The sequence below is a fragment of the Hoplias malabaricus genome, chromosome 12 (assembly GCF_029633855.1).
Source record: "Hoplias malabaricus isolate fHopMal1 chromosome 12, fHopMal1.hap1, whole genome shotgun sequence".
NCBI lineage: Eukaryota > Metazoa > Chordata > Actinopteri > Characiformes > Erythrinidae > Hoplias > Hoplias malabaricus.
The window spans coordinates 6,797,324-6,919,823 of NC_089811.1; the positions used below are offsets into that span (position 1 = coordinate 6,797,324).

Sequence of the window (122,500 nt, forward strand, 5' to 3'; positions counted from 1 at the left end):
TAACGTGCACCAGACATCACAGGGATTTTATCCTGCTCGTAGCTTAGCACACATTCCGGGTAAAACTAGAGTGAGCGCAGGTGTGAACAGAGTCAGTAATGTTCCAGAGTATCTTTTGTACATCGTGCATGCTGTGAGAACAGGTCTGACACTGAAAATCTCCTGCTGTGCGCTAAATTTGTGAAAGGACAGCTGCAGAAAATGTCCAAACATTATTCTCTGGATTTTTCCAGAGTTCACATGTGAAAACAGCTTTAGTTTAACTCTAGTTTGGTTTAGTTCAGTGTGGACAGAAAACCTTACTTTTTCAGTAAATTTTAATTCAGTTCTGTTCAGAACAGAGGCGTTGTTTGATTCAGTTCGGTTTATTTCTATTCAGCTCAAGCCAGGTTGATTCAGTTATGATTTTTAAAAAAATATTTCAAGTGCATTCAATTCGGTTAATTTGAATTCATTTCAGGACAACCAGTTCAGGAGTCAGTTCAGTTGAGTTCAAGTCAGTAAGAGTTTGCACAGTTCATTTAGATTCCTCTCAGTTCATTCGGTTTGTTTCAGGTCACCACAGCTCAGTTCAATTCAGTTCCAGTCCCTTTGATTCAATTCAGTTCCAGTTCGACTAATTCATATGGAGTTCTGTTCAATTAATTTCAGTTCAGATGAATATTTTAACTGTGGTTTGCTTATATTGAGTAAATCTGATTCTGTGCTTATTGTGGAGAATGCTATATTCTTTATGCAAATCAAATCATCTCAAGAATGAAGTTGCGCTGCAGGTTGACGTAAGAAATCCCACAGAGGCATTTAGAGTGAAGATAAAAATCGTCAGTACAGAGGTGTGTTCCATTCTGAGTGTGTACAGATGTGCGGTCCCCGGTGTGTCCTGTAATACGACCTTTCTCTAAATGTCCAGTGGGAACTGTTGAAACCGGGGTTTGTTTCTGTGAATATTTTTATTGTAACAATGAGTCAGTGAAAACAACCCTCTTCCCTCACACAGTGTGTTTCCCCACGAAGCGCTGCTCAGACATTGTGTGTGTGTGTGTGATGCTTGTGTTATTGTGGCCATCTCGGTGAGAGAACTGATGGCATAGAGATTCTGCATACAGAGGGGGCGGCATGCACACACACACACACACGTAGAGAGAGAGAGAGAGAGAGAGAGAGAGAGAGAGAGAGAGAGAGAGAGAGAGAGAGTGAGAGAGAGAGAGAAATAGGGGAGGGGACATAGTCATGCAGGCACAGTACACACATACACACACACACTCCTCTTCCAGGATATTTGCACTCCCACGCACAGTGATTCAGCTGACACTAAGCCTCTCTGCGCGCACACACACACACTTACGCACTCACACACACTCACACACAGGGTCCCAAAGTCGGAGACCACTAGTGCAAATGCTTCTACTTTGCATTGTTTTCTAATTCGACCCAAAAAGCCATGGTGCTCTGGGGTGCAGAAATTGAAAGTAGCATTAGAATGTACAGGACCAAGAGAAGTCATGGTAAACATAGTAAAAGGTTTTTCAAATCTTTTCAAACAAGCTGTTCAGCGGAAATTAAAATATCTGAAATGTTTACAATAATTTCTTAAACGTACTTCTGTTTGGAGGGTGTTCCTTCTGATGAAGTTCTTCAGGCCCTCTAGTGGCCATTCAAACAGCAGGATGGAAATCGGCTCAGACGGGTATTTGTATATATATACATAGTTTCTCCTTTGTGTGAAATATTTGACTGCGTTGAGCTGTTAGTGAGCAATGAGGGATAAAAATAGGAGTGAAAAACCCATGTTAAACTCCTCTCTACAGAGGATACTGCACAAGTTTAAATATACTGAAGCTTTCTAGAAAAGCAAAAAGTAATGTTGACATGTTCAATAAGCCATGAGGCAAAAAAAAAAAGTGTTCAACTGATCACGGAACTGCTCTCAAAAACAGAAGGAAACTGTATTTTAAAGCTATTGCAATAAGGGATCAGCTTTGCTGAGTGGCTCAATTCCACATTAGAGCCACCTGAGAATGTATTTCAGTGGAAGGAACAAGAACATTTACAAAGAGCAAGCTGTGGAGGACCGAGACACCTGGGCTACTTTGCTCACGCTGCTGACACTGCAACCTTGAATGAACAAAGTTGGGAATTTAATTAAATAACTGTAATGCTATTGTTTGTTTCCACTGCATTTATTACATCATATACACTGATCAACCTGATAACAATAAAGCTACATAACCGTTTCTACACTTACTATTCATTCCAGATGCACTTTGTAGTTCTACAATAACAGAGTGTAGTCCAACTGTTGCTCTGCATACTTTGTTAGCAACATTTCTCCCTGTCTGTCAATGGTCAGGACTCACACAGGACCAGCACAGAGCAGATGTTATTTAAATGTTGGCTATTTCTCAGTGCTGCAATGACACTGATGTGTTGGTAATGTGCTTGTGTGTCCTGTGTTGGTATGAACGGACAAGACACAGCATTACACATACCTTTCAGATACACTTACCTTGTTTTTCCTACTTGTAGATGTTAAGTCAGAGACAGCTGCCGCTGTTGGTCGCTCTCTAGTCTTTCATCCGTGGACACAGGATGCCACTCTCTGGATGGTGTTGGCTGGATGTTTTGTGGACTCTTCTCAGTCCAGCTGTGACACAGGGGTTTAGGCATTACTGCTGTGTCTGATCCACTCATACATATTTGGGCTAATAAAGTATGCAGTTCAGTAGATGGATTATTGTCTGTAATCGTAGAATGACAAAGTGCCCAAGTGTCGTCAGGAGAGCTGATAAAATGGAGTGTAAAAGCAGGGTTTATATGCTGTGCCTGATTGGTGCACATATTCATTTGGGAACATATTGTTTCAGCTGCATTTTTGTTGCTTTTTCATTTTTTTCACATAATTTGAAGCTCGCGCACACCCATGTGAACACACCCACACAGTGGCCACAGGATTTTGTTACATTATTAAAGTGGACAGATTTGACCCATTCCCACGAGGACACCAGATTTGTGCCACAGATTCAAAACAGAAAGCCCTATATGACTGTGCTCCACTGTAAACTATAATGTGATTATACAGTCACTACACTATGTCACTGGGGTGGTACTCTTTCAAGGAGATGTCTGCAGAGGCTCTAGTGTTAGACAACATTATATTGACTTTGTACAGACTGTATTGATTCATACATATTATATATTTATATCAGAGGCGATTGCTCTAAGACTGCAAGGGAAACTCAGCTTCCCCTAAAATGTCAAAGATAAGTGATCAAATATATTCTGTTGTGTGTACATGTCATTGAATAAATATGCACTACAACGCGCTCAACTTTTGTTCAGAATCAGCTTCTTATCACTGGTAAAGACGCGGCTTTCCTCTCAATCATTCCCGCAGCTTCACAGTGCTTTAAACACAGAGTTCAATAGCGAAGTGCAGTGAAACGAGACGAGTCATTGGATAAATGCTGGGCTTTGTCCCGCCCATCGGACGCTCAGTGTCTCTGGGGGTCTATGGGGCAGTGGGCTGGCCTCAGCTGGTCCGGACGCTCAGCTTCTGCATGATGATTGGATGATCTGTCTGAGGCTGAACCCCTTTTTGATTGACAGCGAAATGAGCGAATCAGCGATCCTTTGGTGTAAAGATCCGTGGGAGCATTACATTTTCATTCTGTTCTGAGTTGAACCAGAGACTTTCTTAATCCTCTTAGTGCCATTTTCTTTGTTAAAAACGACTAGCGACAAATCGAGCTTCTATTTCTGGTGGGTTTTTTGTAGCTGCTTGTGTTTGGAGACTGACTTCTATCACTCTTTCTGACTTCTATCGCAGTTTCTGTCCAGCGGGTGCTCCTGAGCCCCTCCACCGTCACAAAGCACTCACAGGTGGACACACTTCACATGGGCCAAGGCCGTTTAAGCAGCCTAGCTCTGCTGGCCATTGAGAGGACACTAGTCAAGTCCCTGGAAGAGACGCCTTGTTGGTACGACAGGGTCACAGATCATTTTCTTGAAAAGGAACGGAGGGTAGAATTTACGTATAAATAAACCGACACATTTTATGATGTAGGCCGAAATTGAGCTTCCCCTCCTTGAAAGACCAGCATCCGCCACTGATTTACATACACCGATCAACCATAACATTATGACCACCTCCGTGTTTGTACCATTCTCTCAGCTCCACTCAGAATCAGAATCAGAATCTCTTTATTTCGCCAGGTATGTTAAACATACTAGGAATTTGTCTTGGTGACAGCAACACATGTATGACATGTAACACAGACCACTTTCACCACACAGGAGCACTTTGTAGTATTACAACTTCAGACTGGTGTCCATCTGTAGCTCTGTATACATTTTTTGCCCTTTTTACCTTGTTCTTCATTGGTCAGGACCCCCTGAGGACCACCATAGGGAAGGTATGATTCGGGTGGTGGATCATTCTCCGCTGCAGTGACACTGACGTGGTGGTGGTGTGTTATTCTGTGTTGTGGTGATATGATTGGATCAGACACAGCAGTGCTGTTGGAGTTTTTAAACACCTTTGTGTCTCTAGTCCACCGACCAAAAATATCCAGCTGACAGCATCCTGTGTCACTGATGAAGAGCAAGACCAACACAAACTGTGCAGCATGAGATGAGCTACTGGTTTTTTTTTTTCAGTTTGTAAAACTTTTAATAAAATGTATTTAAAAATGTATTAATAAATATATGGTACGCAGTATTCAGAGTTTAGCTAAGTGACAAAAATAAAGCCTTTTCACTCTCACTCATATTTCTCAGAGAAAAAGAGCAGGGAGAGAGAGAGAGAGAGAGAGAGAGAGAGAGAGAGAGAGAGAGAGAGAGAGAGAGAGAGAGAGAGAGAGAGAGGGGTTGGGAAGGAGTTGTACAGTAAAAAAATCTCAGAATCTTCCTCAGTATCAGATGCTATTTTTAGGAAGTAGGCCAGCAACAGCTAGCAGCCCAGCACCGGCGCCATGCATGCGCTCTTTGTTTCTCACATCCCTCTGAAACACAGAGGAACTGAAGAGATTCAGCCCATGATACAGCTTTCAGGAGCCCAAAGTAAATGGATGATGCCAGGAGAGAGAGAGAGAGAGAGAGAGAGAGAGAGAGAGAGACAAAACAAACGTACCACATTCATATTTTGGCGCCCGACTGGTGGAAGATGGTAAATCCATATGCAGCGAGGCTTCAGGAGGGGGGTTATGAAATCTTTCAGCACAAGCTCAGCAAGAATAACCGAAATATTGCTCTCGTCTCCTGAACTGAAGTTTGTCCTCAAATTCTAGCCATTCTTTCACCGAGAGCTCTCAGAGATTTCTCATTCTTTCAGCTTTGGTGTTGAACCTCAAGTGTCATTGCTGTCACTGATCTGCTGCTTTGATATGTATGAAATAATGAAAAACCTCTTTAAACAGCACCCAGAGGATATCCTCACAGACACGACCCGTCACAGGCAGTGACCTGACGTGGGGCTGGATCCCCCGATCCCAGAACACTGGGCAATGTGACAGCCACATTATCTTGGATTGTGAGAGGAAAATGGAGCTTCATGAGCAAACCCACACAGACACTTCTCACCAGTGACCTGAGATAAGTCCTGGATCCAGATCCCTGAGACCCTGGAAGTGTGTGGAAGCAATGCTAACTGTAGCATAGTGTGGCCCCGACAAATATAAATACAACAAAAAGATTCCGTCAGCTATTTTAAGGTGCAAACACTACTGACACAAATGATCAGTTGTGCGTGAACACACACTGCTTGAAATGAATTGGTAGGTTCAGGAGCAGCTGCACATGAGTCTAATATTACATCACGCAATGCCAATAACTTTGAGAGGGGTTAATGTTGTGTTTTCAATTAGGATTGATAGACTTTACACTCTTAAAAATAAAGGTGCTATAAAATGCTTTGAGCGATGCTTTAGAAGAACCACTTTTGGTTCCATAAAGATCCATTTTTGTTTAAGAAATGCATGTGCGAAACACCTTTTAAAGGTTTAAAAATCCATCACTTTGTCTTAAGATTCTTTACCCATTTAAACATATCAGAAGAAATGGTTCTTTATGGAACCAAAAGTGGTTCTTCTATGGCATTGCTCAGAGAACCTTTTGTAGCTGACCATACAAGGGTTTTATACGGCTTCGTACCATTAGATTCTCAGAGAAATATACTGTACATGAAGTTTAAAATCTTCTTGGAAGAGCAGAATCCGTAACTGTAGCAAAGAGGAGCAGAATTCCAGTTGTTGTGCTACATTTTATAGAAAATGTTGGAAGAGCAGGTGTCCACATTTTCTCCAAAAGCCTGAGATTTGTCTGTAGTGTATTGGGCAATGTTTTGAACTTTGTGGCTATCCGTAGTGCGGTTTAGAGACAGTGAAAAATGATGGGTAATGTAGTCTGGGGTCGCTGGACGGAACTGGTTAAAGGAGAGCTGGTGTACATTTTGTTTCCTACCGCAGTAAACAGATTATTAGTTCTTCCGTCGCTGTGTGAGTTCATTTTTGTTGTGGATATAACATTGTCCAGAGTACTAATCTGGTCTGATAAGTAAACATAAACTGACACATGGCCTAACTTGGTGAATTTAAAGCAGTCGTTCAGGAGAATTATCATCTTGAGTCATTTTGTGAAAACCCTACTAAGTCATTATAACCCCGTTTCCAATAGAGTTGAGATACAGATCAAAATGTAAATAAAAACAAAATGCAATGATGTGCAAATCATTTAAACGCTATATTTAATTGAAAACAGTACAAACAACACTGAGAAAGAAACTGAGAATTGTAGCGTTAACCACTCTTCTTTTAACAACACTCAGACCAGTCGCTGTAGTTTTGAAAGTTAAATGTTTAGTTAAATGTTTTCCCATTCTTGCTAGTTATAGGATTTTCGCTGCTCAACAGCTCAGGGTCTCTGTACAGTGAAAACTGTTTTCAGAGGATGACAGGTCTGGACTAGTTTAGCTCCTGGACTCTTTTACTAAGGAAACATGCTCTTGTCCCAGAGGAAAGGAGTACACTGAAGTATACTTAATTTAATCATACTAAATATACTTCCATGCACTCATGATTAATGTACTAAAACTGTGCTATTTTCAGTGTACTAACTATGTACTTAGTATGATAAATATACAGGGGGGGGGGCATTTATATGGATACACCTTAATAAAATGGAAATAGTTGGTGATATTAACTTCCTGTTTGTGGCACATTAGTATATGGGAGGGGGGAAACTTTTCAAGATGGGTGGTGACCATGGCGGCCATTTTGAAGTCGGCCATTTTGGATCCAATTTTTGCTTTTTCAATGGGAAGAGGGTCATGAGGGTCACACATCAAACTCATTGGGAATTTCACAAGAAAAACCAATGGTTTTTACATAACTTTATTATTTCATGAGTTATTTATAAGTTTCTCTTTGTTTACAGCCATTGACATGGCCCACCCGGTATATTTTTATTGCTATTAAAATACACTTAATTAGAACCCCCACTGTACCAATTGTAATATTTTGAGACACAGTTAAACAATTTTATTCCACCTTTCCAATAACTGTTTAAATTACTAATAATACTAATAAATCAATCCAAAAATTCAGATAATACCTAGCATATATGCTATATATATATATATATATATATATATATATATATACTGTATATCATAAATAGGCTTAAATAAAGTTTACTTCTGTGTGTATTTTCTACCTTTGTATGAGTTTGTGTGACTGCAAATAACAACAAATATATTTAAGTGTAATTTAATGCACCTGTGCCAACACAGACAAGGGTTTTTTTTAGTAAAGAAAACAGTTCTATATAGAACCCTGAACCCTTATCATGATTTAAGGGGTTCTTTGCATTGTGAAATGGTTCTTCAGATTGATGGAAATTGTGCTGTAGATGGTTCTATAAAAGAAATTGTTCTATTTAGCACCAAAACAGTTCTTTTATTGTTACCAACAGAAGACGGGTACCTATAGAAGAACCCTTTTTTGGTGCCATAACACTTTACTAATAAGAACCATTTACAGCCGAATCTTCATCAAAATGAAGAATCATTTTGTTTTGTGTTCAGGATTCTTTATGTTAAAATATACTTTTAGTACATTGAAATATACTATGCAGAATGTGGATTGGCCTTGTCTTACTGAAATAAACAAGGCCTTTCCCAGAAAAAGACGTTGTCTTGATGGCCACACATTCTGTTCAAAGAATTACAGGAAATGTAAACACAAACAGATCCTGAGAAGATGTGAATCACCCCCACAGTCAGTTTTAAACATTGCCTTATTATTTGCACAACCTGGATAAAGTCTGCCAGTGCCAAAAATTCAAAATGGCTGTCTGTACATCTTTTTCACAGTGCTTGTGTGTGTGGGGCAGCAGAGGGAGAAGGCGGAAGGAAAAGTAGTTCCTATTCTGGGCCACTATTTATGGTGGCATTTTATTAATACACGGCTTGGATATACGTCCATCCTACAAAATAAATAAGCATATCGAAACATTCGTGGTAGAATACATTTTCAAAAATAAGCACAAGGATCTGAAGTATTGAAATTTAGCTATTGATTCCCCCATCCCCACTGTTCAGTAGGTTGAGCCTCTAGAGTCCTTCACTGTTGCTTACTCCTTAGCATTTTCTTTTGTAAAAAAGAAGTGGGAAAAATTCAGGTAGCAAACTTTGGAGCCATGATATCTTCAGTACAAGGTGAGATGTATGAGATGTTCAGCCTGATTTGTCCCCAGATATATTCCCAAACATGAATGCCTTGCTTGTTGAAACTGTGTTAAACAAACTTTATATATTTAATGTGTTATTTATTATGAACATTTAAATGTAATATAGCAGGGTATACTGACACAGACGGTTAACTAAACCTGTCAGATCGAGCACAAAATGTAACCACAGGAACCAGATAAAGAACACACAAACCTGAAGCTGACTTCTTATTCAGATTTCCCGTTCCACCTTAAATGATATATCAGCAAAACATTGGTTTCTGATACTGTTGTACATGATGTTTAATGTGTGACTGACATTTTTTCAGTCGACATAAAAATCAACAAAACCACACAGGAAAGTGGGTATTACCCAGTGCTTAAGTTAACACTGGAGCTAAGAGCAAAGTTAGAGGCTGAGGAGGACTCAGTGAGTACTGTAGAGTGCTGTTTTATCTGACTGAGTTATCAAGCTCTCAGACAGCTCAATAAACAAAGCAGATTTGGTTTTGTTGAGTCATTAATTGAATGTGTTACAGTCTGGCTTATGGAACCGATAAAGACATCAGTGACGTCTATATCATCCAGAGACAGCAATAGTGTGGAGTACATTAGCAGCTGTGGAATTGTCACGTCTTGTTTTGCATGAATCTGAAGGTTTGTCTTTGCTTTTCTTCTCTGGGCTTAGTCTGAAATAACACTGTCTACACCCCCCTGCGCCCCCCTTCACAAAGACATAATCCACTTTCATTCCCTACCAGCAATGAATTCACACACAGGGGTTCATCCATTCTTTCTGCCAATTTGGATAAAGATGTGCACATATAAGGTGCTACATTTTTTAAGGTGCTCCCTTTTTTATATCCACGATACATTTATTTTCTGTGGGGTTTAAGCCTATCACATACAATAGTTTAATTATACACAGCTCTTAGCTCTGACTTCTGACTGATGCCTGGAACTCACAGCTACATTCAGACAGAGGGTAAACCTCGGGGCCTTCTAGGCCTTCTGAGAGGGTTCAGTGATTTCTGTGATATATTGTCAGCAGCTTTAGTTCAGTTCTTAACAATTGTCAATCTCATTTTATTAAATGTCTGCAAAGATTATAGTAATATTATATGTTTAAAAAAGGTGATGTTCACCATTTTAATAAAACAAAAAATATGTCTAATGTGTTTATGAAACCCCAGTGTCTGTAACTGGGTAGGAAACGTATGCGTCTCGTTCCGGTATGCTAGGCTTTTACTCTCTTGGCTCATGGCAGAGGCATCTGGAATTTTATAGACAACAGAGAGAACTCCAAATGTTGAAAATCATGAACAGAGATGAGTGTATTGCTCTATTCCAGCTCCATAGGTGGGTAATATTGATTTATTTTTGCAGTTTCAAAACTGGGCGGCATGGTGGCTCAGCAGGTAGTATCGCAGTCACACAACTCCAGGGACCTGGAGGTTGTGGGTTCGATTCCCCCTCTGGGTGACCGTCTGTGAGGAGTTGGTGTGTTCTCCTTGTATCTGCGTGGGTTTCCTCCGGGTGACTGTCTGTGAGGAGTTGGTGTGTTCTCCCTGTATCTGTGTGGGTTTCCTCCGGGTGACTGTCTGTGAGGAGTGTGGTGTGTTCTCCCTGTGTCTGCGTGGGTTTCCTCCGGGTGCTCCGGTTTCCTCCCACAGTCCAAAAACACACGTTGGTAGGTGGATTGGCGACTCAAAAGTGTCCGTAGGTGTGAGTGTGTGAGTGAATGTGTGTGTGTGTTGCCCTGTGAAGGACTGGCGCCCCCTCCAGGGTTTATTCCCGCCTTGCACCCAATGATTCCAGGTAGGCTCTGGACCCACCGTGACCCTGAATTGGATAAGCGCTTACAGATAATGAATGAATGTTTCAAAACTTAAGGTTAAATATCTCAGAATTCAGGAGCCGGCTAACATCATTACTGATGTTCAGATGCAGAGCTTCTGAACATAAACAAACCGGAGAGACTAGCGTTGGGCCTGAAAGCCCTCTCGCCAAAACTCTGTGACCTGGAGCAGGGGCAGAGGACCAATATGTTTCAGAGGACCCTGTGCATGAAGGTGTGTAGACACAAGATCAGAGGGGGAAGTAAGGGGTAAGCAGATAATCTATATCATTTTTTAAAAATAGTATGATATTGTAAACATTAGGTGTACAAATAATTGTAAATAAAAAAATGGTACTTAAAAACTCAATTTTTGTAATTGTACTGTAACAGTTGCATAGTATTAAAAATTAGGGTTAACCTAATTTTATTCAACAAAAAATAACCTAAAAATAGTAGTTTGAAAATGGCAAGGAGAAATTATTCATCATTGCATTCGTTTCCATCAAGGAAAAGCACTGACAAAAACACGTGCGTCAGTTTGTTCTGTTCCTGGGGATAATATTGTTTCCAGAAGTATGTATGAGTTTTGGTTTAGATGAGTGTCATGATTCACAAGGCGGACGCACTTGCTAAACACAGATACTTTAATTTAACAAAACAAAGAAACATTAACAGAAAGATAACACAGGGAGCGAACAGAGACAGACACAAGGAGGTAAGCAGACTAAACTTAAACGCAAAGAACTAAACAGACTAAACCTAAAACGGAGAACTAAAGCAAACATGAAAGACAGACAGACTAAAGACCTTGACAGAGATACTAAACAGAGAGCTGAAGATAAACCTAAACACAGAGCTAAATATGAAACTTAACACAGAGGGATAGAGAAAACACAACAGACAGACTTAATAACATGACACAGGAGATGACTGAGACAGACAGATCAGACTGGGTAACACAGGAAAAAAGACCAACATGACTTGAGGAGTGAAACGAATGACCGATACCAGGAAATGACACAAGGGAACTTAAATACATCTACCAGAGAAGAAACACCTGAAACGGATAATGAGAGGGCAGGGTAACAAATGAAACACAGACGAGGAGGAGGAACAAAGGCGGGACAAGGGCGGAGACATGGACAATAACAGACAGACCCATGTGCTTATAGAGCACATGGCAGGGAAAACAGGCATTTTTAATACTATGTAATGTTTACTATAAAATTACAAAAAAAAATTTTTGAAGCACAATTTTACCCATCATTAATGGAGCAAATATATGTATCAAAAATATATAGCACCTGCCATTAATATCTCTTTTATGACTTGATTTGGCAATTAATTCTGCAACAAATCATATTGAATATCAGCCGAACTGCACCCAAAAAAAAAAATTTAATTAAGTGTTTTTTTTCTCCACAGAATTTCCATCTGTTCATTACAAAAGCACTTTACGTGAAGTTATATCCAAGAGCTCCACATATGGAGACAGTCGCTATCTCCCGCATTGCTTTGCAAAAAAAAACAACAACAAAAAAAACTGTTGTTCACTTTAGAGGCTCCTCTTTTCTCACATTAATGACAATGTTATGTAATGAATGAATAACAACAAAACAAAAAAACGCAAATGGACTATAACACTGCGTATCTAATGAGCTGAGTCAACTTACGTTCATTCTTGGCCACATAAATCAGCTTCTGCTCCAAGTTCAGACCCATACAGAGGCTTATGAAACAGCAGGGCCACGGTATGATATTCACTCTCCTGTTCTACAGGTCAGATATACATTTTTCTGTTAGAGGCACCTGCTGTGTTATATAAGAGTGTCCACCTGTTCAGAGTCAGAATTAGAATCAGAATAATTAAATTCACAGGGGAGTATTGGGATGTTTATCTGTGCCCTCCTCAAGCTTTTGGTCAGATTCAGACGGCAGAGCAGATCTTGGCAGGATATTTTTGAGTGCTGGACCACACCAACTATGCTAAGAATAGACCTCCACTCAAATAGCATTGCTTTGGCCAGAAATCTGTTGTATGGGCAGCTAGAGATCAGTGGACACACACTGTGCAGCAATGTATGGCGTGTCTGTGGTGACTGTGGATGGTTAATATTTATCAGTCTGTTGGAGAAATAGAACGCACAAAGCTCAAGTGGAGAGAAAATGTAAGAGTTGTTGGTTTAATGTTGGATAAACAAGAACAGAGGCTTGACATAAATGAGGTACAATTGCATGTTGGTCATATAGAAGTACACTTAACCATCTGTTCTATATTTGACTCTGGATTTGGTAGTAGTTAAAATCTGAAGTTTCTAAAGCAATTCAATGAGGTTTTCCACTTTTGAATAAAATAACTAGCAGCAGAGAGCGAAGTTCCACTGGGGGTTTGAATCACCAGCTCCGGTGTTTTGTTGTACAGCTTCCTCGCAGTTGGGAGAAAGCTCAGCAGAAGCTGAAGCTGAAGCAGAAGCAGATGAAACACAACGAGAGCTGATGGCAGCTCCTCATAGGTCCCTGGAGGAAGGTGGAGGTGGGGTGGAGGATCCACGCTGTTCCTGCCACACGGGAGACCGAGGGAGGCGCTCGCTAATCTCCACATTTGAAATGCAAATACACCTGGAGTGATGTGCAAATGGCTTTTCCCGGCTGAGGGAGCGAAGAGCCTTGTGTTAGACGCTGCAGATGCAAGCACAACTTCTAAAGGTGTGTTTTCGAAGTAGCTTCCATAGGTACACCCCACTTTATTTATGAGATCCCGTTACCTTATAGGTCCACTCTATAGGTGAACAGTTATAGGCCCCTGTTATCATTGCTCAGTTTCTGACCACAGAATCACTGCTGGCTGGAGGTTATATATTAATTCTCCCAGCAGTGACAAGGACATGGTCATTTGTGTGGTGCTGATGTGGATGTATTTCATTGTGCCAATAGTTTATACTCATTATTTTTGCTTAAATGAAGGGTAGTTTGAAATAGCTTGTACACACTCCCAGTACGGGAAAATTGGCATGAATATTTGATGGCATACAGCCACTAGAAGGAGGTCCGGTAGTGCAGCTTGTGCTTTTTTACGTCTTGTTTTTATTGTGTTACTGGTTTTATCTCGTGGGCGGCACGGTGGTGCAGCAGGTAGTGCCGCAGTCACACAGCTCCAGGGGCCTGGAGGTTGTGGGTTCGATTCCCGCTCCGGGTGACTGTCTGTGAGGAGTTGGTGTGTTCTCTCAGGGTCCGCGTGGGTTTCCTCCAGGTGCTCCGGTTTCCTCCCACAGTCCAAAAACACACGTTGATAGGTGGATTGGCGACTCAAAAGTGTCTGTAGGTGTGAGTGTATGTGTTGCCCTGTGAAGGACTGGTGCCCCCTCCAGGGTGTATTCCTGCCTTGCGCCCAATTATTCCAGGTAGGCTCTGGACCCACCGCGACCCTGAACTGGATAAGCGCTTACAGATAATGAATGAATGAATGAATGGTTTTATCTCCTTGGTGATTCCGTTCCCTCTTGTTCCCTGTGTTTTGTTTACAGAGCCCTGTGCTCGCCTTCCCTCATGTGATCCCTTGCCTTGCCCCCTTCCTGTCACATGATCTTGATTTCTGTCCAGGTGTAGCCTGTCCTGTGTGTCTTCTTAAGCCTGTGCACTGTGTTCCTGACTGTTGGCTTTTCTCGTTTGTGTTGCCAGATTTGCAGTTTTCCCTTAGTTTCTCTTTTAGCGTTTTTTCATTAAAAGTCTCTGTGCTTGTTTTCATTTGCATACGTTTCCTAAGTCTCAGTGACAGGTAGAAATGGATACTGCTATAGTGCGGATGCTGAACAGAAACGAGAAACCTTCCTAACACTTACAGTTCTAGAACCATGATCACAGAAATAATAATAATATGAATTCAAAATTGAGCGTTCACACTTACTCAAAAAAACCTCAGTAACAATCAAACCGGGGTTCGTTTTAATCTGGATCGTTTTAATCAAAACAAGTCTGAACACACCCTAAATGTTACATAGCACAGTTTCTGCAGTGCTGAGATCAGAGTAGCGATGACAGAGGGTTTATTCTCCTTATTACAGCTCAGTGTATCATCACAATACATTAATGTACCCTTATACTGTAGTGTGACTCATTTGATCTCTTTAGAATTTTTCATTGCTCATGCTCAGTACAGCTCACCTCGTATGTATAATACATTTTCTTTCTGTCCTATTCCTGGAAGGAACACAGATTAATAAATATATATTTTATTCACATGACACTACACCTCCTGGATCTACATTGGAGCTGTGAGTGTTGAGTGATTTGGACGGAGAGCACAGGCACAGCTTTAATCAGAGCTCGCTTCTGTCTGTGTTTAATGACTCTGCTTTCTCCAGAGCAGAGCAGGTAGCCCACACACTCTCAACACCCACTGCCTCTGGCTCATTTCCCCCGAGCTCTGAGCTGACCTCATTACGACCCCTCCCTATCTCTCCCTATGTCTCTTTCTTTCACTCACTCTCTCTCTTGACCTCTTTTTTAAAGTTCTCATGCACTTTCTTTTCCTCTCCAGCTGTCTGTCTCATTTCTCTCCACTCCTATTTTCTCTCTTTATATCTGTCTCTCTCTTCCTCCTTCATCCTGTTCTCTTTCTCTCTTTTCCTTTCTCTGCTTGTGTGCCTCACCTGTTTCTTTCACTCATTTTTCCATCACTCACTCAGTTTCCCCCTCACTCATTTCCAAGGCAGCCCCTCAGTTTCAGTCTCTTTCTCTCATCATCCTCCAACTTGTGCTCTCTCTCTCTGTCTCTCTCTTTCTCTCTCTCGCGCTCTTCCTCTCCCTCATATTTATCCCTTTTCCTCTCTTTCATTCCCCCAGTACAGGGCTGTGGAGCAGTTGAACTGTGTTCTCCGGTGTGATGGAGATTTATCCAGTACCTTTGGGATGAGTGGGAGTGGTGTTATTTCAATCAGGAACATTCAACATCTGTATCTGACAATGCCCACCTACCCCCCTCATTGCCTTATTGTCTTTCAGTTCTGTTCCTTTCCCTCCCTCGTCCTTACGCTACCCCCTTATTATCATCCTTTCCACCTCCACCTCATTCACTTTGCTATTGGATCCTTCTCTTTTTTCCATTAAACATGATTGGTGTGAGTGTGTCAGTGAACGTGTGAGTGTGTGTCACCCTGTGAAGGACTGGCTCCCCCTCCAGGGACTGCTGCTAACACAACACCACCGGACAGCTCCACACGCTTGGAGGAGAACACTAAATATACAGTTCTCTCAAGCCAGCTAACAGAGAGGGAGTCCCATCGTCCAACTGCACTCATGATTATTCCTTATTTACAGCTGAGAATGTTTGATCTTTACATGCATGATGTGTGTGTTTCATTTAAGTTTTATATTAGAAAATACTCGAGTCTTGTGACCTTACACCTGTGACCCTAGGCCTGTGACCCTACGCCAGTGACCCTACACCTGTGGCCCTAGGCCTGTGACCCTACGCCTGTGACCCTACGCCTGTGACCCTACGCCTGTGACCCTAGGCCTGTGACCCTACACCTGTGGCCCTAGGCCTGTGACCCTACGCCTGTGACCCTACGCCTGTGACCCTACGCCTGTGACCCTAGGCCTGTGACCCTACACCTGTGACCCTACGCCTGTGACCCTAGGCCTGTGACCCTACGCCTGTGACCCTAGGCCTGTGACCCTACACCTGTGACCCTACGCCTGTGACCCTAGGCCTGTGACCCTACGCCTGTGACCCTAGGCCTGTGACCCTACGCCTGTGACCTTAGGCCTGTGACCCTAGGCCTGTGGCCCTAGGCCTGTGACCCTAGGCCTGTGACCCTACACCTGTGACCCTAAGCCTGTGACCCTAGGCCTGTGACCCTACGCCTGTGACCCTAAGCCTGTGACCCTAGGCCTGTGACCCTAGGCCTGTGACCCTACGCCTGTGACCCTACGCCTGTGACCCTACGCCTGTGACCTTAGGCCTGTGACCCTAGGCCTGTGGCCCTAGGCCTGTGACCCTAGGCCTGTGACCCTACACCTGTGACCCTAAGCCTGTGACCCTAGGCCTGTGACCCTACGCCTGTGACCCTAAGCCTGTGACCCTAGGCCTGTGACCCTAGGCCTGTGACCCTACGCCTGTGACCCTAGGCCTGTGACCCTACGCCTGTGACCCTAGGCCTGTGACCCTAGGCCTGTGACCCTACGCCTGTGACCCTAAGCCTGTGACCCTAGGCCTGTGACCCTAAGCCTGTGACCCTAGGACTGTGACCCTAGGCCTGTGACCCTACGCCTGTGACCCTAGGCCTGTGACCCTACGCCTGTGACCTTAGGCCTGTGACCCTAGGCCTGTGACCCTAGGCCTGTGACCCTACGCCTGTGACCTTAGGCCTGTGACCCTAGGCCTGTGGCCCTAGGCCTGTGACCCTAGGCCTGTGACCCTACACCTGTGACCCTAAGCCTGTGACCCTAGGCCTGTGACCCTACGCCTGTGACCCTAAGCCTGTGACTCTAGGCCTGTGATCCTAGGCCTGTGACCCTACGCCTGTGACCCTAGGCCTGTGACCCTACGCCTGTGACCCTAAGCCTGTGACCCTAGGCCTGTGACCCTAGGCCTGCAACCCTACGCCTGTGACCAGGGGCACCCCCTGTGCTGCTCTCTACAGAGGAGTGAATTATTTTGAGTTAGGGAAAGCACACACAACACTTCAGTTCTTCCCAGTGACGGCAGAGTGTGTTTGTGTTTGTATGTGTGAGTGTGTGTGTGTGAGCCGCAAGGCCTCGCACTGGGTCTGACAACAACCCCTCAAAACCACCCCCCAACACCACCCCCAACACGGTGCGGAACTGAAGACGCCCACGCACCTCCGCACAGAGCTCCATCTCACACAGCTGCCAGAGCGAGAGCTCGATTCAACAGCCAAATCCTCCCCCTCCCCACCAATACACCCACTCACACACACAGACACACAGACACATACACATATACATACGCACGCACACACACACAGCAGCGCTATCCTCCCGGCAGGGTGCGGGCGAATGAGTGACAGAGTGACGGAGAGAGAGAGAATGAAAACGATGCAAGACAGAGAGAGGAAGAAAGTAGGGGAAAGAAGAACAACAAAAGAATGAACGAGAAAGAAGGAGAGAGAGAGAGAGAGAGAGAGCAGAGAGATGAGGGTTAGTGGTGGGTGAGAAGTGAACAAGAGGAAGCACACTGAGGGTGTGTAAGAGGGTGAGAGAGGAAGACACTCAGTGAATAGAGAGAGAGAAACAGAGACAGAGAAAGAGAGTTTGAATGTGACTTTGTGTAGGCTGTGTTAGAAATCCTGCACACACATGACAGACAAAGAGAGAGAGAGGAGCCAAGGCAGAGAGGGATTAAAGTGACACTGAGGCGGGTGTTGTGCAGCAGAACTGTGTGTGTGTGTGTGTGTGTGTGGAAATTTGTTGCGTGTGGACTGGCGCGGTGCAGGCGTACGTGTCTTTGTGTATCTACGCAAGAGTGTGTGCGCGTGGGCAGGTATTTACGCATTAGTGTATTCCTGTGTAAGAGTGTTTAGGAGTGTGTGGGCGGCCGAGCAGCTCACATCTGTGTTTCTGCGTTCATTAAAGTGTGTGAATGTATCTGTGAGAACGAATGTGTGTTTGTGTGGGGGTTAGTGTGTGTGTGTGTGTGAGGGAGTGTGGGCCAGGTTCTTGTGCCTGGGTGTGTTTTTTGGGGTGTGTATGTATACGTATGCATGTGTGTGTGTGATATCTACAGACATAGGCTGATGTGGCACAGTCTGGGGGTGTGTGTTCCCAGCTATTGTTCTCATGCCTTTGTTGTGGAGGGCAAATGTCATTTATATATGTATATATATATATATATATATATATATATATATATATATATATATATATATATATATGTGTGTGTGTGTGTGTGTGTGTGTGTGTTCATCCATGGTCTGTAACAGCTTATTCAGTTTAGGGTCACTGTGGATCCGATCTCACACTTTTGAGTCACCAATCCACCTACAAACGTGTGTTTTTGGACTGTGAGAGGATACTGGAGCACCCGGAGGAAACCCACACAGACACAGGGAGAACACACCACACTCCTCACAGACAGTCACCCGGAGGAAACCCACGCAGACACAGAGAGAACACACCACACTCCTCACAGACAGTCACCCGGAGGAAACCCACACAGACACAGGGAGAACACACCACACTCCTCACAGACAGTCACCCGGAGGAAACCCACGCAGACACAGGGAGAACACAGCACACTCCTCACAGACAGTCACCCGGAGGAAACCCACACAGACACAGGGAGAACACACCACACTCCTCACAGACAGTCACCCGGAGGAAACCCACGCAGACACAGAGAGAACACACCACACTCCTCACAGACAGTCACCCGGAGGAAACCCACACAGACACAGGGAGAACACACCACACTCCTCACAGACAGTCACCCGGAGGAAACCCACACAGACACTGAGAGAACACACCACACTCCTCACAGACAGTCACCCGGAGGAAACCCACACAGACACAGGGAGAACACACCACACTCCTCACAGACAGTCACCCGGAGGAAACCCACGCAGACACAGGGAGAACACAGCACACTCCTCACAGACAGTCACCCGGAGGAAACCCACACAGACACAGGGAGAACACACCACACTCCTCACAGACAGTCACCCGGAGGAAACCCACGCAGACACAGAGAGAACACACCACACTCCTCACAGACAGTCACCCGGAGGAAACCCACACAGACACAGGGAGAACACACCACACTCCTCACAGACAGTCACCCGGAGGAAACCCACGCAGGCACAGGGAGAACACACCACACTCCTCACAGACAGTCACCCGGAGGAAACCCACACAGACACAGAGAGAACACACCACACTCCTCACAGACAGTCACCCGGAGGAAACCCACACAGACACAGAGAGAACACACCACACTCCTCACAGACAGTCACCCGGAGGAAACCCACGCAGACACAGGGAGAACACACCACACTCCTCACGGGTCCTTCCTACTTTTTGCGCCACCGTGCCACCTATATATATAAAAGTACATAAAAGACATTGCAGAAAATCATTGCAAACATTCTCAGTGAATTCAGCCCCAGATATACACTGAGGTTGACTATGAGTGCTGTATCTCTAGCTCATGTGTAATGTATTGGATGGAGCTTCACTACTCCAAAAACACAGTTCCCCTGCTCCACAGTCCATTGCTGGACACAGAGCATGTTGAACTTAGGCTCATGTGACTGGTCAAGTCTTCCATTCCTTTTCTTGTTTTCAGGTCAAAAGCCATTCAGAACCTGAGCCTGAGTTCTCTCCCCTCCTTCAGTCTCGTTTCCTGCTGCAGCCAAACGCTGAAACCCAGGCAAACTCACAAAATTGTTAATTGTCAATGTAACAAGATTTCCTTCCAATGGATCTGGAAGCATTTCTTGAACCATGCCTGTGTGTTTACCAAGAACAGACTGTTGGAGCATATTACTCAAGCCTTATTCAGTTATACACTCGCTCCCTGTTTGTGTATTTGCTGCAGTGTTTTGTATAAGATTTACACTCATTTGGTTAAGTCATGGGCAGCTTGGTGGTGCAGCAGGTAGGTGTCGCAGTCACACAGCTCCAGGGACCTGGAGGTTGTGGGTTCGAGTCCCGCTCCGGGTGACTGTCTGTGAGGAGTGTGGTGTGTTCTCCCTGTGTCTGCGTGGGTTTCCTCCGGGTGACAGTCTGTGAGGAGTGTGGTGTGTTCTCCCTGTGTCTGCATGGGTTTCCTCCGGGTGACTGTCTGTGAGGAGTGTGGTGTGTTATCCCTGTGTCTGCATGGGTTTTCTCCGGGTGCTCCGGTTTCCTCCCACAGTCCAAAAACACACGTTGGTAGGTGGATTGGTGACTCAGAGGTGTCCGTGCGTGTAAGTGTGTGAGTGAATGTGTGTGTGTTGCCTGTGAAGGACTGGCGCCCCCTCCAGGGTGTATTCCCGCCTTGCGCCCAATGATTCCAGGTAGGCTCTGGACCCACCGCGACCCTGAACTGGATAAGGGTTACAGACAATGAATGAATAAATGGTTAAGTCATGTGTAGGGACACCCGTGTATTTTTTTTTTTTTTTTTTTTGGGGTAATTATTTTATTTAATGTTTACCCCAAAACTTCTACATTATTTTTACAACAAAACCAACAGCAGAACTGAACCCAGAATCAGGTTTTGTGGGTGGTGAGGTAGGATGTAAAAGTCCGCTAGTCTTGCTCTTTAAAATGAAGTCTGATGTGTTTGCTCTGTTAGTACAATTTGTTATATCCCGTTCTGTTTGAGGTTGAGCCCAATGCAAACCATAAACCCCTGGGATCAATTACAGCTCAGTTGGTGAAAGGCCATTTTCTTATAGAGCTACTAAACTTTGAACTGACTTTAAAGGAATCCTTGAGCATACAGGCTCAGTAAAACATAATTGTTTAAGCTAGCATATGCCTAGAGGAGGGAAGCAGAACCGCAGTCCAGGAGGGACAGTGTCCAGCAGAGTTTTAATGATTTTCTTGCTCAAACACACCTTATTCAACTCGTCTGTTAATTGGCAGGTTTACAGCCTGCAGCACTGTGGATCATTTCTGTCAGACAGATCATATTACATTACACCTGTGTGTGTTATCTTTGCAATGTTTTACTCATATCCCCGTGCATGAGCTTTGTATACACTGTTTGCCCCTTTTCAGGACCCCCCAGATGACCACCTGGGTGCTTCAGTGACGTGGTGGTGGTGGTGTATTAGTGTGAGTTGTGCTGGTGGCAGTGGATCAGACACAGCAGGACGTCTAGAGTTTTTAAAGCCCTCAGTGTCACTGCTGGGCTGAGAATAGTCCACCAACCAAAAATATCCAGCCGACAGCATCCTGTGTCTACTACTGAAGGACTAGAGGACGACCAACACACACTGTGTAGCGACAGATCAGTTACTTTACATCGATAAGGTGGTGCTATAAAAATTCCAGCAAGAACTGCTGTGTCAGATCCACTCGTACCTGCACAACACACACTAACACATCACATGAGGGTAACTGCAGGGACTGAGAATGATACCTGCTCTGTGCTGGTCCTGAAAGGGGGATAATAAAGTATAGAGAGCAACAAATGGACAGTGAGTGTAGAATGAAGGACACGGCCCTAAAGTTTTGGTTGATCGGTGTATGAACAATGTGTATTACTACTCTCAGTCCCTTCATATTTACGTTGTAAAAAGCAGCTCTGCTCAAGTGCTGCAGAAAGAAAAACCCTTTAGATAGGACAAGGACAGCCCAGTTATTTCTAAAAGTGGTACGCTCAGAATTGACAAATTTGTGTCAATGTATTTTAACCATGCATAATGTCAGTAAATTCAATACAGCGTTTTTAGCCTCCCCTGCTATATCTGAATCACTCTCGTAACTTGTCTAAGCGAACAGAATAGAACTCAAGCATAATGTACAGTGGGTTGTGATGGGCGTGTTGTGGTCAAGCCTGTCTCGTGAGGTTTTGGGGATTTTTTAAAGGACACGTCCTCTGTATGAGCACCAGAAGCATAAACAAGACACTGACTTCCTGTGCTTGAGGCTAAATGTTTATTGTGTGAGAACTGGACGAGGGGTGTTCTAAAAACCAAGGCTGGTGTGGGTGGTGGAGTGGAGAGATATTTATCCAGCTCACCACTCTCTCTCTCACACACACGCACACACTCATGAACACACATCGACTAAAAATGTCTGCACCAGAGTGTCACTGGCTGTTGCTTTAAATACAACAAGGAGTTATTGGGAGTGTGAACGGATGTGCGCTATCAACTCAATGGCAATTTCCAGAGGCCTTTCTCTCTCTTTCTCTACACACACACCCACACACACACACACACACACATACCGTGAAAAGTTAAAAAAAGTTTTTAGGTCGAACAGATATATCTCAATTCAGTTTTAGATAAATATTAGATTTAAATGAACTGATTGCCACTGGGGTTCCACTGATTTGCTGGTGCTTCAACAGACCAAGCCACTAGACTCCAGAGAACTCCCAAAACTTGCCCTTAAAGGGAATGTCTACGATTACAGTGAAATGCTTTTCTCTCTGGTTTGTCTTTAAATACACTGTAAAAAATTGCTGTAAATTTACAGCGAGTCTGCTACAGTATTTTACTGTAAATCACAGTATTTACAGTAAATTATTGTATTACAATACCCGGAGGAAACCCACGCAGACACAGGGAGAACACACCACACAGACAGTCACCCGGAGGAAACCCACGCAGACACAGGGAGAACACACCACACTCCTCACAGACAGTCACCCGGAGCGGGAATCGAACCCACAACCTCCAGGTCCCTGGAGCTGTGTGACTGCAACACTACCTGCTGCGTCACCTTGCCGCCCAAGGTGTTTTATAGCACTTCTGCAATGCACGGTACCTACTCTACTCCACCCGGCTCTACTTGCTTTTTGGGACCTTTTTGGGACCACAGCTTCCCTGCCCCTCAAATATAACAAAACACCATCTGTATAAGGAACAGTGGGCTTTGGAAACCACAACAGCAGTCTTAACTTATCATGTATTCATGTTTATATTTTTTTGTTTCTTGGGACTGAATTAGCTTTGGACCATGAGCAAACAGGTAATAAAAAAGTGCCTAGTTCTAGGTGCCAGGTACCAAATTTGTCCAGGTACCAAAACAACCCCCCCAACCACACACACACACACACATACACTAAATAAAGTGCCATATTTCTATGCTTAGACTATTCTGACCAGTAATAAGCCAAATTTACTTTCCTTTAATAATACTTTATGAAAATGGGATGAAAAATCATTAGTTTTTTTTTTTTTTGAGGATATGATTTAAATCAGAGGTTTTCACATCCAGACCAGGACTTTAAATGCATCTGCTTATGATCCTGACTGGACAGATATAGTCTCATCCTGGCTGGACTTTGTAAAATTCCAGCCTGGGACCTGTGTCAAAGTCCCAGATTTGTAGACAACCTGCTTTAGAGGAATTCATCATAAAGGAATACTCCAGTTCTTTCAATCATATTTTTATCAGTAGCTTATTATCAGACAAACTTCCATATTAGTCGTAATGAGAGGAGAACCTACTGATTCTAAACATGTGTATTAGCTAATAACAGGGGTCACAGGGCAGGCAGTGTCTATTAGTCCAAGGGTTGTACCTTATCTGTCGAATGATATCTAAGAAAAGTCAGATAACTTTAATACACTATCATGGGTAGATAGGTGACGCCTCAGATATTAAAAGTCAGGACTACAACCGTCTCACATTGTCAGACTCTAGAGAGAGAACCCCCTGCTACTACAGGAAAAGAAAGTTGACTGACCAATCACAAATCTGCTATTTTGGCACGATGTCTAGAAAGAGGGAGATAGCCAATCAGAACGCAACTGGCAGAACCCTGAAAGTATCAGACTACCCATGTATTCAGTGTGAGGCAAGTGATTTCAGTTATCTGTTCACTGACATAACAGAACTGGACAGTTAGTATTCTCCTTCAAGTGTGTTGAATCATTATGAAGTTGCATTGGCAGCAGTTTGAAAAGAATCACTGGCTTCGTTTGCCTCTAAAAGGAGCATGTGCTGCCTTCACCCTCCCAGATTAGTAATGTTATGTAATTGGGGGTGTTCTAACTAGCAGGGGAAACTAACAATGAATAAATCAGAGAGAATATAAGACAAAAATACAATTTTAAAAATAAAAAATAAATCCCATCCTTGCAGCTCCACCTCGCTGATACATAGTTAGAGACTGCTGCCAATCTGTTGATGAGTAGTTTGTGTTTGCAATCCTCTAGCCCTTCATCAGCGGTCTCTTTCTGACCACGGAGCTGTTCTTGGCTGGATATTTTTGACACAGCAGTGGATGCTTAAGTGTGAAACACTCCTGATCAGCTGGTAACACTGTGCATCTGGCCATCCCTACTCTGTAGTCTATAGTATGAGCATAGCATACTGTTACAAAAGGGACATCACAGCTGTGCAAACTCAGAGTACAAAGGAACAGATGTGGAAAACTAGCAACAATGGTGTGTATTTAATCTTTTGATTGAGGTACAGAAAGGTATAAGTAAGTATTCTTGCCTTACACATAAAGGATATTTGGCTGACAGTTTTGGGTGGAATAGCTGAGAGCAAAGAGTAGGCCACATGGGTGGAACATTTCAGAGTGTTATTACTGTTATTACACAACACAGAAACAGACAAACATTTGGAAAGTTATTGACAATGTTCTTCCAAGGTTTGTGCAACATGATTTCACGTCTAAAATGTGAAACAAAACAAAACGACCATACTTACTAAAACATTGTAACTTGTAAGAGAGACCTGGAGGTTGTGGAATAGAGTCCCGCTCCGGGTGACTGTCTGTGAGGAGTGTGGTGTGTTCTCCCTGTGTCTGCGTGGGTTTCCTCCGGGTGACTGTCTGTGAGGAGTGTGGTGTGTTCTCCCTGTGTCTGTGTGGGTTTCCACCGGGTGACTGTCTGTGAGGAGTGTGGTGTGTTCTCCCTGTGTCTGCGTGGGTTTCCTCCGGGTGACTGTCTGTGAGGAGTGTGGTGTGTTCTCCCTGTGTCTGTGTGGGTTTCCACCGGGTGACTGTCTGTGAGGAGTGTGGTGTGTTCTCCCTGTGTCTGTGTGGGTTTACACCGGGTGACTGTCTGTGAGGAGTGTGGTGTGTTCTCCCTGTGTCTGCGTGGGTTTCCTCCGGGTGACTGTCTGTGAGGAGTGTGGTGTGTTCTCCCTGTGTCTGCGTGGGTTTCCTCCGGGTGACTGTCTGTGAGGAGTGTGGTGTGTTCTCCCTGTGTCAGCGTGGGTTTCCTCCGGGTGACTGTCTGTGAGGAGTGTGGTGTGTTCTCCCTGTGTCTGCGTGGGTTTCCTCCAGGTGACTGTCTGTGAGGAGTCTTGTTTCAAGTCCTGTTGGTCGTTCATTTCACTTCATTATGTATTGTTCTCCGGTCTTGTCATGTCGCGTCGTTTATCTCTCGTTTCTAGTCAAGTCATGTTTGTTTCCTAGTTTTGTCGTTTAGTGTATTTTCTGTCTCAGTATTTTATGTCCTCGTCTTGTAGTTCCCTTTGTAGTTTGCCTGTGTTTTGTTATATCTTTGGTTATTAAATATATCCCGTGTTTTAGCGAATGCGTCCGCCTCCTTCAATCCACACCCCGTCCCTGACAATCGCACTCTGAATCATTGGGTGCAAGTCAGAAACACACCTCACAGGGCACCGCACACCCACAGCAGTGGGCAGTTTCACACAGCCAGCCCATCTACCAACATGTGTTTTTGGATTTTGTGAGGAAACTGGAACACCCCCGGGACCCTAAGATCCTGGAGATGTGTGACTCTACACTATCTGCAGCAGCATCCTGCTACTGAACAGCTAATTAAAGCATGTTATTTTTACCAGGATACACTGATTTAGTAAAACTAAAAAATCCCTGTAAATGAATAGGTTGTAATAATAATAATAGAGTATTGAAATTATAATCGTTACAGAGTAGAGAAAATGTTTCTAACTTTTGAAGTGCAGTGTATTAAGAAAGTTTAGCAGCACAAATTACTTCACTAATTGATGCGGAATGGAAAGGTTATTTCGGGAAACTGATAAAGGAAAATGTGGAGGAGGGGAAGGCCACTGCTGCTGAAGCTGGCTTAACTAAGGGACCAACCCACTGCCTCTCCCACTCTTTCAGACGCCCCTGAGTACGGCTCATCACGTCTTAGTAATACGTACGTGATGCTTGTACGTTAAAGAGTTTAAGGATTGTGTTCGTCGGAGAGCAAAAATGCTTGACATAAGATGCTTAATTCCGTTTATGCCTTGAGCCGTACGCAAATTAATATTTTGCTCCCCGATCAGAGCCGGGCCTGGGCCACAGCCAAATATGTTTCTCCAGATTACCTCCTCTTTCAGCCCAGCGGGGGAAAGCCTATGTTTCGCTGATTGGAGCTGACAGCCGAGCCGCTAAGTTCTCCGTGAGATCAATATCTCACATCAGACAGGTTCAGTGGCACACTTGACACCACGCTTACGCATAATAACAGGCGAAGGAGGACGGCGTGGCGCACAAAAGGCCCCTCAGCCCACACACATAATCTCACCTGTTAATGCCTGGATACGGAGCCAGCGCTGCTCTCGTAATCACAGCAATTCATCGCAATGAAGTAAGACCGTAAACACTCAGGACCCTGAAGCTCGCAAAGAGACGCAGAGAGGGAAATTTGCGCAGATTAGATTGAGCAATCAGATTAAGCCCAGTCAGCCTGAGCCACGTTCACCTAGGTCTCACCGGGCCTGTGTTAGCGTGTCACTCAGTGCTGGGCGGTGGATGATTAAATTTCACCCTAATTCCCTTATTTGCCATGGAGATTGAGCCCTGTAATCCCTGGGCTCTTAGGGTGTTGGTGTCACACATCAAGGTGGCTTTACCCTTATGACAGCTCCACGGCAGTGTACTGTATTCTCTGTGGGCTAACAAGAGCAGATAAACCGACTCTGGCTCTCCGACTCACCGCTCACCATTGTGGGATAAAGCAATAATCAGAGGGTTAAAGAGATAGGCGAAATGAGCCACAGTCCAACAACAACAAAAAAAACAACATAAAATGTGGATATTCCTGAGCACAATACAAAACTCCTCATGACAGATGCCTTCCTCCGGGTGACTGTCTGTGAGGAGTTGATGTGTTCTCCCTGTGTCTGTGTGGGTTTCCTCCGGGTGACTGTCTGTGAGGAGTGACGTGTGTTCTCTCTGTGTTTGCGTGGGTTTCATCCGGGTGACTGTCTGTGAGGAGTGTGGTGTGTTCTCCCTGTGTCTGCGTGGGTTTCCTCCGGGTGACTGTCTGTGAGAAGTGTGGTGTGTTCTCCCTGTGTCTATGAGGGTTTCCTCCAGGTGACTGTCTGTGAGGAGTGTGTTGTGTTCTCTCTGTGTCCGCGTGGGTTTCCTCCAGGTGCTCCGGTTTCCTCCTACAGTCCAAAAACCCTCGTTGGTAGGTGGATTGACGACTCAAAAGTGTCCGTAGGTGTGAGTGTGTGTGTGTGTCTGTGTTGCCCTGTGAAGGACTGGCGCCCCCTCCAGGGTGTATTCCTGCTTTGCGCCCATGATTCCAGGTAGGCTATAAGGGTTACAGATAATGGATGGATGAATGAAAATTAGTATAATTTTGTGCTATTCAATATATCACTTTAAAGTCACTGTAAACTCTAAAAGAAAAACAGAGGAAGATTCTAGGATCAACCTGCAGCAGTGTATTATATGTGTCATCTTTCACCTGGGTGGTGCTCGGTTGAAAAACACACTGGCCTACTTTAAATCTGGCACCTCTTGGATGCATCTGCTCCGAGCCACGTTTATCATTAGTATGAACCCACTCTGGGAGAGGACGTGATTCCTCAAGGATTAGACCATATTTAACCGTGGGTTTTAAAGACACAGTTCCTCAAATTAATGTAGTCATGTGCTTTTTGGGATCTGCACTGGATTTGCATATGGTTTCTAACATGGTCTGACACTTTTTGCCATGAAACTGCACAAATGTGCAAAGTTTTGAAGGTTCAATTTAATCCAAATTATACATTCACACTAGTGGACACCTGCTCTTCCAGAGCTTCCTGTTCTTGCTGTTCTTATGTGGAGCTGTTTTGGGTGAAATAACACTGCCATCCCAGCACAGGGGGGAATATTTAAGGCTGAACAAACTGCCACACTTGCTTTTACCAAGGTTAGACCTCTTAACATTTGTTTTTTAACACCATAGCATGGGTGTTTTAATGAATAATGCAAAAGGATTGTGTAACAACTGTGGATATGGACGCTGTGGTGGATATGTTTCCTGTCCAGGACGGAGAAAACCACACATTTTGGAAGCAAAACTCACTGTTCATTCTAATCACTTTTAACCTGGCTGCTCTTGCATGTGTTTTCACTCTGCCCTGTTGGAAGTGATGTGCCAATCTTGGGAGAGCGAGCGTGATTAGAGCATGGTTTAATGTGTAGGTGCCCAGAGAGGCAGTGGCTGATATTAGATGTGGAGTCCTGTAATAACCCAGTCAAAGGCGAAATGCCACTGCTCCACGCACAAGGCTGTGTGTTGCAAGTCCAAGTAATTATGCACTGCCAGCTCCCTGGAGTGGAGCTCCACATCCAATATTCCTCCTGAAGGACTCCAGGGCTGCAGCCTAGGCGTTTGCGCTGCCCACAGCTTCCTGTGAGTTTCGGGGCACCGCCTACATACGAGCGCCATAATGACCGGTGTCCCTCCCACCTCCTGCACACGCACAGAGGTAATGAGCAGTAATCACATCTCCGGGCCTCTGCTGGAGCTGGACGTGTGGGTGGGGCTCCCACCACTGCCAGAGTCTGATTGCCGCCCACTCTCCATTTCCTGCTTGCCGTGGCTAATGAGGAGCCATCAGCCCACCAATCAACTGCCAGCCCACCGTCCCAGCCACCTTTGAGGGGATTCAGATCAACAGCCATTCGCTTCTGAAGCCTGAACTCTCCTGACCTCATCACCGTGCAGAACAATGGCAAATCATTAGTCGACGTTTTGGATGCTATTTTTTCATCATTAACCATCACCCCAACAAAACAATGTCTTATCAAGTGCAATCAGTATTTCTCATTATCAGTGTATTGCAAGGTTATTGGACCTGTTTCTAAACATTTGATGCATGTTTGGTGAATATAACATGCTAAAAAGAAAGCGCTAATATTTATCAATGTTCCATGTCCTGTGCCACATGGGTTTTGATTTTCATAGATATATTAAATTAATCTTGTATATATTTATTTATTTACCTTGTTCGTTCATTGGCTGTGACCACTTCAGGGCCACCGTGGGTCCATAGCCGATCTGGAATCAATGGACACAAGGTAGAATCACACCCTGGACGGTGCAACAGTCCATCAGAGGGTTCCACACACACACACACACAAAGCTAACATTTTTCCATAGCCAATCGATCTACAATCATGTGTCTTTGGATGGTGGACGAGAACCAGAAAGCCTAGAGGAAACCCACACTGACACAGGGAGAACACACCACACCCCTCACAGCCAGTGACCTGAGGTGGGGCAGGACCATGGAGCTGTGTGAAAGTGACACTACCTACACCACTGTGCCACCTATTTACTTTGATGTGCAGTAAAAACATACTGATGTCCATTTCAGTGAAAAGATGTTACATTATTTAAGTTGTTTTTAATTTGTTTTATAACTTACTCTTTCTGTAATTCTCCATCTCGCTCTTTTCCCTCACACTTTCTCTATCTGTGCCACACACACACACACACACACACAAACACACACACCTTTAGGAAACGAGAATGGAACAAACTACTTCAACAACTCTGGGGAAAAAATGGGGGATGAAACTGTAGAAAAAGGAATTAAAAGTCTTAGGGTCATAGGTTCGGTCCTCACCTCGGGTCACTGTCTGTGTGGAGGTCTGTGAGGTGTGATCTGAGTGTGTCTGCGTGGGTTTCCTCTGGTTTCGTGTCCAAAAAAACACATGTTGGTAGGTGGACTGGTTGCGTAAAACTGTCCACAGTGCGTGAGTGACTGGGGGAACCCTGAAATGGACCTGACGATCCGTCCAAGGTGTGTTCACGCCTTCCTGCTGATTCTGTGTAGGCTCCAGACCCATGGCAACTGCATCAGAAATGGAGGAAAATGTCATGTGGGAGTTGTGTTGAGGGTGTGTGTTTATTTTACATTAAAACAGTCAATATATCTTAATACGCAGCCAGATAATTGTAATCCATCCCCTTCCACTCACCCTGTGGCTTTATTATTATTAATAATAATCATTTTAAACCTTGTACTGATATATGACAGTTAGATTTTTGCATAATTCACAGTAGCTTTGGTAATTTCATGTCGCTGCGTGCCCCAGAGACAAGCGCCATTATACCATAACCAATTTGTCAAGACCTTGTTCAGACCAAATAAAGGGCAAAGCACAGTCGTTCTTTAAAGGTGACGCACCGAACAATAATGGCTTTTAAATAACATTTGCACATTACATATATATAAATGTACCCAGGCAGTCCTCCGGTGTCTTCTGCTTCTGAACCCAGTCACAGGAAAGGTGTGAATAGATTCTCTGAGTGGGTATGACCTTAGAGCACGGACAACTCCAGCATATACTGCAGCAAGATGAGATATAAAATCACACATGGATTAATATACTTTCCTTTTTTTTTACCCAATCGCTCGGTATCATAAGGAAGAATCAAGCCTTTTCATGTTTGATGTTTACCAGACGGCAATTATAAACAGGCTCTGCTGAGGATTGGTCCCCCCACTCATCCGCCCACCTACACACACACTCAGGCTCAACTCATGGGCGCTTTTTTTTTTTTTAGCTCACTGCTCATGTCAATCACAAGCCTGCCTCTCCCGCACTTGCTTTTTCTCTCCTTCTCTCTTTTTCTCGTGCTTTCTCTATCTGCCACCTCGCAGTGGCACACCTCCCCGCCTCAGGAAACAAGAACCGAACAAACTTCTTCAACAGCGCTGGAAAAAAACTGCGAATCTATTTATCTGTGCGCTGAAATGAACAAGGCTTGTGTAATTTACTCTGTAAACACTTAAATACCAGGACATGAAACAGAGCAGAGAGTAGCCAAATCAATAAGTGCAGACACATATCACATGTGCATTTAACTCTGGGGGAAAAGCATGGTTTTCTAAAAGCTTGGGTCAAAATGGGGTGCTCTGAAGCGACTGAACATGAGCTTACGGAGGTTGTGACCAGTGTCAAAGCTGGAGTAAGTGATTTGTTTGGTTATATTTCTTGAAATGCTCTATAGATCCAACAAACATTCATTTTTTATATGAACCACAGGACCATACAAACACATCCAGTCGTTTCTCTCAGGCCAAACTAAATGACTGGACTTACCAGTTTGTCTACTACAGGGGTCTCAAACCAAATCCACGGAGGGCCGCGTGGGTGCAGGTGTTCTTTCCAACCACGCAAAAGCCCCACACTACTGAAAGTCAAGATCTATTGATTAGATCCAATGATTAAAAACAGGTGGAATGAGGTGTGGCTTCTGCGTGGTTGGAAAGAAAACCTGCACCCACACGGCCCTCCGTGGATCTGGTTTGACACCCCTGGTCTACTACATCATCCTGCACCAGACACTCCACACAGGTATAAAGCCTGGAAGCAGAGAGAGGTACAGCACTGTTAAATAAAGAAAAGAAATCAAAGTTAGGGAAGGCAAAGCAGTGTGTAGCCTTTGTATGTTTTCTTACATGTGAGTGAGACATGATGTAGGTGAATGGTGTTCGAAGGCGAGGCATTGCACACCCCTCCCTGTGTGAGTTATCAGTCCGTGGTGTGTCTGTGTCTTGGAGAAGTGGCTTTGAAATGAGGGCTGAAGGTTTTTTGTTCTTACAAAATCACCTTCCTGTTGATTTGGAGCTGTGTTTGTGACTCAGAACTAATCCATCAACATCAGCAGTTGACATCAGTAATGTCACTGTAGCTGAATGCAACCCAAACTGGTCTGGGGGTTCTTCTTGTTAATTTGGGGATGAGTTCTGGATGTGCAGTGTCCATATAACATTCAATTTTAGACATCTATTGTCTTTGTTAAAGTTTTTACGGAATTGAAAAACTAGCATTTTCAAACTATGTAGAAAAAACACAGCAAACACAGTGGCAGCTACAAGGGACCCATCATGCCCCAAACCCCCAGCAAAAGTGTATCTAATGGTGCTGTTTACTGTTGCTGTGTAGTGTGTTTAGTGCAGTTCTAGGTTGTTTTGAGTACAAAGACAGTGGTTTTGTGGTGTTGTTTCGTGTCGACCGTACTTAATTTCCATTTTGACCACCCCCTCCTTTGTGGTATGGGTTTTTAGGCATGCTCTGGTTGGGACTCTACGTCTGTCATTCATCCTGTTTCGATAACGAGCTATTTATCCTAATACACCGGCCTTACGCATGTACTGTAACATTTATTAATTGCGCAGTAAGGCTGAGTGAAGGCTTAGGCTGAGGCAGGGGGGGCATGAGGCTAGACCCTAGGCCCACACACAGGGGTCAGAGCTCAGCAGTGGGTCACTAAAGCAGCCCCTAGGAGCTGAAAGGCTGGAGCCTGGCTCCCTGCTGAGCCTGTGCAAGCACACTGGTGTGGGATGGGCTTTAGAGGAGCGTCTCCGTGGGAGTCAGATTTGAGCCCACTGATCACAAAAGCACAAAAGTCCCTCTCTCTTCTGGAGAGGCGTCTGTGTCCTCAGAGCCAACTCTGCAATGCTCTAAGTCCCACATCTAAAGCACTGTTTCTTGTCTTTGACTTACAGGGTTACTATAATACAGGCTTGGATCTCTCCACTGCTTCATGGAAGAAAAGGATTTGTGCAAAGAGTTCCTAACAGAGAAAAGTCAGAGTAGTTTAGGGTCCTTTTTGCTTAAAGTCGTATGTAAAATGTCAAAAAAGTCTTAACTTACCTGTAAAGAGTTATGACCCCTTAATTGAAATGTGGGGTCACTTAATAATAAATTATAATAAATATAATCTGTAAATAGTATGAAGAAATAGTAGGAACACTAGATAATTTTTGGGTTCTTTGCTCCTGGAGCACCCCTAATATAATTCAATTTTACAGGACTGTAAAATCAATGGGGAGTGGAGTTGGTTTCCTACCAATTTACAAATGTTACACAGTGCATTTTCTGCTGTGCTGAGCCCAAAGTAGCAATGACAGACCACGTGATGTGATTGAAGCATCACAATGGTTGGAAGCTGTAATTTCAAGCTGTGGACATTCATTCATTCATTCATTGTCTGAAATTGTTTATCCAGGTCAGGGTTGTGGTGAGTCCGGAGCCTACCCGCAATCACTGGGCGCAAGGCGGGAACACACACTAACGGGGGCGCACCTATGTACACTTTTGAGTCGCCAATCCACCTACCAGCGTGTGTTTTTGCACCGTGGCACGAAACCGGATCACCCGGAGGAAACCCATGCAGACACAGGGAGAACACACCACACTCCTCACAGACAGTCACCCGGAGGAAACCCACGCAGACACAGGGAGAACACACCACACTCCTCACAGGCAGTCACCCGGAGGAAACCCACGCAGACACAGGGAGAACACACCACACTCCTCACAGGCAGTCACGCGGAGCGGGACTTGAACCCACAAACTCCAGGTCCCTGGAGCTAAGAAAGCTCAAACCATGGTGAGGGACACGTCTTCTAAATAAGTTCTGTAAGTAAATTATCTATTACTGTCATCTCTTCCTCAGTATTAATTTGTTTTTGTGTTTGAGACTTTCTCAAATCCTCGGGTGCCCAGCACATCAATGTTCTTTTATGAGCAATGACAATTGAGTGTATAACATTTATATATATACCAAAAAACATCCACCAAATTCAGCTCAACATTTATGAGTTTATTTCAGGTTTTCCAGAGACTCGCAGCAGCACAGACACCATATCTCAGCGTGCTCTGTCCCTCCCGATTCAGTAATCCTACTTCTTTCAAAGAAAACAAAACCAAATTGGACAGCTTAGAGCTTTTATTTGGAGCTCGTTTTGTGGACACTGATTACGCCTGGTCTGGCACTGTACTGTGACTTCAATGACATTTCACTGCTCTGGGAAACCAGTCCTAGTTGGTTTTACGAAAGACTTGACCTCAAACTCATCTATCTGATTTTAAATCATCCCATCAGCTTTTCAAAATCTCATCTGGCTCTGCTCTTCTGCTAAATCTGTTGAAAAGTGATGAATGTGGTAGTGTTTTTTGCTACAAACACCACAAGCGTGCAGCCCAACTGGGAAAGGTGGTGATGGTGCAGGCTCAAACCTCCGCCTACAAGGCACGAACTTGCATGATCAACAATAACAGCAGAGTTTGGAACTTCCACCACTTCTTTAATCTATTTCACCACCATTTTACTTTATTGCCTTTCAAGAGGCGGTGTTCCAGTTAAAGTAAAAAGTACAAGTAAAAGGCTTGCAATAAACAAACGTTGACATAGAATAGTCACTTTTAGATTAATGGGACTTTTTGTGCCTTAAACTAAACCACAAAGCCTTCCTCTAACCGTCGTACGACTGTTTTTCCTAAAGCTTTACGCTGCTGGCTCTGAAGCACCGAACTGCCGTGCAACTTTCTACACACTTGTGATTTATTAGTGTTATGTAATCTAACGTGAACATGCAAAAGAACAAATGGTGAAAATCAATTTAAATGTATATGATTTAAGGGGTTTCGTTTGAAGTGATAAAACAGTGTTTTTCACATTCTCCAAAGGACTGCCCTCAGTACTGAAGGTCCCTCAGTTGAACAACTCATGTTTATTATTCAGTAACTTCGCTGGATTATATTTATAGTTATATATAGTTTTACACTTGTTTTTATAATAATAATATTGCAGTTGTGTTGTCCATCTTCTTCCACGGTTGTTTTGTGGCACAGAGATTCCTTACTTCGGTTTTGTCACCCGTACTGTTCACTAGCAGCGCCGCAGAGTCACATCATTTCACCCACAGAGCACAGACCACATTTGGTTACATTAATTAGAAATACATGTGTGCTCAGTGTGATGGTCCCAAGCGTGAACGCATCAAGAATCAGGATATTTTCAAAAACTGAGATTATCATATTTCTCTTTTTGAAAATATCCCTGTCCTGATGAATACAAAAATGGTTGCATTACAACGCCAATCCAGTAGGGGCAAGTTCCCCCTTAAAGAGGGACGTCAAAACACCGTTTTTGATCCCGAATCACTCCATACTCCCTATGTATTTATGGCATTATTTATTTCTAAAACAACAATATTCATACGTGGGAATCTGATGTCTAGTGCTATCTGCATGTATATTGCAGTTTTATGACTTATGTATGGCAGCACGGTGGTGCAGCAGGTAGGTGTCGCAGTCACACAGCTCCAGGGACCTGGAGGTTGTGGGTCTGTGAGGAGTTTGGTGTGTTCTCCCCGTGTCTGCGTGGGTTTCCTCCGGGTGACTGTCTGTGAGGTGTTGTGTTCTCACTGTGTCTGCGTGGGTTTCCTCCGGGTGACTGTCTGTGAAGAGTGTGGTGTGTTCTCCCTGTGTCTGCGTGGGTTTCCTCCAGGTGACTGTCTGTGAGGAGTTTGGTGTGTTCTCCCCGTGTCTGCGTGGGTTTCCTCCGGGTGACTGTCTGTGAGGTGTTGTGTTCTCCCTGTGTCTGCGTGGGTTTCCTCCGGGTGACTGTCTGTGAGGTGTTGTGTTCTCACTGTGTCTGCGTGGGTTTCCTCCGGGTGACTGTCTGTGAAGAGTGTGGTGTGTTCTCCCTGTGTCTGCGTGGGTTTCCTCCAGGTGACTGTCTGTGAGGAGTTTGGTGTGTTCTCCCCGTGTCTGCGTGGGTTTCCTCCGGGTGACTGTCTGTGAGGTGTTGTGTTCTCCCTGTGTCTGCGTGGGTTTCCTCCGGGTGCTCAGGTTTCCTCGCACAGTCCAAAAACACACATTGGTAGGTGGATTGGTGACTCAAAAGTGTCCGTAGGTGTGAGTGTGTGAGTGAATGTGTGTATGTTGCCCTGTAAAGAACTGGCGCCCCCTCCAGGGACCCACCGTGACCCTGAACTGGATAAGGGTTACAGATAATGAATGAATGACTTATGTAATTCACTATACAGGGAATAAGGAGCTATTTGAATTTCAACCAGAAACAGACATGCTGTGTGACACCAGCATTTTCAAAATTTTGGCTGTAAACACCACACCACGCTGTTTTCAAAAATCTCCACCTTAGAAAGAGTTTTCAAAAACCACATTTTTCAGTGGACGGGAGTATGGGGCCTGAAACCTGAGCGTAGTATATATATGGAAAATCAATTTAATTAAAATTTAATTAATCTTCTGAGCAACCCCAAAGGGTTTAGCGAAAAATTAAGAAGACATTAAATCGTATATTTTACACTAAGCTACTTGAATGTATATTCAGTATGGTTCTATACACTAATGTGAAGAATACTTAATATAATATAATGCAAACCCTTTGGCTTTTTATGCTAAAAATGTCCTGACCTAGCAAGAATATCAGGCCAAAATCAAAAGGATGCTACAAAGGAGTGTAATCTCTGCCTGAACTGGAGCAGAGATTCAGCGCTCCGAGTCGACGAAGCATGAATGTTTAAAACTTAAACAGCAGCATCTGCAATACTGTGAGCTCGGCAGTATGCAGAAGAGCATGTGTGACAGTAGGCCTCAGCCCGGCGTGGGTGTGCCTGTCAGGAAAAAGCTGCTGTCGTCTCAGCATCCTAGAGAAATGAGAAAGCAGCCGCCTGCTGCGCATACGCCCACCACAAAAATCCCCCTTCCATTTCAAAGGGCGAGCGCTGCAGTGAGATGACATTTTCATCAGGCCTCTGCGAAGTTTTTGGTTTTTTATTTTCCCCAGCCTGACTCTGTGTGTGTGTGTGTTAGAGAGAGAGAGAGTGAATGAAAGAAAGTCAGACATACTCATCAGGTTTTTATGTTGAGATCAAAAATGTTGAGTACAAAGCCTTACGCTACTTTTCATTTGATGTCACACCACTGCACACAGTACAAAAACAAAAGGAGACATTTGGAGGGCACTGATTAACGGACTCATATTGAGAAAGTGAGCCTTTGTCTGGAAATCTGAGACCTTTCAGACTGGAAGATTGCTCAAGCAGATGGAAAGAAAAACTGCAATTGAGAAACTGCCATGTAGTATATACACTGTTTGTCCAAATGTTTGTAGACACCTCCGACCTTGCACTTCTTAGGAAATCAAATTCAATGACTGGGTGTGTGTTTTATTTCCATTTGTTGCAGTTACAGCCTCCAATATTTACACTAAAAGCCCGAAAGATGCTCTAAGGATTTGATTGCATTCATCAACAAGAACATTAATAAAGTTATTAGTTCTGGATCACAAAAGGCACATCAACTTTTCCCAACGTTACTGATGGAGCACTCCCAGTAAACAAGAAACGTCACTGGGCGTTCAAAATATGTATAAAAGTAGTCTGTCCGTCAAGGACACATTTTAAACGACAATGGACGTCAAAAATTCCATCTTAATAAGTTAGTTAAGTGGTGACCAATCGATAACGTCAGTGGACGTCCAAAATGCGTTTTATACAAGTAATTTATTTCGGGACCAATTAATAACGTCAATGGACGTCCAAAATACGTCTAATAGTCGTCTTTTCAATGTCTGTGTTTGGACGTCTTTTCAACTTTCATTTTCAAATTTAAAAGAGAACGTTGGTTTGACGGCAGTCATTACGTTATTTCAACGTTGAATCAACGGCTAAATGTTTACTGGGCTATAATTCCATATATGAAAAGTTGTTTGTTTTTAAAATCCTCGTGGTCTCTTTCGGTTTAACAACTCGTTGAGACCAAATCAATCGATTAAAATATACCATTAATGTAATAGCGTTTCAGGGTGGGATTTATGATGCAACAGTAAAAATATTATAGCATTTTCAAACATTATGTTGCTCTAAAATTATTTGAATTTCGCTTTATGTACCAGACTTCACCGTTTTATGAGTTTATAGGCAACCGTAAGCTAAAAGGTGGAGGGCGAGTCCTCTGGATCTGTTAGTTCTGTCTGTAAAAGGTTAACGCTCCGAATTTGAAAGAGTTCCGCTCTGTTTACAGTGGGTAGGCTGATCAGTGAGTTGCATCAGCTGATTCGGTTCATCAATAGGAATCGACTCTTTCACCTCACAACCTACTCTCCATTAACTAATAGTTTTCTCTCCAAAAACATGAACATTTCACGGTGTTATCTGTCGTGTAATTTCTATTCATGTTCATATTTTAAATATTTATAGAATTTCATAATAAACATTTATTTAAAATAACAAAATACGAGTTATATTAATCTTCTGCCACTGCTTCATCGTGATCTATGCTGTGGTGGGTTTAGCAGGGGTGTCAAACCAAATCCACAAAGGGCCAGTGTGGGTGCAGGTTTTTCTTTCAACCAAGCAAAATCCCCACACTAGTGAAAGTCAATGCCTATTGATTAGATCTATTGATTAAAAACAGGTGGAACAAAAATGTTGCTACCGCCTGGTTCTAAAGGAAAACGCACCCACACTGGCCCTCCGTGCATTTGGTTTGACACCCCTGGTTTAGAGCCTATGCTGAATCTTATCATCACACACTCACCCAGTCGCTCACAATGACCACATGAATGGTCAGATTTACACAGCCAATCTACCTTACAAAATTCACTCTACCTGTATGTTTTTGGATTGTGGGGGAAGCACCAGAGGAAACCCATGCAGACACAGAGAGAACACACAAACTTATTGACAAACAGGGACCCAAGGTGAGGACAGAAACTAGGACCCTGAGATGCTGGAACTGTGTGGCAGCGACGCCACACGTTATTAAATACAAAATCATGTCTACAACCATTCTCCATTTTTAAGTTCTACTGACATACGTACATATAGCTGCACTTGTACAATTGTAGACTGTAATTCATCTGCTGCTCTGTATATTTTAGCATGCTTTCATTGCTCAGGACCCACTGAGTACCAACACAGAGCAGGTATAAATCGGCTGGTGGATCACTCTCATTGCTGCAGTGCCTCTGAACTGGTAGTGGTTTGTTAGTGTGTGTTGTGCTAGCATGAGTGGATCAGACACAGCAGTACTCCTGGAGTTATTGTTTTAAGGTGTTTGAAACTGAACTGCATTAGAGACGGCAATGTTTCAACATGTTACCAGGACAACGGTACACCTATTGCTCACCAAAATAATTACAACTCTGACTTTAAAGATATTGAAAGAGAAAGCAGGTAGCAATTATACAAGCGTTCATTTTAGGCACGACTCAGCACTTTCCTCCCTCAAACTACTGCCTTAGCAGACAGCATACTGCTTGTTTCAGACAGAGCCTATGTTTCCCGCTGGATTTCTAACTGTACAAACTGTACACACCTTCTAGATGGACAGGCTCTGCGTACATATCATCGCTGTCCAATCAGAAACATGCATCTCCCAAAATAGCAGCTTTACAATGTTTCTTTGTCTGAGTGTTTTACGTATGTCTACACCAGTTATAAACCAGGCTTTATCCTGTTTGTTCCTGTCCTAGTTCTCTTCAGTTGATTCTAGTTTATGTTTTCTATGTCCTACCTGTGTTTATTTTCAGAGTGTGTGTTATGTTTGGTTTTGTTGTAAATAAAAAGTCCTTGCATGTAGGTCCCCCTCTTCATCTCGCTGCACAACCGTGACATATCCAGTCACTGGGTCGCCAAGTGCACAGCCAATGGAATAACTGCCCAGTTGCAAGACAGATGTTGCTTTTCTCAATTTATTTTATATATTACACATTACTTCACTGTAACATACACATTTCTCAAATAATTACTTAGTGATTATATTTTTAAAAATATATTTATGTTATAAAGGAAAATATATATATATATAGGGTGGCACAGTGGAGGAACGTAGTCTCGCTATGACACAGCTCCATGTTGTGGGTTCAAGCTCTGCCTTGGGTCACTGTTTGTCAGGAGTTTGATGTGTTCTCCCCTTGTCTGCATGGGTTTCCTCCAGGTGCTCTGGTTTCCTCCCACAGTCCAAAACATACAGTTGTAGGTAGATAAGCCATGCTAATTGTCCATAGGTGTGAGCGTGTGAGTAAATGTATGAGTCTAGTACCCTGTGATGTATATATCCTACACCCATGAGGCGCCCTAGTGCCCTCTATTGGCCAGCAGCGGCTTTAAAAGCTTACCAATCACTCTGTCTATTCCTGGAGGACCCTGTCCTGGTGGTTTCCCTTTCCCAACAAACCTGATTCAACTAATCAGTTAATGAATGAAGTCAGTTCAGAGTTGCTGTGGGTGTGTTAGAGCAGGGAAACCTCTAAACTGTGCAGGCCTCCAGGACCAGGTCCACTGGTCCAACCTATTAGAAATATCGACCATGTAGGTCCACCTTGTTGTAGCTCATCTGTCGCTGCACAGTGTTGGTTGTCCTCTAGTCGTCTAAAGAAGAACATGTATCTACAAATTATTAACCTTAAAGAAGAAGATAAATAACCTTTCTAATTTTCAAAGGAGGTCAATGTTAAAATGTGCTCAGTGCCTTGCTCAAGGGCACTTCAGCCATGGATGTTCATGCTGGTCCTAGGGATTGAACCAGCAACCATTTGGTACCAAGCCTGGTCCTCTAAACCATTAGGCCAAGGCTACTCCATTCAAGCCCTGTTCAAGGCTGCCCCTATTCTGCCAATAGGATTCTGTTGGCTGGATATTTTTATGCCTCTGAGATAGTGGCGGCATCATAATGTGTTGCACTGGTATGAGTGTGTTATGATGCCACCACCATCTCAGTGTCGCTGAAGCACTAAGAAGCCACCTAATTGCTGGTCCTGTGGGTCATTGAAGAACCAGGTGAAAGGGGGCCAAGAAAGTACGCAGAACAACAAATATTCCACAGTGGTTTTAAGTGTACATCTAAAGTGCCCCAGTGTGGTAAACAGAGCGTATCATACGACCACTGAGTGTAGAAACAAGGTTATTTTAATGTCAGAGTTTTCTTTTTTACTGAGTCGGCTCTCGAGTTCATTTACAAGAACCGATTTAAAAGAGTTGACTCTCACAAACGACACTGTGCCGTTGGTCCTTAGCTTAGCCTAGCATAACAAACATTCAGTGCTTTTATTTTCAATGTAAACTAACGATGTTTAAAATCAAGGCGGTCGTTTATATGCGCAGTTTATGTTTAATATCTATCCTCTCACTTGCTGAAGGAAACAGTCGGTATTCGTACTCAGGTAAATAAATATCCGCGTATTAAAAACAATGTTTCCTTAGCTAATAGTTATTAGACTTATTTTAATCCAGGTACAGTGTTAAAAGGCAATATTTTACTCCTTTCTTGTCGCCGTTAGAATGATAAAACGCTGACTGGCCGTGTTAGTTTAAATGAACGTACATTAAAACTATCTCAAACTCATATAGTAGGCGCCTGATTCAGTCCACACAAAATTATTAAACAAGGAAATATATTGCGTACACTGCCGAGGTCCTAAAAACTACATTTTTAGAAATTAAAATTAAGAGATCTACCTGTCTGGTCAGTAACCCTTTATTAGCCCAGAATTATACCAAGGTGTTCAATTAAATTTAACAATTCCCAAACCTCTAAAACCACGAAAACCAACTGTTATTTGTATTTATCATTCAGTACCTGGGGGATAATTTCACAAAGCATCAGATTGGCTAGGTAATTTGAACCCAAAGCCAAACGTTTCCATTTGAAAAGAAGTCAGGGACAGTTAGTGGCTGTCCAATGAAAAACCTCTGTCTCCAAAATTAAAGCTTTACAGGAGAAAGAAAAAAAAAAGGTTCAGTGGAAGTCAATGTAAAACTGTTTTTATTCCAAGTAATTTTGGAGCATTTCTACGGGTCCATTCATCATGAAATTTCCACACAACGTGAAGGACAGCTGTGTTCAAATGATGCTGTAAACTACAAATCAACAAAAATGGAGATTCTGTTTTTTCATTGGACATTAACTTTTGGCCTCACATTATCTGGCAAAGAGATCTGCCCTGATAATTAATATTATTAAATAATATAAATAAAGCTGATATGCCATCCAAGATATATTTATTATGACCGAAGTGGTGTTTCACAGCTCCAAGCCTGTTCCTCAAGGTTTCGGCTCCAGTCCTGAGGACCCTTTGCCTAACAGATAGTCTCTATCCCAACATACTAGGAAAAAGGAGAACAGTACTCAAATTTCATTGCATTTTTTTAGGTGTATGTGACCTTCAATATTGTTCTTTAAAAACAGTAAACACTCACTATGAGGAAGAACTACTAACTCTAATACACGTTGATGTAATTAATACTGTACACAGACTGAACTAATCATTCTTCTTGTCACAGATTGCACCTATGTGAAGGGAGATTATGCCACTACTTATTATGGAAGTCGATGTTTTTGCTACACTGCTGCAGGCATCAAGTGGAAAGACATCTGGTCCACCTTCCAGGTAGATACCTACAGTTATACCAGACGGAACATACATCCATATATGTTCTGAACCAGCTTGCAGTCTGTAGTCCACCTGTTGCTATTTCCACTCATTTCCACTGACCGTACAGGGCCACTTTGTAGTTATGCAATTACAGACTGTAGTCCACTTGTTGCTCTACATGTGTTCTTTGCTCAGATGGTGGGTCCTTCTCAATCCAGCAGTGACACTCAGGTGTTTAACAACGCCAGCAGTACTGCTGTGTCTGATCCACACATACAATCACAACACATAATAGCACACAACAACCACGTCAGTGTCACTGCAGCTCTGTGAATGATCCACCTCCCCCCCAAGTTGTACCTGCTCTGTGGTGCCCAGACCATTGAAAAACATGGTGGAAGGGGGAAAACAAAGTGTGCAAATGGACAGTCTGTAATTGCAAAACTGCAAAGTACTCCTGTATGGTCAGTGGAGCTGAGAGAATGGACTGTGAGCGTAAAAACAAGGAGGTGGTTGTAATGTTATGGTTGATCGGTGTATATGAAGTATTCACATAATCATACATAGTTCCCAACTTACAGGTCAGTGTGACAAGTTCTGAAGATGTCTTCGTGGTGTACCCGATGGAGACGAAAAACTGCCATGGTCCCTTTAAAGATCTGTTAACTCTGACCACATGCATGATCGAACCCTACTGGCCTTCCAGTGTCCACAAGGAGAAGATTTTGGATATCCCACTTGCTGAGGAGGATGTTTTCTTCATGACCAAGTCTCCCAGGGCCAGTGCAGAGTACACCCTTCATGTCTCAAAACAAAGTGAGCACGAGTGTCTGTAGCACCTGATCATCCTAATGCACTCTTCCTTATGTTGTGTCATCAGTGATTTAGGTGTTTTGTATGTTCCAGTCTTATTTGTAATGCAACATTATACTTTGTTTAGTGCTTGTATCGTTCCTGTTTATAGCTCTTACAATAACAGTGAGATCCAATTGTGCTCCATATGAGTGATAATTAATTTTTTATGACACTGCTTCAAACTGAACAGTTAGACTTTCACTCCCAGTGGAAAAACTGAATCTCATTTAGTTTCACTTTAGCGGAGGAGTCCCATCCAATGGAGAAGTGAGTCTATAAACCAATTTCCTTTAACTGTCTAATGGTGCCTCAGATAATTAACTGGTATCAATAAGGGAGGTAGAATCTCCCAGCTCCTGTTAACTCTCATTTTGGGAGAGATAAAATTACGCTTAAGAGCTGGTGAGAACAAGACACAAAGCTAAGACAAAAAAAAAAACCTGGACAACAGCAACTGTTTGAGATTAAGTTCTAAGCAGAAGACAGTCAGACACCGCAGCACCCTTTAATTCCTGTGCAAAGACCTGTAAGTGTAATGCTTGTTAAATATGATACAGATCAGCTGACTCCATTTTGTGTGACTCGAGTTCACATTCATTCCTCGAGACCCACATCCAACTCAGGGTCGCGGTGGGTCCAGAGCCTACCTGGAATCATTGGGCGCAAGGCGGGAATACACCCTGGAGGGGGCGCCAGTCCTTCACAGGGCAACACAGACACACTCACACATTCACTCACACCTACGGACACTTTTGAGTCGCCAATCCACCTACCAATGTTTTTGGACTGTGGGAGGAAACCGGAGCACCCAGAGGAAACCCACGCAGACACAGGGAGAACACTTGATTTCACAAAGTATTTAATTATTATTTTTTTTTATTTCAGGGTTTAATTGGATGCGCTTTTTCCTCTTTGTCACTGGGCTAACACTCTTCTTTTTTGCGGGAGCTGTTTGTAGGTAAGCAACACCTGGGTTTGGGCCCATTTCCTTGTGTGTAGATAGTGAAGAACAAATGTTAATTTCACTTCTGTTTCCCTTCTAGGAGTGCATTATTTTTCTACATCTCAGGGATGTTACTAGGAATGGCCTCCATTTTAGTTTTTCTACTTTTAGTTCTGAAAAACTTTGTGCCAAAGGTGAGTAAATGTATATGTTTAGTGTTGATTGCAGTGATTTCAAATTAAATTAACAAAAAGATGGCTTTAATGGGTAAGAATGTATGCTGCACCATTCTGGTCACACTGCTGTTAGTCATCTTGTGTCTGAATAGAGTGGTTCTGAAATAAGTACATTTCATTATGTAACTCACAGGTTACGTAAAGTTACATGAAGTATTGGATTCCACTTACAGGGAAGCAGTATATAATTATACTGACAATTAGTGTTGGTCGCCTTGAGTTAGATTCATTCTTTTCTTGTTGCTCATTAAAGCGAGGGCTGTTCCTGGTGCTGGTGGGAGCTGGCTCTGGCCTGTCTTACCTGGGTCTCCAGAAGTTAAAGAACGAAGGAGATGACTTCATGAGGGTTTACTGGAGAGAAGTACTGGGTAAGTTACTCCTTTGGACATAATTTGAATCACTGATCAAGCAACACATCCGGGACTATGGTACTTTTTTGTTTACCTTTTCTTTTTTAAACCAGTGTCCACCATTTATAGTTATAATGTGCAGTTATTTGTCATTGTACAGTTTACAAGGAAATGTGTCTTCTGCATTTAACCCATCTGTGACAGTGAAAACACACACACACTAGTGCACTAGGGGCATCCCTGGCTCCCACCTGGGGAGCAGTGCCTTGCTCAAGGGCACTTCAGCTGTGGATGTTCCTGCCGGTCTTGGGGATTGAACTGGCAGTCTTCTGGTACCAAGACCGCTCCTCTAACCATGAGCTGTGTTCTCAGTTTTCTGTATTGTGCCTCATTCAAATAGCATCTGGGGCTAAACTGCACTTGGCAGAATATATAGTGAACATATGTGAACGCATGTTTTGTAACATAACAAATATAATGAATTCGGAATGGACTTTTGAAGCTTAGGTTGCTTGTTTGGACTGAAGAGTGACCTGTGTGAATTAATACCCAATGTTTACAAACTCCATCAAACTTGCCTCAAAAAACATGGTAAAGTCAGGTTGCCATTGTTTGGCATATTTAACTGCACTGTGGTGCTGATTTTAAATTCACATTTATTGGAAATGTCTTTTTTTTTATTATTATTTATAAATTTTTTAAGATCTGTAAGTTCCTGCAGAGACAGATGGTCTCTTTTAAGTGTTAGTCTGTAGCACCTGCATTCATTAAATCGTGTGTCTCTCTCTCTCTATCCATCTAGCTATCTGTCTAAATATATATATGATGTATGAGAAGTTGGTATTAATTTCTGCTTCTGACAATCAAAGTAATTCCATTCACATTAATGAAGTTGAGCTCTGGGCTGTGGGAAGATAGGTTGATTGTATTAAAGGCTAAGCACCACTTAATGGACCTCCATGAATATTTCACATTATTTTAGTTACTGACATATATAAGTATGAATTAAAATGAAAATAGCAGCTTAATTTGCTTTAAAACTGACAATTTTATTAAATTGACGGAAAAACCCGAGCTCGCTACGGAAATTCTTGAACGCAACCGTGACGTCACTGGTGGACAACAGCTGAACAACGCCGCGGTAAAACACCGTTATGACTGACTGTTACGACAGTATCTAGCTAAATAACCAACATTATTCATGACAATAGCCTAGCAATAAGCTAAACTCAAATTTAGAGGTACGGTTATTCTTGTAAATGTGATCGAAGTCGAACTCGAATTCATCCGACACTATAAACCTCCGTAATGCAGCTACGTAGCCGAGTATAATCTGAGCCACCGAGTTTAGCGAGTCAAGCTAACGTTAACTAACACCAACTAAAACAGGCGAAGTGAGTGTCCTTACCCTGTTTACCTCCATGTTACAGAGGCTCTTGAACACCTTTCGTTGGTGTCCTTACATGCCCATATTGTTGGAAAAGCGCCAGTGAAATGAGCTACAGATAACGGAGTGAGCGGATGGTCCTTTCCAAAGTGCCCATTTAAAGTTGACAAACTTAGTCCATTTTCTGGATATTTTGGGATCTTTGGGCCGTTTGTTCACAGATGTCCCACTGTACATTGAATGATTGCAGCCAAAAACAACACACCTTTTCGTCATTTTGCATTAAATTAAGTGCAACTTCTAGAGTTGTTGTCCACCATCTACGTCACAGGCAAGACGCCTCTTAGAGTTTCCCAACACCGTTGGGGGGGGGGACCATTGGTCTTTTAAACCTTATTCCTTGAATTAGTAAGAAATAACATGTTTTCTGACTATCAATAAACACAAGTTAGGAACTCAAATTCCACTGTATTTATTTGTTTGACACTTTCATAGAGCTGGTGCTTAGCCTTTAAATATACTTTCTAGATTCTTTGTTTAATTTGCAGTTTTTCCCCTTTTTTTTGGTCTATTTACATGTTTTCAGGCAGATTACACTGAGTTGTCCTCTCACAGCAGCATAGAACTTTATTTTAATCTCTTAAAGATTATTCCTTGAAAGTATTCAGTGGGGACAGTTTTTGCGTCTGTACCGGGTCTTGTACAGTTTTCCATTTTATGGATGTCCTTTAAAATGATTAGAAACAGCTGCTTTTTCCCTTTGCTTTATTCCATCCTTCATCCAAGTGAATTATCTTAAATCTAATCTCAACAGAAATATCTCCTCAAAATAAATTAAATTGTACTTCATGGCATTTGTGACTGGAAATGAAATCAAATGAAATTTGAACGATGGTCTCTGACTTTGCGCAGTGCGATACATGCTGCAGAACTGGCATTTAGGTTTCTGTAAGTACACTAAGGAGAAAAAAATTGAAAAGGGAAAAGCTGGTGGGTGCCATGAGGTGAATTCTCACAGCATCAGACATCTGTTCAGTATTAATGGAGAATCTGTTGAACACGGGGCCCTCCTGCAACATGTGCAGAGCTATAATTACTGTTTTGGTATTACACAAGAATTCATAAGGATTGATAGACAGTTTCACTTGAAACTATGAAGTGAATAATTCAGTCAGGTGCTTTCCTATGGAAAATAAAGTGTGCCACACCCCAACGCAAGCAGCAGTTTTCCACAGCCTGAGGATAGCAAAGCTGTCCGATCTAAAGAGTAACTGTTTAACCTTTGCAATAATGATTACTATTTAAATTATAGGCAAAAAAATAAAGATCCTTTCATTTATACTACAGGCTTTTAAAATGAGTGTATTACAATATGTTATTGAACCCAAACAAAGTGATTGGATTTATTTTAAAGACGGATTATTCGTAGGAAACCTTTGTCTAATGCGTCAGGTGGAAAACCCCCAAGTGAACATTAGACAGTAACAATCTGGAGCCCGTTGGCGTTTACCTTTTCAGTTCTATATTCTGGCTTAGTTAGTGTCATAATACGAAGCCAAGTGTTTGAATACCGGAGTGACTGCCTCTCGACTGCTCAATAGATTCTATTCTCTGCCAAATCAATTTGTCTGTTTTTAAAGCTCTCGCTGGGTTCACATCAGTATGTAAATGGCGGGAACCACAGGCATATTAGGATTAAGAGAGAGAGACAGAGCAATGCTGCCGGAACATTGATTTCTATGGTTGGAACAAAAAGGCTCTGGGAGGATTACAGCCCAAATGTTTCTTTTCCCTTTTCTTCCTCATTTCTACACCCCTGGAACCCAGCAAATGCTCCTCGGATCTTCCTTGTGCTCTTGCCACTGCATGAACAGGAAACATTTGCTTGATTATTTGTTCTTTTCACTGTAAAAAAAAGCCCAGCGACAACCTGTTTCAATCAACCTGGCGTTTATCACTTGTTTAGCCTCAAGCAGCCCGTCCTGTTGAGGAACACTGTTCAAAGATAAATTACACAGCAACCAGGCTCAATAGACATTATACAGTGGATCTATTAGGTGTACCAGTCATTTAATGTGTTTGTTAAAGTGGAAACTGGAGCACCAGAGAGAACACACCACACTCCTCACAGACAGTCACCCGGAGGAAACCCACGCAGACACAGGGAGAACACACCACACTCCTCACAGACAGTCACCCGGAGGAAACCCACGCAGACACAGAGAGAACACACCACACTCCTCACAGACAGTCACCCGGAGGAAACCCACGCAGACACAGGGAGAACACACCACACTCCTCACAGACAGTCACCCCAAGGAAACCCACGCAGACACAGGGAGAACACACCACACTCCTCACAGTCACCTGGAGGAAACCAATGCAGGCACAGGGAGAACACACCACACTCCTCACAGACAGTCACCCGGAGGAAACACACACAGACACAGGGAGAACACACCACACTCCTCACAGTCACCTGGAGGAAACCAATGCAGGCACAGGGAGAACACACCACACTCCTCACAGACAGTCACCCGGAGGAAACACACACAGACACAGGGAGAACACACCACACTCCTCACAGACAGTCACCCAGAGGAAACACACACAGACACAGGGAGAACACACTCCTCACAGACAGTCACCCGGAGGAAACCAATGCAGACACAGAGAGAACACACCACACTCCTCACAGAAAGTCACCCGGAGGAAACCCACGCAGACACAGGGAGAACACGCCACACTCCTCACAGACAGTCACCCCGAGGAAACCCACGCAGACACAGGGAGAACACACCACACTCCTCACAGACAGTCACCCGGAAGAAACACACACAGACACAGGGAGAACACACTCCTCACAGACAGTCACCCGGAGGAAACCAATGCAGACACAGAGAGAACACACCACACTCCTCACAGAAAGTCACCCGGAGGAAACCCACGCAGACACAGGGAGAACACACCACACTGCTCACAGACAGTCACCCCGAGGAAACCCACGCAGACACAGGGAGAACACACCACACTCCTCACAGTCACCTGGAGGAAACCAATGCAGGCACAGGGAGAACACACCACACTCCTCACAGACAGTCACCCGGAGGAAACACACACAGACACAGGGAGAACACACCACACTCCTCACAGACAGTCACCCGGAGGAAACACACACAGACACAGGGAGAACACACTCCTCACAGACAGTCACCTGGAGGAAACCAATGCAGACACAGAGAGAACACACCTCACTCCTCACAGACAGTCACCCGGAGGAAACCCACGCAGACACAGGGAGAACACACCACACTCCTCACAGACAGTCACCCGGAGGAAACCCACGCAGACACAGGGAGAACACACCACACTTCTCACAGACAGTCACCCGGAGGAAACACACACAGACACAGGGAGAACACACTCCTCACAGACAGTCACCCGGAGGAAACCAATGCAGACACAGAGAGAACACACCTCACTCCTCACAGACAGTCACCCGGAGGAAACCCAAGCAGACACAGGGAGAACACACCACACAGTCACCCGGAGCTGTGTGACTACCTGCTGCGCCACCGTGCCGCCCTTGGATACAATATTATCCTCAAAAAAAGAACAAATCAATACAGATGCTTGTGCAGTGCTTTTTTTTTTGATGGAACACATAAGGAATGCAGTGATGAATACGTTTTTCTCGCTTGCTATTTTTAATATTTAGGTCATTATTTTGTTGAGTAAACTGACAATCATAATTTTTAATACTATACAACAGTTACCAAAAAAAGACAAAAGAGCAGGAGAATGTTTTAACTTTGCATTTAATTATCAACAATGTGTATTTACAGTTAATATGTTAGTTAAATGGTAACCCTAATGATTAGATGTAGGTTATTTATTCTGTATAATAATTTGCATCTGCTTTATATGTTTGGTCTAGTGTTGACCTTTTTTTGACACATTGTTGCTCTCAATGAGATAAAATCAGTTTCCACTCATGCTTATAAAGTTGCTTAGTCAAGAACCTATAACTTTGAATTACTGACATTTTGTAGGTGGTGTCTAAGCCAAAAACTTTCATTTTGTCAACATAGTAGAGCATGTGGGTTCAGACATAAATAAACATGCTCTTAAAAATCACCACCTATTGTGTTTGACGTGCAGCACCACCTGGAGCAGTTAAACCAGTTGGGTATGTTACTCTGGCACTGGACACTCAGTCTGATACCACTCCTTTCCCACAGCGTACCTGCTTGTGTCAGGCCTCGTCAGCTTTGTTTTCTGCTACAAACTTGGTCCCATCACCAACAAGCGGACACTAAACCTGATGACCTGGGGTCTGCAGGCGGTTGCCATGTTGATTGCCAGCTACGGGATCACCTACGCTCCACTTTCCTGGATGCTGCTGGGCATGCTGCTAATGTTAAAGATCCTGCCCGTGGGATTGGCCATTCTACAAGGGCTGTTGAGGTATGTAGGCTTAGATTTTTTTTATGCCTACGTTTTATTCTATTTGTCAAAACAAATCTCAAGATTTGTAGCTTCAGAGGCAACAAGGAAAATATGTAGACATTCGTCTTCCTGCTAGACGCAGTAAATGTGAAACCAAAGAAGAATTAGTATTTTGGGCTTCTGTTAATGATGTGATAATTGGGAACGTGCACAAGGATGTTAAACATATGCATACACTTGAACATTAGAATTTAAATATGATCCCACTATCGTATTTAAGTGTCTTTCAAATATACATACGTTTTCCTGTCCACAGCTACGTTTGTAGGCTGCGGAGTTACTTCTGGAGGAGGAGGCCCAAAACTAGGCTGCTAACGGAGGAGGAGTACAGGGAGCAAGGGGAGAGACACACTAAAGCTTCTTTGGAGGAGCTGAGGAAATACTGTAACAATCCTGGCTTCCCTGCATGGGAGACTGTGTTAAAGCTTCGCACTCCGCAAAGGTAACATAGACCACTATCGAATGATTTTATTCTTTCATGAGTTATTTACAAGTTTCTGACCGCTTATAAAATATGTTCAAAGTGCTGCCCATTGTGTTGGATTGTCAATGCAACCCTCTTCTCCCACTCTTCACACACTGATAGCAACACCGTAGGAGAAATGCTAGCACAGGCTTCCAGTATCCGTAGTTTTATAACGTTAAAACCAAGCGCACCATTGTTTTTCTTGTGAAATTCTCAATAGGTTTGATGTGTCACATGACCCTTTTCCTAACAAAAAACAAAACAAAAGTTGGATCCAAAATGGCCGACTTCAAAATGGCCACCATAGTCACCACCCATTCTGTTAATGATGTGATAATTGGGAACGTGCCCAAGGATGTTAAACATATGCATACACTTGAACATTAGAATTCTCAATAGGTTTGATGTGTCACATGATCCTCTTCCCACTGAAAAAACAAAAGTTGGATCCAAAATGGCCGACTTCAAAATGGCCGCCATGGTCACCACCCATTCTGTTAATGATGTGATAATTGGGAAAGTGCCCAAGGATGTTAAACATATGCATACACTTTAACATTAGAATTGAAAAGTTTCCCCCCTCCCATATACTAATGTGCTACAAACAGGAAGTTAATATCACCAACCATTCCCATTTCATTAAGGTGTATCCACATAAATGGCCCACCCTGTATATATATATAATCTCACAACTAGTGCCACACTGAATTGGTAAGTGTATGTTAAGATTTCTAATACCCAATTTAAACAGAGAAGTGTGATTAGATCCAAGTGAATTCAGACCTGTGATTCTCATTAAAGCCTCATGGCCCCGTATTACATTGGTATCTAATCTAAGAGCATGTATAACATAGAATTAAAACCCATTACCCTTCTGAAATCTGCCACTTTAACCCAGTAACGTGAATGCACACTACAGCCTGACTCCTGACCAGCACTTGCACTGTCTCTACATAGGTTTGCTGAGTTCTTGCGAGGTGGATCCCATGTCGCTGCCTCGGAGCAGCTGAGCCATGAGCAATCCTTCAGCCTTGGAGCAGAGCACGATGAAGACACACATTGTTACACGGCCAACTCGTCGCCCACATCGGAAGACCTCAGTGAAGATGAGCTCCATTCATATCACAGTCGTCTAACTCCTTCATATTCTAATCCTCCAAGTCCAAGCCCCTTCACTTCGTTTCCTGCCCTGCCCAGCCCACCTGCTTACGGAGGCACAATCTGCCCATACCCCCCCACCCCTCTCAGCCCACAGCCACAGCCTGCCCTTATAGAAGACGACGATGAGCCTTTCTAAGATAAAATACGACTCTGCCCTGCACTGATCTAATGCAAAATTCTTTTTAAGCTTATTCAAATGATTGCTGAAAAACTTAGTAGTATAAGATCGAGCGGGAGAGTGAAGAACACGGGAAGAACAGCTGTCTTATCATCAGGGCTTTGAGACAGGCAGCGTTTTATTTCCCTGCTCTCTTCCTGTTTTAAATCATCTCCACCACAAACCTCTGGGATTTTTACTTTTACAGCAGCCACCTCAAGCTTCATTTCTTACTTTTATCCTTGAGATGTAAACACTCTAAGGTCTCTGTAGAACTGGGAATTCTGCTTTATTTTGTATAAATGTTAATAACAAGCTTAGAATTGATCTGAACCATGAGACCTTCTTTGTTACTCAGAGAAACACTGCCCTCCAGTGTTTGCCTGTGGAATGATCCCTCAGTCAACACACTCCCATCATTGGTGCACATAGTAAACTTGTTTTAATGCAGTTTTAAATTCAGATGTGAATATTATGCTATTTTTTATCTCCCCAAGAAGACCATCACATCAGTTTTGACTTTGAATGCTGAATATAATCGGCCAGTACTGCCATCCTTTCAGGTTCTTTATGTAAGCTTCTTCTCATAAACTGTAATCTATTCATAATGCAAAGATTTTCACAGAAACTTGAGTTTTTAAATGTTTAATAAATACAAATGACATTGGAATTTCAGATGTCAGAATGTATATCACCAATGCATTACATGTAAACATCTTGTTCTTGCTTTGGGTGAGTAGTTACTGTGCTGTGTATGTGTTTATTAGGTGAAGTTCTAGGAAAACCCTGCTGGGCTTGTGATAGACTGAGCTCGTCAGGCTTTTTCGTCCTGAATTACATCTACAACGAGAAGCTATGCACTTTCTCTAAAACGTTTTAAGGTGTTTCCAGGATAAACTCTAGCTGGATGAGGAAAAAGTGGATGAGTATGTTCAGAGGATATAGAGAGGTTAGCTACACTGGTGGCAGAAACGTTTAGAGTGTTTGGGTTCATTAAGACTTTGGGCTTAAACAAGCAAGCTGCGATTTTCTCCAATGATATTTCTTCACGTTATGAGCCATTACACTGACACAGAATCAGAAACGCTACAATAAATAGGGTGACCAGACGTCCTCTTTTACCCGGACATGTCATCTATTTTAGACTTAAAAAATGTCCGGGCGGAATTTCACAAACGTCCGGGGTTTTGTTTTTCTAGAGCTTACATAGAACTTCGAGAAGTTTCGCTCACAAACTAGTCCCGCCCTCCCCTACTCCGATTGGTTCGCTTGAGTGAGAAGGGGGCGTGGTGAAGTAGCCTAAAATCTTCTGATTTGACGCTCTGACTGTAGCGCTACCGTTATTGGTCGATAACCTTCTCTGTAAACATTTAATTAAGAGACGTGTCCTTTATTTCACCATCTCAGATCTGGTCACCCTAACAATAAACATCTTTTTAACATGGGACCCGCACTATGGAACATATACTGCCTTTTAGTTCCTGAATAAACCACTTTAATTATTCAAACTCTTGGGAGTTGGACATTTTTCCCCCAAAATATGTAAGTTATCTTTTCGACAAATGTAGTTTGCCTAAAAAAAAATCAATGCTATTGCCAAACACAAGAAGTAGTCAAACGTCCACAGGAAGTGCAACATGTAAGTGAAAGCCAGACTGATTTAATAAAGGCAAGCCCTTGCATGAGGTCAATACACCTGACATCTGTTCTTTGGTCCAAAGTTCATACCTTCGTTCTGTATTCAGTGTTTACTTTTATGAAACAATTTCCATTACAGTCAAACGGATATGACCCTCAATTTGAGAGCTCACTCTTCATTTAAGGATTTGTTGTTTGGAGGTAACTCTTGGGGAGGCTGAGCTGGGGACGTTGTAGGAGTCTGTACAGCCTCCTCTTTGTTAGAGAGGTCTTCTGATGATTTGCCCGCATCTGTCTGATCTGAGCCTCTCTGTTCATTCGGATCAGAGACGGGTTGAGCGGGATCTTTATGTTCGGGGGTTTGCTCTGGTGCATTTGGAGGTTGGCTGGATTGCGATGGAGCTTCTCCAGCAGGTGGCACTGTGGACTGTTCACTGCTCACCTACAAGCAAAGGACACATCACAAAACATGAGGCTTCGACAATTCGGTTAAAGGGGATTATCACTGATTTGTCTAAAGTTATGCTTAAATATAACCTCTAAGATGTAAAATATCTCGTTTACATGGTAAAATCCTGCACTCTGGAGAAACACAGAGGATCAGTTGTTCATAGAGGAGGGCCCAACGGCTGAAGATATAATATCTCAAATATTTTTCCAAGCTATATTTAAAATGTACCTCACAGATAGCAATAACATGGAAAAACTATTAATTTGTGATAGTTTTAAGCAAGTTTTTCATAGAAACGGTATATTTCACGAAGGAGGGGCTCTCTGTGGATAATATAAACTAGGGCGACCAGATCTGAGATGGTGAAAAAAATAACGGTAGCTCCGCTAAGACCGTCCAATCAGAAGATTTTAGGCTACTTTACCACGCCCCCTTCTCACGCAAGCGAACCAATCGGAGTAGGGAAGGGCGGGACTAGTTTGTGAAGGAAACTTCTCGAAGTTCTATGTAAGCTCTAGAAAAACAAAACCCCGGACGTTTGTGAAATTCCGCCCGGACATTTTTTTAAGTCTAAAAAAGAGGACATGTCCGGGTAAAAGAGGACGTCTGGTCACCCTATATTAACCAAAACCAAGGACTGTCCAACAGATATCAATGGAAGTTTACTCACTTACAGAGAAATGACCCCTGGTTTTGTGATATACAGATTCGGGACACTCGAGAGTAGAAGCGGTGGATTAAAATTTGCTGCAGTTTGTGTTTTTAGGCTCTGCCCCATAGGTGAAGTTTTATGTACTTACGTCTCAGCAATGTTCTGGTCTACATTAAGTGTTTACACTGCAGTGCTTCACCAAATTAGACGTTTCCCATAACAACAGCCAATAGAAATAGGCCAACATTAACTACATTAGTGGAGTATGTAACATAGCAGTGTTATGATAATTAATATCAACTATCGGGATTATTGGGCCTTCTAATGTGAACAAAGATAAACACTGGAGGAATGAGCTGAATCTTGGTCAGTCCTCTATTCTTCTCTTTCTCCAGAGTTTGGTACAAAGCTTGTGCAGGAAAATGGACAAACAGGCAGCGCAAACAAGATCTGAAGAGTGAAAGGAGGGCGGGCTGCGAGAGACTCTATCAAAGAGTTTCCATGACGAGACGTTAGAGGAATAAATTTAGAGTCTAGTGTTTATTTTTGCCAGCAAGACAGACACCACATTAAGTGAACAAACGTTACAGGAAGCAGCTAAATTCAGTTACGCTATGACAGCAAATCAGAACAGAGAATAAAACAGAACAATAGTGCACACACCCAAAGAACAAAGTAGGTTTTCTCACCTTTCTTCTGAGCACAGAGAAAGCAGGAATGTAAAACAAAAAAGGGGTTGAAAAGTTAGTTCAGATTTTCTTGAAACTGGATAACAATCACAAACACTGTTAACAGACCGCCAGAGTTAATGAGTTTAGAAAAAGGAATCAGGCCAATGAAAGATACCAGAGAGTTAAGTGGAACGATGCCATTCTAAAAGATGTTTAGTTGAGTTATGAGGTAATACCCTGCTTCAGGTGCTCCGTTTGTCACTGAGGGTACCAGCCTACCTGTGGGGTCTCCTGGGCCAGGGTCGGGTTATTGTTTTTCACCATAGAGACCATATCTCTGATCTGGTAGAGGGCGAAGGCGATGCTGACCCAAGGGGAAGTGGACACCACCCAGGCTGGCTTGGTCACATCCTCCTGCTCTTCCTGAGCCCTGCTCTTCTTGGCAGGAGCCTTGCTCTCCAGCCTTGGAGCCGACTCTGTGGGGTTCTGCACTATGTCTATGGTGGCGATAGGCACTGGACTAGAAGGCACCGGAATGTTCTCAGCCAGCATCGAGTCCCCTGTGGACAAACCTCTCAGTAAGATCAGTGTGTTTCACACAACGTCTGTGTGTCATGATACTGTGCTGAGTCTAAGTCTTTAATTGTTTTAAGAAAACCGTTTTTGCTTTTTGAATTGTTTTAGAATAATATTCAGAATAAAAACAGATGTACCTTTCTCCTCATTCTCCCCAATAAGACTCTGAATGAGAGCAAAGATGAGCAGAATGATGAGAGAAGCCATTCCTAAGCCCCTGAATGTTTCAGCCGCTCCTAAACAAGAAAAATACACTGTTAATGACCTACCATGAAGTTAGTTTATTTCTGTATTTATTTATTTATGCATACATATGTATTATATGCAGAAACATCTGTTTTAATATCCATTGACAGGATGGAATACTCTCGTGACCATCATTCACTGAATGTGTCAGATACAGGTATGGCTGGTATTTGCATCTTTTTCCATTGTGAAGTTCATACCGAAGTAGTTGACAAAGACTCCGCCCACCATGGCGCCGCAGCCACGCCCCAGGCCCAGATGCAGGCCCTGCAGGATGCCCTGCGCCGAGGTGCGCAAAGCTGGAGGAACTGCTGCACTCAGGAGAGAAATACATGCCGCCCAAACAGACGCATGAGTCAGACCTGCAGGACAGGATAACGTCAGACGAGATACCAAACTGGCCCTGCCATTATATCACTGTCACGAGAAGACATTGAAGCCTGCGCAGCTTTAGTTTTCTGAATTGATTAGTTGCTGTTATGAGTTCTTTTATTTGCGTGTGTGTGTGTGTTCTGGTGTATTTGTCAGGTTCTGAGCACAGCCACTGTTGACCAGATATTGTTTGGCTGATGGACCATCCTCAGCAAAGTAGTGCCACTGGCTAAATAGTGTGTGTGTGTGTGTGTGTGTGTGTTGTACTTGTATGAGTGTATGAGACAGAGAAATTGCTGGTAGGGTCACTTCTCGGCTAAAGAGGCCATTAATGAATGGCCTAGAGAGCGATTATGGTTGAGAACAACAGATGGGTTTAAGTCAGTAATTGTACATCAATCTACAGACGCTAGAAGACAGGTCGGAGCTCAAAGGCCTTAGGGAAAATTACAGGGAAGTAGTTTCTATTAAAATGGATGAGCATAAATAAACACATGTATATAAATTAATTCATGAACAATGTCCAGATCCTGCTAAGAATCACTGGGTACATGGCACAAAACGCCCTGGATGGGGTGCCAGTATATTAGAGGGCACCACACACACACACATTTAATTTACACACTCGCATCTACTGAGCCGTTTGAATAGCCAGTCCACCTCCTGGAGCCTGAGGAAACCCACGCAGACACAGAGAAAACACCACACTCTTCACAAGACTCTGGAAATGTGTGACAGTGACACTCCCTGGTGCTACACCGTGACGCCCCATATGTAAGATGTAAAGACACGGTGTGACGAGGTTTGGTTCCATTCCATTATGGACTATGAGTCTTCATTCAAATGATATGAAGTAATAAAAGGATTGTGTTGGATAGAAGACCGAAATGTCTCTTAGGTTTTGGAACGACACTCTGGAGACATTTGAAATTAATTTCAACTCAAAGGAGTTTTGAGGTCAAACATTATCTTGGTCAATCAGTACAAAGTGACTCGGGCAGCAAGCCCATCCGGTCCTCCACGTCTGCGAGGTGAGAACTTGACAAACCTGGTGGCACATTTCAGCATATTTGTGAAAAACCGGCAACAGCAGCCAGACCGGCTTCTTCTGTATTTGGCTAACTGGCTCTTTAGGGGGTTGGTTAATGTTTTAAAGGCCTGTTAAACTAGAAAATGGCCACAGAATATCATTTACCATAACATTATCCACCAGTTCCCATTAACGTATATGAATTTAAATATCAACATGAATATGGATATGGACTCATTCGCCTTGTGTCACAACCTGCCACTTAAGATGTCAGCCTGTGTAAATTATTTTCAATGTAATAAGTCTGGGGTTTAATGGATTAACTTGTTAAAACCTGTTCCTAGAGTACAGCGTGTGAGTATGTCTTTGTTGGCCTGTACAGGACGGATCCACCAGTGAAATCGGAGCTGTGTGTGTGCTACCGTGCCTCTATCACTATGTCACAGAAGCTCAATGCTGCCTTTATTGTTGGATTTGCTATAACACTTGCTGGGTGAATGTGCACAAACATTCAGACCTGAGTTCTACTGAAACTGAGATGAAAGAACCAATAGAAATGCTCCAATATTATTTGGAATAAAGCCTCATTACATTGACTTGCATTAAAAACAGTAGTATAAAAGGATTATTACAGCCTCTGTGTTAAATGGGAAAGCATCGATATGTTCCAGTGCCACACTTTGTCGGATGAAATTTTGATCAGCTATTGCAACATTTAAGAGGGCGTTAGGTATGAAATAAGGCACGGGAGCTTAAATGAAGAAGCTGATTCATGCATTCAGCTCAACCCAGAGCTCTACACAGGCCTCCACATTAAACAGAGCCAGGCTGACAAGTCAACAGAGGCACAGAGAAGGGCACGCCTCATTTCTCTTACCTTGAAGGACCTCCATGGGCAGAACTACCCAAGCATTTTCCAGATAAGATATATACAGGTAGCGAGCAGTATTGCAGGCCAGGCCAATATACAGCACTCTGCAGGGAGGGAGAGAAAATAGGACACAAAAGGCATGAAAATGGATAATAGCAACACTAAAACACCTCCCATCTCCAGTTATAACCCTGTGAAAAGAAACACAACCCTAGACTAGCCATCATATCCACAGCTAATAAAAGCCAAGCCCGTTTCTTTTAACAGAGATGTGGTCATGTTAAGACACAGTGCAGTTTGGCAATCATGACATTCAGCTCTGTTCTGTCTCTGGTAGAGAATGAGTCACTATCATCTATAAGGAGGGGCAGAGAGACGGAGAGTATAATGACTGAGCTAACATCTCAAGTTCAGCTACTGAATCTCAGAGCACACAGTCTTTCTGCTCTGACAATCTTCTACTATACACACAGAGGGTGTGGCTTTTTATTTCATTATCGTTATTGGTTCACTGTTATTGTTAAACGAGAGAAGAGACATGACTAAAAGTGTAACTGTGACAGGCGTTGCAGTGGTTACAATATGTACAGTTAAGGATATTGGAGCTGTAATACACAAATATACATACATACAGAGTGCATGGAAAGAGGCTGTATATAAGAGGTTGTAGATAGGTTACGTTAAAACCAAGCACACCATTGTTTTTCTTGTGAAATTCCCAATAAGTTTGATGTGTCACATGACCCTCTTCCCACTGAAAAAACAAAAGTTGGATCCAAAATGGCCGACTTCAAAATGGCCACCATGGTCACCACCCATCTTGAAAAGTTTCCCCCCTGCCATATACTAATGTGCCACAAATAGGAAGTTAATATCACCTTAATTATAATACACAATTATATATATATATATATATATATATATATATATATATACACACACAAACACACACAGGGTGGGCCATTTATACTCATGAAAGAATAATGTTACGTTAAAACCAAGCACGCCATTGTTTTTCTTGTGAAATTCCCAATATGTTTGATGTGTCTCATGACCCTCTTCCCATTGAAAAAACAAAAGTTGGATACAAAATGGCCGACTTCAAAATGGCCGCCATTGTCACCACCTATCTTGAAAAGTTTCCCCCCTCCCATATACCAATGTGCCACAAACAGGAAGTTAATATCACCAACCATTCCCATTTTATTAAGGTGTATCCGTATAAATGGCCCACCCTGTAGTTTGTATGAACTGTGAGTACAGCATTGTAAAAATAATAAATGTATGAAAATAAAAAGTATAAGTGTAAAATAACTTTGTGTAGGTTTATACTAAATATGAATATCCAGTTATAATACAGAAGATAACGGTGTGTATTCCAAAATATTACAAGACACACACAAAAATAGAAGGTTTATTAATACAGTACAGATGGCATAGAGTAGAATGCGGTTTTGGGCAGAGCCACAGTTTCCTTTCTAACTGATAAAAATGTGGCACAGAAGCATGCACATGTTATGCAAGTAGGAACAGCCACTGGGTATGGAGCTGACAAAATTCCAACTATTTAGAGCGCAAATTCAACATCAGTTCATATAGATATAGCTGATATAACGCCTGGCGCATGTAAGGCATTCAAAGTGCATCACTTTAAACAGTTCATTAAGAAAGCACAGTCCTCTCCCTTTGCAGACAGTGTCACGTGACTCAGCTAAAGCTATAGCATGCAAACGCAGTGCTGATGGGACGAGCACCTGAGATATCCCATGCAAATTGGGGCAATACACATGGCCTTGGCTCTGTCCCTGACTTTTTCGGCACAGCTGGTTGGCTTTTTCCTATTGATCCACAAGTGCAGGAAGCCTGCTGGATCAATGGCTAAATGCACAGACAAAGCATGGCGAGCTAATGGGAGGATTGAGTTACATGGACCCATGGGCTTCTTTAGCACACAGAGCTGAAATGAGGCCACTAAAGAGAGAATAGACGTCAAACTGTGTGTAGCCAAGGCTTCGCGCTGCAGAACAATATACACGACGTGTCCAAACATATGTAGACGCATGTTATAAATAGTGAATTCAATTAGCTACTTTAAGGTGCACCTACTGTGGACCCAGTTGATGTGGACCACATACACAGGAGCCTAAGATCACCATGGCCATTGCCAAATGTCAGCTAAAGAGGTATAAAGTAGACGAAGCCCCGTTTAGTGCCCCCTGGGAAGACATAATAATCAGCAGTCATAATAATATGTAGCTTGCAGCATCTCCAGCATCTCATTCAATTATACTGCGCAGCAGATAGTATCGTAGTCACACAGCACCAGGGTTCTGGGTTTAAGTCCAGCTCTGGGCGACTGTCTGTGAGGAGTGTGGTGTGTTCTCCCTGTGTCTGCGTGGGTTTCCTCCGGATGACTGTCTGTGAGGAGTGTGGTGTGTTCTCTCTGTGTCTGCGTGGGTTTCCTCCGGGTGACTGTCTGTGAGGAGTGTGGTGTGTTCTCTCTGTGTCTGCGTGGGTTTCCTCCGGGTGACTGTCTGTGAGAAGTGTGGTGTGTTCTCCCTGTGTCTGCGTGGGTTTCCTCCGGGTGACTGTCTGTGAGGAGTGTGGTGTGTTCTCCCTGTGTCTGCGTGGGTTTCCTCCGGGTGACTGTCTGTGAGGAGTGTGGTGTGTTCTCCCTGTGTCTGCGTGGGTTTCCTCCGGGTGACTGTCTGTGAGGAGTGTGGTGTGTTCTCTCTGTGTCTGCGTGGGTTTCCTCCGGGTGACTGTCTGTGAGGAGTGTGGTGTGTTCTCTCTGTGTCCGCGTGGGTTTCCTCCGGGTGAATGTCTGTGAGGAGTGTGGTGTGTTCTCCCTGTGTCCGCGTGGGTTTCCTCCGGGTGACTGTCTGTGAGGAGTGTGGTGTGTTCTCCCTGTGTCTGCGTGTGTTTCCTCCGGGTGACTGTCTGTGAGGAGTGTGGTGTGTTCTCCCTGTGTCTGCGTGGGTTTCCTCTGGGTGACTGTCTGTGAGGAGTGTGGTGTGTTCTCCCTGTGTCCCTGTGGATTTGCGACTCAAAAGTGTCCGTAGGTGAGTGTGTGTCGCCCTTTGAAGGACTGGCGCCCCCTCCAGGGTGTGTTCCTGCCTTGCACCCAATTATTCCAGGTAGGCTTTGGACCCACCGCGACCCTGAACTGGATAAGCGCTTACAGACAATGAATAAATGAATGTTACTTATAATAAATTGGGATCTTTATATTAAAAATTATATCTAATGAAGTGAGAAACATTATTTCACACATATTCATTACCAGATCTGGGGTCTGAGGGGAGCTGTTGGTTTCTGCTTCATTAGAACATCACAGAGAGATCAGATAAGTCTGTCCTGCATCACTTCTATACAAAAATAAATGAGTTAATTGGGCAGCAGATGATTCATTGATAAAGTCAGAGACTTTTCTGGCTCAGCACAGTGATTCGTCACTTTGTCCCGAGGGCAGGGTGCTTTAGTAAACAACTTCTCACTAGAAGAGCAATGTGTAGCAGATGGAAGATGTGTGTGTGTGTGTGTGTTGAGCTCTGTCTGCACTCTGTTTGGTCATGGCGTTGTTTGCCTGTCCTAAGCAGCTGGTAAACATCCCCGGGAAGATGGCTGCAGTGCCCATGTAGCTCTAAAGTCAACAAGCCAGAAGACTAGGCAAAAACACACGGAAACAAACTATTACATTCAGCTTAAATACCCAAGTCCAGAAAACTAAAACACGACTGAACCATACACCTGATTACCGAGTCTTAGAGCACCTACATGGAATGAGAAGGAGGTATTAATCATTAACAATAATAATTCCCATACATCCATCAGTCATAACATTAAAAGACCTTTTCTTATGTTTTGCATACTTTGTTATTTTCTGGTCGGGGGACTATTCTCAGTCCAGCAGTGACACTGAGGGGTTTAAACTCTCCAGCAGCACTGCTGTGTCTGATCCACTCGTATCAGCATGGCAAACACTAATACAGCACCATCACATCCAACTGAGCTAAGATAAGTGCGTACTGAGAACATCACAGGCATGTGTGGAATCCTGGACCTGGATATATCACACAGAGCTCATAGATTTTTATGAATTCTGAATCCCAATGCGAATGGACGTGTGAATACACGCATTACAGCGCATGCATGCGTGCGCACACACATACACAAACAAAAACACAAACATTAGGTTTGACCGTGGAAAAAGAGAAGCTGAGAGGACAGGACTGGCGCATTCTTTGAGTTCTGAGGATGACTTTCAGAATGTTATCAGCCTTTCATCTCTCTCAGTACGCCAAGAACAACAGCAAAAACGGGTCTTGATGTCACAACTGAGACAGCTTCCGTGCATTTGGTAATGCAAATATGTATCAGCACACAGGCAAGATGTGCACACACACACACACACACACATATATATACATATATATATATATGTATATATATGTCACACATTCATGCACGCGTATAAGAACAGGAAGTCAAAAACCTCTCGTCTCCGTGTTAGCTTCACAGGAACACATTGATTATAAATCTCACACCACGCTCACGTTTTCAGACTTCAATTTTCTTTGAACCCACACAAAGAGGTCATGCTGAAGTCATTGTTTTTGTACTGTTACAAAACTCACCAGTTTAACCCTCATAGTTAGTCTACAAAGCATAGCACCACCCAACATGCAGTCCATACCGCTCCATGAAAAATAATGGTTTGTTTGGAGGTCAATTTCCTCCTATAATTAATGGTTGCACTCATTAAAAAAACAATTTAAAGATTCTTTATAAGCACATTTCTTTAGTCATTGCTTCTAAGAATCATGGACAGCTTTTTGAATTAGGGAAAAATAAAGGGTGACGCATTGGTATGAAGTCTTTCATAGTTTTTCAATGGCAGTGACAAAACAGACTTTTTAAATGCTATGGGGTAAATAGAGGTGCAACAAAGACTATTTTTGGTATCTGAACTCACACACACACACTTTAAGTGTGCCTCTAGATAAGAGAACACAAGAAAAAATGTATGTATGGGTCTTGTAACAAAGGAATACATTCATTCATTCATTCATTCATTCATTCATTATCTGTAACCACTTATCCTGTTCAGAGTCACGGTGTCTTGTAACAAAGGAATAGACCCTATATATCAGAAGTCATCAAATCTGGATCAGATATTTTACAGTGGCCGGGCTGTATGCCCCATACCTGGCCAGTTAGGTGCATTAGCAGTTGCAGCTATAGTGTCATACCAGCCGGCTATTTTAAAATCCCAGCCTGGATCCTAAATCCAAGCTTTAAATTTGATGACCGCTGCGCTATATGCACTAGTCACAGAAGTCCTAGTCATAATTTACAAAAAGGAACCCCGAATATCACTAATATCATTGTTCAAGACTTATTGTTAATTAGCAGAAGTCTGCTTTAGCTTTGCACTGGAGGCTAACGCAGCTAACACATACTGGGAGCTCAACGGCTAGCTCTGTGTGAATTACTTATGTTCAAACAATCTCTCTCTCTCTCTCTCTTAAACACACACACACACACGACTCAAACCTCATGAAGCTGTCAAATAATCTTGCTTACATATGTGGTTTCTAACACAGTATGACAAATCATTCGCTAGAACAAAATGGAAACATTGACTGCTATGCTAATGTTTTTAGCTGTACAACATACCTATGCCTGTGGGACACAAAGTTCCAGAAAGCACATATGAAAGTCTATTTGACTTTTTTGTTATTACTCAAAGGTCTTTCCTGGCCTCAAACTTGAATAACATATATTTTTTTTGACTTGGGCCACCGCAGATTTATGGATTTTTATGTGAGTATTCACACATCTAGCTATATATATTTTTCACATATTTTTTCATTAATGTTCTGCCACAAAAATTTTCAACATACATGGGGAAAATATAACACACGACCAGAACCTCTATGGTCTTAAGTGCTTTAGCCACAAGTTATAGGCTAACAAATGCAGCCTCTGTTATCTTTCTTTAAGCTATGACTTTAAACCACAGAGTGAATACTGTTCCTCTGCTCCTCAGGCTAACTCCTACCTGATGTGGCCGACCAGCTCGATGAGTTTGTGGCTAATGAAGTAGGCTGCAAGCTCTGAGATGTGGCTAAGCACTGCACACACTCCAAACAGCGTGGTGGTCCCCTTCAGGTCCTCCAGGTGCCAGTAAAGGAATGTGAAGACGAAACCGTAGCCGAAGCCCATAAACCAAGCCACGAAAAGAACGGAGCCATAGCGGACGCCACACAGCAGCCGGATCAGGTCCTGATCAGGAGTCAAGAGAGGCGCATACATCAAAAGCACATAATAAATAATACAAAAATTTACATAACAATGGACTACCACAAGGCCCTGACCTTAACCTCTGAATGTGTTCAAGTTCTACATCAGTATTCGTTAACTCTTTTTGTCAGTACAATACCTTATACGGGAATGGAGAACGCCTGCTGGACTCATGGCACACCGGAGCCTCGGCTGAGCTGGACTCAGATATATTCTGGGTCGCCTGAGGGATCTCCACATCTTCAGGCTTCTCCTGCTGCCCTGTAGTCTCATTCACTGGCTGGGGTTCCCTGCTTTCAAATCGGAACTGTGTGGAAACTATGAGAGCCAGGGTCATTAGCACCCCAAAAACGATGAAGGCGATCTGGTAGTTCTTGTAGTCTGGCAGGATACAACCGGCACCCTGGATGATGAGGGTGATGTGCGTGTGGTCAATCCAGATGCCCACTGAGAGCATAGCGACACCCCATCCGAGAGATCCCCACATCCTCTGGAGGCCGTAGCGATCCCGGTGTTTCCCCAAATACTGCAGGGTCACGGTGTCGACGATGGTGACGGCCGGAGCGCTGAAAAACTCCCCAATGATGATGACCAGGAGGATCACGAGGAAGATGGTCTCCACCTGGTCTTTATTGAAAATGATGATGTACTCTTTGGACTTGGCAGTAGACGAGCTTGGTGTGGTTGTAGTAGTTTTGGTTGTGGTTGAGGTGGCATTGATGGCTGAGGCTGTTGTCAGCAAGTCAGTGCCCAGCATTGTGATCGTGTTCTTCACAGTATTTTCATTCAAACTGCTGACGTTATCACTTCTTATGTACCTATTTTGAGGACTGTAAACACCGGTCAAGCCTTGAAATAAGTTCCCGGTCAAGTATCTCCGGTGCCTTGTGTTGTTTCCAAGAGAACCTGGCTGTGTCATGTTTGACGATGGCGTTGCGTCCGGGCCCTTTTCTACACAGGTCATATCAGCTGGGTTGACAAACCCAATGCCACAGTTGAACACCACCCAGCAGAAGACAGAGAAAAGCAGCACTACCTTTCCCTTGTTGAAGCGGTCAGCTACCACTCCCCAGAAAGGCGCACTACAGAACTCTATGAAATAGCGGATCCCGACCAGCAGGCCGCTCTGGCTGGGGGTCATGCCCAGCTGCTTGTAGTACACAGCCAGAAGAGGGTGCAAAGAGCCATAGGCAGCATAGAAGAAGAAGTAGAAGACTTTGGAGACTAAAAGGCGGCCATCTACCCTCATGCAGGCTCTCTCCAGGCAGTCTGAGGATTGAGAGGTCAGCGGTGGTGCAGTGTCAGTTGAGGTGTTCGATGGTGTTTGACTGGGTGGAGCACTGTTTGTTTCATGTCCTAGAGACAGGGTATTAAATGGCTCAGCCAGAACATACCTCCGCTTCTGTTCCTCCTCGTCGTCCGTCAGGATGGCAACACGATCACTCGCCATCTGCAAAAAAAACAGTGGATTACACCTGCAGGTTAATAATGCTTATCTTTTTTTCTAATGTGGTTTAAACAAAAAGACTCTTAACTTTATTTACAATTCTAGACCGTGTTTGGATTTCTAATAAAGAGCTATGTTTTGAAATAGAAGTCAGACTGCGAATACTAGGCGAGTCCCAATCCACTTTGACTATTGTATGTTTATATTGCAACTAACAGACCATGACAAGCAAGGCACAAATTCTTCGGTTGAACTGAGGCATGTAAATATGTGAAATATGTACAACATACATCCATCCATTATCTGTAACCCTTATCCAATTCAGGGTCACGGTGAGTCCAGAGCCTACCTGGAATCATTGGGCGCAAGGCAGGAATACACCCTGGAGGGGGCGCCAGTCCTTCACAGGGCGACACACATTCACTCACTTTTTGAGTCGAAACCGGAGCACCCAGAGGAAACCCACGCAGACACAGAGAGAACACACCACACTCCTCACAGACAGTCTCCTGGAGCGGGAATCGAACCCACAACCTCAGGTCCCTGGAGCTGTGTGACTGCGACACTACCTGCTGCACCACCGTGCCGCGCAAACACAACATATAATATTTATTTCACTGACTCAGTATCACCTGAATTTACTGATCTAATTAATGTACAGTTAAATACGATTTAAATGCGATGAAAAACCAGAAAAGACTGAAACTTAACACCAATATGAGGCAAAAATAAAACCTGACCTTGGCTTTAGTGGAAGTGTCATGGGTTGAATGATAGATAGATAGATAAAAAGGTGCAACAACAAAAGAGGAACAAAGGACACCATTAAACACAGATTATTTATACGTATTTACACAGCATTTAAACATCAGTGTCAGAGTTAATGTGAACAAACCTTAACAGATGTGTTAAAAGTGAGTTGTGTGAGGCACATGGCTTATTTGTCTACATTTTGAGTTCATCAGATGCTAGTGATGAAGTCAACATGTAACACTCACTCTCTACCTTTATTCTTTATTTTTTATTTTTTGGCCTAATCAGGACAGTAGTACTGAAGTTATATATATTTATAAAGAGAAAATACAACTAACCATCTCATTTTCAAGATCTCACAGTCACGACAGCAAGTCATATATCTACAAAATCATAATAAGACACCTGACTTGGTATATTTGACTACAATATGTAGGAGATCTGGCCACTGTGAGACCACCACGACTTCTGGAACAGTTCATTTGACAATATAAAATAATTACACCCATATCTGTCAAACTTACTAGAGATATGTTTCAGAAACTTTGCCTCCTCTCTGTCTCTCCTTAGAGGAAAACGACCTTCTTCATATCATTGCACGCATTTCTCTGCCCCTCGACCCATTACTCAGCCCCCAGTCGCGTCTCACACACAGTCGGGCCCCGGTAGTTCATCCAGGACGACGGGGTAATAAAGTCCTCAAAGAAAAGAAGCTGCGGATAATGGAGCTGCTTCTCCCTCTGTTCACGCACAGACACTCCACCACCGCCCGGCTGCTCGGCCCTGACGTCACTACATCACCACACCTGCGCGCTTTCTTCTCCCACCCGTTTTACGACAAGCCCCGCCCCTTAAGATCTGTGATTGGCTGCTGGAGTCACAGTTCCTCAACGACCGTTTGAAGGCGCACATTTTGACGGAGATTGAAAATGTACTAGCCAATTACAGCGCTGGATGGGCGGGGCTTAACTGGAAATGGGTAGGAATAATTAATACGTCTCACACAGAGAGACAGGACAGTGACAGTGTCTTTCTGAACAAAGGAAAACATTGAAATCAAACCACTTAAAAAAAACTGCGCTAAACATTATTGGTCAAAAAAAAATAATTTATTTTCCGTTTATTTTATTGATACAAAAGTTTTATTGATACAAAAATATATCCTTAGCATTTAATTTAGCATAAGCGTTTACAGATAATGGATGGATGGATGGATGGATTTGAGATTTATTTAAAAAATAAAAAACTGAAAGCCTGAAAATATATTATCAGCACAACAGCGCCACCTGCAGACCACCGTAGGGCTTTACACTATCGGAACGTAGTGTGGCGAGAATAATTTTAATCAGAACTGTAGGGCGCCATAATTCTTTTGTTCTAAGATATGTGTATTGAGGTATTATTTATGTGAAATAGTTATGAATGTTTGCCTTAAATAAGATAAGGTAGTTATAAGGTAGTTCAAATAATCCTGTATTAGCACAGAGAGAGATAGAGAGAGAGAGAGAGAGAGAGAGAGAGAGAGAGAGAGAGAGAGAGAGAGAGAGAGAGAGATACTGGGTCAAGTAATTGAATTAACTACTGTATAATTGAGTAATACAGGTCATTTACACTGGGAGTATGTCTTTTTTATTTTCCTGGTTAATTTTATTTAATTTGCACTAGCTCGTTATTTTACAGTTTTCCATTGCCATTTTGTTTGTAATTGTCATATACATATATTTATCTGTCACTTACTTTTAGATTTATTATTATTATTATTATTATTATTATTATTATTATTATTATTATTATTATTATTATTATTATTATTATTATTAAGGGCGGCACGGTGGTGCAGCAGGTAGTGTCGCAGTCACACAGCTCCAGGGGCCTGGAGGTTGTGGGTTCAATTCCTGCTCCGGGTGACTGTCTGTGAGGAGTGTGGTGTGTTCTCCCTGTGTCTGCGTGGGTTTCCTCCGGGTGCTCTGGTTTCCTCCCACAGTCCAAAAACACACGTTGGTAGGTGGATTGGCGACTCAAAAGTAAGTGTGAGTGTGTGTGTGTGTGTGTGTGTTGCCCTGTGAAGGACTGGCGCCCCCTCCAGGGTGTATTCCTGCCTTGTGCCCAATGATTCCAGGTAGGCTCTGGACCCACCGCGACCCTGAACTGGATAAGCGCTTACAGATAATGAAAGGATTATTATTATTATTTTCATTCATTCATTCATTCATTATCTGGAAGTGCACGCAGACACAGAGAAAGAGAGAACACACCACACTCCTCACAGACAGTCACCCGGAGGAAACCCACACGGACACAGGGAGAACACACCACACTCCTCACAGTCACCTGGAGCGGGAATCGAACCCACAGCCTCCAGGTCCCTGGAGCTGTGTGACTGCGACACTACCTGCTGCGCCACCTTATTATTATTTTTATTTATTTATTTATTTATTTTTTTTTGCTCTTGTAAGAAAATAGTTTCCCTCAGGAATAAATTAACAAACCCATTACCCAAAAACCCAGGACACGGCTGAAATAAAAAAAAAGAATCTGTGTTATGTTAATTCCCTTTATGATTTATGAATCAGGAAATCTGGATATATCTCTCTGTGAAGGGCAAGGCTGGACCCCACTATAAGAATGTGCATAACCATTCAGATGGGATTGATGTGATAAATATAGCCAAGGGCACGAAGGGGCGGGGGTAAGGGCACGGTGGGATACGTCTTCCCTTTCTGGGAAAGACAGAGATTTATCAATAGCCCATAATAACTGTAAACATAACTTTAAATAGTAACATGTATAGAACGATGTGCTAATGATAAGAAATTCATTTTTAGAAATTAAATTTTAAAGGATTGTATGCCCCCCCTTCATATGTCTCACAGTGGGTTGCTCCCCTGCGTTACCAGGCCATGAGAGTCACTTTTTAATATTTAAGGCAATATTAGACTTTTTTTTCTGTTACGTTTTTCCACAAACGTTGGTAGCTTCAGGAGGGGGCTCACTGACCCCGTCTCTCTCCAGTACACCTGTTTAATAGAAAAACACTGTGAGTTAGTCTGGCTGGAAGAGGTTTATTTGTTAGCCAGCCATGATGGCTTTTCCGTTAAGAATCTGTTATGAGATTACGCCATGTATAGTGTGCCATCTACAGACCATTCTTGGTATTACTAGTTGAATATATTTGCTTCATCTGTATAGTACCTGTAAGACATCAGTACTTTGTCGTCTATCTATCTATCTATCTATCTATCTATCTATCTATCTATCTATCATACGAATTTAGTTAAAAACAGCAGTAGAAGCAGCACTCTTCTAATCCATTGGGTTACGGTTTATAAATCCATGTCGGGTTTTACTCCACAGCCTGTGTTGCGGTCCGCTCCTGTGCGAGGAGTCCGTTTCGGGTTTTCGGTCTCTACTCCTTTTGTTTAGAGAGGAGCGGAGCGGAGCAGAGCGGAGTGTGGTACCGAGCGCCTGGTCCTTCTCCGGCTGTGCGATTGTGTGTGTGTGTGTGTGTTTTGTTTGTGTTTATTTTTGTGAGTGTGTGGAGTGTACTTGGTGGTGGTCCTCATGTCCGTGGGAGTGGAGTGCGGGTTCTCCAGCGAGGAGGTGCTGTGTGAGCGCTTCCCCGTGCATAGGGCGTGTAGAGACGGGGACACAGCGGCGCTGAGCGCGCTGCTGCAGCGGCTCCCGGAGCAGATCCTCCTCGAGGACTCCTTCTACGGCTGGACCCCCATACACTGGGCCGCGCACTTCGGCACGGTAATAAACCCCCGGCATGTCCTCGGAGAGAGCCTCAGAACCAGAACGACAGTGGCGTTATATCACGAAGAGTCGTACAAAAGGGTTTGATAATTAATACACAGATGGCATGATTTAGTGACGATGAATATACAACACACCTCCGCACATTTTAATTCGCATTTACTGTTTTCTGAACGTATTTGGGGCGAAATGTAAAGTGTGGCGTTTGCTCGGTGTTATAAACTTGGCGAATAATTAGAAAAATTACAGTGAAGACCTTTGTAAAGAAGGTGCTAACTTATGGAGACCCGCCGGCAACTTCTTTTTTTTTTTAAATGAAGGCTGCTGTTCTAATTTTTTTCGAACGTTGCTCCCAAGCCTCGTTAACTCTTTCTCTTCCAGTAAATATTACGTTCATACGGATTACGAAGTTGTTCGCACGTATTAATTTTATCATAAACAGACGTCACCAGTAGGGCGCCGTACTAATATAGTTTTACTAAATATATTTAATTTAAATTTTATTAGAGATGTCCAGACATTTTAGAATATTTTTAATCTTTTTACGCCCCGGTGTGTTATTTAGTACCTACAGTGACCCCGGTAAATAGATTGTCTTGGTATGAGACATTAATGAAAGTCTGACAGTTTAAGAAACTGTAGATATTCATTGCCGAGCCGCGGAGGATTAACGCTTTACCTCCTTTCATTCTAATTTCCCGTTCCACCTTAAACGACGTGGCGCCAAAATGTAACGGCTGCACCATTTAAGGTGGAACGGGAAATTCCGGTAAAAACTGGCGAATGAGAGACATGACTTTAGCTTCGGATTCAAATACTAACTTTATAAACACTCTAGCTAGCTCATTAGCTAACAAGTGTTTAATTCTACTAGCTTGGCCATCTCTGGTGAGCTGAGTTAGTGATAAATAAAGTGTTAGACTCGAGATTAAGGCCTGTATCGACTGTGTTAAACTGCAATGGCCTGCTGTCTGGCTAATAATAGACACACAACCAAATCATTACCAGAGAAAGGCCATGACACACATTAACATGTCATTGCCGTATGGAGTAACACTCGCCTTCCACCAGCTCCAACAAATCTGTGTTTGGAATCGTGTTTCGGGGCTTTGGTCGTTTTATGTTTCTGACATCTGCATCCGAGACCTACACAGCGGCCAGATAATGTGGGATGGGTTGCAAATTGTGGCCATTACATTTTTTTTTCAGACCCATTATTTATTTATTTTCCCTTTCTTTGCCTGTGCAGGGCCCCTGTCGAGTCACTATCGTTTAATAAAAGGACTTTTATTGTGTACTAATCTCTGTCATTAATAACAAGTCATTAACAGATGTTCGTGTAAAAAGCTTACAGTGTGTCTTGGCTAAACCATATTTTCCATCACCTTTATTTTTAGAGTGTTTCCCCACAGTTGAGCAGAGTGTAGTTGGCAGTAATTTACATTAGATAAACATATAAAAGTCCTTTACAGAACTTTGAATTTGAAAGGCTTTTCACCTTTATTTTATGGAGTTTTACCAGCAGCAGTATGTTTTCTCATAGTAGTTTGCAGTAATCTCTGTCAGCCTTTTCTTTCAGAAGTAAAGCTTGTCTGGTCTTTGATCCCAGATGATGCCCAGACTTGTTCTCTCTTTTTTTGTGTTATATCAATAATGTGTTCCATCACTCGCATATTTGTTACTAAATTATTTTAAACAGGAAAGTAAAAAAAAAAAATTGTTCTCTCTGTCTTTCTTTCTCTGTTTCTCTCTCTCTTTCTCTGTTTCTCTCTCTGTCTTTCTCTGTTTCTCTCTCTCTGTCTCTCTCTCTCTGTATGTTGAGGGACTAGGGCTCCAATAACTGCCTCGAGTCACAGCCCTGACTAAGTCTCATTATACAGCAGTAACTGATGCTGTTGAGCTTAACGTTGCCTCAGGTGCCGTTGTTACACATGGCAAGTTTTTCTTGTAGGTGGTACACTCACCACACGAGAGCTTTAAAAATAAAATTGGATACCTTTTTAAATAAATTGTGGACCTCTAAATGTAGTAGCCTTGCTAGGCCTCATTTCAGTGTCAAAGAGAGTAAGCTACAATAAGTAATTTTTTTCTTTTTTTCAAATATGAAATGGTCACTGTTAGCACTGTTATCATTACCATGTTTCTTTCACAATACAGGTGCACTCAGTTGTTACTAAATTACTAAATCTCACTGCACTGTGGTCAATCCCACATCAGGGGTGTGGTTGTTAAGTGTGTTTATCTTGTCAGCTAAAGAATGGGAGTGGTGCTGCTTGGGCAGAGGTTCAGGGAAATAACAGGAAAGATTACATATTAAACATTATACTGTCTTGAGGTCATTCAAGCTATGATTTGTTATTTGTAACTCAACATTTTATTGATTTAAAAGCATTTTTAGCTGTTGCCTCACTGAGAGGACATTTTATAGTATTTAAGTATTTATTTTTTTGCATATTTTCTTATCCAGAGCTCCTTGTAATATTCATTGACTTTTAATGATGTAGTAGTGGTGTTCCTTCCGGAATATTTAACAAACAATAGTTATCCTGTTTGCTGTAGATTAAAGTTACATTTAGCTGGAACGCAGGTGAATGTGAAACACTAGTGACTGCTGAGGGTGTAGTGATTTCAGTACACTATTCAAAATATGGACATTTGGAAAAAGTCAAATTGCACCACAATGTCGCTTTCATTGTGCCCCAATCACAAGTGGAGCAGACCACTCAGATCCAATAGCAGCTGCAATCTCTCTCTTTCTCTCTCTCTCTTTCTCTCTCTCTTTCTTTCTCTCTCTTTCTCTCTCTCTCTCTTTCTCTTTTCTCTCTCTCTCTCTCTCTCTTTCTCTCTGTTTCTCTGGGAGCACAAGCCCATTATACTTTAAAGTAAGTCACATGTAAATCAGACTGATCTAATACATGATTTCTTATTCATTGGTATTTAAAGCACATCAAACCGTAATATACCTGCTTTAGAGAAATGAATGGGATGGTGTCTATCAGCATTGCTACATGAACAGTTTCTTACCCCTTGTTTTTTAACTCCTGTGCCCTTGCTGGGTCCGGCAGCTTTAAGATGAGTCCAAGTCAGCTCTTTTCTCATGGCACTGCGTCCTTCTCCTTGCACAGTCAGTCTCCATGTGTTGAATCTTTAAGTCTTTTTAGTTTCTGAAAGAGGAACTTGGTAGGAATGAGTGGATGGAAATGTCTTCTGACCTGTACGCAACTTCATTCTTCACTTTTCCCCAATAGGAGTCCTCTAACACAGAAAAAACATCCCATTAACTTAGTCTTCAGCAGAACATTGCAGTGAAAAACATACTCTGACCTTCAGAACCAACTTAAATAAAGTACTAATGAATCCATAATAAGAGTGATTGGGTCAGTGAGTGATATACTGTGTGCAGTAATGTATTTTTATCAGTTTAGTTTGTTGTACAAGTTCTCTCTCTTTTTAGTCTTTGTTTGATGCATGTTCCCTTGTTGCTCTCTGGTTTCTCACAGCTGGAGTGTGTCATGCAGCTGGTGCAGGTGGGCTGCGGAGTCAACTCTGTGACCTCTCGGTTTGCCCAGACTCCTGCTCACATCGCTGCCTTTGGTGGTCACCCACATTGTCTGCTCTGGTTGCTGCAGGCTGGGGCTGACATCAACAGACAGGTGGGTTGTTGTTAAACTTGGGTGCATGTTTATAACGGCTCTGAGTAAATGCACTGATATAGCAACAGCTGTTGCTTCCTAAATCAGCTGTTTAATCTCAGTAATTTGGTCTCTGACATGGAGAGATGCTACTTGGAAACAGGGTATACTGGACTTTTACATCTGTAGCTATTTAAATATAGCTTTATTTGTATTATTTTAATAAGTGACTTGTCATATTGGAAACAAACGTCGTGTAAGACTCCAGTGATTTCACACACAGGATTTAATGAAGAGTTAAACAAGCTTGTCTAGGCTTCCAGCATGAAGGCAGGGTTCACGGTGAGGATACATCTATCCACATGTACAGTCATGCCCTTGTTTTTTTTCTTGGCCCAGCTCTTCACTTATTTTCCAAGCGTATAAAAAAACTAGGGTTGATTATCCTCGTAGATGCTCAGCCCTGGATTTGCCCTTTGATGCCTCAGCTGCACTTTGCAGAGAAACCAGATTAGTAGGCCAGCATTATGTAACTGCTAAAGCTATGCTCTTTTAAAATTCCCAAGTGCAGTCTAATCCGCATCCTATCTTCTTATTTATGCTCTTTTGGTGCCTTTGCATCAAACTGATTACAATTAGGTCAAAGAACAAGCTTACTCTTCACCCTTGGTTCTCAGGCTCTTCAGACTTTTGCTTTTTCCACTGAAAGCAGTGACGCTGGACTGACCTACATTCTCCTCCCATGAGTCACAGTCAACACTGGAGGGCTATAGTGATGCTTGGCCAGTTGCTCTCACTCTCGAGCGCTCTTTAAGGCTTTCTCTCGGGGTGAATAGTTCATGGCGGATGAAAGTGTTTCACATGCCTGGCCTGTTAACTAGGGATGTCCCGTTCTGATACAAAGAGCATTATTCACAACCTGCACCAGTGAGAGACATGCAGTCTGTTTTACTACCACCTGTGATATCTGTGTAAATATTAGAGATCAGTGCTCATCTCCCTGTTTCTTTCTTCTCTCCTTTCACCCCACCCTCCTCTCCAGGACTATGTTGGAGAAACTCCCATCCACAAGGCCGCTCGTGCTGGTAGTATTGAGTGCATTAATACACTCCTGATGCAGGGGGCAAAAGCCGAGTAAGTTCAAACTCGTAACTGCTCGTTATTTCTTTTAACTTTATCTCTCTACCCTCAGCATCCCTGAAAACACTCCACTGACTCATATTTGGGAAGGGCTCCCATCAAAAATTATAGGTGGTCCCACTGGATGTCCATTAGATTAGTTCTTAGATCCAGGCACAGATCTGGAGCTCGTTAGGTCTTTGTTAGTAACTACAGTAGAAGGATAATCAGACTGTGCCGAAATCTGACTCCCTATAGTTTTAACAGTTGAGGTTGTTTGAGACCATATAATCAGGAAAAGAAATCAATTAATTAATTTGCCAAAATATTCAGACTACATCAACACAATTAGACCTTTTATAAGTACTAGGAAAGTCATATTTCTCTAATAAAGGTATTTAATATTGTACAAAATCACCAGTACTCTCCTATAGACAGACACCTGTATAGACCTAAACTGGAAAAACCTATTTGCTGGCCATCTTCAGAATGTCTGCCACTAATGAATCAAATGCCTGCCTTATGCAGGTGAGGTATAATCTTCCCTTAATACAAGGGTATTATTCAGCTGTGTTAATAATAATGCTGACATTCAGGAGATGATTCGAGCTCATTTTCCTATTGTGGCAGCATAGTTTTAATACATTTACTATTGTGATGAGGTAATACGTTTTAAATACACTTTAATCATTTAGGAACGTAAGGTATTTTTTTCATATCGTCTCAGAACGTGTGTTATTTATTTATCACATTCAGTTGGAGGAACTTGGTGTATATATCTAGGGAGATATTATGATAGTTTAGGGACTATATTGTGGGTCATATAGTTTTTTTATTCCATTTTTACTTACACTACAAATACACAAGTATTTGAAATAAGGGTATTTTTAAATAATATTAGCACAATGCTAGCAATAATATTAACATGTTTTATTCTATAGTTTGGATTTAATGATTAATTTGGAATTAATTAATTAATTCTACTTTAAAACTACAGCTTCAAAATCATTGTGACCTGCCTTAGGTCAAATATTGATAAGTTTAGCTCATGCTCTGTTAGAAAATATCTTTGTAAAGCCATAAACATCCATTTTTGAAATGGTAGACATTCGTAGCCTTGACAACGTATCAGTTCTGAAACAAAATAGTCCCCAATTCATGTTTAAAAGCAGCTCCTACGAAACAGTCATATTACATAACATGGACTAGGGCGTTATTACTAACACATTAAGGCTTAAAGAAAAGCTTTCCGTCTATATATTACCTTTTAGCCATTGCAAAGTCAAAAATGGCCAGTAGCGAACGTTAGTTTTGAAAGTATCTGAAATACCATAAATGACGTAATTTTAAAATCATGTCTGTCCTCTTTAAATCTATTTTTGATGGGAGTCCGTCTTGAATATTGTCCTGAAGTGGAAGAATTAATGTTCTAACATGACTTTTGCTAAATGTGTTATGTGATCTCTGAATTGGATATTTTTATGATTTGTATATTGTGTGTTACAATGTCATCAGGTGCTGAGGTAATATCCTTTTTGTTTTCTTTCTCTTTTGAGTTGTGGTAAGTGTGTTTTTATAACCTGGCTTAAGAGACAAATGCACATTTCCTCATTGTTTCAAAGCACAGACCCTTTTAATGCTGCCCCAGGGTGTTTCCACTACCTGTGTTTTTCTTGTTGGGAGATACAAAATAAGTGAGACATGGGGCATTTATAACCAGTGCAGTGTTTATGTCGAGAAAGCACTCTCTGAAACATTTTTTTGCAACTTATTCGCCTAATGTTTGGTGTACTGTCCCAATGAGCAAGCAGAATTGGTTTCGTATCAGTGGAAATTGACGAGTGTCTCTTCAGAAATTCTTGGTACTGCATTTATCACCACAGTACATCATTCACAGAAGCATTTCTAAGCATTAAAATTCATCCATGAATAAATATTGACACTCCTTATTTTTTTATAGGTAAAGCTTATTGTTAAAGAATAACGTATTACGGCTGATTTGAGCTTTTTGTTCAGCGTAAAGACTCTACTATTAAAGACAACTTCATTAGAGCAGGGATGAGTTCCAGTAAAGCAGATCACATGTTTCCTTGAGGCTATAAAACAGAAAATGTACCAGAGAGTGCTTCTTGCTGAACCTGATGGATTATTAATAACCACTGCTCCGCATGTCTTCAGTATGCTGTAACAGGACACTCACTCTCTGATACTCAAGACTGAATCATTACAGCTACACTTGTTCCATTGTTGATTCTTTTGGGTGTTTTACATAGCTCAGATACAACACCCTCTGAACTGGTGAGACTGGAAATATATGCAAAGCTATTAGTCACTTTTTATACATTTTAATGCCAGTAACACTGGCCTAGATTAAACCTCTTCTTAAACTAAAAGAATTTCATTTTGAAGATTCATAACTGGCACTGCACTTTAGAAGGAGACTATACTTGTTATTGCAGTAAAATGACTTGCTAAAATGCAGTGCCCTTTTTTTAATTTAGATGTTTATTTTTGACTTAGGCTTTAATCTGTGTCTGGAGAAACCAGCCCATAATATTGACTTAGATAAAGGGTGTAGTGTCTTTGTTGCTCATTTTGAAGTCTATGCAGTAAATGTTATCTTACTGTTTTATGTCTCTCTCTACAATGAAAAGCAAAATCTCCATTGATGGTAATAGGGTAATATCTGCTGTTTCACAGAAGCACATTTCATGCTAAATTATGTTTACACCACTTTGTGAATAATTGCATTGGGTTAGATTCTGGATATATTTTGATCTATCAGCGTCTAATTTTTAGAAAAATGACGTTACTGTTTTACGTTTTATGTGAGTTAATAATTAAAAAAAAGTGGATTCATTGCATTTGTTTAGAGCAGTAAAAGGTCAAGAGCTCCAGCCAAATATTTATCAATATAATACTCACAATGAAAAGGTTTCATTTCATTTGGCAGAGTTTGAAAATATACTCTGAATCAGCACTATAATAACTAGCAGTGCCATTCAATAATGTACCCTGCAGTTTTCTCCCCATCACTCCTACATTTGGCAATTTCCTGATATTTAGACGTACACAAATCAAAATGTAATCATGCATTTAATTTAAAAGTAATTTATATATATTCAGTTGAAAGCAAATGGAAATAGCAGTAAAAGAATGTACACACAGTTAAGAAAACTTACATCGGTTCATACCCATTCCTTTTTACAATGATTTATTATTAGTCTATTTACACAAACAGTGTCTAAAATTATACATAACCCTGGAAATTGTTCATTCCAAATCAGCTATCAGTGTGTGTCAGACAACCTTGTCAAAGGAAAAGACTTATTGAGAAAGGAGCACTGGAGAAACCCATCAGGCAGCCTGCAGAACAGTTATGTCTTGTGCAGTGTTGTAATTTCTAATAAGACAGTCATCAGAAACATACAACCAGAGTGTCCAAGAAATGTATAACAGAAAACATCAACACTCTGGAGTTGCACAGAGTCCAGACCTGAGTCCTATCAGGAATCTGTGGAGGGAACAAGGACCAGAGTGACAGCGAGGAAGTCTTGAAACCTCAGTGACCTGGAAATCCTCTAGAGTAGTAGTCTCAATGCCTTGGAGACATGCAATAAACCTGTTAGCAATTATCAGAACAGATTTATTTGCTGTGACAGCAAAGAAAAACCTTTTCTTCTGTCACAAGTTAATTACATTTACAACCAGTAGAAACCTCACTGTAATTCACTAGGAATGGGTATGAGTAGTTTTGGGCTTAACTCTAGATTACATGGTGAAGTTTGGAGAAATACATGTTCATGGTGCTGTATACCATTTTAAATGTTTTGAATTTAATAAGCTGTGTCTTCTGTGGAAAAGCAGATGCAAAACTTTAGATGTTTAAAATTCCTGCAACTTTCCAAACTTTCTTTCAATGTATATATAAAGAACACAGTCTCCTGTGACTCTGAATGTCATGTGTTGGTGAATGTTAAATCAGCAGCTTCAGAATTGAATTTCTCAATTATTTTCAGATTTTGTCTTATTTTTTTCCCCAAGAAATATTTAAAGCAAAATCACTTTTAATATAGATTTCTTTATATTGATATTTAACTTGTTCTGCTTTGCTATTAGAATAACAGGACAGTAGAAAAGTAAATTAATTAAGTTTTAGTATCTACTGTTTAATTTATCCATAAAATGTATTTTAAAATGTATTTGTTTGGGCTTTATGGCTCATTTAGTATAAGGATATTATGCACTGATGTTTGTAGACAGTTATTGTTATTGATAATTGCAGTAATTTATGTACAGGTTTTTTAATTAAAGCTGAACCTTCTAGTCAATGTTTTAATTTGAATTAAGCGAACCAATCGAATACTATCTAAATATTTTAAATGCAGTGTAGATTCTTTTCATTCCTAAAAAATTAGAACAATGTTTAAAAAAAAAAAAAAAGAATGTCTTCAGTTTATTTGGGACTGCATATGACATTCAGGCTCATTGACACTGTTTATTGTGATTACTACCAGAATGCTACAAATGCTTTGTTTTGTTTTTTTTCATTTAACGTGTGCTTTTGATTCAGTGATGAAATGTGCACACTGTAGTCACTCAAATAAGACTTGTTTGTGTTTGTTATTGCTGTATGACTGTATATTTTTCAAGGTGTTATTAGTATTAGTAGTTTTACAGCAGGTTCAGGCAGAAATGAAGAGTGTTGTAAGTATGCTTTCCCTTGATAGGTGAAGGTGTATTTTAGCAGTATTTGAGTAAGTAAGGGAGTATCTCAGGCCAAGAGTAAATTTAGTGTACGGGATTGGAGCTGGAGGAATGAAGGGCTCTTTTATTTATTTAATTATTATTATTATTATTTTTTTAATAAATATCTGATTAACATTTATTTTCTTTTAATAATAATAATAATAATAATAAACTACTACACAGATGCCAAAATGTAGCATAGAAAATGTTTATATTTTTAGGAACTAAATCATTATTTAACCTTAGTGTTATTGTATTTTCATATTAAATATTTATTAAATTAACTTTCATAATAACAGTAGAATTTTTCTTCTATACAGACTATTTAACTTGTCACGTCGTATAATATTTACATTTTGGTACATCCTCATAAAATGATTTCACAACCATTAGCTATATCTAAAAATTATATTTAAAAAATATAAAATATTATATACAAATCTCTTAAATCAAGCAGTTAGATACTATATTAAATGCAGATAAATGCATTTGGGTTTTAGTACGTACACACACACACACACACACACACTAGTTTATTATCATTTTTTCATTATGTACTAAGACTTAAGACTTTTATTGTCTTATACATGTTAGCTGATACTATCCAGACTGGCTTCAGAGCCTGTTGACTGCTTTGCTATGTGTCCTACAGTAACACTTAGCTAATTTGATTTACGGCTGTACATATGTATTCGTTCACTCCCTGTAACTGCTTCCTGCGGTTCAGGGTTGCGGTGTTGTGTATAAACAGCTATTCCCTATAAGGATGTTGTTGTTCACAATTCCTTGTAAAAATTTCATGATTTTAAAGAGATTTTTAAAATGGTGTAATTAATATGAATTAAATATGCATTTTAGAGTTTAAAAAGGGAATTAAATTCATTGAAAAATAATTATGTAATACATTTTTTTTCTGTTAAATTTAACAAATTGCAAAAATTATAAACCCGTTTAAAAGCTTTATAATTAAAAGCTACAAGCATTTTTAACAAAATTTCAAACAACTGGATATTTCCTGTTTTATTCCTGCAACATTTTAAATGAAAGGCTTGACGAATACAAAATATCTTCAAAAAAAGTTATTTCTTGTTCGTAATAAAGCTGGTCCTTTCAGGAGGTGAAATACCGGAGGAGAATTCATTCTTCTTACGAGAGACTTGTTCAGTGGCAAAAGTTTACATCTTTGAGCTTTTTTTCCAGGACACTTTCTACATTCTTTTCTATTTGGGCAAATATATAATGGCCACATTTTTTCTAAGCAAGACATCTTCCTTGTTCAGACTTGAACTCCGTCCGTGGGCGTACATTGAGGGGAATAAATAGAACTTCAAACAGAAGAAACAGTAAAAGTGGCTGCAGACCGTTTTTTCTTCCGTTCACAAATTTGTAAATCTGCCGGTATCCCACTAATACATCTCTTATACCATTTCAGTTTTAAGGGACTTTATTTGTAGCTTCCTGCTACAGGCTTTTGTGCTTTGACATGTGAATCACTTTATTTCAACCTTAATACAAGCAGTATCTCGATGAAGATCCCACAGTCTGGGAAAACGAACTATTAATAACAATTCAGTGCTTTGCTTTGAAAGCTACTAAGCTTTAAATTTGTTTACTTTAAAAGGCTGAATTTAATTTAAGCACATAAAACTCTTAAATGATCACGCTCAAACTAATCACACTGGACTTCCCCAACCGCACGTTACGATACTATTTCAAACTTGATTCATTACATAATTCAGTCAGTCCAGTTCTTTTACTCTGCCTTATCTGATCTAGCATTTATCCTGCTGATATCTTCCCAATACCAAATCCTATTTATTCTGATTCTACGTTATTTGCCACTTCTGTGCAGAATCTTCCATCCTTTTTTGGCTTCGTTTTCTTGTTCTTGATCTCTTCTTCATTGAGAGAATTTGTAGACGCGACTGGAACCACTGCAGATTAATGAGTGTTTCAGAATCTTGTTCTTTGAAGCCCAAGCACACCACTTGATCTAGCCATAATGGAAACACTGGACCAATGAAGTGGGCCTTTGAATTCTCTCTGGCATATTTGAAAAATAAGTCCCAGATTGTCCTGTACAGAATAAACCTTGTTGTGTTCGGTCTGCGCTATTAGAACAACGTTTATCCCCCACTTTAAGAGTTCTGCAGCCTGATTTCAGCCCATTGGAGGTTAATCACCAGGTCGGAGTATACAGCGTTCCTTAATGACCATATGCAAATTGGACTTGAAGATTCATGGGGCTTATCTCAACTGCAAAAGGAAAAAACTAAACGTGAAATATCCAGTTGAAACTAAAAACTTGTTTAAAAAAATAGCCTGATGTAATACACCAATAATAAAAGTAATGAAAATTTGTGAAATAAATGTAATATTTATTTATTTATTTTTTATTTGGGGCCCTGAAACCTCCACGTAAAGGTTTGGAATGAGATGATTTAGGAAAGTCTGTAGGGTAAAGGACAGGATTTAGATGAGTGTGCATTACTACATCTGTACTTTGCTTTAACTCTTTTTTAACCTGTCTTCATTCTTTATGCTGAGACGTTTTGCATAGAGGTTCATTGTTTTTTGTTAAATGTCATCTGCAGAGTTCTTATTCATGAAATGATAGACCTTGTTGTTTTATTAACCCTGTCACCTTTATCCTTATGAAAGTGACACAATTAAAAAAAAAATGAAACCCTGCAGATTCAACTAACTTGATTTTGTTAATTGTTGCCGCAAAATTTTTTAGAGAAAATCTACACGTCTCAATGTTTTTGCAGCCATTGAATTCGAAATGACTTGACTTTTTCAAGTAATCCTAGAAAAGGGGGAGAGCATTCCAAATAGACACTGCTGACTCACTCCAAGTTCCCTCAACGAAACTGCACTGTTGTGGCATTAGGAGTGTTCTCACTATCGCTCCCTTCAGTATCTACACACTGGCAAACTGTTGAGGTATTTCTTGCGGTGATTGGTTTTACTGATAGGAAGTTTTGTACATAGAAAAGTTTCAAATGAGAAAGCTTTTGAATTTAGAAATAGTTGTTTTTTAATTTTTTGTTTAAAATTGTTTGTTTATAGACCTGCATGCTTTGCTAAATTATGCCCTTACATCAAGACTTCTTTTTGTATATGTTAACTTTTATTTTGTTTCTTTGTAAAACTAACCATAGGACTTTATATGTAGCACAGGTCTAATCAGTTCCGCTTGTCACTGCCAGAATAAGCATGGGTTAAAGATGACGTTCAGGAGGTTATGTAGTAGACTGAGACAACAATGGCAGGGAGTTTGTGTACTCAGAATAGTGAAGCATATATCAGTATATAGGGAGAGGAAAAAAAAAAAGAATGCATCCATGTCACCAATGATTTAAAACAGGCGAATGAATACATTGGACCTGATCTGGTTTAACACTGTATTTGCCGATAATTTAATGAATTATTTAAGACATTTGGCACCGGTGAAATGCTTGGAGTACTGTGGGTCTCTTGGTTTTAATGTGAAGTGTTTATAATTAAAGTTTTTTACTAAGTAGAGGGACATTCAAGTGAAAATTTTCTTAATTTATGATTTTAAAAATTGATTTTATAAAAATGGCTCTTGGACATCATTGTAATTTTCACGGCAAAAATCTCAGATGCATATATTATAGCTAAAGTAATTATAGAATAGTGTACAGACAATAATTTGACAAGAGCCTAATTCTAACACTAATGCATAACATAAGTGGTCTTGCTATGAGATTTAAATAGTAACACACAAAACATTGTTCTAACAATAGATGCTTATTTTTAAATGCGTGTTTGTTTAAAAAAGCACAAGCCGTTATGTTTAATCAGTGCTACTACATAGAAAATCCACATTAATAGTATATCCACCATAATGAAATACTATTCAGTATCAAATAATAGTTATATGTTGAATGTTAACATGTTAAGTGCCATTATGGATTTCTTTTCTCTGTAAAAAATAAATAAATAAATAAATAAAAAAATCTAGTGTTTAAATTACTCCAAAAGGGCTTTATTTATGAATATATTTTGAATAAATTCAACTAATTTCAGACTTAGACTTAAATATATTGTACCCCTTGCTGTATAATTAAAGAACCATTATTATAGAAAAAGACTGAAATCATCTCTATGAAAGGTGCCAGAAATCTGATGCAAATTAATCCAAATTAAAATTGAATATGTGCCAATAAACAGAACCAGTCGACTGTTTTGTGACCTACTTTGGTGTAATGCCTTTTTACACATTTGCATGAGCAAGATGAGGAAATCCGGTTTTAAAATATATATAAATATACATTTATACAATTGATCTAAATGGCCATGTATGTAATATAATTCATTTTCTGATGTACATGAAAGTAGTTGAGCATTCAGAAGTTGTTGTGAGTAGCGATGAAGTACACACTCATTGTGTGGCCACAGTTAAATTGACAAGGATGATTTTTAAAGCATAAGAAATAGAGGAGCAGTCTGTTATGAGACTCCTCACTCGGATGGGCTTCTTGTAAAGTGTCTTAAGTATATGAGCTCTTCTGAGAGAGAATAACAACTTTTTAAATATTAAAACTTCCCGGTTCTTAGCCGTCTGAGCTGAAACCAGCAGTAGCTAAAGTAGATTTTATAAATGGGCAGTTTCTGATTTGAAAAGTTTACTTGTTTTGGTTGATTATAATGGTTCCCCAATTTTAGATTTGCTAATTGTAGATTGTATGGAGTTATCTATCTTTTCTATAACCGCTGGAAAAGCTACAAACTCGGATACATCTTGCATTGCACTTGTTGGCATTTAACAAATGTTGATTTTTAAAATTTCTTTGTGCACGGTTTTTAAATTCTTTCAGGTTGCTCGCATCTAAGAGTGTGATTTCAATTTGAGACCCACCTCCAAGCTATTAACCAAACATTTAAAACAGTCTTTACGCATGTGTACAGTTCAAATTCACAGAACTGCTTGGAAGCATTCTTTTTTTTTTTTTTTTGGTTTCTTTTCTTATTTTTTCCCTTCAGGTTTGGGCAGGAGTTGGGGGGTGGGGGGAGGTCTGTGAACACAGTTTTAATTTTATTTTTCATTCAATGTAACATTTTGTTTGAACTTTTAATTTGGAAATGCCTTAATGTGTGTGAGTGAATGTGTTACACTGGTTTAGCCAGACAGATATTTGATGAAGATTTGAAGTGGTGTATTATTTATTTATCATTATTATTTATTTATTTATTTTTAATGAAAATGATGATGATAGATTTGTGGATGAGCAAACACTTTCAGTTTGAGCTTGACAAATAGCAGTGTAAGGCATCTGGTGGCACATCACAGAGGAACAGAACTGCGTAATAAAGTGAAAATATATTTGAGAGAGAGCTGAGAATTCCTAAAAATATTACATTTTTTTAAAAAGTTTAAGTTGCATTACATTATCACAGTCTGGGACCAGTTGCATTTTTGTAAAGGCAGGGAAAAATAAGTGCTATATCTCATTCAATACCTAATTGTAAACATTCCGTGTTTCTTGTCCAAGAAGTTGCGTTTCTTTTAAAAGCCATAATGCTAGTTATGACTTTATTTTCAGGGAAAACATTTGGGCCCATATTTAACTGTATTCAGACTTTTGCACTGGTCTAGGAGCAGTTTTTCTCAGTGAAAATGGCTGTTGGGAAGGAGAAACGTATCTCTACTCTTAATCAGATGTGCTAGATCATGTCCATTTCTCTTTCTCAGTATTTAATGCTTCATTATATTCTGTGCACAGGGTTGTCACTTAGTTTCATAAGATTTAGGTTCTGTTTGACTTTATATTTATCTTTTTTTAAATTACGGTTGCAATTATTTGGCAAGGTTTAGACATGCATTTAAAAAGCTGTCTTTTGTTTAAAAAAAAAAATAGAGGCTACACTTTTAGTACTCTTTTAGAGTATCTGAACTCAACTGTGATGTGCTACCATTGCTTACATTTGTGGCTTTTGGCTGCATTAAAAATGGGCTCTGGGGAAACGTCCAGCGTTTTGGGGTAAGTCATAAAGAGTAGTATTAACTTTTCTGTCCAGTTTGTTCATCCATGTGTTCTTTTCTTTGTTTTTACGAATGCAAGAGAATATGGCAAAACATCTCCAGGCAAAGCCTGAACCAAGTATGTTCTCAAGTCCTTTTCCTTGAAATGCATTACTTATTGTTCCTTGCCCAGCATTGGAGGCATTCAAAAAAAATTGCAGTTCACTTAATTCTTCTTATTCACAACCTGCACAGCTCTTATTAGCAGTTGGTGCACTTTTTTAGAAACACATTCCCAGCTTTGACTTGTCTTTTACATTTATCATTGCTTCTTTTGCCAATTCAACACTTTTTACAGAAGACTTTACAGAGTTCTTTGAATTAATTGGTCGATCGGATTTGATCCACTTTTAGCATTGGTGGTTCTGCTGTTAGCTGTTCTTTCTAACAGCTTCTTTCTCTATCACGTGCTTTAGATATAGTTACAATTTCCAATCTTTAAACATTGTTTTAAAAACATATGCATGGATGCCATCAAAAGACTGAACATTTTTAAATGGAAGACTTACTGGACACATGCGTGAGTTCCTTTGGAAGCGTCTAAACCCTTGTTCCAGGTTGAACGTGATTCTTTTTGTTTGGTGGTTTGCACACTTTTGCTCTATTGGCTGTACCCTCATCTATGATCAATTTACCTCTTCTCTTCTGCGTTTGATGGCATTTTTCTTCCAATTCAAGGACACAGTGTTATTTATTGGAAATGATTAGAAGTGATTCAGTGAGATGACTTTTAAGACACTGCCATCTTTTCCTTCAAGCTTTTAATTCAGATAGACTGGCTCATGTTCAGTTGATTGAACGTCTTTTAGTTCAGTTTGGTGACAACTGCCAAATGTCCCAATGGAAATTCTTTAAAAAAAAATGGTGTTATTGCTTCAAGGTCAAAAAGACCTTTTGATATTGTTCATATTATCATTTTACCAGCATTTCCCTGGTGTTCTTTTTATTCCATCTTTCTTTATTCCTGAGTCATACCTGGGTTCAGGCTGCGTGAGTGCATGTTGTGAAATTTTCTGTTGCATTCAACTTCATAGTTTCAGAACAGAAATGTTTTTTCTTTTCTTTTTTTTTTATTTTTATTTTTTTATATAAATGATGTTGAATTTTTAAAGATGTTATGAAAGGCAGAAAGCAAGGAATGTGTGTTTGAGTGTGTGTGTGTGTGTGTGTGTGGGAGGGTCACCTCTACAGTAGCTCAAGAGCGCTAACATTTGGATTTTATTGTTGCGCAGCTTGAGGAACGCTAGTGGACTGACTGCAGCTGACCTAGCCCATGCCCAGGGCTTCCAGGAGTGTGCCCAACAGTTGTCCAATGCACAGAACCAGCAGCGCAACCAGCATAATGGCTTTTCCACCATTAACTCGAAGGGGGTGCTTAACAGAGGCCACCAGTTAAGCCAGGGGCGGAGTTTCCTTAATGGAGTGGCCAGTAGAAAGAGGTCACTTGATTGCCTTGAGACCAGTCACTTTAAAAAGGCCAGAACCAGAGGTAGGTTGAGATGTTTGAGTTATGAAATTGGTTAAAAGTCTGTCAGTGTTTTGTAACACAGAATTACATTGTTTTTAATTGTAATATTTTTTTTTCTGGCAGAATTCACTTAAATCCCGAATAATACCCAAATGTATTATGCATCCTTTAAGCATCCCTGTGTTGCTCAATTTGTCCTGAATGTAAACAGGCTGTCCCAATTCTTAGACACATATGTGTCGGGAGTAAAAATGCTCTCTAGTTAAACAGCTCACTAGGTTTGGGACAGACCCATAGTCTTGAATGTGTCTGGTTAACCAGAACTAGGATTAAACTGTAGCTCATATCAACATCGGTTAACGGTGAAGTCCCAAATAGTGTTTTATTCACTGGTGTATCGTTCCTGTAATACAGTCATTAATTTATATATATATCCACTCCATTTTGTAACAGCAGATCTGGAGGTCCAGATGAATATGAATGGGATGAACGGCTCTGTTGGAGAGGACTTGATGGACACCATGCAAATGGAATTTGGGCCAGCGCCTTGCAGCACAGGTGGGAATGGATCCTTAAACGGGTCATTTCCTTTGGGCTCCAGTGCCACTGCATGCCTGGCGGAGCAGGAGCAGGAGCTGGGCTGCAGGATGGAAGGCTCCTCCTCTCCAGCCCCAAAAGAGCTGGAGATCTTCACTGTGGCGTCCATGCAGATCCCCTGTCGCTGTACTAACTCCTACGCCTACCTGTAGTGGCCTTTACTGCTTCTGTGTGAAAGAGTCCATGTATATAACTAATGGATTGATGATACAAAAAAGGAGAGGAAATTTATTTGTTGCCAGAATACCGTCCTCTTGTTTTTGATTTTCAGAACGTTGTGATATGTACACGGCTTTTTACTTTTGGGTTTTTTTTAATCGTTTCCATGCCTGACAACAGAAAAAAGATGGAGGGCTTGAGTTTGTTTTGCACTGTTTAAGCTAAGTCTAAGGTAGATTTAATTTTGTAAATTTTTGTTTTGCACAATACCTTCCCAAAACAAGTGCTCTATTGATTGTAGCACTGAGAACCTGAACATAGGCATTTAGTCATGAAATCTTTGTGATGTTTAAACAGTCCCAGTGTCTAGAAAGTCTTTACGTATGCCTTGAACTCGTCTGTTATGACTATAGTGTTTACCCAGCACTACTTCTGCTCTTGTGTCTGGCTGCTTTTCCTGAGGAGCTTGATCTCTGGTTGACGTTCTACTCCACTGACCTTTTTTTTTTTTTGGTCCCTGTTTTTTCCTCGAGACAAAGAAGGGAGATTATTCCGACACTATCAGCGGTCTAAACGCACAGAAAAGCCCAAGAACTGTTGTTTCTACATCTTATTGTTTCCTTTTTTCATTTATTGCCATGAACTTTCTCGCGCCAAAGCATATCTGTACTCTTCGTGAATGTATGAGATGAGTGTGTAAACTTGTGCAGCTTTTGTAAGTGTTCATAGTAACAGCCTGGTGCTATTTAATCTGAGTTTTTCACAAGCGCTCTGACGCTGCTTGTAGCTTCCTAATTTTCTGTGGGAGGTCTGGAAGTTTCTTTATTTGTTTGAGGCCAACTGTGTCTTTGTAACTGTTGGGGTGTGGGTGGTGTTATATTTGTTATTTTTATTATTTGGTGTTTTCTGTAGACGGTTTTTGTTCTTAACTTTAGATGGACATTCTTATAAATAAAGCTTGCAACAGTTCTATGAAGATTGTAAAGCTCTCACTTTGTTATAATATCAATATTAATAAGTATTTACACAAGCTATTAATTTTTCACAGCCTATATTCTATAGTTCATGGCGCCATAGCCCAGAACTTAGCGTTCAGACTAAGACCGGGCCAAGTGCCAGTTTGGTTTGCCGTACGAGACGGCAGAAACACTCTGAATGCAAGGTTGTATGTTTAAACAATGTAGCAAGGTCACTGATGTTGATTCATTTATATGCCCATTAAATGTTTTATCATTTAAAAATTAGCCTCTCGGCTAATGTCTGCCTGTTTTATTTTTGTCTGTGGTTTGTGTTAGAGGAGTTACGGCTAGTCCTGCAGCTGTGGTCTTATGAGTATTTTGGGGTGGGTTTTCTTAGGAGTCCAACTTAAGGCTTAGAAGCATCCTGCTAAGATTCTCCGTCCCTTACTTAAATCAGGTCAGCCATACGGTGAAAGCACTGTTATCATGACCCGACTTGCCCTGAATTGGCACGGGAAGTTTGTTTGGTAAATGTAGGGCAGTGTGCTGACTTTTCCTCGGTGTGCGCCAAGGTACAAGTTATCACAGCCTGAATCAGGACTTTGCCCGCTGCTCCCAAAGAGCTCAAATGTGTAGGTGTTACATAAAGTAGTTTCATAATCTATTGACATAATGACTCGATGAGCTTCCACCCAGTCCTTGATAAAGCCTTCAAGAGAAAATACGTCCTTCTGAAGGTTCAAACGAGAGGAGTGGACGATTTGCTGGACGTTGTTGTGCAAAACAAAAATGAAGTAGTGTAGGGAGTACAAAGCACTTGTTCTTTTGATGGATTAAGGTTGATTTCTTCTCTCCAACAACAGGAAACTCTATTACTGTGTCTCACCCAGAGACTGAAAATGGGAAAATGGCCTTCACTGCAGGAGCTGGCGTGCTGGGCTTCTCTTTACACTTTGACCCCCTTGACAATGGTCTTCACTTCAGCCACCACAATGGCTTTGGAGACACAGCTGAGAACATTGAAGATGCCAGCAGTCAGATAGAGCATCGCAAGAGCATCAGTGTGGAGGAGCAGTATGACCATGCCTTCTTCAGCACGGTCCATCTTTTCCATGGCTCCTAAAAAGCCACCATTTTGTATCACGGGCCTTACGTTAAGATGTTGTTATGGAGTGTCCTTCGTAATGTATGTAAATATTCCCGTTAAATGACTTAAGTGCTGTTTTCAAAACATTGTGTTGCTGTGAAGAGCTTTAATATGAACCAAGGTTAAAAATGGCTTCGATCATCCAAGAATCGTACTTTCTGTGCCTGTTGGGTTTGTGGTACCTTGTACTGAAAGGACTCTCATCTGGATTCTGCATTGTGCTTTACTCAGTCTTGTCCTGTGCTCTGTTTTGTCTAAATAAAGTATTTCACTTCACTTTCTACCTGTAAGGCGAAGTTTAGTGTCCCACCCTTCAGCACCACCTTTGCCTTGTCATTGATTCAGAACAGTATCAGCATTGACTTTCCAGGTGTTTTTCTTAAAGCAGTTTCCCAACTCCAGTTTCACAGTCCACCGTTAGTGCATGGGATAGTGTTAGTCACTGAAGCACATCTGAGTCAGCTCCAGGACTCCATCATGAGCTCATATAGTGATTATCCAAATTATTATTAAAGGTCAAAATTACAGCTTCAGTTTGCTGCTGTCACATGACTCTACCTGCAAAGACTATTCCTTTTGATGACTCAGTTTAGACAGAGTGTCTTCCACACAGCTCCTTGGTCTCCAGGCCCTGGGTTAGATACATGGCTGGGGTCACTCTGTGTCTGTGTGGGTTTCCTCCAGGGGCTCTAGTGTATTCCCACAATCCAAAAACACATTTTGGCAGGTGGATTGGCTGAGTGAATTTGTGTGTGTGTGAGTGACTGGGTGACTGTGATGACCTGTGATGGACTGACATCCAGGATGTATTCCTAACTACTGCCCAGTGACTCAGTGTATCCACTGTGACCCTGAACAAAATCCAACTAGCATAATAATTAATTTTATTCATTAATGCAAAACTGTTAAGATAACTTTTATCAAATGGAGCATGTGGTAGCACTGAGACACCCTCTCTATGCCTCAGTATCTCCCATCTCTAACACCCACCAGTAGATCTATGCAAATGTTTGCTAACACATAGACAGATGACATATTTGATCGATTTTCCATGTGTAGGTAAACACATCCCCTACAGGTAACACTGCCTCGCATATTAAACTCAGCACATAAGTAGGAACCGTGCACTAAATATTAACATTTAAACTGGCGCAATGTAGAGGACGTGTAAACTCATTTTCATGTATACAATCAACAAAATCTGTCATTTGACCATAGTGCCCAAACTTTTGCACGATTGCGCACAGTAACAGCCGCAAAAAGCAACACCACGTCACTGCTGCCCCAATGCAGAATGTACCAACAGAGCAATGTGGGGGTGGTTACATTAAATCCGTCTTATAGTCGCATATTCTGTTCATATACAACCCATATGATATATTCAGCAAGGTCAATTTTAATTGAATTATTTCAAAAACACTTTTTAAAAATATTTTGTTTCATTTGCAGCGTTTACACCTCCGTCGAGATCCCTCGGTACGATATGGTACATTCTATTAGTGACGATCGTTCCGATTCTGTTCGCTGAGTCAGATTAAATCACTCAGCTCACCAAGAAGAGTCGACTCTTTCGGATCCTAGACAATATATTAAGAAGCAATGCTGCTACCCTTTTAAAACTAGCAAATATAATGTATCTTTTTAATTTAGTGTATAATATACACTATAAGATACAGAAATAGAAAGTATTTTGGGGTAGTCTAATGACGCATTCAAAAGAGGGATGGAATAAACAGTACAATAAATGAAATCTGAATAAAAAATCCGTCCATATATATTTGATGCCTGCATTTCTAATATAGTATGTCTGCGTGTCAGAAATCCATTGCCTAGCCACTGAAAATACACACACACAAACCTTTTGTAAATGTGAATCGGCTCTCAACTATCAGCGAAAAGAGCCGAGTCAATGAGTCGAATTGTTCTCAAACGGCACAACAGTAAGGGCTATGAACCTTTGATGAATATTGTGTAGTCACTCGCTGAGGAGTAGCCGTTACGCTGGTTTAGCGTAGTTTCACACAAAATTTGGTGAACATAACTAGTTGTTTACCTAGTCATATACCTAACAATGTCTACACCCGCTAGAAGACGACTTATGAGGGATTTTAAAAGGTGAGGATGTAATGTGTCGGTGTTAATGTTAGCTGTTTAACCGGTTTTCTGTTCAGTGAATCTGTCGGCTCCTTGTCCAGCTGTATGAGACATTTGGTCATTATAACTCACGAATTAAGGTCACTGGGACACAGTGGAGCCGTTGACGGTATTTCTGTGAGAATTTTCATCCACCATCAGTAAAAAAAAGTCCACATTATCCGTTTTTCTCAAAAATGAAAGAGTATTTGAATCTTAAAAGCGTCGCTATTCGATAGAGACCAGTGTGGAGGACGAGGAAACAACAGAACTGTTATAGGCTGTTTATTCGGTTATTTGGTCGTTTCAGCGTCAGTGAAGGTATCTATATATACAACTTATTAAGGTAGAATGGTGGCTAAATATATTTCTGTTTAGAGACGTGTCCGAATTTTCCGTCCACCTTAAAAACGGAGGCGTCCCGACTTTAACTGCGGCACAATTTAAGGTGGAATTGAAAATTCGATTATGCTGCAAGATACACAATTTAGCTTCCGTTTAAAAAGGTGTGTAGCGCTGATAGTTGCTTTTGTGCCGTTAGCTAGCTATTAGCAAGGCTTTCCCTTTCTCGTGTTGGTCATTAATGTCAGCTCTTGTGTGGTGAATCAGGAGGTTTTATAAAGAAATGTCCTGTGCTAAGGTAGATATCACTAGCTGACTGGGTTAACATGGCAGGAATAAGCCAGAGATCAGTCACCCAGCCTGCACACCTTAGTGTGGCCCACATGGGCAAGGTGTGTTTAACATGGGCATGGATTTAGGGTAGATTTCATCTGGTACATGGGTTATAAGTGAGGCCCAGGTGGGCGGCCTGTATGAGGCAAACATGGGACTGTAGTGGGTTGTTTTAATGTATGCAGATATATTTAATGGGCTGAACTGGCCAGCTGCCTTCCTTGATGTATTTTTTAATCTTGGGGTCTATCAGTCGAAATAGTTGGTTATTTTGAAGTGGCCATACACTGTGTATTTTATGTACGAATCGTGACAGAAATAAAGTGCTACCTAGTCATTTGCTTGCTTTCCACAGTATATATCATGTCAGTATTTCTGCCCCCAGGCTCCAGGAGGACCCCCCAGCCGGTGTCAGTGGTGCCCCATCCGAGAACAACATCATGATTTGGAACGCAGTCATTTTTGGGTAAGCAGAAGACACACATTATTTGTTGTCAGTTGGAAGCTGTGTGTGAGCTTGAGTTCCCAAAGTTAAGACAAGTTAACAAGTTGAAATTCGGTAACACGATATCTAGGTAACAGGTCTCCTGGTAGGGCGGCGACACCTATGTGACCCAAATACGTTTGGCCTACATATTTGGCTGCTAAGTCTTAATATGTCAAGTAATCACTTTCTCACTGTACATTTTTTTTGTTCCTAAAACAGCCCAGAAGGCACACCTTTTGAAGATGGTAAGCTTGATTTGATCATTTCCAGACAAATAGATGCTATACTCTTCCAGAACATATTAAACACAACTTATATGTTTAAAAACCTCAGGTACATTCAAGCTAACAGTTGAGTTTACAGAAGAATACCCGAACAAGCCACCAACTGTGAGATTTGTCTCCAAGATGTTTCATCCAAATGGTAAGTTGTCCTTCATGTTTTGAAGCTGGGGCTTTTGTAGTAAATAATCATCCATTGTATTCTTAGCAATCCCTTCTGAACAGAGTGTTTCTGCATTTCATACCAGTCTCCTGCGATATCAGAAGACCTGTGTATTTTCAGTCATTGTTTTGAATGGCAAATAGTAGTAAAAGGAACTCAGCCGCCAACGAGGTCTTGTTTTAGCCTTGTTAGGTGTATCCGTCCAAGTTGAAGTTTGCTGAATTATCTGGTAATGTCTTCCTCTGTTTGTCCTCAGTGTATGCAGATGGCAGTATTTGCCTGGATATTCTTCAGAATCGTTGGAGTCCAACATATGATGTTTCATCTATCCTGACATCAATTCAGGTCTGCAGTCTCAGAGTTAAAAATAATGAAACCTGAAATAAAAATAGCTGGGGGTTTATATCTGGCCTTTAATTCCCTTTTGGCTTTTATGATGTGGTTGTATCGAAATGTGGCCTTATTGACTTAATCTGTTGTCTGGGCTTGTGGTTATTTTAAGTTATTTGAGACTTGGCTCGGAAATTTGCCTGTGACTCAGCTTGTATTTGTACATCTGTGAAATGACTTGGACGAAAGATAGAGACATCCTACACTGGTTCTCCTGTGAAAACAAATGCAAATTTAGCTCTTATTATTTCCTCTAAAATGAGATTGACCTTGCCTGCGAATATATTAACAATGGTAGCATCTCAGAGTTGTTTATTTGGAATTGTTTTCTTTTAAATGCGGTATTAATGTCGTATTTCTTGTCTCCCTACAGTCTCTTCTAGATGAACCAAATCCCAACAGCCCTGCAAACAGCCAGGCGGCTCAGCTCTATCAGGAAAACAAACGAGAATATGAGAAACGGGTGTCAGCTATTGTTGAGCAGAGCTGGAGAGACAGTTGACCTCTCACGCACTTCACATCTTTCTTTTTTTGTGAACATTAGTGTAAGGATATTATCAGTTGTTTTTACGTTTTTTATGCACTTTACTTACTTTGCCATACAGTATCATGGGTTTTGTTTGTTTGACTGCATAGAAGTTCTCTCATGCACGACTAATTCTCCATCTGTTGGTGAATGTTTCCAACTTTACAAACTACAAGTGGATAAAATTTAACAGTTGTATTTTGGTTTTTTTTTAATAGACAAATATTTTCTTGTAAGGAAACTTTCTCAGTAGCAAAGCTGTCAAGTGAACACACAGGACTCCACTGGACTTCACCTTTAACCTCCAACTGTTGTGACTGGCAAACACTACATGATTCTTATCGTTTTGGGTGTGCGTTTGTGGGACGTTCTTATGATCTTACATTCGTTGAAAAGTTGTGGAATAGTTCATTGTGATCCTGAAATAACGTTATCAGTGCTGCAGTAGGCCTTGCCAGCTCTGGGATTTGGTTAAAATGGGTGAGCAGTTTGTGGGTAGCACATTTCTACGTTTGCTAAATTCTCTGCAGGACTTTGAAGTAATACGTATCACAGAACAATCGTGTCTGATGCCTTCAGTCAACCTCATCAGTGATCACTGTCTCTCTTCAGAGGATATTTCAGGATATATTATTTTTATTTTTCTCTGGCCAACTCCAGTCTTTGGTGTTATATGCTGTTACATGCATGTATGCTTGGGTGTGACCATAGTGAGCCTACTAATCTTGTATATAAGAAACACAACTGAATATACAGTATGTACAGATTTTGCACTGGTTGTCAGTCATTTTCCAGCACTTGTAAATAATGAAAATAAAAAATTTTCCTGAAGACTCAAACTGGGAGCCAACAAGTAATAGTTCTGTTATCAACACTAATGTACATTGTTTACAGGAAGAATGCCAGCTCGCCCATCTGCTGTGAGATTAAATGTATAATCTGTTGGTGCCATACCACACAACTTCTGACACTTAAAAGTCTCTCCCCTGAAAATAATTTCCGTGGTGTTTTATAAAGATATAAATATTAGCATACTCTTAAAAGAGTGGCATGTACCCAGATACTATGTAAACAGTTCTTTATAAAAGCCCATTACTTGCAGCAAACAAAATGAATCATGCACCTACAATGGACTTCTCTTTGAATCTCTTGTCGTTCATTATTTATTTTTTTTCCTCAGAAGGAAAGTGCTTCATACAGGCCCTTCTTGGGCTTCTTTACTTTCACTGCACGTTATTTTACTGTTGTAGCAAATATAATAATTTTCTCTTTCTAGACCATGCAAACATTCATTATCTGTAACCCTTATCCAGTTCAGGGTCGCAGTGGGTCCAGAGCCTACCTGGAATCATTGGGTGCAAGGCAGGAATACACCCTGGAGGGGGCGCCAGGGCCACACATACATTCACTCACACTCACACCTACGGACACTTTGAGTTGCCAATCCACCTACCAACGTGTGTTTTTGGACTGTGGGAGGAAACCCACGCAGACACAGGGAGAACACACCAACTCCTCACAGACAGTCACCCGGAGGAAACCCACGCAGACACAGGGAGAACACACCAACTCCTCACAGACAGTCACCCGGAGGAAACCCACGCAGACACAGAGAGAACACACCACACTCCTCAGACAGTCACCCGGAGGAAACCCACGCAGACACAGAGAACACACCACACTCCTCACAGACAGTCACCCGGAGGAAACCCACACAGAGACAGGGAGAACACACCAACTCCTCAGACAGTCACCCGGAGGAAACCCACGCAGACACAGGGAGAACACACCACACTCCTCACAGACAGTCACCCGCTCTGGTGAACCCACAACCTCCAGGTGCCTGAAGCTGTGTGACTGTGACACTACCTGCTGCGCCACCGTGCAAACAAATTTTTAATAAATAAAACATTAGGCAACTGTCAATATAATTTAGTAATACCAAGAAATAATGTCGTAAACCCCCTAGTAACCAACACCCCCCTGTAGTACTTTCCCCTTTCCGAAAAACAGTTCCTCCAAATAAATATCAACATATTGTATTCCTTATATCCCCTGAATTGGGTGAGTGCTATTGTAACAGCAACGGGAAAAAAAACACTTCTGGAACACAGTGCACCAGTTTCCTGTTCCCCTGCGCGGGTGGTTACTCAGATGGTGCAGTGAATCCATTGGCGCAATGGAAAAAGTGAGCACAGTCCCACTGATAACAGCATATGATAAAACGTTCGATTTGAGGTTGCAGATTTGTTAAACTGGTATCAAAACACAATGCATGTAGTTACACTTTTATTGTAGCACTGAAAAAAGACGCATTGTAGCCATACAAAAACGTGGAACAAAGTCTATACAAAAATATGGTATTGCTGTAAGAGTTAAGTGACGAACAAACCATAAAATGTGGAGGCAATCTGCATAACAGTGATGGCCATTTGGCAGGACCTCACATGATATTCCAGCATTTTTTAACCTAACCTTTTTTGCTTGCTGCATGTTTTATCTGTATTGTAGATTTCCACAGATAACTTTAACAAAATTACCCTGAGGACAGAAAATACATTTTTTTTTCAAAAATCCCTTAGAACAGAGACCACTGGCTTGTCTCAGGAAATTAACCATACGTCACAGATGCAAAACAAAGAAATCAAGTTGAAAAATGCTGGAAGATTCCTTCAAACTAAATACTCATGGTCAACTGAGTACAACTGGTTTCAAACGTTCCTGTGAACAATGAAAGGTAAATGCTTTTCTTGGAAAACACGCATGGAACTAAATATAACTGTGGTCCATTTGAATGGTCCGAGTCCACATTGTTGTGTTATATTACATATCTGTATGTGGGTGTGAAGACATGCACTAGGTAAGGGACTATCGATTGTATGCCCTTTCCTTTCTTGACCTCTCTAGGGCTCTGTCCATAGTCTTCTCATTGTCTCCTCTGCACTTTGGGCAGTACCACTTTCCTTTGGGCTTATGGTGAAGGGCAACACAGGAGAAGTGAAACCACTCGATTGGGCATTTGTCATTATCGCAGCATATCATCTCTCCAAAAGAGACCTGCTCACAGAGGCAATAGGTGGGCTCGTTGGGGTCGATGGGCAGGTCAGTTGGTGAGGCCTCTCGCTCCTGCTTTGCCTTTGGCCTCTTCTTCTTTTTCGATGATGTTGTTGTTACTGACGTCTTGGGCTTTTTCTTTTTTGGAGATACGATAGCGATATCTTCGCCAAGGTCCAAGCTGTAGTTGGCGTTTTCTCGGTTCTCCGAGCCGCTTTTTTGCCTTCGAGAGCGTTTGGCACCAGACTTATCCACCAAACCTAGGGTCTCGTCTCTCTTTCTGTCTGAACTTGCTTTGCTCAAAAGTAACAGAGGAGTGGAAAGTGGTGTTAGAGTTACCGATGCTACAGCAGCAGATGAAGCACTGCCCACGGACACAGCGCTCTCGGGTGAGCTCTGACAGGCCTGGAAAAGCTCCACTTGCCAATCAAACTGACGAGTGCGGTTCTCCACCAGCTCCACCATCTGGCTGGCGATCTGGATCTTCTCATCTCCGAGTTCTTGAGCCTGGATTAGACTGTGCTGGATGCAGGGCAGGAGTCGTCTCCGCAGAACTGGGTCTGATTCCTGTCTGTGTTTCTCATAGGCATCATTCAGCTCCCTTAGGACCTCTGCATAACCAGAAATAACATGTTAGTTCAAATTAAATTAAAATACAGAGAGAGAGAGAAAAGCAGGAACAAGCCACTTATACCCCAACATGGATGGATCATTTTATGAACAGACCAGAGCTCTCAGACAGTCTTTCATAAGTTTTATCTACAAAGGCAGCTTAAATGTGAGTTTTTATTTAATAAATCTGTTAGAAAAGTGGAGCTGGAAAAGTTACAGAACCTAGCAAAGTTAAGAGAGCTTTTTTTTCTAAGATTTTCCTCAGCTAGATTCATAAATTACACACACACACGTTATATATATATATATTAGCTACATCCATAATACTGAAATTGGTTTTTCTATGGAAGGTTCAGTGGTTAAATTTAACGTTAATGCTTGTTTACATATTTAACACACTTCCCAAGAACGAATTTTTAAACCCCTTTCGCAAACAATAACCTAATCATATCTCCGTGAAAACCAGGGAACTGTTATGGCATCGTCTAATATTTTAAAGCTATGAATTTAGCTGTATATTTTCAAGCGGAAATATTATGTATTTTCCGGTGGCTAATGTGCACTTAGCTGCTAGCAAGCTAATCAACAAGCTAGCTAGCTAACTGCATAACATTAAAAAAAGTTCTTAAAGATGCTCTTTAATAAAAACAATGGTTCTACATAAAACCATAAGCGATTTAAGAACTATTTTAATAGAAATAGTGCTACTTTTGTGCACTGCTTAATGCTCCCATGATTCAACACTTGATGGTTCCGACGGTTTAACAGAACTCTTATTTAAAATGGTCATATACAGCACAAACAATAACCCATAAAATTCAAATATAATATAGAACACACTTTTGGAACCCACTTAAACCCGATTTATAAAAGGTTACAGGTCCCGAAGAGACTAAAACAGTAATCTTAACTGTATCATCCTACGATTGTTTACAAAATACCCGAGTGTATTAGGTTTAATCAAACAACGCAATGGCCTCGTGCTCTCAGAAATGTGTCGTATTGACCGACCTTGATATCTTCCGTCTATTTCTCTCATCAGTGAAACACATCTCTGAAGATCCAGCGGCAAAGATTCAACGAGGTCCAGATATTCCTCTACATAGTTTGCTACAACGTGTTGTGAGTCCCCATTCGGGTTCAGCATGTTGTTTTTCAGGACCAAATTAGTTCGTATTTTATCCGGTTTTTCTTAATTTTACCGAATTCCAAGCCTCTGATTCCACCAGGTTTAGTCTTATACAGTAAAAACGTTGTAGTATTTGGTCTTTCTGCTCTGTAGTAAACACAATTGTTTGGAGTTTTCCTTTAAAAAGAAAAAGCGAAGAATAGCTCCAGCTGGTGGTAGATGGCGTTCATGAGGAAGTGAACCAAGCCAAACTAAGGTATGGTCATCCCTTATTCACCCACCCTTTCTTCTTGGAGTTTTTCCCCCTGGCTAGTGACCTCCTAGTCTGGGTTGACTGAGTCGCCTGCTGACAACAAATACTGATGGTGGATGATTAGGTCTGGATCATACACACCACTGAATGAAGCTCCATTTCTCAGTTTCACTGCTCCACAGCCCAATGCATGGGGGTTTTATACCCCTCTCATTGACACCAAGCAGTGGGCATAACTTTTCTGTGGAGGTGTATTAACACTTATCAGAAATGTGTGCCCCGTTAAACAGATTATTAATTTATTGTCTGTAACAGCTTATCTATCCAATTCAGGGTCTGACTAACAGAAATAATGAGCGGGTTTCTTTGGATTTACAGAATCAGAATGTTTTTTAATATATTACACAAAAATAAGTTTGGTGTGTTCTCCCTGTGTCTGCGTGGGTTTCCTCCGGGTGACTGTCTGTGAGGAGTGTGGTGTGTTTTCCCTGTGTCTGCGTGGGTTTCCTCCGGGTGACTGTCTGTGAGGAGTGTGGTGTGTTCTCTCTGTGTCTGTGTGGGTTTCCTCCGAGTGACTGTCTGTGAGGGGTTTGGTGTGTTCTCCCTGTGTCTGCGTGGGTTTCCTCCGGGTGACTGTCTGTGAGGGGTTTGGTGTGTTCTCCCTGTGTCTGCGTGGGTTTCCTCCGGGTGACTGTCTGTGAGGAGTGTGGTGTGTTCTCTCTGTGTCTGTGTGGGTTTCCTCCGGGTGACTGTCTGTGAGGGGTTTGGTGTGTTCTCCCTGTGTCTGCGTGGGTTTCCTCCGGGTGACTGTCTGTGAGGAGTGTGGTGTGTTCTCTGGATTGGCGACTCAAAAGTGTCCGTAGGTGTGAATGTGTGTGTATGTGTCGCCCTGTGAAGGACTGGCGCCCCCTCCAGGGTGTGTTCCTGCCTTGCGCCCAACGATTTCAGGTAGGCTCTGGACACACTGTGACACTGAACCGGATATGCGGTTACAGATAATGAATGAATGAAAAAATGAAGCTGATACGTTGCATGTGTCCTAAGAGGGGAAGTGGGGCTCACTTACAGTGTTTATGGGTTTTCACTCATAAATAGTACATTTTATTTTATAAACTACATACAAACATATCCAGAGACCCATTCTACATAATCACTAAATTAACAGATAAAACGTCCCCCAGTTCGACTCTTTAAAACATGTTTTCTCTAAAGGTGCTGAGGGCTTTTGGAAGGTTCCCAAATTGTATAGTTTTTTCAGATGTAATCTCTCCCCAAAACCATAAATAGAATGAAGCTTTTCTTTAAAAAAAACAGCGTTGTCGTCATTACATGTGATACTTCTTTTATCCTAAGGAGGTCGCCCTTGCAGTGGTAATGAGGTCCCAGGGAGCTGCCTGGAGTTCAGATTCATAGAGACCAACTCAGTCTGTGCTCACTGAGTGTGGATGGCTGTTGAACAAAGCAACTCCCAGTAAAGAAAAGTAATCAGAGAGTAGAAGAGAAGAGTCTGACTCCAGATTCCCCCGGTTACACATACACAGCACCAGGCCTGTAGCTGCCATTATCAGGCCGTGTGTGTTTTACCTTTAGTCTTGTCTCAGGAACAGTCCTGAAGTGGTTCATTTCTTACCTGGAAGGCAGGAACTACTTTGTAGAAATAGAAAATAATATTTCAGAGAACATGCCAGTAACCTGTGGTGTCCCCCAGGGCTCTATTCTTGGTCCACTTTTATTTAATTTATATATGCTTCCTCTTGGCCAGATTCTACAGAACTATGGGCTGTCCTATCACAGCTATGCAGATGATACTCAGATTTACATGGCCCTGTCCCCAAACGACTCTGGCCCAGTTGACTTATTAAGCAAGTGCCTTGAACACATCACAAACTGGATGGGACACAATTTTCTGCAGCTGAATAAAGATAAAACTGAGATTATACTATTTGGGAATAGCACTGAGAGACAAAGATTGGCTACGTATCTGGACTCGAGAGCCCTCAAATCTAAAGAACTGGCTCGCAACCTTGGTGTATCAATGGACTCAGATCTCAGTTTTAGTAGTCATATTAAAGCGGTTACTAGATCAGCATTTTACCATCTTAAGAACATCAGTAAGATTAGAGATTTTCTGACTAAACCAGACCTAGAGAAACTTATCCATGCTTTTATTTCTAGCAGGATTGATTACTGTAATGGTCTCTTAGCTGGACTTCCAAAAAAGACCATTAAACAGCTTCAGCTGATTCAAAATGCAGCTGCCAGAGTTCTCACTCGGAGCAAAAGAAGAGATCATATCACCCCCATCCTCAAATCCTTACACTGGATACCAGTCTGTTATAGAATAGACTTTAAGGTGTTATTACTGGTTTATAAATGTCTCAATGGGGTAGGACCAGCGTATTTATCAGATCTGCTACAGAGATATGAGCCGAGCAGAGATCTCAGATCTTTAGGAACTAGTCAGTTAGTCCTGCCTCGGGTCAAAACTAAACATGGAGAGGCAGCATTTAGCTACTATGCCACTTTTAAATGGAACCAGCTGTCTGAGAATATTAGAAGTGCCCCAACGTTAGACACATTTAAATCAAGACTTAAAACTCTCTTGTTTGAGCAGGCTTACAGCTCAGTTTAAAATATTCTGCACTTTTCTGTAACGGCATTTTATTTCTTTTATTTCTTTTCATTTATTGTCATTTTAAATTGTTTTAATCATTTTAATCATTTTACTCTTTTTATGTAATTGTCTTATTGGAATTTATGATTTTACTCTGGCTTTTAATGTAATTTCTTTTTCTGTAAAGCACTTTGAATTGCTTCTGTATGAAAGGTGCTCTATAAATAAACTTGCCTTGCCTTGCCTTGCCTTGTCTTCAGTATTAGAAATGCTGATTAGTTTGGTACAAGGTAAGGAAGTGACTTATATAACAGTATGAAATTTGTCCTCTGCGTTATACCCGTCCATGTCAGTGAACACACACACAGTAAAACACACACACCCACGCACACACTAGCCCGGGGCCATTGGCAGCCACTATCGGTGCCCAGGGAGCATTTTGAGGGTTAGATGCCTTGCTCAAGGGCACTTCAGCTGTGGGTGCTTCTGCCGGTTGTAGGGATCGAACCAGCAGTCATTTCCAAACCCACTTCTCTAACCATTAGACCACGGCTGCCCAAACTCAACCGTTGTTCTCATGACTGAACATACTCTTGAGTCATTAGTTTGTTCCTCTGTGGTCTGTCGTCCTGTGAACTGTACCAGAACAGTCCTAGACACTTTCTCACTGTACTGTGGGATCCTTTATCTCTGAAAATATACGTGCACAATATAATTGTTTAACCACGGGCACCGTTTTTCTGTGATCTTAGCATTAATTAAAGATTATGCTTTGAAAGATGTTCATGTGTATCTAATGCTAGACAGCAATGCACCCATTTAAACCCAGTACATACCTAATTTGTCACGTTATCTATCTCTGGGCTAATCCTGATGTTTATGTGGCACTGGTTCAGCAGGTTCCGCCTTCATGTCCCTGTGGGAATGGTGTCTTGGACAACAATGTCTCACGGTGCACGCATGCTCACTGAATAATATATCAGGCATGAAAATAGTGTGAAAATGGGTGCAGAGGTTTCTTCGTCAGACACCAGACTTCAGCTGGAAGATTCATGGAAGAATGTGTCACAGACACTGAGACAGTGATTTCCAACAAAATCACGGAAACACCACATGATGGAAGGTCTTGTAAATAATTTATGCCAGGAATGGTTTCCAGTAGACGCTCGTATAATACGTGACCTGAGAAATTCCATCATTTAGTATTTTGTTGGTGTGGAAAACACCAACTCTCTGTGGATGCTTGGATAATGTGTGTTCCATTTTCTCTTCCATTTGGAGGTTACTATCGTCTCTGGCTCAGACGGCTGTAGGCAGCCGCTCAGCAGGTTTGGAATGGCTCTGATGTCAGTTGTTGTATTGAAGTGTCTCTCTGTAATATGTATTTTGTATATGGCACTGTACTGACCCCAGCCTGTCTGTTTTTAGCATTCTATTGATTTGATAGTGATACGGGTCGACCATTCATTCATTCATTCATTATCTGTAACCACTTATCCAGTTCAGGGTCGCGGTGGGTCCAGAGCCTACCTGGAATCACTGGGTGCAAGGTGGGAATACACTCTGGAGGGGGCACCAGTCCTTCTCAGGGCAACACAGATACACACACACACACACATTCACTCACACACTCACACCTACGGACACTTTTGAGTCGCCAATTCACCTACCAACGTGTGTTTTTGGATTGTGGGAGGAAACCGGAGCACCCGGAGGAAACCCACACGGACACAGGGAGAACACACCACACTCTCTCCTCACAGACAGTCACCTGGAGGAAACCCACACGGACACAGGGAGAACACACCACACTCCTCACAGACTGTCACCCGGAGGAAACCCACGCGGACACAGGGAGAACACACCACACTCCTCACAGACTGTCACCCGGAGGAAACCCACGCGGACACAGGGAGAACACACCACACTCCTCACAGACTGTCACCCGGAGGAAACCCACGCGGACACAGGGAGAACACACCACACTCCTCACAGACAGTCACCTGGAGGAAACCCACGCGGACACAGGGAGAACACACCACACTCCTCACAGACAGTCACCTGGAGGAAACCCACACAGACACAGGGAGAACACACCACACTCCTCACAGACAGTCACCTGGAGGAAACCCACACAGACACAGGGAGAACACACCACACTCCTCACAGACTGTCACCCGGAGGAAACCCACGCGGACACAGGGAGAACACACCACACTCCTCACAGACAGTCACCTGGAGGAAACCCACACAGACACAGGGAGAACACACCACACTCCTCACAGACAGTCACCTGGAGGAAACCCACACAGACACAGGGAGAACACACCACACTCCTCACAGACAGTCACCTGGAGGAAACCCACACAGACACAGAGAGAACACACCACACTCCTCACAGACAGTCCCCTGGAGGAAACCCACACAGACACAGGGAGAACACACCACACTCCTCACAGACAGTCACCCGGAGGAAACCCACGCAGACACAGAGAGAACACACCACACTCCTCACAGACAGTCACCCGGAGCGGGAATCGAACCCACAACCTCCAGGCCCCTGGAGCTGTGTGACTGCGACACTACCTGCTGCACAACACAGATTAAACTGATGGATACCAAACATTAGTGAAGTTTGCAGTTGTTAAATTTTTTATTACATTTATTTGCTAATTTAATGATTGTCAGCCATTTTGTTGGTCAGACATTTGGAGATTTGGACCAAGTGCTTAAAATTCACTAGTTTATCACTGCATTAAATATTTAATAACTATTTTCATAATTTAAACATGTAATCCTACAGCTATTTTGAATTAAGCAAAGATGGTCGACCCGTAGGAGTTGGTGTGTTCTCCCTGTGTCTGCATGTCTTTCCTCCGGGTGACTGTCTGTGAAGAGTGTGGTGTGTTCTCCCTGTGTCTGCGTGGGTTTCCTCCGGGTGACTGTCTGTGAGGAGTGTGGAGTGTTCTCCCTGTGTCCGCTTGGGTTTCCTCCGGGTGACTGTCTGTGAGTAGTGTGGTGTGTTCTCCTTGTGTCTGCGTGGGTTTCCTCCGGGTGACTGTCTGTGAGGAGTGTGGTGTGTTCTCCCTGTGTCTGCGTGGGTTTCCTCCGGGTGACTGTCTGTGAGGAGTGTGGTGTGTTCTCCTTGTGTCTGCGTGGGTTTCCTCCGGGTGACTGTCTGTGAGGAGTGTGGTGTGTTCTCCCTGTGTCCGCGTGGGTTTCCTCCGGGTGACTGTCTGTGAGGAGTGTGGTGTGTTCTCCTTGTGTCTGCGTGGGTTTCCTCCGGGAGACTGTCTGTGAGGAGTGTGGTGTGTTCTCCCTGTGTCTGCGTGGGTTTCCTCCGTGTGACTGTCTGTGAGGAGTGTGGTGTGTTCTCCTTGTGTCTGCGTGGGTTTCCTCCGGGTGACTGTCTGTGAGGAGTGTGGTGTGTTCTCATTGTGTCTGCGTGGGTTTCCTCCGGGTGACTGTCTGTGAGGAGTGTGGTGTGTTCTCCCTGTGTCTGCGTGGGTTTCCTCCGGGTGACTGTCTGTGAGGAGTGTGGTGTGTTCTCCCTGTGTCCGCGTGGGTTTCCTCCGGGTGACTGTCTGTGAGGAGTGTGGTGTGTTCTCCATGTGTCTGCGTGGGTTTCCTCCGGGTGACTGTCTGTGAGGAGTGTGGTGTGTTCTCCTTGTGTCTGCGTGGGTTTCCTCCGGGAGACTGTCTGTGAGGAGTGTGGTGTGTTCTCCCTGTGTCTGCGTGGGTTTCCTCCGGGTGACTGTCTGTGAGGAGTGTGATGTGTTCTCCCTGTGTCCGCGTGGGTTTCCTCCGGGTGACTGTCTGTGAGGAGTGTGGTGTGTTCTCCATGTGTCTGCGTGGGTTTCCTCCGGGTGACTGTCTGTGAGGAGTGTGGTGTGTTCTCCTTGTGTCTGCGTGGGTTTCCTCCGGGAGACTGTCTGTGAGGAGTGTGGTGTGTTCTCCCTGTGTCTGCGTGGGTTTCCTCCGGTTGCTCCGGTTTCCTCCCACAGTCCAAAAACACACACTGGTAGGTGGATTGGCAACTCAAAAGTGTCCGTAGTTGTGAGTGTGTGAGTGAATGTGTGTGTGTCTGTGTTGCCCTGTGAAGGACTGGCGCCCCCTCCAGGGTGTATTCCCGCCTTGCGCCCAATGATTCCAGGTAGGCTCTGGACCCACCGTGACCCTGAACTGGATAAGGGTTACAGATAATGAATGAACGAATAATCTGTGTTGTGCCAGCACCCTAAATTAATCTCAGAAGTATTGTTTATCGACCACAGCATTGGCTCATAATGGTAAATAGCTCCTTCATTGTCCTGCTACTGAAAGCTCTGCATGATGAGGGTATGAGTTACGTAACCGAGGCACTGGGAGCCTTTCACGCACTAAAGCTGATTCATCAACTGTGCTCAGATCTTAGCTTGTTTCCACACTGAATGAAAATCCTTTGAATCAGAAGATGAATAATGCACACACCATTCAACACAGTGCAAATCTGCATTTGTATTTACACATCTCTGATGAATGAAGGACACAAACTCGGGTGAGAATGTTATATAAAAAATGTGTGTAACCATATAATTTCATTAATGATTTTATTTTTTATAACAAATGACATCATAAATGTTTCAAAACAACTTGCTCGTGTCTTATGAAGTTGTCAGAAGCTGTTCTTATATATTACACTAGTGTCTGATATGATAGAATTCTCACTTTTTCCCAAAGTATGAGAGACAGAGAAGGTCACACAGTTGAAGTGCAGTAGTGTACCACTGAGGGAGGAAAGTGAGAGTAATCTTAGTGGACAGGCTGCCCTGGAGGCCGGCGCGGCCTCTTACGCACGTCTGCCAGACTGGTACCACAAAAATATGGCCTCTTGCGCCTTCCACGGTCAATGGACAATTCAGAGCTTTGGCGTAATTTAGGTTAGTTTCCACATTAACGCCACCTGAAGGGCCGAGAGTGAGCGGAGTGTGTTTGAGGGAGCTCTCTCTGTGGAGAGAGGGGAGAATGTATTAGTGTTTTAGAGCTGCACGTAAAGACAACATTCTTCTCTGGCGCGGTGTTGGAGTCTGCTGTAACAGTATCTCTCCTTGCGTCAGAGAAGCGTAAAAGTAAAGTGAGCTGTGTAACACTGTGTTACGCAAGGTGTGTCTCAGCGGACAGGTCACTGCTACTTTTCTGGAGGGGAGAGACAGGACTTTCTGAAAGTAGCACGCTGTAAACCAACACTTATTCCAACACCTTCTTTACACATTTTAGTACCATGTAAGTGTCACTGAGAGTGTTTGTTAGTTCCATGTGTGTGTCTGATGAAGCACATGGTGTTTGAAAGTGTATATATATATATTTTAAACATATAATTGTAGTTAAAAGCAAAAGAGCTGCAAAAACTTGTGCATTGATTTACTGTGCTCTTGGGGATTAAAATAATGTATTATTCAAAAGTACGGTGAGTTTTTAAAATGGTTGTTCCGATGTTTACCATCATGAACACAGAGTATTATTATAATAGTTGGGGGGGGATCATAGGCGGCATGGTGGCGCAGCAGGTAGTGTCGCAGTCACACAGCTCCAGGGGCCTGGAGGTTATGGGTTCAATTCCCGCTCCGGGTGACTGTCTGTGGGGAGTGTGATGTGTTCTCCCTGTGTTCGCGTGGGTTTCCTCCAGGTGACTGTCTGTGAGGAGTGTGGTGTGTTCTCCCTGTGTCCGCGTGGGTTTCCTCCGGGTGACAGTCTGTGAGGAGTATGGTGTGTTCTCCCTGTGTCTGTGTGGGTTTCCTCCAGGTGACTGTCTGTGAGGAGTGTGGTGTGTTCTCCCTGTGTCTGTGTGGGTTTCCTCCGGGTGCTCCGGTTTCCTCCCACAGTCCAAAAACACGTTGGTAGGTGGATTGGTGACTCAAAAGTGTCCGTAGGTGTGAGTGTGTGAGTGAATATGTGTGTGTGTGTGTGTTGCCCTGTGAAGGACTGGCGCCCCCTCCAGGGTGTGTTCCCACCTTACGCCCAATGATTCCAGGTAGGCTCTGGACCCACCGCGACCCTGAACTGGATAAGGGTTACAGATAATGAATGAATGAAAAACATCATAATGATAAGGAGGAATAAAAAAGGGATTAGTAGATAGACCGTCTGATTCACTCTAAAATGAACAAGCTGTAGCTGTAGCTCTCATAGCCAAACATATTTTTAGGCCCCTTAAACAATGATTTAAAACAAGACACAGCTCTCTATTGGTTTATACTTCCATGATCTGTGGAAGCTGACTTAGAGCAAGTACGAGAGTCAGGACTCTGAAGCTGTAGCTCTTGGCTGTGATTCCTTCAGCAGCGGTGGGCGTCTCAGTGCCAGGTTTCTCCTGCTGATTCCCAACCGTAGCAATTACACCACATTTAAATCAGCGTTCGTACTTTAATTACCATGTTCATACTTTAATTACAACCCTGAGCCATTCTCCTGTGACATTTTCAGTTCCAACTCACATCTTTTTTTTTTCTCTGATCCACAAAACTTTCACCGCAACTTATCCTAGTCATATGGAGCTGATTTTAGTGCTTGAGTGTTAGTAATATAACAGTTGATCGCACCTTGACCCTGAATGGAGTCGGTAGTGGGCAGATATGTGGAGATTGAGAGTTCCCACAGGCTGCTTCACGCTAGCCGTATTGATTTAGGATAAAGCCGCTTCAACCCAACTCTGCATTGTGGCCTTTTTTTTATAGTCCTGCTGATGATGCTTGGCAAGATTGTTCATCACACTGAGTCACACAGCGCATGACGCAATTCCTGGTGGTCTCCCCTCCTGCAGAGAGTAGCTCTAACGAACAAACTTGATCCAGGTAACGAAGGCCTTCAGGGGCTGTTGAATTATAGATCTTAGTGTGTAGGACCTGAACTCCAGGGACCAGGATCTTAAAGCAATTACGGCAGTCATAACCCAGTAGGACCATCGTATTTTTAGAGACCTGGCCAAAGCTGGCTGCTTCAACAGTTCACAAAGTATGTGACATAATTGGTTTTGATCTGTAGGTGAGATCACTGTAACAATCTCACAACTTAAAGTCATTAATAATATAAAATAAATCTCATAGGTCTCATCAATTTATAATGTAAAACGTAAACTGGCTCCTCCAGTGACCTCATCACATTTACCTTTTTAAACAAAGGTTCAAAATCATTGTGATGGTGTATTGACCTGTAACAGGGAGAACAGAGCCCCTGTTGTTGATACTCTGGGCTCAGCACTGCAGAAACTACACTATGTAACTTTTGGAAGAGGGTAGGAAACAACCTTCTCCTTCGCCATCGCAATTGATTTCAGTAAAGCGATGTAAATATTAATTACACAACAGAGAGCCAATAAATAAATAAATAAATACTTAGTAGTGTTCCTTTAAAGCACTTAAGAGGTATGTTGTTAGCACTGGGTAACCCTGGTGTCAGTCCCCAGAGATTACAGTGTAAGGAAGCACAAACACCTTGCATCTTTAATAGTGGATAGTGTTTAATGCACTATAAAGCACAATTGTATTTGGAATTGTTCAAAAGATCATGTGCTGGAATCGAAGGTACTATTTTTATTCATAGCAAAGAAGCTTTGATATTTTATTATTCATCCATCCATCTATTATCTGTACTCCTCACAGACAGTCACCCGGAGGAAACCCACGCAGACAGAGAGAGAACACACCACACTCCTCACAGACAGTCACCCGGAGGAAACCCACGCAGACACAGGGAGAACACACCACACTCCTCACAGACAGTCACCCGGAGGAAACCCACACAGACACAGAGAGAACACCCCACACTCCTCACAGACAGTCACCCGGAGGAAACCCACGCAGACACAGAGAGAACACCCCACACTCCTCACAGACAGTCACCCGGAGGAAACCCACACAGACACAGAGAGAACACCCCACACTCCTCACAGACAGTCACCCGGAGGAAACCCACACAGACACAGGGAGAATACACCACACTCCTCACAGACAGTCACCCGGAGGAAACCCACACAGACACAGGGAGAACACACCACACTCCTCACAGACAGTCACCCGGAGGAAACCCACGCAGACACAGAGATAACACACCAAACTCCTCACAGACAGTCACCCGGAGGAAACCCACGCAGACACAGGGAGAACACACCACACTCCTCACAGACAGTCACCCGGAGGAAACCCACGCAGACACAGGGATAACACACCAAACTCCTCACAGACAGTCACCCGGAGGAAACCCACACAGACACAGGGAGAACACACCACACTCCTCACAGACAGTCACCCGGAGGAAACCCACGCAGACACAGAGATAACACACCAAACTCCTCACAGACAGTCACCCGGAGGAAACCCACGCAGACACAGGGAGAACACACCACACTCCTCACAGACAGTCACCCGGAGGAAACCCACACAGACACAGAGAGAACACCCCACACTCCTCACAGACAGTCACCCGGAGGAAACCCACGCAGACACAGAGAGAACACCCCACACTCCTCACAGACAGTCACCCGGAGGAAACCCACACAGACACAGAGAGAACACCCCACACTCCTCACAGACAGTCACCCGGAGGAAACCCACACAGACACAGGGAGAATACACCACACTCCTCACAGACAGTCACCCGGAGGAAACCCACACAGACACAGGGAGAACACACCACACTCCTCACAGACAGTCACCCGGAGGAAACCCACGCAGACACAGAGATAACACACCAAACTCCTCACAGACAGTCACCCGGAGGAAACCCACGCAGACACAGGGAGAACACACCACACTCCTCACAGACAGTCACCCGGAGGAAACCCACGCAGACACAGGGATAACACACCAAACTCCTCACAGACAGTCACCCGGAGGAAACCCACACAGACACAGGGAGAACACACCACACTCCTCACAGACAGTCACCCGGAGGAAACCCACGCAGACACAGAGATAACACACCAAACTCCTCACAGACAGTCACCCGGAGGAAACCCACGCAGACACAGGGAGAACACACCACACTCCTCACAGACAGTCACCCGGAGGAAACCCACGCAGACACAGAGATAACACACCAAACTCCTCACAGACAGTCACCAGGAGGAAACCCACACAGACACAGGGAGAACACACCAAACTCCTCATAGACAGTCACCTGGAGGAAACCCACACAGACACAGGGAGAACACACCAAACTCCTCACAGACAGTCACCTGGAAGAAACCCACACAGACACAGGGAGAACATACCACACTCCTCACAGACAGTCACCCGGAGCGGGAATCAAACCCACAACCTCCTGGTCACTGGAGCTGTGTGACTGCGACACTACCTGCTGTGCCACTGTGCCGCCCTATTTTATTATTATTAATGATCAAAATTTCATGTGTGACCTGCTCTCTTTTGTATCTCCGCTGAAAACCACTTGCTCAGGTGTACAGTAAGTACAGTATTTGTTAATATAATGTCATCAATAAATGGACAAATAGTGTGTGAACTGTGTCTAATAAAGCCTGATTCTGTCTCTCCTGTGGACGGCTGTAGTGTGGTTATGAGCCCAGTTTTGCAGATAATGGACGCAGGGTTTGTTTAAGTGCATTATTGCAAACCGAGTAAGTGCTGGTGAAGATGTAATGACCCAGTGATCTAACTGCTGCTCAGCCAGTTGAATCTTCCCCAACACACACACACACACACACACACATCAGTAAATTAACAAACACATTTGTAAATGATAATGTCTTGCATGTTCAACAGGCTGCAAAATGGATATTATTATTATTTTTAATTATTCACCCTCTATTCAGTTTTATTACTCACTCCACAAGTCACTGTTGTCTGTAATATTGGCTTCACAACCACCAAAATGTTGCAGTTGCTTGGTCCTAGCAAGACTTTCCAGTGTTCCAACAATGTTCATGTGTGTGTCGATGCAGTACTGTTCTCTCTGTGTTCTCTGAGAGCTCCTCTGTAATGAAGGGGCTGTGTCATCGTGTGATGAATGAGGTAAGGTGATGGCGAAAAGCTATTGTGCTTTGAAAGGTGAAGTGGTAAAGAACCTACTTCACTAACAATAAAGCTGTCGTTCTGACGTAGATCTTCTCATTCAGCAAAGCCATAATTTTCTTCAAATGCAGTTGACCCTGAGGGTAAAGCATGTGGTTGATGGTTGTGACAAAAGAAGCTTTCTTATTTCACCATCTCGCATTTCCCTGCGTACTGTTTGGAATTGTGATTTTTTTGTTTTTCCTTTTGCTCTTCTTACAGCTGAGGAGCACATTCCTGATAGCATCCAGGAGTGTAAAGGAAACCATGGTGTGTCTGCTGTTTTTTTTCTTTCTGGCCTTCCACAGCAGTTTTGATGAAAAGCCAAGTGGAAATATAATTTGAGTGTTATTATTATTCATTCATTATCTGTAAGCGCTTATCCAGTTCAGGGTCGCGGTGGGTCCAAGGTGGGCGCAGGGTGGGAATACACCCTGAAGGGGGCGCCAGTCCTTCACAGAGCAACACAGACACACATTCACACCTACGGACACTTTTTAGTCACCAATCCACCTACCAACGTGTGTTGTTGGACTGTGGGAGGAAACCCACGCAGACACAGGGAGAACACACCAACTCCTCACAGACAGTCACCTGGAGGAAACCCATGCAGACACAGGGAGAACACACCACACTCCTCACAGACAGTCACCCGGAGGAAACCCATGCAGACACAGGGAGAACACACCACACTCCTCACAGACAGTCACCCGGAGGAAACCCACACAGACACAGAGAGAAGACGCCACACTCCTCACAGACAGTCACCCGGAGGAAACCCACGCAGACACAGAGAGAACACACCACACTCCTCACAGACAGTCACCCGGAGGAAACCCACGCAGACACAGAGAGAACACACCACACTCCTCACAGACCGTCACCCGGAGGAAACCCACGCAGACACAGGGAGAACACACCACACTCCTCACAGACAGTCACACGGAGCGGGAATCGAACCCACAACCTCCAGGCCCTTGGAGCTGTGTGACTGCGACACTACCTGCTGCACCACCGTGCCGCCTTGTTATCATTATGATGATTATTATTATGTGGACGCCTTAAATCTGTAGTAGTTCATTTCTTTTTATCAGAATTACACATTTACAAGTTGTTTCCATATATATATTAAAAGGTATATAATATATATATATATTAAAAGGTGGCTTAGATGTAACTTCACATTTAAACTTTTTCCTTGGGAGCCTGATTCTTCGACAGAACACAGATCGAAAACAATCAGTGTTTCATTCCCAGGCTATTAGCAATGCTCTGTCGACAGCTCCGTCAGTCTGCAGTGATATCAGATTTTATTTGAACCTTTCCGTTCCACCTTAAATGTTGCAGTAGCTTCAGGTGCTAGAACATAATTGCTTCACCATTTAAAGTGGAACGAGAACTGAACTCTCAATCTAGACTTCAGTAAACTACTAGTGATGTTTTATGCTTGTTATAAATAATGTGTCATAGTACATTAAAACTACATTAAACGAAGATAATACAATGGTTATCATAGTTTTTAAAGAAGAAAACACTGACATTTCTGATTGGTTGCTTGTGCAGCCATCTTCCTGGTGGTTCACAAGGCATTAATAACACTCAGTTTAAAGTGTGCCTCTAAAAAATATCTTAGTTTTTAGGGCCATAGCCCTATCCCTTGGCTCTACATTCTGTCGTAACAAGAACTGTGACACCCTACCCCTAGGCAGAATTGAGGTGTGAAATGGGATTGGGCAATAGACTCAAATCTTGTTTTCATGTACAATATTTCACTTTTATGTCAAGTGTAAATTCAAATAAATTTTTTCTATATTTTTATTTTAAAAAATGCATGAAACAGGGCAGCTTTTGAGTGTTTCCTTGAAACTAACTTTCCAGCTTATCCAGTTCAGGGTCGCGTTGGGTCCGGAGCCTTCCTGGAATCACTGGGCGCAAGGTGGGGACACACCCTGAAGGGGGCGCCAATCCTTTCCAGGGCGACACACACTCACACATCCTTTGTAAAAACTGTTCATTTGAACACTTCCAAGTGCAAATTTTGTGTCACATGTAACATTCAACATCGTCTTTATGTTCTCTATGCCATGGAAAAGCTATGAACTCATGCATATGTATTTAAGGGAAGATTGTGCAAAATGTGGGAGAAGTTATAGCACCTCCAACTAGGCACATATACCGCATCATTTACAAAAGGTTTACCAACTCATGTCAACGTGTTTTGCATGGATTTACCTGGATTTGCCTTTAGAACCAGGTGTAACTTTGCATCTAGGTCTCAAAAGCCATGTCCTTCACAACAGACATAGCAGCAAAATAGATAAATGCACTGAAAAGCTATTTAACAGCAGAATAACACAGATATAACTCATATTATTATTAACGTACCACCCATTTAACACCTGGACCTCACATTTAAGCAGTTAGTAGACAGAGCTACACAGTTAAGGGTTCAAAGGATGCTGAGTGTATACTGTGCCCGTGTCAAGGCATGTTTTTGCATTGGGTTGGCATTTAAACTTACATCTGGCAGTCAGTCTCAGAAAATGTCGTTCAGTGGCGCAGAGTGGTCGTCAACTGCAAAAACCACAAACGTCTTCCTGTCTCACTACCTCTCTCTGTTTCTAAAACCCTTCACTGACAGTCACTCCCCCCACCCTCACAGCCACAAACACCACAAACACACACTCGCACACTCATCTAGCTGGTGTATAACTCCCTCACGCTTGTTGACATCAGTGCGGTGCCCGTTCTGACGTGTGTGCACACAGGCAGATTCTCAGACCATGCTGGTGACGTCCTATTGGTACCAGCTCATTCTTTCTCTTTACAAACTCCATTATGCAGTGCAAATATTCATCCAGATGAGAATCTAGGAAAATCTAATTTATGCATGTGCATGTGTGTGTGTGTCTTTTGGCTTATTATTAACCTTTTATTCAAGGGTTAGTGCCGTATACTCGTGAAACATGTTTTCAATGTTAATTAACTGCATATGCAATAGTATTAGTACTGTATGCTAATATGACCATAAGGTTGTAGAAACAGTTGCTCATTAATTAACGAAATAAATAATAAAGCGTCAGGTCAAATCATTCTGGACACGTTTTATAGACAGTGTTATAGATATATATAGATATTTATAGATAGTGTATTATGAAATAAATGGTATTCATTGGGAGTTTGTCCTCATTTGCTGCAGCAACACACTCTACTCCTCTGGGAGGGCTTTACGCTTGATGTTCAAACATTTCTAGGAGGATTTGATTGCATTTAGCCATAGGAGCATTAGAAAGGTCACATATTGACTTGGGATTATTGCTCCCACTCTTTCTCATTGAAAAAGGTATTGAACAGAATGGATGCTTCCCATCGTGTGAGGAAAGGAAACTAGTGGCTGGAATGAGTTATTTTTCTGTAATACAGCAATGTATTATGCTACATTATATTTTTCGCAGCTCTACACCAATCTGTGACTCCTGTTGTGTGGTTAATGGTAAGTCTCATACCTACTTCTTAGATGTGTGTAATCTCAGAGGAAAATCATATAAACACATTTTCTATGTGAATTCATTAGGCCTCATGCTTGGCGTGGATAATCACTAAGCAGTAATCGAAAGATAGTCACACCGTAAGATCAAGGCATGTCACAAAGGCTTATGATGCTAAGATTTGTATCTGTACCACTGTGCGCAAGTGGTATGAATTAAATGAGATAACATCAATATTTCCCTCAGCTTTGATGAAGAACATGTGTACACGGCAGGAAGGGGGATGGGGGCAGCTGCTTTAGTGATTGCTTTAGCGGTTTGCAGTTGGAAATGCTAGTAGCTTAGGGTAGAAATTTAGGTTAGTCAGCCGTCTCTTGCTCATTTCTCATCTCTGTAGCAGCCCTACTGCGGTCTCTGGGAGAAGAGATGGCCACACAATGTAATTGTACTTTAAATGTAAAATGTACCATAATAAATAACTGAATTCTAAAGGGCTGTCAACACGAATGCAAAATGAAGGCTTCATCGTGTGTGTGGCAATATCAGTGACTCTAGAATGTTCTGTACACTCATTGGGCAATGTCTAACCTAAACTGAGAGTTTATCTTGAGTAAATTAACAATACGTTTGAGTCAGAAATTGCACAATGTACAACAGGCCAAATTCCCGTAGATAATTTTATTGAATGGTAGAGTTACATTGGAGAATAAAAGTGGTCAGAGTACAGGACCCTCTGGAACACCACAGAGAACATTAGGGCTGATTTGTATTTGTGTTTGCATCAACACAATTTAGAAAAATTTCTGAGAGATCAGGCCAATTTTCAAGAACATTTAAGAACTACACGATTAACAAACGAGTGCAACGTAACGTACAAGTTTTGCTTGTACTTTCTTTATTTTCATCAGTATTTTTTCAGATGACATGCACATGCTATTGTTGTCTATTTTTTTTAATTGTAAAAACAGTTGACTGAAACCTAAATTTGGACTCAGGAAATGAAATGTAAGTGGATTACTGCAGTGATAGACTAGTCTGCAGTATCTATAGCACTCTAAAATAAGGCTGTCTCAAACATTTTGAAAAGGCATTGGATTGGACTTATAATGCACCGAGAAATAACATATTATACAGGGGGTCCTCGACTTACGACGTTGATCCGTTCCTACGTCGCGTCGTAAACCGATTTTCGGTGTAAGTCGGAACATACGTACATACTGTTCGTAAATACCATACTGTAAGCACTTATCTTATCCTAACACCTACCCAGTAAACAAGGAACGTCCCTGGACGTTCAAAATAGGTCTAAAAGTAGTCTGTCCGTCAATGGACATCCAAAATACATCTTAATAATTTAGTTAAGTCGTGACCAATCGATAACGTCAGTGGACGTCCAAAATGTGTTTTATACAAGTAATTTATTTCGGGACCAATTAATAACGTCAATGGACGTCCAAAATACGTCTAATAGTCGTCTTTTAGAACGTTGATTAGACAGCAGTCATTACGTTATTTAAATGTTGAATCAACAGCCAAATGTTTACTGGGTATCCTCCTCGATCCCGAGCCGCGTAACTGTGTATTCTTCCGCCGCGCACACCAAACACGAAGTTCACGTTAGGACGTTTACGATGCAAAACCACTTAAGTCGAAACAAGGCTTTATGCAGTAAACGGGAGATGTGTCGTAACCACGAAACATCGTAACTCGGGACTGACGTAACCCGAGGACCTCCTGTACGTGATCCATTCTGGGGAGTAATATTTTTTAACATTTATTTTTACCAGGAATTCCCTTTGGGGTCAAAGGTTCACTTCAACAAGTCCTAGCCATCAGTGGATTCCGTAGATTTATATAAAGTGTGTACAGAGAATATACACACACACATGTTAATCTCCTAAAGAGCAACATCTTAAAACAATATCAGTGCTCATGGTAACAATTACACACCACCCGTAAAAATATGATCACATTTTGAACTACTCTAAGATTTAGAGTCTGCAGTTTATTCCATGACTTTGGTGTGTGATCCAAGTGATTTAAGACAGTTCTACCCAGGCTATGACCCATGGAAATTTAAAAACAAAAAAATAAAAATGACTGTGCCTCACAGAAATGCTAGTCAAAAAAACAGAGTGTTTTTAAGAGAAACTTTTAGCCTCATATTATATTGTGTTTGTGTGGATGTATGTTTTATCACATTCATTAAGGACATGTTTGAAGTGAGGACTGGGGTGGAGTGGTAGTTAATGAGTTTTCAGGTACAGGATGGTGAGAGAACTTTAGAATGTGTGTCAGACACTCTACACTGTGACTGGTTACTTTTGCACCATATGCATGTGAAGACCAAGAAATCAGAAAGAAGTCAGATTACTGAGCTAAAATCCAACCATCAAACTTATTTCTTAATCAGATATCAAGAACTGACCAGACTAATCAGATAACTGCAAAAATCTAACACAGGGACACAGGGAGGACACACCAACTCCTCACAGACAGTCACCCGGAGGAAACCCACGCAGACACAGGGAGAACACACCAACTCCTCACAGACAGTCACCCGGAGGAAACCCACACAGACACAGGGAGAACACACCACACTCCTCAGAGTCACCCGGAGGAAACCCACGCAGACACAGAGAGAACACAACACACTCCTCAGAGTCACCCGGAGGAAACCCACGCGAACACAGAGAGAACACACTACACTCCTCACAGACAGTCACCCGGAGGAAACCCATGCAGACACAGGGAGAACAGACCAACTCCTCACAGACAGTCACCCGGAGGAAACCCACGCAGACACAGGGAGAACACACCACACTCCTCACAGACAGTCACCCGGAGGAAACCCACGCAGACACAGGGAGAAAAGATGAGGTTTTGTACACTCGTCTTGTCAGAAACAATGATACTGAGCAAACAGGTCTTGTCATCCAGTGTCATTTACAGTTTTTTTTAGATTTACAGTTAACAGTTTTAAAGCCTCCAGTGTCACTGCTGCACTGAGAACTGTCCACCAACCAAAAATATCCAGCCGACAGCCTCCTGTGTCCACTAATGAAAGACTAGAGGACGACCAACACAAACTGCAGCAACAGAGGAGCTACGGTCTCTGACTTTACATCTACGAGGTGGAGAAATGATGTATGTATATCTAATAGAGTGGAGATTGAGAGGAAACTCTTGCTCTTGTAGCACTACTGTGTCTGATCCTCTCATACCAGCGCAACACACACAAACACACCGCCAACACGTCAGTGTCAATGCAGCACTGAGAATGATACACCACCCAAATCATACCCCACCTGTGGGTGTCCTGACCATTGAGGAACAGGGTGTAAGGGGGCTAACAATATATGGAGAGCAGCAGAGGGAATACAGTGTGTAACTGTAAAAGTAAAAATGTGTATATTGTGTATATTTTTGATCTACTGGCTCCTTTACATGCTTTGCATTTTAGTAGACCTCCCTTCCATTTGGATCCATTACCTGACACCAGTTACGCTGTTTGAGGTGTGTGTGTGTGTTTTCTTAACAAACACTACCCTGACTTTGCCTCATAGCTGTTTGCAGTGACGAGGTCTTGTGGTCAGTGCGTCAGAGTGATGCTGGACTTTAGCGCTCATCAGTGATCGGTAGGGAGCTGAAGGCCTGATAATAGCTGTCTACAAGAAAGTGCAAGTGCTGATTTCTAAGAACTCGTGTGTGTGTGTGTGTGATTTATGAACACAAAGCAAGTCAACAAACCCATTTTTCTGTCTGTCAATGAGTCAGAGCTAATGATGAAAGTGGATGACACAGACGTCACTCTGTGTGTGTGTGTGTGTGTGTGTGTTTGTTTGCCGAATACTTACAATAAATGTTCATTTTGCATTATAATCATACTGTAATTATAGAGAAATCATACACTATCAGTCAAAAGTTTGGGTACATATTATCATAGACATGTCTGCTTTAATATATATATATATAATCACATTTCAAAACAGTGCTAAAAATGCTATAAAATAATAGTTTCTAGACTCTCCTAGACAAGCTGTGTACCTCTGCATGCCAATCACTCGCAGGGCCACAACTTTGTCTCTATATACACACACACACACGCACCATACACACACACATATACATACACACACACACACACACATACATACACACACTCACACACATGCACACACACCATACACACACACACCATACACACACACACCATACACACATACACACACCCCATACACATCATACGCACTATACACACACACACACCACACACCTTACACCCACACACGCACTATACACACACACACACACACACACAATACACACACACATATACACACATATATACACACACACACATATATATATATATATATATATATATATATATATATATATACATACACACACACATACACATACACACACACACACCCCATACACATCATACACACACACACACACACACACACACAATCACTCGCAGGGCCACAACTTTGTCTCTAGTCATAAACGTGATGAAAACTCTCAAGATAATGGGATTTAACCCTTTAATTGGACATTACTCTGCCCTGGATGAGAGATGAAGAGCAAAGGAATGCTAAAGAAATTTGTACTAATTGCATTGTTTCTTGTTGATGTGCACTTTCTTTAACGAATAAAAACAGAAACCGTCTAAATCTCAGTTTAACGTTTGCACCATTTACTAAAACTGCACCCATTTTCCCTCTGACATCCACAAAGGTGCACAGACTGTGGGGGAATCCTCTTAACCTTCTGCACTTCCTAATTTAATGTGACATCGTCTGCAATTGAACAATTCGTAACGGACAGTCGCTGTTATCATTGGCTATAACCAACATATATCGTTTGAACAATAACTACCTTGTCTGTTTCAGGGCTGATTTTGTTTTAAATATTTACAAATGTCCATTACTCCATGTGAATAATAACGAACCAAGCGGGCTCTGACTTGAAAGTGTTTCTGAAAGACGCTGGGGCATCGTGGGAAGTGTGTTCCCTGTAGTGAATTTGAGTGGCTCGTCCTCATTAATAAATCTATTTGTGTGATTTTTCTGAGACACAACAACATTTTACTGGAGCATGTGTCCCAATAAATTGGGTCCGATGACGCTCCCATTATTCATCATTCGGGATCACGAGGAGCCACCGGAGAAATCATCCATATCTATGTTTTTAGATAAAACCAAACTGTTGAGATTAGCAAATGTGAGTATTCAGTTTGGTGTCTGAACCTCTGACCGATTCTATTAATATGAATTCATTGTACGTCACTGCAGGTGTGTGTGTGTGTGTGTCTGTGTGCGT

At 42.2% G+C, this 122,500-nt stretch overlaps 5 protein-coding genes across 8 annotated transcripts; 3 read left to right on the forward strand and 2 right to left on the reverse strand.

Annotated features, from left to right (window-relative positions):
* The first annotated feature begins 41,236 nt into the window (after nt 1-41,236).
* nemp2 (nuclear envelope integral membrane protein 2) lies at nt 41,237-53,737 on the forward strand. The gene is made up of 9 exons (XM_066686254.1): nt 41,237-41,394; nt 42,515-42,621; nt 43,188-43,422; nt 44,347-44,419; nt 44,505-44,598; nt 44,894-45,008; nt 50,619-50,844; nt 51,143-51,328; nt 52,310-53,737. Exons 1-9 carry the CDS (start codon nt 41,301-41,303, stop codon nt 52,647-52,649), a joined length of 1,470 nt encoding a protein of 489 aa, XP_066542351.1. The 5' UTR covers nt 41,237-41,300; the 3' UTR covers nt 52,650-53,737.
* A 140-nt stretch (nt 53,738-53,877) lies between these two features.
* Nucleotides 53,878-68,470, reverse strand: mfsd6b (major facilitator superfamily domain containing 6b). 2 transcript variants are annotated; one of them, XM_066686253.1, is made up of 8 exons: nt 68,208-68,470; nt 65,623-66,933; nt 65,242-65,465; nt 59,184-59,281; nt 57,105-57,266; nt 56,796-56,894; nt 56,362-56,642; nt 53,878-54,750 (listed from the first exon to the last, which is right to left on the reverse strand). In XM_066686253.1, exons 2-8 carry the CDS (start codon nt 66,931-66,933, stop codon nt 54,478-54,480), a joined length of 2,448 nt encoding a protein of 815 aa, XP_066542350.1. In that variant the 5' UTR covers nt 68,208-68,470; the 3' UTR covers nt 53,878-54,477. The 2 variants fall into 2 exon arrangements, with proteins under 2 accessions (XP_066542350.1, XP_066542349.1); XM_066686252.1 differs by lacking the exon at nt 68,208-68,470 and adding an exon at nt 67,359-68,159.
* A 2,651-nt stretch (nt 68,471-71,121) lies between these two features.
* On the forward strand, nt 71,122-91,593 carry ankrd10b (ankyrin repeat domain 10b). Of its 2 annotated transcripts, none has more exons than XM_066686355.1 (6): nt 71,122-71,436; nt 74,940-75,092; nt 76,114-76,205; nt 88,224-88,480; nt 88,913-89,017; nt 91,038-91,593. In XM_066686355.1, exons 1-6 carry the CDS (start codon nt 71,245-71,247, stop codon nt 91,295-91,297), a joined length of 1,059 nt encoding a protein of 352 aa, XP_066542452.1. In that variant the 5' UTR covers nt 71,122-71,244; the 3' UTR covers nt 91,298-91,593. The 2 variants fall into 2 exon arrangements, with proteins under 2 accessions (XP_066542452.1, XP_066542454.1); XM_066686357.1 differs by having other exon boundaries at nt 88,916-89,017.
* A 1,685-nt stretch (nt 91,594-93,278) lies between these two features.
* On the forward strand, nt 93,279-97,023 carry LOC136710643 (ubiquitin-conjugating enzyme E2 A-like). Of its 2 annotated transcripts, none has more exons than XM_066686360.1 (6): nt 93,279-93,436; nt 94,515-94,595; nt 94,836-94,861; nt 94,950-95,039; nt 95,317-95,405; nt 95,824-97,019. In XM_066686360.1, exons 1-6 carry the CDS (start codon nt 93,393-93,395, stop codon nt 95,950-95,952), a joined length of 459 nt encoding a protein of 152 aa, XP_066542457.1. In that variant the 5' UTR covers nt 93,279-93,392; the 3' UTR covers nt 95,953-97,019. The 2 variants fall into 2 exon arrangements, with proteins under 2 accessions (XP_066542457.1, XP_066542458.1); XM_066686361.1 differs by lacking the exon at nt 93,279-93,436 and adding an exon at nt 93,499-93,775 and having other exon boundaries at nt 95,824-97,023.
* Nucleotides 97,024-98,043: 1,020 nt separating this feature from the next.
* On the reverse strand, nt 98,044-101,046 carry ing1 (inhibitor of growth family, member 1). Its single transcript, XM_066686813.1, has 2 exons — nt 100,654-101,046; nt 98,044-99,641 (listed from the first exon to the last, which is right to left on the reverse strand). The coding sequence occupies exons 1-2, from the start codon at nt 100,787-100,789 to the stop codon at nt 98,845-98,847; spliced, it is 933 nt and encodes a 310-aa protein (XP_066542910.1). The 5' UTR covers nt 100,790-101,046; the 3' UTR covers nt 98,044-98,844.
* Between the last annotated feature and the right edge of the window lie 21,454 nt (nt 101,047-122,500).

Excerpts from the sequence above, each read along its gene's own strand:
- LOC136710643 (XM_066686360.1), top strand. The coding sequence starts at position 93,393 with ATGTCTACACCCGCTAGAAGACGACTTATGAGGGATTTTAAAAG. Across the intron at positions 93,437-94,514 it reads CTTATGAGGGATTTTAAAAG|GCTCCAGGAGGACCCCCCAG; the intron begins GTGAGGATGTAA and ends TTCTGCCCCCAG. Across the intron at positions 95,406-95,823 it reads CTATCCTGACATCAATTCAG|TCTCTTCTAGATGAACCAAA; the intron begins GTCTGCAGTCTC and ends GTCTCCCTACAG.
- nemp2 (XM_066686254.1), top strand. The coding sequence starts at position 41,301 with ATGTTTAAAATCAAGGCGGTCGTTTATATGCGCAGTTTATGTTTAATA. Across the intron at positions 42,622-43,187 it reads ACATCTGGTCCACCTTCCAG|GTCAGTGTGACAAGTTCTGA; the intron begins GTAGATACCTAC and ends CCCAACTTACAG. Across the intron at positions 44,420-44,504 it reads TTTGCGGGAGCTGTTTGTAG|GAGTGCATTATTTTTCTACA; the intron begins GTAAGCAACACC and ends TTTCCCTTCTAG.
- mfsd6b (XM_066686252.1), bottom strand. The coding sequence starts at position 67,532 with ATGTTGTGTTTGCGCGGCACGGTGGTGCAGCAGGTAGTGTCGCAGTCA. Across the intron at positions 57,267-59,183 it reads GCCCATGGAGGTCCTTCAAG|GTCTGACTCATGCGTCTGTT; the intron begins GTAAGAGAAATG and ends CCTGTCCTGCAG. Across the intron at positions 54,751-56,361 it reads TGGCCCAGGAGACCCCACAG|GTGAGCAGTGAACAGTCCAC; the intron begins GTAGGCTGGTAC and ends CTTTGCTTGTAG.
- ing1 (XM_066686813.1), bottom strand. The coding sequence starts at position 100,789 with ATGCTGAACCCGAATGGGGACTCACAACACGTTGTAGCAAACTATGTA. Across the intron at positions 99,642-100,653 it reads AATAGACGGAAGATATCAAG|AGGTCCTAAGGGAGCTGAAT; the intron begins GTCGGTCAATAC and ends CTGGTTATGCAG.
- ankrd10b (XM_066686355.1), top strand. The coding sequence starts at position 71,245 with ATGTCCGTGGGAGTGGAGTGCGGGTTCTCCAGCGAGGAGGTGCTGTGT. Across the intron at positions 71,437-74,939 it reads GGGCCGCGCACTTCGGCACG|CTGGAGTGTGTCATGCAGCT; the intron begins GTAATAAACCCC and ends GGTTTCTCACAG. Across the intron at positions 89,018-91,037 it reads GCCAGCGCCTTGCAGCACAG|GAAACTCTATTACTGTGTCT; the intron begins GTGGGAATGGAT and ends CTCCAACAACAG.